Source organism: Phaenicophaeus curvirostris, chromosome 10, assembly GCF_032191515.1.
Source record: "Phaenicophaeus curvirostris isolate KB17595 chromosome 10, BPBGC_Pcur_1.0, whole genome shotgun sequence".
NCBI classification, from domain to species: domain Eukaryota; kingdom Metazoa; phylum Chordata; class Aves; order Cuculiformes; family Cuculidae; genus Phaenicophaeus; species Phaenicophaeus curvirostris.
This window is the reverse complement of record NC_091401.1, coordinates 6865028-6992027: the sequence shown is the minus strand read 5'-3', so window position 1 is coordinate 6992027 and position 127000 is coordinate 6865028. Positions and strand designations below refer to the sequence as shown.

The 127000-nt window shown below is 45.5% G+C and overlaps 2 protein-coding genes and 1 pseudogene across 2 annotated transcripts; 1 reads left to right on the top strand and 2 right to left on the bottom strand.

Annotated features, from left to right (window-relative positions):
- Positions 1 to 7959: 7959 nt before the first annotated feature.
- Positions 7960 to 34267, top strand: LOC138724735 (probable cation-transporting ATPase 13A5; annotated as a pseudogene).
- A 2385-nt stretch (positions 34268 to 36652) lies between these two features.
- Positions 36653 to 38930, bottom strand: PLAAT1 (phospholipase A and acyltransferase 1). The gene is made up of 4 exons (XM_069864817.1): positions 38865 to 38930; positions 38035 to 38211; positions 37586 to 37854; positions 36653 to 37042 (listed from the first exon to the last, which is right to left on the bottom strand). The coding sequence occupies exons 2-4, from the start codon at positions 38171 to 38173 to the stop codon at positions 36941 to 36943; spliced, it is 510 nt and encodes a 169-aa protein (XP_069720918.1). The 5' UTR covers positions 38174 to 38211; positions 38865 to 38930; the 3' UTR covers positions 36653 to 36940.
- Positions 38931 to 41720: 2790 nt separating this feature from the next.
- Positions 41721 to 125146, bottom strand: LOC138724734 (IgGFc-binding protein-like). Its single transcript, XM_069864952.1, has 74 exons — positions 125092 to 125146; positions 97602 to 97846; positions 95954 to 96237; positions 95033 to 95310; positions 93949 to 94547; positions 93023 to 93587; positions 92255 to 92454; positions 91892 to 92161; positions 90804 to 91090; positions 89840 to 90111; positions 88586 to 88735; positions 87934 to 88190; positions 87746 to 87830; positions 87532 to 87615; positions 86772 to 86909; positions 85891 to 86147; positions 85703 to 85787; positions 85181 to 85270; positions 84668 to 84909; positions 84289 to 84572; positions 83910 to 84187; positions 83053 to 83651; positions 82127 to 82691; positions 81776 to 81975; positions 81287 to 81667; positions 80638 to 80924; positions 79908 to 80179; positions 79216 to 79353; positions 78335 to 78591; positions 78147 to 78231; positions 77625 to 77714; positions 77112 to 77353; positions 76733 to 77016; positions 76354 to 76631; positions 75497 to 76095; positions 74571 to 75135; positions 74220 to 74419; positions 73731 to 74111; positions 73082 to 73368; positions 72352 to 72623; positions 71660 to 71797; positions 70779 to 71035; positions 70591 to 70675; positions 70069 to 70158; positions 69556 to 69797; positions 69177 to 69460; positions 68798 to 69075; positions 67941 to 68539; positions 67015 to 67579; positions 66664 to 66863; positions 66264 to 66555; positions 62449 to 62537; positions 62002 to 62179; positions 61387 to 61495; positions 60802 to 60893; positions 60024 to 60200; positions 57764 to 57966; positions 57342 to 57486; positions 56386 to 56627; positions 55562 to 55726; positions 54981 to 55105; positions 53998 to 54266; positions 52568 to 52776; positions 51962 to 52103; positions 50458 to 50708; positions 49722 to 49851; positions 48495 to 48660; positions 46823 to 46999; positions 45263 to 45393; positions 44169 to 44368; positions 43098 to 43236; positions 42656 to 42787; positions 42198 to 42312; positions 41721 to 41866 (listed from the first exon to the last, which is right to left on the bottom strand). Exons 1-74 carry the CDS (start codon positions 125144 to 125146, stop codon positions 41722 to 41724), a joined length of 17748 nt encoding a protein of 5915 aa, XP_069721053.1. The 3' UTR covers position 41721.
- Positions 125147 to 127000: the final 1854 nt, after the last annotated feature.

The window sequence follows — 127000 nt, the reverse complement described above, 5'->3', positions numbered from 1 at the left end:
AGCTGATGTTGTACAGCTGGGCAGTCGTCTGGCATCAGCTCCTGTTTTACCAGTGCTAAAAGAAGCAGAACTTGAAGGGGCTCTACCCTCAATGGCCTAGGTCCTGAATTAAAAGATGGGGAGCCAGCTAGGTCTCAGAATAATCTTATTAAGTTCTGTGGCATGCTCCTAAGTTGAAGTCTGAGGTTTTGTCTCTGGTTTCCAACCATAATTGTACAAGCTACACACTGTGTGTCATTCATCAATTCATATTCCTCTCCTGTTAACCTTTGATGGTGACTTTTACTCACTCTTCTATGCTGCTTCTGTCATACATAAATGCAATAGCACTGCACGTTTCTGCAGGTTTTACCTACTCAAACCCCCCCAGCTTCTAACAGCACATATTCTCTTAGCTTTTTGATGCTAGGCTGACTTCCCGCCCTTCATATTTTGCAGCCGTGGTCCCCAGCTGGGTGAATTAACAAGATACCAGTCAGGGAGGCTTTGGGCCAAAAGGAACGCTTCCTTCTTTGGATAAGGTGTGCAGGAGAGTTGTCCCTTCTGAACTGACTGCACGATTTGTTTTCACAGCTCGAGCTTCCCTATGCTTTTTCTGGGTGGGGCTGTGGGCTGGGGACTGTATGTTCTCAGTATTTGATGGTAAAGTATTCTTATGTTGCTGCAGAAACACAGAGAATCAGGGAGGCTGGGAGTCATGGTAAAGATTCCTTTGGTCTTTTAGACTGAAAACTAGCTCTGGAAAACTTAGAGCAAATCAGGAGAAATTATGTATTGTTTTGATTCAACATGTCTGTACCACAATAGGGTTTGAAAAGAATTTAGTTTGAATCAAAAAACAATTAATACTATTTTTCTAAAAAGAAAAAAAAACCACAAAAATATTTCAACTTGAATAAAACATTTATTTGGCTCAAAGCAATTTTTTTCTCATTTTAGACAAGTCTGACATAAGCAAATGAAGCAATACCTTCCTACCTACTGCAGTTTACCTAACAGCAAATACCTGCTACAAACCCACATGACAGGAAACAGAAATTATTGACATTTATTCATAAAAGTATCTCCAAAGTTAGCACGCGTTCCCAGTTTGCAGCAAAATTCATTGGAAAGTGAAGTCTAGATGCTATATGCACTCCTTGCAGCTTAAGGAGACATCAAAGAGCAAGTTAGTGGAGTTATTACTGCCATCCTCTGTTTGAGGTACAGTAACATTTTCCTTGGAGACAAAATTCACTGTCCTATTTATGAACTCCTGCACACAAGAAATGTTGCTACATAAACTAGCAGTTGCAGTAGCATTGCAGACTCGGCGTGTAATTTATGTTTATGTCACAACTGACAGTATAGAAGTAGCAACTTGTGGCAAACCTGTGGTGCTTGTAAGTTCAATAACATAGAGACTTGCTTGCCTGCTGCTGAAATACTGCCTTACCTGCAAGAGAACAGTATTCAGATGCTAGGTGATATGTAACCTGTACCACTCATTAAGGTGTTAGTCTTGTATTCCACCTTCCTATGCAAAAGGCCGATGTCTCCAGCCATACTGGGACACACTTTATGATCTTATGGCATCAGCAGAGCTGTGCAGTGTGTCCCAGCTGCACTGAACTGCTTATATACCAAAACCTGATGGCCATCAGGAGACAAGCAATGTGTTAGGCACAGCCTTGCTGCAGAAAGCAGCTCATTTACACACCTGAAACCTCCTGTGTTCTCCCTCACCTCTGGTGGAACATCACAGGTCCCAATCCTCATCCCAGTGCTAGACTAATCCCTTTAAACTTGGACTGGGAATGTATTTAAGGCCGAGATGGGGAATAAGCAAAAATTAAAGCTTGAAGTGTGTTTAGGCTTCACATCTGCATTTTCAATCTTGAGGGTTTCTCTGATTTGAAAGGATCTTATATTTCTGGAACTTAGAATGGCAACAAGCAGCATCCTGCCCGCACAATCTGTCTACCAGACACCTGCCATGCTCCTTTTGCCTGGTGCTAGGTTCCCACTTGCTTGCAAGAGGGACACGTACAGTGTAGGTGCTGAGTTCTGAGTGGTTGAACTTGCTCCTTGGCACTCCCAGCTGGTAACACTGTCAGAAGGTAGAGAAACAGAAAGTAAACCTAGCCATTTAACAAAAAGAGTTGTTTTGTAGGGGCATTAACGGGGTGTTTTGCAAATTCCAGGCTGCATAAAAGCAGAAACAGATTAACAGTCCTGAATGCGGCTTCCGCAGTCCCTGTCTGCATTCCAAGCTATACAAATAACTGAAGAATCCCCCAGAGCACTAAAACTCCAGGCTCCTTTTGTGACTGGTAGCAGACACCAGTTGGAAAGACCGCCAGTGATCTTCGCCAGGAGACAGTGTCCATCCTTTAGCTTTCTACAACTAAATCAAAAGGGCAGACTGCCTGGAGCACAGCCAAACCACTGAGCCATGCAGCCGCTCTGAACAGCTGAATTTCAAAATCTGATTTTCCTTATGAAATACACTTGTCCTACTTAATGAAAGGATAAAATAACTTATTTTTTTCTTTCCCATTTATTTATTACTTGTTTATCTTCGTATAGCTATCACAGTTTTTGTCTACTCTTCAGCACTCTAGAGCTCAGCTTGGCTGCACACACAACAAAAAGAGAAACAAGTGCAGACCCTTATCAATAATAGCTGTAGTTGTACAAATGCTAACAAACCAGAACCTTTTACAAGAGCTTTCCGCTTACGTAGCACCTTTTGTCTTAAGAACTTGATGCATAACACAGGTCTTATGGAGAATCACAGAGGAGGCTGCACAGAGAAAGTACTTGCCAAGGATCAGCCAGGAAAGGAAAGCACAAATAGATGCTGCCTGGACCATCCAGTTCAAGGAAAGGGAATAAAGAATTTAATTATCCTAGATACTAGGTGCCTGGTAGCAACAACTAAATTTAAAGGACTCATTACCTGCTCTTATGGCCTTTAAAGTATTCATGTTGGAAGAAGTCCTGGAGCAGTCTGCACTAGTAACCCCCACCATACAGTGCTTAACCCCTCTACAGCCTTTACCTAGTTTGTGGATGGATGGCACGCAGACCCTGCGCCAGGATGGTCATGCGGTTCTGCACGATGGTTGAGTGCACCATGGGCTAATTGCAAATGCCTGCAAGGAATGAAACATTCAAATACACCGTCAGCCAACCCTGACTGTGTAAATTTTCTTCCTGGTTGGCTATTAATTGTTAGGAACATGACTTCTATCCTAAGAAAGTAACTAAATGTCGTGTGTGTCTGAAATACAAAGCATATCTGTCCCTGCTCTGGAGTGCTCTGTTTTCACAGTGTCCCTTTGTCTTGGGGAAAATGGATGGATAAAGGCATCTCAGAATCACTGCTGGCTCCTGCTCCCTTCTCCCACATCTGTTCACCTGGCACAAGCACTCACTGCTCTGAGACCCTTGGCTTGCCAGCCCAGACTGCTTTGGCACTCTCCAGAAGAGAACAAGCAAGAGAAACTTGAATCACAGCCTACCTGTAAGCCTTTATCTTCCTTGCTGCATAGCACCATGCTGTGCCTACATAGATTCAGGGCGCAGCAAAGTGACAATTATTCTCTGGTCATCCTAGAGCCAGGCTGCCTCTCCTTCCTCTGTTTCAAAGAGAAGAAATGTGCATAAATGTTATTTCCTCAACAGTCTGCCTAGTGAAAGGTGTTTCTCCGTGTTGTTTTGCTCTTTCCAGGATAGAGTGGGACTTAGACGACTTCAGACATGCTGCACTGCAGTTCCTGGGCATCATTATCTCTCCCACATGGGGAAGGAGAGTTTGGAAGAATTCCTGATGCGCCTTCACTGGTGAAATACGTGGTGTGCAATGAGGATGTCTCTTTGTGGAGTTTAAATCCCCTGGTCTCATCAGTGATAGAGAATTGCTTCCCTGTGCATGAGCCAAAAAAAAGGGTGTGAGAAAACTCAGAGCTGCTGTCTCTATTCAGACAAACATGTTCTTTATTCCAGGACAATACACAGCACTTTTTCCCTGCTGTGATTGTTTTCAGACTTCGTGACAGAAGACAAATGGAGGAAGAGAGAAATTTCAAGTTATTACCTGAAAAATGTCTCTGACAACACTGAGAGCTGGGACACGAGAGACTAGAAGATGCACAGTGGGGTTCCCAAGCCTGCCTGTCTCTGCTGTCCCTGCCACAGGGACTGGCTGGAGCCCCATTTCTCCCTGTCTCGCATGGTTTCATGCCACATACTGTTCAAGGGTCCTGTGTCTTTGCCAGCTGCACTTCTCCAAAGGGGTTGCTCTTTCATAGAATCATAGAATAACCAGGTTGGAAAAGACCCACCGGATCATCGAGTCCAACCATTCCCATCAAACACTAAACCATGTCCCTCAGCACCTCGTCCACCCGTCCCTTAAACACCTCCAGGGAAGGTGAAACAACCACCTCCCTGGGCAGCCTCTGCCAGTCCCCAATGACCCTTTCTGTGAAAATTTTTTTTCCTAATGTCCAGGCTAAACCTCCCCTGGTGGAGCTTGAGGCCATTCTCTCTTGTCCTGTCCCCTGTCACTTGGGAGAAGAGCCCAGCTCCCTCCTCTCCACAACCTCCTTTCAGGTAGTTGGAGAGAGCAATGAGGTCTCCCCTCAGCCTCCTCTTCTCCAGGCTAAACACCCCCAGCTCTCTCAGCCGTTCCTCATAAGGCCTGTTCTCCAGCCCCCTCACCAGCTTCGTTGCTCTTCTCTGGACTCGCTCCAGAGCCTCAACGTCCTTCTTGTGGTGAGGGGCCCAGAACTGGGGGGAGGGTCTGGACCCTGTGATCTCCCCAGAGCAGATGCTTCTCTCTGACATGCTGGAAATGGCTCCTGACGCTAGGGCGCTGCTTTGGGGTCAGCTCTGCAGCAACCTCCCACTCTTCTCCTCGCTGTGTACCTTGATTTCTCTCTCAGCCCTGCACAAAGACAACTCCCCTGCACAGGACCGCATGTGCCCTCCCTCCCTTGCCCTCCAGAGCTCTGCTCCAGCCGCTCTGAGGCTGTGAACAGGTGCAGCAGCCGCTCCAGCGTTACACGTTGACCAGCCTTGGGGACAGAGGAAGTGCCTCCATGATGGGGATGCAGGTGCTTGGGGTGTGCAGAGGGGGAGAGACCCTGCCCTGCAGAGCACACCTGCACCTCTGTATCAGGATTGCTTGCAGGGCTATTAATAGCAGTGAAGCTTCATTTTCCCTGGTTGCCTTTAGCCAATTCCTGCTGAGAGGTAGCTGTTGCTTATGTAGTCCTGGTTTTTTTTTTTGGCTAGAGCGCTCAGGCCAGTTTCAGCAGCTTGGATCCAGCATGACACGAAAAATCTGATGTGGGAGACAGGTAACGAGTCAGCTAGGGATCGTCTTTGTCATGCTAGTTGCCACAGACTGTTCTTCAGGGCTTTGCTACCTGGCCTGTGAACATGGCTCATAACATCTGCCTCTACTTATGTAAGAAGCAATGGGGATGCCAGCTCCTTGATGAGGATGGAAAGTGAGCATGGATGGATGGAGTGAGGACATTGCCACATGCAGCCTTGTAGCTGGGAGCCTGTGAACCCTGGATGAGTTGCACCCACTTTCAAGAGAGACCTCCCTTGCCGCATCTAGCCTGGGGATGCAGCAGAGAAGGGCTCCAGCTCTGCCCTGGATGCTGCCGACACAGCTCACCTTGTGCAAAGTTGTCTGCATCAGACCAAGTGGTGTTTCTCATAATGCATCTCCTGTGGTCCTGTTTGCAGAGTTAACCAGCCGTGTGTTGAGGCCATACAGGGACTGACTGCACCAGCCAAGGCCACCTCTGTGCCCCAGGAGCTTTGGGCTCCTGCCTGGCACCGTGCTGATACAGTGCTGAGGACCTGACATGAGCCAGATGTGCTGAGGTCCTGCAGCCTGTGGGAGGGGGGCCAGCACCCCAAATGTCAGAAGCTTACAGCACCATTCCAGTTGCTTAAATCAACCACTTTAGGCAGGTACAGTGTATTTCTATTGATTATCTTCCATCATGTCTGATCCATTTTCAGGTTCCTTAGTTGCTGTGCTTGGCATATAGCTGTGTGCTAGGTTCCCACTTGCTGGCAACAGCCCATCTTTGGCTCGCGCTAGAAATCTCCTTATGTTCTCACTGGACAAGTCCCAACCTTGCACTGTTCTAGCCCTAACACTCTAACTCTTCCCCAGCCTTCCCTCCATCTTTGGCTGCAGATTTGATAATATCCAGTTCCTTGTGGGTGATGGATGAGTTGTGGTCAAATGCTTCCTGTCATTCCAGCTGCCCCTGTAACAAGGTCCTTGTTTTCCAGGCATGTCTTTGGACTGTATTTATAAAAATCCTGCTATGAAAAGACAAATAAATGGAAATATCCTTGAATTTCCTTAGCTGTGGACACTGGTTTGTTCTCCCACCCCAAAAAAACCCATTTATTTAAACTTCTGTGGCCTCCAGACAGTAATATTTTTGCATACAACTGGGCTGCACATGTAAAAGCTACAGAGCTGATTTTAAATGGAGATTGCTAACCTGGTATAAGGGCTGCATGATTATCTTCATTTCATTTGAATTGCATTGATTTCAGCTTAGCTTATGTTGTTTATGATCAGAGTTCAGGTAAATCAAGTTAATTGTGCTCTTAAACCAAAATAGGTGTTTACTCCACTGCCTTTAGATCACTTCAAAATTATATTTGAAGTTGAACCAGTACACTTGTTTGTACAAGCCCTCCCTAAGGAGCTCTGTTTTGTTGCAAACTCTGTCTTGTAAAGTGCCAGTCATCCTTCTGGCACTTCTCTGATGTGCATTTCAGATGTGGAACTTCCTCATTCTTATTCTTTTTGGTTTTATAATTGAGAACATCATTTCCTCCCCCATCTCCCAACTACATAAGCTATGTCAATAGATCACATTATCCCACCACATTGTGTACTTTAGTTGACAAGCTAGTCTGGAAAAACATTTGGTGCAGTCACAAGTGGATGACATACAAGAATATTTCCTTTAAATTACTACCTCTACCTATGTCTGCAGGGTCACTTGATACTTCCTTAGGGGCAGGTCCCTCATGCAGCCATTGCCCAGTGGGTAGATATGAGGATCGGCTGAGAGAGCTGGGGGTGTTTAGCCTGGAGAAGAGGAGACTGAGGAGAGACCTCATTGCTCTCTATAACTACCTGAAAGGAGGTTGTAGAGAGGAGAGTGATGGCCTCTTCTCCCAAGTGACAGGGGACAGGACAAGAGGGAATGGCCTCAAGCTCTGCCAGGGGAGGTTTAGGCTGGACCTTAGGAAAAAATTTTTCACAGAAAGGGTCATTGGGCACTGGAACAGGCTGCCCAGGGAGGGGGTTGAGTCACCTTCCCTGGAGGTGTTTAAGGCACGGGTGGACGAGGTGCTAAGGGCCATGGTTTAGTGTTTGATGGAAATGGTTGGACTCGATGATCCGGTGGGTCTCTTCCAACCTGGTTGTTCTATGATTCTATGATTCTATGATTCTTTGTGTCTGTGGGGAAGCAGAAGGGGACAGAAAAAGCTGCTGAGGGGGTGGAGGTACGTCTGCAGGGCTAGGATAGCACCCACCGAGGCTGCTGTATCCATGCTGTGAGAGCTGTGGCCAGGCTTGATGTGAGTGACTTGTCCAGTGGGTTGTCATCCCAGGGGCACTGTGAGCCACCGGCTGAGTATGGAGCACCTTCTCCCCCACCTCATGCCCTGCAGGCTACTGGGAGGACTGAGAAAGCAACAAGGATGTAGAGTGGGATCCAGTTATGCTAGAGGTACTAAAATTATTATTAGCCCCATGGGCAGGTTTAAAGCAAACTGAAGGGTACAGAAATACAAAATCTTTGTCAAGAGTGGGGAAATATAAAGCTATGCACTTAACAATCTCCTTCATAGACCATGTAGCATCACTGAATAAATTACTGTTGGGCTATGAAAGAGAAAGGGCAAGTAGGGAAGATGACAGATGAGCTGGGGTATGAGTTGCAGGAAGAGAGTGTACACAGCAGAAAGCCCTTCCATATTTATTTTCAAGACTGGGTGTACGTGGTGGAAGATAACACATTAGTAGATACAGTACCTAGTACCTGAGAGGAGTTGCTTGGGGCTTGGCAGTTTTCCATCCCTGAGGCAGATTCTGTGCCCCTACTGCAAGGTAGATTTCAGCAGTTAGTGCTAAGTTCTCATGGAGACATTCTCTTCGGTGGTAGGCAGGGTTGTTTGGTGCTAGCATGGCACATAGAAAAGTGTTACATTGAAGGGTCACCTGCAATCTTGGTGGTAAAAGCTCCAGACTGAAGTTAATTCTTCATTAATCGTGAAAGAGCTGATGTGAGAAAGCTCCTCTGCTGGCAACAGCCCAGTGGCATTCTTCTTTCAGCAGCTCTGTTGTATTCTTAACTATGTCGTATCAATCAGCAACCATTCATTTCCAAAAATGACCTTAAGCAGTTATCGGGGAGGGCTTCAGTCACCAGCCTTTCTTTTCAATAAGCTTGGGCTTCCTGATGAACAAATGCCAAGATCAAACTTGTTAACAAAGAATGCTTTTTTTTTTGCTGTACAGGAGGTAACTGTCTGCAAAGCTCAATGCTGGTGGAGGGTACTGTGCATTTCTGGATACGTCTCATCCTGTGGGGCTCTGCTCTGCTGTTTTACTGGAAGCCCAAGTGGGATGTGTGGGTAAACTGCATCTACTACATCTTGGAAGATGCGGATATTTTTCTGCTCAGAACAACAGTAGGTGAACCCTCCTACCTCTTTGTTATTTGCAGAACCTATTGTTTTCACAGATAGGGCAGCCTGTTTGTCTTTGCATGATGTAGCAGGTTAATAACACTTGAAAGTGGAACATCAGGGATGAGTCAAGCTTCAGAGGGCCATTCATTTTTAATTTGAGTTTGAAGTAGTTTGAAGACTTTACCTGGGCGTACTGGGATGGGGTGGTTGATGCTTCATAGTCATAAGCCATGGCAAAGAGTTGGTGAACCCTTTTTATGGGTATTAGTATATATTCCTAGCAGGAGGTTACAGGGAAGAATATGAAACTAAAAGGATGCTTGGTGCTACATACTCATAACAGGTAAATGTTTCCTTTATGATGACTGTGTCCCTTCTTGGAGAGCCATTGTCGTGGGGGATTGGTGTCCTCCTCCACTGCTGTAGACTCTTATTTGTGACTGAATATCTTCCATGAGCTGGGATAACTTGCCTCATGACTGAGCAGTGACATGCGCCTGGAGTGCTCATGCTTTTTGCAACTCCTAGGACTGACCATAGCCACGTCGGTAACTCTGTTCTTTCATGTAGGCCCTTCAGAATGATCTGCACTGACAATTTTTTTGGTAAAGCTAAGGCGCACCTCTTCAGTTTTGATATCCTTGTTTTAGAAGTCCAAAGGCAGCATAAAACGTTGTACAAGCTTGCTCGTGGCCTCAACAGCAGTTTAATTTGGGAGTGTGCTTTAGAATGGAGGAAAATATTTACAAAATTCCTGTTTATAATTGCCCCATTCACTTATTAATCCTCTTTTTCACTATGACTTAGATGCAAGGCAATTTTTTTTCCCACATAAACAAGGACACCCTACAAGACTGTTTCTCCTCTGCAGAGGACAAACCAAACACATCTTGTGGATAGGAGGAGAGACACGTATGGATAGTTACTTGTTGAGTTTGCATATAGAAATGCAGGACATGTATTTTTACCAACCTGTAAGCAGAGGCTTTGCATACGGGATACTGTCATGTCATCTGTGGTCACTTCACTGGAGTATGGATGCTACATTAATGTCTTTGAAATGGAAAAGAGCTATGAATTCTGGCACTCCAAGCTGACATGTCTGAACTCTAGTGAAGTTTGTTTGAAACCCTATAAAAGATATTAAAAGCTTCAGGGCTCCAGAAATTGGTTGGATTTGATGTTACCAACATTTCAGTGCCTCCTGGAGATGGTTTTGAAGAGAACTCCAGTGTAGCACTAAAAAGTTTATTTAATTTGAACTTTGCACTTCTACCCAAGGCTGAAGCTTCATGTTTTAAATATTAATAGTGAAGCCTGGGGGCAGACTGGTCCTCATAACTCATGGTATTTCAGTCCAGATAGAGCTTCAGTGGCTGAAGAGTGGTATCCTGATTTAGTGTCTGTCTCTTTGTCCTGTTGAATGTCAAAGAAAGTATTAAATTTTCATAGAGGGACCAGATGAATAATTCATTTCCATCCCAATCTTTATGCAGAAAGTTCTTTCAGTGGCTATTTTAGTTATAGAAGGTCTACAGAAATGTTAGTCACTCCTTCAGACAAGCCAGGTGGTGAGCAAATCTCTGGAAAACTTCATTGAATTCTTTTGTTGTTAGCTAGGTACCACAATAACAAAAATTATATTCCCAGAGTTCAGTTGGGCTTGTCTCCTGTTTTAGCATATCACTGGTATTATAAGACTGACACATGTAGAGTAGCCAGAAGTATGGAAGTACAAGGAAATTACCCTTTCATTTTGCTGTAGTCTAAGACTGATTACTGATGGCCCAACTGCCCCTTATTTTTGCTTTGCCACTTTTATTTTCCAAATAAATACCATATTCATAATGACTTTCCTAAATCACCAAGTATTAATGATATTTACTGTAATTTGGTCTTTTTTTTTCCACCCACATTTGGGTAGTATCTCCTAAGTAGGAATCACTTAGTATCAGCGATGTTAAGGTCACCTTTGTCAGATGGCTACAGTGGGAGGCAAACTGACTTAAAATCCCTGAAGCCTGACTTAAAAGTTGCCAGCGTACATGCTGCATAGTAACTGGTTAGCAACAGCCTTTAATTACAAACACCATGAACTACGTGTAAGCCGGTAAGTTCAGAGCTGGAGGCTACTAATGCTCTAAAACAGCCATGAAAGAATGCTGCCTTGGGAAGGCAAAATAAGCCTTCAAGTTGGTATTTAAAACTCCCGCATGCTGTAATGAAATGTTCTTGCTTCTTCCCGCTCTCGATCTCTCCTGATGTGTGTGATGCCCATTCCCTGACAAGCATTGCATTGGTGCTGGCAGATTTCAGACCCCTTCCATGTGTGCCAAGCCTTCACCTTCACGCTGGGGCTGAGCCAAGGCCATCCGGTACCCATCATAGTCCTGCCAATCATTTCTGTTGGCTTAATGGAACAACCTCAGAGAGGTAAGTCTGCTGCACACCTTGCCCACTCCTCATCCTGCACTCTGGTAGCAATTTCTTCTACCAGACACAAGAAGCTATTCATATGCTCTTTCTGTTTGTTGGTTTTTTTTTTTTTATTGCTGTGTATTCTGCTATATTACTACATATTTATTTCTATAGAAGAGTTAAAAGGTTCATACCCGAGGGTCTTGAACTTCTCCAAAACTGAAGATCGAAGTCTGATGCTTGGGCTTTGTAAGACTTTATGAAGTTCATCTATATCCACTAGTCTGATTTCTACTGTAATTCAGGAGGATTCACTTTTTTTTTTTTTTTAAGGTTTGCTAAGTAGCAAATATTAACAGCAAAAAGCAGAATGGTTTTTTATTTCTTTAATTTGTTCAACACTTCTGTCATGGACATAGCTGCTCAGGAGAATTTTCTAATAGTTTCAGCTCATTCACTTTGTGACCTGATGCATTCACCTGTGATAAACCCGAAACCTTCAGTCTCTATAGCAAAGACAAGTGAATCAAGGGGACCCTTACGCAATGTTTACCTGTGACTGAGCATCGTCATGCACCCAGATGAACTTCCTGGTGCTTCATGCTGGAAATGCAGAACCCACTTTAAAAGTGAGCCCACTTTTAATAGACAAAGAAAGAAAAAATGCATTAAGCAAGGATATGATAGTGGAGAAAGAGAAACTATGTGAATAAAAGTACACATGAGAGAGTGATAGGAACAGAAGTCTGACAGGCGGTATTTTAGTCTTTCACGTCTGTAGTTTTAGGTATCACATTCCTCTACATTCTCAAGATATAGAGCAAAAACAACCTCGGGGATTCCTGGGTTCTGATAAGTGTTTTGTTAATCTTCAGGGAAAATAAAAGTTCCTGCAATGTGGTATGATTAGAGGTGGTGGCAGAGTGAAGGGATATCTTGGGGTACATTGACCTAACTGTCACACTCCTATTCTGCTTCAAAGCCAGGTGCAATTCACATTGCCTCCAAATACACTGCTAAAAGCATTGTTTCTGCACTACATTACTGGGGAAGCACAGGTTTCAGCCCTTGGAAAGGTTCCTTGAGAAAGTGGTATGGCAAACTGCTCTGTGAAGCGCTGCCTGGGTGGGGGAGGCTTTCCAGTAGCTGGCTTCTGTTTGGATTGCCCCTGGTTTTCCCTGGATAGGTAAAGGCGCACAGTGCACTCTCTGCGTAGATTCCAGGTCCCTGGGCCAGCACAGCTTTGAGCAGTATGTGCTCACCAGTGTGCTGTGCTGCTGGGGCACTCCTGGCACACAAGGGCACACGTTCATTGCTGCCTCACACCGAGCTCAGCGAGGGCTTTGTGAATAGCTGGGGCTTTTGCCAGCACAGGTGTGTTGGCTACACATCATATTTTTGTATCTCTGACTGATACCTGTAGGATGACTAGCACTCCCATGTTGAACAAGCACTTGTATCTCTTTGAATGCGCCTTTGTACTTAAAGTATTAGTGTCCATCCTAGTATTGCAGCGCATGAAGAACAGATAAGGTCTGCTTAGCTTTCTTTGGCAAGGCTGGTTTTATTGTGTGACTGATAATTTTGGCAGGAAGAATTACAATGTTTGGGGCCTCCGGATATTCTTCAAACTGGCTTGACATCTTCACATGAACAATGCTAATGAAGAAATCCGTACTCGGGGATTAGTTTTTTTGCAATTGCAACTTCTAAATCAAGATAAGACACTCTCTCTCTAATGGCTTTGCAATGACAGTTGACTTCATCATTATCTCAGGTTATGTAATTGTCTGAATTGGATTGCAAAAACTGGCAAAGCACAGACACTCAGCTAAATTAGAATTTCTGTCTCGTCTTGCAATGGCAGTTTTGTAACAATAGTCTTTACAACTTGGCTGTCCTGCTCATAGCCTCCTTGCAAGGCTAAAACTGTTGAGCACAAAGAAACCCTCTACAAAGGGAGTGCAGATAGCAGTGTTGCAGCTAAGGAGACCTACTGTGGCGTGAAGCAGGAATAACCCCTTGAAGGTCAAGAGAGGGGCAGCAAATTACTGGGAAGCAAATAGAAAATTATGTCTGTGTTCCCACAGCAGCTTGTTCTAGGTTAGTTTGATGAACTTGCATCCTGACTTCTAACAAGTGATGTGAAACCTCCCCTGGATAACACAGCAGAGTTCAGTTTCTGTGGTGTGAGTATTATCACTGAATTGTAACCTACTGCTTCACTTGGGTATTGGTGTTTCGACACTGTAATTGCTTTCCCATCAACAGCAATCTACCAAGCTGCACGACCTCACTGAGGAGCATAAGAAAGTCCAGGTTACAGTCTGCATGAAGGCTGAAGGTGAGTCACCTGCATCTCATTTTCCTCACCAGCCTGTATAATTAGCATTTGCAATTCCAGATACATTTCAACAGCTCCTGTTGATTTCTGTGGCTCAAACGTGATGGGTGAGCTGCAGGGGGAATGGAGCAGAGGGAGGTGGTCCGGGCAGGGCAGTGGAAAGTGTGGGCACAGCCTATGTGGTGCAGTAATGATGCATCTTTATCGTTATTCTCTGTATCAGCAGCATCTGTAATGATATAGGTGAACCTAGTAATTAGTGTTAAGAGTTGAGAATAGCTTGGAAAATTTAATTTCACAAACAAGCAGCTAGATAACAACTCTGGCCTTCTGAGACCTGCTTCTCTGCTTTGCTATAGGCTACTTTCACAATCTTGTCAAGTAGCTTGTGAGGTATTTTCAAGGAGTCTAGATATATGGCTCCCACCAAGGTATGCACCTTCTTTCCTGTGTCTCATTTCCTTGTCCATAAAATAGGGATTTTTGCCTATTTTATTTTGCCTAAATAGGGATAAAATAGCTATTTTTGCCTCCCAAAGATGTTGAGATGGGCAATTGCTGGGGCGATGGGTGTTGTAAAGGCCTCGTATAGGTTCTCGTGGTCAGTGTTTTATGGACACTAGGCAAATACAGCTGAAGACAACCACTTGGAATGACACGTTCAGACAAGGGCTGATCTTTGTGCTGTTACTGTTCGATCAGTATGATTTCTAAGAAGTGCTGGCCTTAATCCACGCAGTGTAGAAGTTTGGTGATGGGGTATGTATGAGTGTATTGAGACTTTAATTGCCCAGATTTTCTGCATACATTAAGTTCATTTTTGTATTGTTCAATGGGTTGCAAAGAGTTTGAGTCTTGGAACTTAATCCCTGGACGTGTTTCTTTTAGATGGGAAAAAGCTTGCTTTCCTATATGATGCGGTCTTGATTTCTGGAAGCTGCATTGTGAATGAAAGGATGCTCACAGGTGCAGCCTTGGCGTTTGAAATGCTAACACCCTGTGCGGATTGCCTGTCAGGGAAATGTCTCTATCTGTTGTGACAGCAAATTGTTTACTATTTATTAGAATAGTTTGCAGCAGGAGGTGAAAAAAATGTGGCTTGAATAATTCAGAGTTGTCTTGGGCTTTTGAACACTGCCATTGTGTAATATGCATTTCTTATCCACCTTAAAAACAAATAGGATTAATACACTGTCAAGAGCAGAAGGTGAAACTACCAAATTACAGTGAATATGTATTTTTTTTTTTTTAGGTTTTGGATTCTCATCTTGCAGCAGTTCTGTTCAAGCCAGCAATGTATGAGCACAGGGATCAGTGTTATAGCTAAAGATCAAGCCACTATAAGGCATGAACCTTGGTCAGGGGCAAAATTTGGCCCAAGTTGATAGAAAATGCTCAGAGAAGCCATCTGGTGTTTGCTGAAACTAGGACTATAATGGCTGTCACCACAAATCCACACATGTAAGTACATAAGGAACCTAATTAGTCAGACAGGCTTGAGCACCTACAGGGTACTGTCACTTTCCAATACGCAGAATTTGACAGACTTTAAATCCCCTTTAAGTGAAGCTGCATGCAGTTCTTGTTAGGTGAAAACATACTGATTACTAAAACCTCCTAGCCCTTGCAGAAAGTCCAGTGCCCTGGAAAACCCACAGCATGAAAGACTATCACCACTCAGACAAAGCTGATGGGCAGAGGGCCAGCTAGAGCCATAGTGCTTCAAACTGGTATTTGTTTTATCAGTTGCTAAACAACAGAGCGGAGGAGCAGCTCTAGAAGCTACCAGGACAGCTGGTTTCTCTTTGCTGTCCCTGAGAAGTGCTTGTTGTCACCTGATGGCTAAGGCTTGTGTGATGTTATCAGGGTTTGAATAGCACCAGTGCAGCATGACACAGCTATGTCATGTATACAATGAACTGAACACAGGGTTCAATACAGCTGAAGGTCATTTGGTGAGATCCATCCTCTACTTCAAGACAGTGAACTTCAAACTCTACAGGGATGCCTTGAAGTTCATCATGGGCTTCTGTCATTGGCATGTTTGGACTCATCTACACTGTGCCTGTTTGTGTTCTGCAAGGGATACCTCCACTCTGCAGGCACCATCTCTGAGCCCTCAGTCACTTGTTGGAACATTGTTCTCTTCTCTAATCGGGTTTTCAGATATCAGACAAGAGGGAAGGGGGAATGAACAGAATAAATCTGTCATCCCCAGGGCAGAGCTTGGGGTGTGTTTCTCCTGGGAAAGAGGGTTGGACTCCAGAAGAGCAACAGGGCAGGAAAGCTGTTTTCATCCCTGTTTGCAGAAGCCGGCGGCAGATGTGGTGACTATGGCTTCCTACCATCACTGCTGCCTTGACAACAGGCACTGTTTATGCCCAGATGAGACAGGAAAAAGATTTTCTGCATCAGCCCACAGAGGGCTGATATCTGTGGGCAGATCGACCTTGTTTGCTTTGACAAAGTAAGGTGCTTCCTGGGGCACTGAAAGATGCTGGAGGCTGCTAGGAACATACGTTATTTCTTTTTCTACCACACCCACCCTGATCTAACCCCAGAAAAAAATCCTCTACACGTGCCTGTGCAACAGGGTCACCCTGTGGGCAGGAGGTTTTTCTTACCCTGCCTGGATGCCAAGGAAGGACCTCTGGGGAAACGCAGGGGGAAGGAGTTGACAACTGCAGAGTTACTAGATATCTATTAATATTTAGACTGGCACGTTGCCAGACTGACTGGACCTGTGGTGTCATCCTTTCTGAGGGAAGCTGGTAAGGAAATATTTCCTTTAACAAGGACTAATCTCTAGTGTGAATGTACTCCCCAGCTTCTAGTGAGGAGGAAGGCAGTTGCATAGGATATGGAGACACAGCAAACAGGATGCAGTACGAGATGTTTGGGTGTGTTTGAGGAGGCAGGATGCAATGGGTGTCCCTGCTCCTCTCGGAGAGGAGCATTTGGGCACCACTGTGGCAGGTGCAGCCATAAAGGTTGCTGCTAATTCAAGACAAACAGAAATTGGCAGCAGTGCAAGTGATTTGAATTACCCTGAGGGGATTTGGAGAATATTCACGGAGTCTTTTAATTATGTCATTTGCAGCACAGTTCAATAAATACTCTTAATCTAGTCAACAAACCTTTCACCATTTAAATGTTAGGATAATACTCCTTCTGTTGAAATTAGGTGTTGTTGACTTAGGTGCCTGTTGAATCTCACCTGCCTTCTATAAATGCTGTGAAAATTTGGTGAGACCAGAGATCAGACCTGCAAAGTTCCTGGGGACTCCCTCAAACCCATGGCAGTCTCCATCTCAATTCTAAGCCCAAAGACAGCTGAAATCCTCAAGAAATAACCACTATGTAAACATTGGTTTAGTGTTTGATAGGAATGGTTGGACTCGATGATCTGGTGGGTCTCTTCCAACCTGGTTATTCTATGATTAAATTTGACTGTATCCAGAATTATATACTTTAATTCATATTATTATAATACAGTAACAGACTTCAGCTCTGCAGTGTCTGTTATGCTAAACTCAAAATATTAATCTTTTGCAGTGACCAGGAAAAATCACACGCTCCATATCTACTCCCAGGTTTTCATTAGTAGTTGTTAATACATCAGATACTTCAGCACCACAGAGATAATCATGCCATAATGAATGAAAGGATGGATTCATTGTGAGAAGGGAAAAATCATATTCCAAATACCGTCCTTTGAGGAAGTGAGAAAATTACTATCTGATGCAAATTAATGAGAAGAAATTAATAAGTGTCAGCCAATTAAATATTCTTCCAGGGGGATGGAACTGCAGGCACATGGTACAATCTCTTCCTGGCCCTCTGCCAGTGTATCAGGGAGGCCACACTGAATAGGTCCAGGCTGAATAGGCTTGGAGCCCACCAAAAGGCAGGCGGTTCGCAGCAGTGCCAGAGGGATTTCCACCAAGGTAGCCTTGTAGGTAGTGTCTGCTCACAAAAGCAGCAGAACAAAACTGGAGTCATATATCAGAATAAATTCCTGTAGTAAATCATCTGTACGTATCAAAATGTAAAGCTCTCTGCACAGACATATCCAGCCTACACCCAGCTGGGCATCAGAGCGTGGCTTGCCAAAACACAAGGAGGAGCTATTGCTGTCTTTGTTGATCTCATTAGTTTATTTGTATAATTACTCTTTCTTAAATATTCACATTTTTAACCATATTATATATAAGACTAGCTGTTGGCTAAGCCAAATACCGTGAGGCAATGACAGTAAAGGAATTCCATTCAACTTACAAAATATCCTATTGTATGTTTAATAAGATAAATGTTAGTTGGTTTAATGCGATGTTTAGCAGTTTCACAGTTTCTTTCAAGCATTAATTAATTAATAAGCCAATTATGACTAGGCTGAGGACAAGGTATAATTTGCTGGAAACAGAACAGACTTTGATAGCCCAGAGGGACAACAGGTCCTGGATTCATTGTTCCTTTTAATAGGGCTGCGAGTTGTCACACTGCTTACTTCCAGATTCATTTCACTATGCCTGCATTAGTAACAGCGGATGCTAGTGGTGGTCAAAGCTAAATAAAATCTATTTAAATTTCTCATTAACATGCCAGCCTAAGTGGTTATGGACTGTATTGTGGTCTGATAGCTTGTCAGCCAGCCAGTTTCCAAGAAGGAATGTTTGTGAGGGACAAGCAGCTGGTGTCTGTGGCTATGCAGATGTAAATTCCACAGCTGGAAGTGAAGGTCAGGCTCCTTGTGGCTCTTGTACATCACTCCCAGGCATGCTGATAGTAGACTGACCGTGCTTATCTGCCTTGGGGGCTGCCTAGCACCAGTTCAAGTAGTTGCACCCCCTTTCCATACTGCAGCTTTACAAATCTCCTAGGGTACATTTTTTAGGGATCTTTAAGATCCCTGCTGCAAGTTGTTTCCTCTCCAATATTTTCTTTGCTTTGTCTGATATCAAACAGCAATTGACAAACAGGACTCCCATGCCTACATCGGCCTCTCTGACTGTTTTACCACCTCAGTCAGTTCATATCAAGTTGTACTCATGCCCATTAATTATTATGTACTTTTTGGCCTCCTGAATACGTCTGATCCGTTAATCAAAAGAATGGGCAGGACAGCGTGTTGCTTGCAGTTATTTGGCGCAGCTCTACTGAATGCAGTAGAGCAGCACCTGTATGCACTACCTGACTTGTGTCTCTGTGTCGCTCTTACAAGCAGTCCCACTAACACGCCACTTTTAATCAAGTTTCATAAAATCCCTAAGTTCCCACCCAGCACTCCTCTGCCCTGGGGATGTGTGTGCAAAACCATAGTGAGCTGTCATTCACTGCTTCTTTTGGTTAAAAAGATTGAGAGAGATCCACTGGACCTGAAAATGTTTGAAAGCACTTGCTGGGTAATGACTCACATCCTCTGCATGCATCCAAAGCACAGAAACCCCCAACGCAGCCCCTGGGAATTTACTCGCACATTAAGCTCAAATACATGCCTGTAGGGGAAACTCCTTTGCAGTCCTGGTCATAACAGCTGGAATTTGTTCTGTTATTTGTACTAATCTCATGACAGATCTGCAGCACTGCAGCTGTTTTTTGATAGTCCAGCAATTGTTTTCCTTGGGCTGCCCGCGTTTGCTCTCTTAATTTGATTTGGAAACACTGGAGTGTGAGGAAGCAGAAGGGGAGTCTGTCTGCTGCCTGCTGGAAGCCAATGATCAGACCATGCTGTTGGCCACATAGCGCAGACCACAAGTCAGTCAAGAAAACACAAACACAGATTTTAATGCCCTTATGCTAAAGGCTGTTACCTCTGATTAGCAAAGGAACATCCCTATACAGAAACCAAGGCTGGAGGCTCTAGCTGAGTGAACAGCAAGTCTTGGAGGAACCTGGGGGGAAGGTGAGAGATTGAGCCTCAGGGCTGATTTGCAGGGATGGAGAGATGCATGAGTGGGAAGTAGCATGAGCCAAGGCATAAGAAGGAATGGGGCTGCTCTTCTCCCTGCCATATCCTAGCCTGGAGGAGTCCTGGGTCTCTGCGCCTTGTCATCTTTTCTCCTTCAACCTTTTGCTCAAGAGAGATTAATCAGTAAGGAAACCAGATGGCAGCTCTTTCAGCAGCACTGTGGGAAGGCATCAGGCTGGTGTTTGCTCCTGTGGAAGAGCAGGAAGCAGCAGAGCCACAGGGTGAATGAGCCTTGGCAGCATGTAAAATAAGGGAGCTGGAGGGCTAGAAGCATCCAATACAGAAAACTACCACCCTGTTTCTGTACAGAGCATCAGTGAGAGTCTTTTAAAAGCAGGAGACCAGAAGATAAAACCAACTATATAAGGTTAATTATTTCTCTTTCCTTGAATCTTTGATATGGTGTTAAATTTATGTGGAACTTGCGTTTAAAGAAACCACAAAATTTGATGCAGGTTTTTACTCTCAAGTCAAAACACACAGGGCCATGCAGGCTTCTGGTAAGAACAAGGCTGCAGGGAGGCTGTCACTGATGATGGGTAGGAACACCTATTAGATCATAACAAAATAGTTCTGCAACTGAATGCTGACAGTAAGCGGGAAACATGCTCCCATGTGCTGCTGCATCTGCTTTAACAGGCAGGTGTGAAGCCAAAAAAACCCCCCACAAAGTATCAGAAATAAATTTTTTTCTTGTACAGGAGGTAAAATGTTCCAGCACAGGTCAGGTTGAGGCTGGTGTTTTTGACACCCGCAACGTCAGACCAGGGCCAAAGCCAGCAGTGTAAGTCCATTTCTTTCTAAGAATGAATATTCTGTGTTTTCAAGCTGCAGCAAGTGAAAACTCCTAGCACGTGCACTATTCATTTACCTGGGCTAGCAGCTGCAAAATGCCTTTCAACCACTCTTGGTACTGTGTGGTTCCTGCCCCAAAATACCCTCCCTGCCCGGAGTAGAGGACCAGAGAAGCAAATTCTGATTAAAGTGGAGATGCTGCTCCTGAAACACTTATCTAAAGCCCTTCAAGGGCCTAAAAGCCCCTTATTTCCAACTCTACTATTTGCACTAATGAAAGGCACAGACTTCTCTGAATCCTCATCCTGTAAACCTGCTGGCAAAATGAAACTACCCAGTCAGTTTAAATGAAAACTAAAGGAGAGAAACCATGTAGATGGAATAAATGTCTACAGCGTGAATTCATCTACAGGACAAGACAATGTGTGGAAAGACAAGGCATTACGTTGAGAAGCATGGACATGGGTCCACGTGTCCTGCTGGTGATGGTTGTGCAACCCTGCTAGCAGATTTATTAACTGTTAAATGTTAAACTTCACCCCATAGCACAGTGGTGTTTGCTTCACCCTTACTCTTAAAAGGCCCCTTAGGAAACTCTATGTTTTGACAGCTGAAAATTTTTTATAGGCCAAATGTCAACCCAGATAGATTCTTCCCAGTGGAAGGAGTGTGATTTCTGCTAGCAATACCAGGAAGATTGTGCTGTGGCAACAAGGAAATAAGTCTTGTTTCTAGGATTGCTCTGTTCCCATGGCAATGCCACTGCAACTCATCAAATTTCAGTTCCCAAGACTGCAGATCTAGGAGCGGTACATTACTTTGTAATTATTAAGAGAAAGGCTGGAACAAAGCCTGGAAAACAAGTTAAATATGAAGGAAAACACTGAGTACTCTGAGAAGACAGAGTAGTGGAGACCATGGTTCCTAAACTTGTAATTAGTGATCTGATCCCATAGCCAGAAGGCTGAAAAAGTGAAACAGTCTCCTATTAATAATAAACCACCTTAGCAAGGAAGACTCAAGAGGACTAAAGCTTAGAATGGATTTGCTTTGTGTAATCAATGAGTCAGGTAACACCTCACTTTTCCTGACCTCTTCCAAGCTCCTGTGGAAGGAATAGCAATCCTACATCAACTCCCTTTTTCTTTTGGGCAGCAGAGGATGTCTACTGCCTCACAGAACACCAGAGAGGAACAGTATGACCTGTACATGAAAGAAGGACCATAAATAGCATCTAGCTATTGCAGACAACATGCTGGCATAGAATCGGGGCAACTCTACAGTATTTGTTTGGACTTAATCCAAAACAGAGCTTATGTTTGGGCTGAAATCCTAGTAGAAGGATTTCTACCAGCCACACTGCAACTGCATGTGTATGACTCTTCCCACAAACAAGCCTTGAGCTTATTAAATCTCATTAGTTAATTTGTATTTAAAATAAGTTTGCATTGTTTGTTTGTAAGTGAAAGATGCACACAGCCTAACAGCTACTGAGATGCACAGCCTGAGGTTCAGTTGTTATAGATCCCTTAGCTGACTTATCATTTGAAGATATAATGCATAAATAATGTTGATACGTCAAAATACCCAGAGCAGATGTAGGATCATGGTAATTACATGTGTCAGACAAGTGTGTTGTGCTGTAGTAGTCCTTAAATTTCCTCTAGATTTATTGCCCTGTAAATTCAGCATTGAGTTATGGACCCAGCTTGTAAAAGCTTTAAATCTCAGCAATGGCAAACTTACTGTGGACATGCAAATTACTGTTATTAAGGATAATTGGTATTAACACTGGAGCCAAGACTTCTGTCCTCTGTCTGCAAGTAAACATAGGCTTTTCTTTTTTGTCTGTGAACAATATTATAGGCTTGTACTCAAATTTGTCTGCAAAGTTGAAACTCAGGTCACACTCACCGAATACTGTAAAACGATGCAAGCAAATGTAGCACCAGCGGTCTGTGGCTTTGTGATTTGTCATTTCAGGTGACACTGACCTGAAAACAGGTGAAAACGGTTTTGAGGGACAATAGAAAGATTTAGTTTAGAACTGTCTAACATCTAATGACGTAAACCTCCAAACAAGTCAACTTCAGCATGAGAAATGTCTTCAAAATGATATTCCACTTTCTCAGGTTTCTTAACAGCTCCTCTTATCCTGTCTTGGTTGTTTCTATATTAATTACAGCTTAATGAATTAGGTACCACATTGTAAAGCTGTGATTACAGGATGTAGTGAGTAGGGAGTACAAAATACTGCAAACTTAAAAGGAACTCTTTGCTTCTAGAGTCAGGGGAATGACCAGAGAATTGAAATTTTATGATTTGGAAGAATTCTCACATTAAGGTATAAATATTTATTTCCTTAGTCACTCAACATGTATCCAATAAGACTTAGGGACAGAATTATGAAGTCAATCATTTGACCTCTGCCCAGTAATTCATCTTATCTACCTGCACTTTAAAAAGTATAAAACAGCCACGTAGATCAATTATTTGAACAGTCAGTTACATGGTTTAAACCAGCTGACTTCTATGAAAGGCCACATTGCTGTAAGTAAGGCTATAAAATGGTTTAAAGGACAGGCATTTAGCCCTAGAAAAGCAGCCAACAAGGACAGTTATTCTATCCATTAAATGTTTTTCCTGTAAACAGTCCCAGCAAATTTCTTGAAGGACCTTAAGACATACACAAGCCAAGACTTCAGAGTCAGTGTTCTAGATCATAAAGTGCTAAACCTTAGAAAGTACGTAGATGTGAGCAACCTAGAGAGGCAAGATACACTGATGAGCCCCAAACTGACCTGTCCTGACCCAAACCTTCCCCTCCTCTCCTGCCAAAGGAAGTCTGTTGGGAAGCTGTAACACACCTTCCTCTCAGCAGATGCTGATTACACTGTTAATTGCCTGCTTTAGTACTTCTCTTGCAAGGCTCACTGAGCTGAATTTCAGAATCTGTTATTGGAGATTAATGAAAGCTCGTTATTGTGCTTCTCTATGGCAATGGATTGGGGCTGCAATGGAAATTGTGTGACTTGATCTGTAGGTTTCAGCCAGCCAGTTCCTGCAAATCCTTACCCCTTACTCTGTATCCATCTCTGCTGCATTACTCCTTCCCAGAGACAGCAACTTGGCTGAAGCTGCAGAAATGTTGGTGCTTGTTGAACACTGCATTTCTTGAACTTATAGCAGTTGTGTTTCCCTGCAGAGCAAGTGTGTTTTCCACCAAGCACAGTTTTGCCATTGAACAGCAGGGAGAGTCTCACTGTCTGTGCTGTGCTCAGGAAACAATACATTTGTTTCTGTCTTTGCTCCAAGAGAGAAGACAGAGTCTGGACTGGTGTTCCCGAGCCTCGTGGTAGTGGAGAGGCACCTGAAGCAGGAGACAAAGCCTGTGCTACAAGAGCTGGCTGCTGCCCAGATCAGGAGCATTGCAGTCACAGGTAAATCCCCCCATGCCTCTAATGTGGCTGTGCTGGCTGCCACGGGACACAGAGGAGAAAGGTTCACTCTTCCAGCCTCCTCCAGTGCACGTCCATGGTGTCTACCTGGGCTGCCACCGTGCTATGGCAGAAGTGAGGAGCCTGCCTCTCCACTATCCTTGCAGGGGACAAGCTGCAGACAATGGCCAGGCATGGTGTTATGATTCGCATGGGCAGCAGTCATCCTTGTCAAAGCCAGTAAACCAGACAGCTCCACTCCAGCTTCCATTGCCTGGCAATTGGCAGGAGGCAGCAAAGCAAACACAGCTGCTTCCCACATAAGCACAGCCAGGGATGGTTGCTTTTGGATGCCAGGGGAAATTAATGAAGCTTTTAATGTTTAATTAATGTCTATTGTCCAGGCTGCTTAGGTCCAGACTCCTCTTGCTAAGGATTTGGAAGTATCTCTGAGGAACAGAGGAAAGCTGGGGGCTAGTTTGTATTTGCCCCAGGGTATACGGAGGTGTGGAATGGACCATGCACTTATTAGAAATACAGTGGGTCTTTGCTCAGGTTGACATGCAAAATAACTCCACAAATAACTGGCGACTATCTGCTGGACCAATCTTCAGTGTCTAAACTAAAAGCCTGTGGCTATCAGGGTTTAGTGAAGCATAGAAATACAGCTAGAAAATCAATTACTGCCAGCGGTAATGTTTTACAAAAAGATGCTACAAAAGGCTGTGTCCCTGACTGCCTGGTTGGAGGCTGATGAGGTGGACCTGAATTGGCATGCCATGACCTCAGACTGAGAATATATCCTGTCTTATTGCTAGGAGGTATGTACTCATACTGAGGAAAAGATCACCTTGGAAGGGGAAACTGCAACTACCCTTTTGCAATGAATGGAAAGTCCTGTCAGGTTATTATAAAACACTTCTACATCTTGCCACCAAAACTAAGTTCAGAGGAAACAAAGCACTTCCTTGGCCTTCACGTTTTAATAAGCGACAGCGGTGTACCAGCAGAAAGCTATTTTTCAGTTGGTAGCTTTAGGGTTTTCACTTCTCATTTTGACAACTCTGGGCAGTGTCTCACCATGCCTCAGGTTTAATCCCAGCAGTTTGCTTTCAGCATCTTCTAAGACCGAAAATGACAGGGGTATCTGTGATGGTCTGAGCAGCTGTGTGGTGGAGTTAATCTACAGATACCTTCTCAATTTTATTTTAATTAAAAACATCAACCCCATTCCCGTGTGCCACAACTGCAGCTGGCAATGACCCCTGCTCAGCAGTGGCACTGGGAACATGAAGTACCCACATTTAGCAGCAGAAATCTTCAACTTCTGTCACTCAGTCCATAACAGAGATAGATTTTACACTCTCTGGCCAGATTTTCAGGCAGGAGAAACCTCAGGCTGAGTAGTGTTATTGCTGTTGTCATCAACCCTCTGTTCTGCACTTCGGGACACATAAAACCTTGTTGCTCTAACGGCTGCTGCAGAGCGCATGGTGATTGCTGGTTTCCCAGTGTAAGGAGCTGAATTGGAATACTGCCTGAAAGATTGTCAAAAGCTGCTGTCAAACAGCTACACAGGAAGCCACCAAAACCACACCATTGCCTTTATCTTACTTTTCATCTATTGCCTTTTTACGATAAAGAAAGATTTTTTATGTACAGCATCTGTCCTCAGTTGCGTCTTAATCTTGGGTCTGGAGGATTCCAAATGAAACCCTCCCAGCTTCGGTCTGGAATATTACACCCAGCATCTCCTACGGAGCAGGCAAAGCAGAAAACTGAGCAGGACAAATCTGATATTAGAGGAAACGCAAACTGTAAGGGTAACAAAACCATAGTAGGGTTTGAGAGGTGTGATTAGAAGGTTTTACAAATGTCAGGGACATGTCAGGGAGACCTATTCCTGCCTTGGTGAAGTATTGGGGGCACAAGTACATCCCCAAGAGAGCCTGTTGCTCTATCTTGCAAATACTGGTGAATGCAAATGTCCTTGCTAGTATGTCTCCTGGCCAGAAGCCTAGGCTTGTGGAAGGGTTTTCAGAAACTCAGATAAGCTTCTCTTGTTTTCTTTTTTTGAACCAAATCATCCCAGCTAGAGCCTGTCTTTCTGACACTCCTTTCCTCCACACATCATCCCTCTTTCGTGGTGGCTTTCCTCCCAGTTCCCTTACAGAGATCCCTCTGCATCCCCCTTGCTCAGACTTAGCCACTGCTTTTTGCTGGTGCAGTACAGAAGGCAGCATTAAATTAAGATGAGATAAAAATACAGAGGTAGAGCCCCCCATATACAAACAGCCCCCACCTCCAGCAACTCCTGTGTGGTGTCTGGTGCTGCCCTGGCTGTAGCTTTAGCAAGGCTGGAAGCAACCTGATGCAGTTGGGATTTTAATCCCAAAGATGCTTCTACAGGTCCCCCAAAGGAATTCTTCCTCCTTCAAACAGGACTCAGGTTGACTATAGCTATTGCTTGCTAAGCATAAACAAGATGTGATACCTTTCTGAAAAAGAAACAGTTACTGGTTATGAGGTGCTTCCTCTGGGGATGAAGTTCACTGCCCTCTCAGAGGTACCTCACTTGTGGTAGTTTAGGAGCTGCTGTATTATTTCAGCAATTCCTGTATCTTTGGGCATACAAAGACAGTCAGGAAGAAAATGCTGCTAAAAGCCAAGACGCTGCTGTAGGAACTGCTGCAAACACACACCCCCTGCTCCCTTTAATGACTGTGGGGTACTAGGAGCTCATCTCCCATTCTTGTTTTATTTCCTCTCTTTCAACCTAAAGAGTGCTGGGAGAAGAGGCTGCCCAACACTGCTTCTCACCAGAATGCCCTGAGTTAGCCTGTTGGTGTGCTTGGTCACTGTGCTACTGTAAAATACTACCTACGCTTGAGGATGGGGGTTATGCTAACATAAATCACAACAGAGCATTACGCTTGGTTTTTTTCCCCCTCCAGAAATAGAGGCAAGAGACTTTTTCTTAAACAATTGTAAATTTGAGGGTCTTAGCCACAAAAGCTATTATTATATTACCTATTATATTATTATAATCTATTGTAACCTATCAAGTAAATTGTATATGAATTACTAATAGTATAATATGATAATAAATATATTATCATAACATAATTTTCTAATAATACATTATCTTGCTTTGTGAAATTGTCCATAGCCTACACCTGAGCCCTAAGTTAGAGGTAACAAGGCCAGGGATCTCATAAAAGGGCAATAAAAGAAATACAAACAGGAGATTGAAAGGAATAGAAAAGATAAAATTGTAATTTTAGTGCTTTAGAAGACTGTTTAACAGGATAGGTATGCACAAACTCCAGTGTGGGAAACAGCACACAGCGTAGTTCAAAGGATTGCAAATAGGTATAATGGGATTAAAAGAACAAAAGAAATATTTAAGCTTAAGGGAAGGTAAAGAATCTGGAAAATGAGATCAGCTGGGCCAGAGAATTGCAGAACATCAGTTACAAAGAACACTTGAAGCAAATTTATAATGCACCAGTAAACCTTTACTGCACAAGGCAGGATAGATGGATGGATGGATGGATGGATGGATGGATGGATGGATGGATGGATGGATGGATGGATGGAGAAGAGAGGGAGGGATGACCCATACAAGGAAATCACTGTCAGAACAGGGGGTGATCCCCAGTGCCTGGTGTGTACCAGAGCTGATCAGGTGAGTTTGCTGGGTTCTGTCCTCGTGTAGTTGCAGGATGCTGCTGCGTGCTCTGAGCTCAGTGTATGGGGTCATGAGTGCCCTACTCTCAAAGACACAGATAAACCAAACTTCATTCCTCAGTAACTATATAAAATAAAGCAGAAGGGTTTTTTTAATTGGTTTGATCCTTAAATTCCAATGCTGGGAGGTTTTTTGTGTTTTTAAGAGAGTGTTGTCCATGTTGGCTGATATTTTGGAATTTTACAGCAGTAAAGTGACGCAAAAGGGCAAGTGCAACAGTGACCACAAATAGATTCACTTGCTATTACTTTAAAAAGTATATATATCCATATGCTGCACACAGTCATGGAGCAGCCAGCAATAATGCCATTTAACCAAATGTATGCAAAGACAGTTACCTCTTCGTGTAGAAATGCACTCGATTCCAGAACTGTTGAGCAAATTAGTAACAAAAAAGCAACAGCACTTAATCCAGGTATTTAAATTGCAGTTACAGAATAAAACCAAAGAAATAAAACACTGCAGATGAAAGGTAGTTAAGGGGCTCTGCAATATCTTGAGGCCAAAACATTTGTCTATGGATTTTGGACTGTTTTCTATTTTTCTTAGAGATCCTAAACACAGATGGTAAAAGCAAAAGCCGTCAATAGCACTAAAACCACAGTACTGTAGCTGTAAATGGGGTTTTTAGCTTTGTTTTGTGTCTTGAACAGGGAAGATCGAGCTGCTTTGGTTGCTTCCCCTGCTGCGATTACCCTGACCCTTTATGCCCTTATTGAGTTTCTGTTTTTGCTGTCCCACGCCCATCTTTTATCACTGCTTACCGTAGGTTTTTAATCTGTAGTGGTATGACTCAGGAGGGAAGAAAAGGCATGCAGGGCCTCATGGAATAACTGAGATGTGAAAAGCTGGGTAATTACCGGCTGGGTGTAGATTAGTTGTAGTGACCCCCAGAATGGGAAAAAAGACAGTTATAAAACTTCATCTCTTCCAAAAGAAGAAAGGGGTTTAGAAGGGGACTGAGTCCTGCCTAGCTGGGTGGTGGAAGCCCAGGAGCAGGACTTGCTGTAAAATGTGGGTTTTGGGAGATCAGCTGCCTCTCTCTGCGGGAAAAAAAAGGCTTGAAAAAGAAGTGTGTGTCTAAGGCAGATGAAGGAGGGGAATTAAGGACAATTCTCATTGGTATCACCAGTGTGGGATGAATCTTCTAAAACTTTAAACCGTAAAAAGAAAAGCAGTTGTAGGAGACCAGGACAGAACAGACACCTTCATGGCCCTTTAAATACCCTGAGGCAAAGGATTGATAAGGGGCAGAGGATGCCCCCAGAAGGAGTATTTAGCAACCAAACATAAGGATAAAGGAGGGAAGACTGTTTTGGTCTTATTTGAGCCACTGAAGTCTTGCAGCTCTAAAAGGAGAAGGATAGAGACCAACAATGGGAGAGAGAACTGGCAAGCCTGGCTTGCTAGTACCCATGGGGCTGCATCAGGGCCATGAGGCTGCTGCTGCTGGCATGATGTTGCTCTGAAATAGCATCAGATGCTACAGGTTGTATCACCAAAGTTGACATCAGCTCTCCAGTGGTGCTGCCTTTGTTTTTGTTTCAGCAACTACAAATCTTAGGGAATCATCAGCACTTGGTACAAGATGACATGATTACTCTCTTGGTTTTCCTAGCAGCTGGGGAAAGCCAGCTGTGTCTGTTTGAGAGTCTGAGTGCAAGGAGTTGACTTAATTTCCCAATAAAAACTAAAAGGAGGATTCAAGTTCTGCTGTCAGTAACATCATAACTATTGATGCTCGAGTAATTCCCAGGGTCCAAAGCTTGGGATTTGGCTTATAGTCCTTTGTGAATATGGCTGCAGAAGTCTACATGTAACCAATAGGATTTGGGCATGAGACTCACCTGGAAAAGGAGCAGTTGCTTTGGTGACTTTTAGTAGGGCTCAGACAGCGTAATTTCAGCTCCTGCTCTCCTGTGTGTTCCTGGCATGAGAACCAGTAGGGCTCTTAGACTCCACTGGAGATCCCCAGCTGCAAGTGAGGATTATATTCCTCCTCTTCTCTCAGTGTTCTCCTGAGGAGGGGATTCAGAAGAGGCTCAGGTGGAAAACAGTGGAGATCAAAGCCATTCCTTACCTGTTTATTAGGGCCAGGCTTTGCAGCTTTCACCTGTGGTGAGTGGATGGGGCGCTGTGTGTGGCTCTGCTTGCCCAGCAAAGCAGAGGGATACTGGCAGGCTGGGCTGCAAATGCTTCCACTTTCTTCCCAGTGAGCTTGAGTCCATCAAAAGCTGACACCTTATCACTCTCCTGGATAGCTCATCTCTCCTCTGTTGCTGCTTTCCACTGTTCTCAAAGTATACTTTAACACAACCATGCAAAACTATCTATCATGGTTTCCTTCAGCTGCCCTGCTATGTAGCACTGGCCAGCCAGAGGCAAGTCCCTCTTTTAGTCCCTGATCTCCAGCTTGCAGATCACATTGATGCTATATGCAGGGGACACTTCAGCCTCTCCATGACCTGCAACGGGGGACACCACACAACCTGAACCAGACAATTCACCTCCCTGACTGTGTGTATACTCAGCAGAGCATTGCCAAGACAAAACGAAGTTGCTGCAAGTGCCACACAGAAATCTAAAGGGCCAGCCCAAAGGCTGACACATGTGTTTTTCAAATCTCTCTTTGAAGCACGCAGGGTGCTGCCCATCTGGAGATGTGGAAATGTCTGAGCCACAGAGCTGTGGTGGGTGCCCATCCCCAGGGCTTTTCTCTACTCCCCTTTGCTGCACTCTCCCAGGGTCTGGCCCTGGGGCCAGGTTTTTCTGTAATCTATCCTGCCTTAAAAAACACCTGCGAGGTGGGAAGCTGGCTCTTATATGTGTTAGTAAGAGGTAAAAAGTCTCTCTCCATATTCTAGGGCCAAATTGTATTATATATTTCTATTATAGATATTAATAAGCTGCACATCACCACACAGAAATGAACCATCCAGAGAGGTTTTTCAGTGGGGATGTTCTCAGATGTCAGGGCTCAGCTGGGGCCATTCTCCTGTGGCTACATGGATGCATCACAGGACGACTGTGCTGGAGGTGGTGTGCAGGCAGCCGGGGCGTGGGTCTTCATGGCCGTGTCTCTTGAACACTGCTATCATTGCCCACTTGAGAGCCAAGATTTTGGCACAAACCAGTGAACAAAATCCTCAGTTACAAAGAAATCGTGTTGTGACCACTGTCTTCTATCAACTGCATCATTGCGGACTTTGCCTTTTCTAGGGGAAGCCCATCTATTCCAACTGTGAGTGGAGCTGGAGTAACATGTGCTCCACTGACTCTCACTCCTGCCCTAAAATAACAGTGGCAGGAGAGGCAGCTAAAGAAGGGGTGCTGTGGATTTTTCTATACCCACATCGGTGACTTGCATGTCAAATAATTGCTGGTATATGTGAGGTCCTACTTCTCTATTTCAAAAAAGCTCAGAGAACACTGCTTCTGTTAGCTTTGTCCTTGAGATAAGAGGCAGCAGACTGAAAAAGAAGACTGCATATTGTTTTGGAAAATATGTGCATTCCAGAAGATGATGTGTTGTATCTAGTGCAGAACTGTTTATTACTGCAAACACAGAGAGCATATAACGAGTAAGATATATTTGTTTTGAAGTACACACATCAAAAAGAGTTCCTCTGAGAGTCACAGTCTTACCTTGCCTGACTTCCATTTCTAGACATGAGAGAGAAAAGCCTATGGTATTATGACTGTTAAAATCCTCTCTCAATAACCTTTCCTTTTCTGTTAGAGTTCTGCAGAGATGATTTAGCCCTTCCAGCCATAGGTTGACTGATAGCTTCTTTGCGATCGCAGCTTTTTGCTCATGGATAAGAGGGCAGGACTTGACTTAATCTCAGAAGAGTTTATTTTGTTAGGCATTTTTTTAAAAGGCAAGTTCCAAAGACATTTCACAGAACATTCACCACCTACAGAAGACAGGTGAGACCAGAAAGAAACAGCCCTGCAAGCAACCAGGCTGAGGTGGGACAGAGGATTCTGCTAGCTGAGAAATCTGTACATGCTTCTCTCTTTTATCTCTGTTTGGGTACAGTACCTAGGAGAAAGCAAAGGGCAACTCTTTTTTGCCACCCATTCAGTCCTGTCCTCTCTCCTCCCTGGTAGTGAGAAGGTTGCCAGGAGGCTGCTGGGAGCTGTTGACCCAGCTTGCCAGCCAGTTTTAAGATACTCAGCTCCTGGTAACTGCCAGGAGTTTGGCACCTCCGGACATGAGTTATTTGCTATTACTCTGTCCTCCTGCTCCTTTGGAAGAGGATGCCAAGCCAGACAAACTCTTCCTATGTAAGGCACAGATGTAGCCAACTTTTGCACAGTGTCAGTCACAGAAGCACGTAGCACTCCCTGGGAGGGCAGCCCAAGAAAACAAGCAGAATCCTCTGCTGCCTGCATTCCAGGTGTAGGGCTGAGCACATGGAGGAGTGAGTCCAGGGGAAGGTATGCTGGTGCAGCTCACAGTAGTGCACTTTTGAGGCAGTTTCCTGTGATTATATAAGAATCTTAATGTGCCAAGTCACTTGTGCAAGAAAAAATACTGTAAATGGTGAGCTTTGCAACAGGCTCCTGGGGAGTAGCTCCTCTAGTTTCAAGCTCTTATTTTAGGGGGGAAAAAAAAAAGAAAAAAGAAAAAAAAAAGAAAAAAAAAGAAAAGCATTTTAGATGATGGCAGTTTTACGGCATTAGCCTTTAGGACTTCTGTCAGCACATTTGTAGCGTTGGGTCACCAACTCCCCTCCCTCTACAAATGCTTTTCTTTCTTGAGATGTATTTTCAGTCCTCCTGTCCCTACAGTATGATTCTGCCTCTTCCCTGCCACTGATGCTGTGTACAGTAGAATGCAGGTAACTCCAAAAGGAATGTGCATTTCCTTTTCACGCCATATATTTTGTTGGCCCTTTACTTAACCATACAAAGCAGAAGCTACACCTATAGTCATCTTGGAAATTAATCTGCTGATTTGATGCTGACTGGGAACCCTTTCAAACTTCTCTAAAATCCTTGTGACAAGGGCTTGATTAATGAGGTAGTCTTCCTCTCCTCTGAAAACTGGGTGGCAACGGGGAAGAATAAGTACTCAGAGCTTGCTGAGCTTTTCTGCTTAACAGAAAAGCATAATGGGGCAGACCATTATGGTTTTGCATGTTGGAGAACTCTCGTTGGCTGGAGAAGCCAGTGGATATGAATTGCTGCTTCCTTCCCACTGCTCCTGGAGAACCATGAGCTCGCGTGAGGCCAGGTTTCCTTGGCCTTCCTGGGTGCTCAGCTAGGGCACAGTGCAGGCTCCTGCATCCAGCTGTGCTGCTCAACGTTGGGAATGACCCAGCCCTGTGGCTCATCCCCAGTCATCCTGCATGGGACGCATTCAGGTGGTGGCTTGTCACTAGGGTACGTTTATACAGAGGGAGTGAAACCACGTGTTGTGCATTAGCTGCAGCTCCTCAGAAGTATTTAGGCAGCAGATACCACCCCAGGCATCTAACTGGCATGTTTCAGCATTAGCTTAAGTAGCTGAGATGACCTATTCAGCTCTGTGCCATTGGGAATCTGGCATCAAACCCTCCAAGATCTCTGCAACAAGGAACTACTGGCACTTCTTACTGCCTCCTGTATGCTTGCCACTGGGACAATATTAGTCATCCTCTCAAATCATTAGGAACAGATGCAAATCTTGGCAAGACATTTAAATCTAATTGCTTTTCATGTGTTTTCCAACAGTTTCTTTGGACTCCTGTGATCCGAAGAGTTTATGTCTTACTGATGCTCTTGGACATCTTTTGCGTATTTTTTTTTTTATGGAGCTGAGTGCATTTCTTTACCACCTGTTCTCTGAGGTGAACAGAAGCAATGTCTGGTCAGGTCTTTCTAGCTTATTTGCAGCCACACTGTCCTGCAGAAACATAAACCCTCAGAGTTTGGGGGTTTGTTTTCTGTCTCTTTTTTTTTTTTTTCTTCCCTCAAGACTCAGTGTGTGTCAGTTAAATCCATTCTGTGCAGCACCAGAGATGATTCAGGCCATGTCTTAAGCCTTCAGAGAGGGAGTGAGCTGAAGTGCAGATGCTTGGGAGGAGCCCACTGCTCTGGTTTGCCGAAGAACAGACCACAGCACAGGTGAGGTGCTTGGCAGCGATGTTAAAACCACCACTTCCCTTGATGCCCTTCTGGCTTGTGCAGTTGGATGTTGCAGTAATGTCTAAGCCCTGAAGTGTTTTGTGGTTCAAGGCTGGTGGCATCCAGCACCAGGTATTGTCTCCTGCAAAGAGCAACAGTGCCCAGTCATCCCACAGCCCCAGGAGGAAAAAAAAATGTGCTTCTTGGTTATCTCCTTCAGCCAAACGGACTGAGATCAATGTTGTCGTGACATACCTGAGCAGAGCCTTCCTGGGGATGACGACGATGGCATCTGACAGCTGTATTACTGATGGGGAAAGTGCACAGTTGCCCTTCACTGTGGGGCCCAGGGGAGTTGCCTGTGTAGCAAGCTGTGGCTTTTGACCCCGAGCAGTCCTCCCTGCCCACGAAGGGCAGCAGCAGTGACCCTGTACCTCCACCCTGCACGACATCACCTCACGGAACAAGCACCTCTGGCTGATGATGGCCTGGTTTGAGTCTCGGTCGAAGAGCCAGCACTGAAAGTGGCAAAGGTGGCTGCAGAGGCCTCTCGACTGGCCTCCCATAAACACAAAAGATTTTGCAGCAAATAGCACGGACAAGATTACCCTCACTTGCAAACACAGCAAAGGGGACTAGGCAAGACCCTGCAGCCGAGCGCAGGGCTGTGCAGTGCTGGCAGCTTCCCCAGCTTGCACTGAAAAGCCCAGGCTTTTATCCTTCTACGTGTGTGAGACTCAAACGTTTGAGATCTCTGCCCAAATCCATCCAGTCAGGGACAGGCTGGGCCCGTGCTGGCTGGGCTCTGGAGCACAGGCAAAGGTTATTCTCTTGGCTGCTGTCAAAATAACAGCTCTGACTACTCCATGGCAACAGCAGGACTCAGGCCTTGCCAATATTTCCTACAAAGGCTCAAAAATACTGAATACAGTGAAGCTGTCTTCCACTGCTTCACATCATGCCTTCGCTCTATGTTTCATAGAATCACCAAGTTGGAAGAAACCCACCAGATCATCGAGTCCAACCATTCCTATCAAACACTAAACCATGGCCCTCAGCACCTTGTCCACCCGTGCCTTAAACACCTCCAGGGAAGGTGACTCAACCACCTCCCTGGCAGCCTGTTCCAGTGCCCAATGACAATTTCTGTGAAAAAATTTTTCCTAATGTCCAGCCTAAACTTCCCCTGGTGGAGCTTGAGGCCATTCCCTCTTGTCCTGTCCCCTGTCACTTCAGCGACTGCTCTACCAATTCCTGTCAATGCACCCACCAGGCTTGATGGAAAGTCAGTCCAAAATAAGTGACCTGACCTTGATGGCACAGAGGAGCATGCCTACATTTGCAAAACCCCGAGTTTACTGAAATGCTACAGCTTCCAAGAACTAGAATAAAATTGCCCAGATGAAATCATCCCAGTTTTCTTGCATCCCAGGGTGAATTACAGATGTGAGAGGGTACACACGCTGCCCTCACCCAGCTCTCCCTTGCCAGTTCTTGCACACAGTACAGGTTAAAGCTCACAGATTGCTGCAAGACAAGGCTGGGGAGGCTGATGAGCGTATGCCCCACTTAAGCTTGCAAAGGCAGAGGACAGCACAGCTGCTGCAGACATGCACGCATGATGCCATCCCCTCCCCCAAACTCCAGTATATGCTCTGCTCCTGCCAGGTCCTGGCCCAGGTTTGGTGTCACGTGGCAGAAATCAGAGCTAAGCCTTGGCTTCTTGCTTTATCTAGGTCAAGCCAAGAAGCAGAGCTTTTAATGTGCTCTGGGGCATGGCTGCTGGACGGGTGCAAGAAGCTAAGACCCTCTCCACTTTCTCTTTCATTTTCAAGTTGTTCTACCACCCACTCAGTTTAGCCATGAAAGAACTTTCGATTACATTTACAGGAAGCAAATTACTTTCAGATTCAGTTTTATTATAATAGTTTTCCCACAGTAAATAGAAGAACTTTATTTAAACAGAGTAAGAAAAGGCACTACAAAATAGGACCAGAAGTCTTGTCTCAGTTTTGAAATAACAAAGATAACTGATTTTTAAAAAAAACCCTTCTGATCCAGTTATGTACATGTTACGAGCAGACCAAAATAGCAAGCCTCTTACAGACAGCGCTTATGCTCTCATCTATTCTTACAGCCGAGGCAGTTGCACATGGTGCAAGCAACACAGGATTTGACTTCTCATATGCAGTCTGCAAATAATAGGGTTCCAAACTCAAGTCAGATACTCCAGGTAAAAAGTAATAAATCACACTTTTCCAGAACAGTTTTCTTCTAAGACTAGCCACACAGCAGTTTGGTGGCAAGGAAATAGCAGGGCTCTGTAGATTTGCAGATGGGGCACAGGTGCCGCACAGCTCCTTCTCCAGGTAGGTACGTCACCCATGGCACTGCAGGGACCCTGGCTTTGTGTTTCTGCTGTTTGGAGGAAGATTAATCTTGTGCTGGGACTACGAACTGCTTAAACTCAATTTCTGGTCACTGAGGAGCCAATGTCCCAGCTCCACGGCATAAAGGCTCCAGGCAATCCACGGTGGCCTTCCCTCAAACCTCAGAGAGCCATAGAACAGTTTGGGTCGGAAGGGACCTTAAAAATCATCTAGTAAATTTGGTGAAGTCTGACACACTTCAGGGAGAAAGAGGGAAATTTCAGTGGCACAGTGTTCCCAGCCTGGAACAGCTGTCAGAGAAAAGCTGTCTGGCTTTTTTTATCAGACTTTCCCAGACTGGCAGTCTGCTGCTCCCACAGGGTGTCAGAGGAGCTAGGGAAAGGGACACCTTCCAGGCAGAAAAAAACTGAGCAAAACACTATCATGCCAATAACAGAGCACTTATTTAAAACACTAAGGGATACATCCTGTAAGACCTGCCCTTCCTTCCTACCTCCTACACCCACAGGAGCAGGGAGCAGCTCAGTTTAGGCATGGAAGCACAAGCCCTGAAACACAGTACACACCTTGTGCCCCCTCTCGCAGGTCTGGGAACCTGGAGTTTTCCACCTGCACAAGCACTCAGCTGGAGAACACGCAATAAACCCTCAGGAATACTTTTACATTACTTTTGATTAAAAAAAAAAAGTAAAAATGTAAAGTTAAAATAATTTATTAACAGAAAAAGCCCATAGGATGCATGTAGAAAACCTGTGCCAGCCCTGGGGATGTAAGCAAGGAGAATTTGCTTGCAAGCACTCCCAGACCACCATGAAAATCATAACAGGCAATGAAATAAAAGCAGATGTGGCAAATAGGCTAGTGCTTCACTCAGCAAAGGCAACTCGGTTGTTAGTAAGTCTCAGTGGCAGCTGTGGCCACAAGCTCTCCTGAGTACCTCCTAGCAAGGACTCCTGGCTTGCTCCAAGCTCATCCCATGGCCCATCAGTTATGTTTCTCTCTGGATCTGCCCATGGCAAAGCCCAACAAGGAGATGGCACCAGCAGCAACTACTGCAGCCCCCATGGCACCAATTGCTTTCTTGGCCTGCAAAGGGGAAGCAGAACAAGGAAACATGATGAGTTATTTGGGTTTTTTTACCCCCAGGCAAGGTAAGGAAGAGCAAGGAGAGATAATCAAGGCAATTAAATGAATAAGACACACCCGCCCCATAAGCAGAAGGGGTAACTCGCAGGCTCTTTGAGAACATTATCAGGGTGCAAACAGACCATAGGGAACCTCCTGGCCACGGTCTCCAGTGAGGCCAAAGGCAGCGATAGTTTTCATAGAATCGTAGAATCACCAGGTTGGAAGAGACCCACCGGATCATCGAGTCCAACCATTCCTATCAATCACTAAACCATGTCCCTCAGCGTCTCATTCACCCATCCCTTAAACACCTCCAGGGAAGGTGACTCAACCACCTCCCTGGGAAGCCTGTTCCAGTGCCCAATGAGCCCAATTTTGACCCCCTGTGTGGGGCTTTGCTGTCTGATGCAGTTTGCAGGCTGTCCCCAGGCCCAGGGGTGCACACAGAGCAGCGAGGAGGTGCAGCGTGAGGCATGCTGGGGCTTACCCCACGTTACTCACCTGGTTGGAGACCCCCTCGCCGTAGCGGAGCATCGTCACGAAGTGCTCGCAGTTGCTAGCGAGCACGTCGTAGGGCACCTCCGTGTCGATGTAGCGCTCTGCACGGCGGATGATCTCCTCCACCGGGAGGGGCGCGTAGCAGCTGTCATACTTGTTGTTGATGCGGTACTTGTCCTCTCCCACCACGTCCTTCAGGAGCTGCATCCTCACCCTGGCCTTCCTCGTCAACACCGACTTGGTGCTGCTCATCGTGCCGGGGGCCACGTCACCTGGGGAAGGCAGGGAGGGGATGAACCAGGTGGATTCCGTGACCCCTCCAAGACCTCAGACGGCTTTCCGGACGGCTCTTGGAAACGCCACCTACGCACCCAGGGCCTCCACCAGCCCAGGGAGACAAACGGGGCTCCTGGGTCACCCCAAAGCAACCCGTGGGGCCTGGGCAGCCTTACCCACGGGCGTCACGTTGATGATGTACCCGTCCCCCAGGTAGAGGGCCCAGTGCTGGTAAGCCGGCCGCAAGATCTCGATCAGGTCCCCGGGCTGGGCATAACCGCCCTCGTCCGCCGTGAACCTCCTGCTCGGGGCCATCTCAAGCGCCTCACGTCAGGAACTAGGCAGCTCCAGGGCTGGGAAGCGCGGGGGGCGGCGTGAGGGGCCCCCGCGTTGAGCATCCTCGGGAGGCGCCCGCTGCCGGCCCCGGGAATGGGAAATCGCCGCCTCCCCCGCCGGGAGCAGCCCGACCCGGGGCTCCCCGGGAGCTCCACACGGGCCACAGCCTGCTGGAGGGTGCCCGCTCCCCACCCCGGACCTCCCGCATCCCCGCTCCCCCCGGAGCTCCTGCATCCCGCTCTGCTCCCCAACCCGGGCTCCCGCATCCCCGCTCCCTCCCTCCCCCCGGACCTACCGCATCCCATCCCCGCCCTGGAGCTCCCGCATCCCGCCCCTGTCCCGGCCGCAGCTCCATCCCCGCTCCCCCCTCAGAGCTCCCGCATCCCGCTCCTCTCCTCCCCCACCCAGAGCTCCATCCCCGCTCCGCTCCCCACCCGAAGCTCCCACATCCCGCTCCTTTCCCCTCCCCCCACCCCCCGGAGCTCCATCCCCGCTCCTCTCCGTCCCCCCTCCCCCACCCGCTCAGAGCTCCTGCATCCCGCTCCTCTCCTCCCGACCCCGGAGCTCCCGCATCTCCTCTTCCCCCTAGAGCTCCCGCATCCCGCTCCCCTCCATCCCCCCGGCGCTCCCGCATCCCGCTCCCCTCCATCCCCCCGGCGCTCCCGCTGACCCCCGGGGCCGTGCCGGTCGCTGGCTCCTCCCGGCCGCTGGAATGACGAGAAGTGTCCGGGGCGGGCGGTGCTTGCGCGGTGAAAACCTCTTTTCCTTTCACATCCTTTCCAAAAATAGCTGTGATGTGGGCGTGTGTGCAGCTGGCACGTTCCTGAATGGACCGGGATGAAGTGCCTTTTTACCAACCTAAATGCTCATGGAGGTGACAGATACTTTTCTGGCTGACAGATACGTTTCTGGACACAAGGGAAATGAAATAGGTAAATAATAATCAGCGTTTTGGCAGAAAAAATGGGATGCCCACACTGCCTCGCTGTAATCGGAAGTGAACCTGCAAAGAACTGGAAAAGTTCCCTGAAAAGCATCAGGGAAACCTAAGTGACGCATTCCTTACATCTCAAAGCTTTTCTCATGGCACTGGAAAGTCGTTCAGGGCTTGTATGAGCCCTAACGCGGGTTCACAAAAGGCAGGTCTTGCCAAACTAACCTGATCGCCTTCTATGACAAAGTGACTCAACTTGGATGAGGGAAAGGCTGTGGATGTGTCTTCCTGGGCTTCAGTAAAGCCTTTGACACAGTTTCTCACAGCATTCTGCTTAGAAAACTGTCAGCCTCTAGCCTGGCCAGGCGCACACTCTCCTGGGTGGAAAACTGTTTGGCTGGAGGGCCCAGAGAGTGGTGGGAAATGGAGTTAAATCCAGCTGGAGGCCAGTGACAAGTGGGGTTCCCCAGGGCTCAGTGCTGGGTCCAGCCCTGTTCAATGTCTTTATCAATGACCTGGATGAAGGCATCGAGTGCACCCTTAGCAAGTTTGCAGGTGACACTAAGCTGGGTGGAAGTGTGGATCTGCTGGAGGGTAGGGAGGCTCTGCAAAGGGATCTGAACAGGCTGGACCACTGGGCTGAGACCAATGGCATGAGGATTAACAGGGCCAAGTGCCGGGTCTTGCACTTGGGGCACAACAACCCCATGCAGTGCTACAGACTGGGAGAAGTCTGGCTGGAAAGCTGCCTGGAGGAGAGGGACCTGGGGGTGTTGGTTGACAGTGACTGAACATGAGCCAGCAGTGGCCCAGGTGGCCAAGAATCATAGAATCATAAAATCATAGTCTGGGTTGGAAGTGACATTAAAGATCATCTAGTTCCAACCCTACTGGCAGGGACATCCCACGAGATCAGGCTGCCCAAGGCCCCATCCAACCTAGCCTTGAACACCTCCAGGGATGGGGCATCCACAACTTCCCTGGGCAACCTGTGCCAGTGCCTCACTGCCCTCATCGTGAAAAATTTCCTCCTTATGTCTAGTCTAAATCTGCCCCTCTCCAGTTTATACCCATTCCCCCTTGTCCTGTAACCATAAGCCTTAAGCCTTAAGAAGGCCAATGGCATCTTGGCTTGGATCAGAAACGGCGTGACCAGCAGGTCCAGGGAGGTTATTCTCCCTCTGTACTCGGCACTGGTGAGACCGCTCCTTGAATCCTGTGTTCAGTTCTGGGCCCCTCACCACAAGAAGGATGTTGAGGCTCTGGAGCGAGTCCAGAGAAGAGCAACGAAGCTGGTGAAAGGGCTGGAGAACAGGCCTTATGAGGAACGGCTGAGAGAGCTGGGGGTGTTTAGCCTGGAGAAGAGGAGGCTGAGGGGAGACCTCATTGCTCTCTACAACTACCTGAAAGGAGGTTGTGGAGAGGAGGGTGCTGGGCTCTTCTCCCAAGTGACAGGGGACAGGACGAGAGGGAATGGCCTCAAGCTCCGCCAGGGGAAGTTTAGGCTGGACATTAGGAAAAAAATTTTTATGGAAACTGTCATTGGACACTGGCAGAGGCTGCCCAGGGAGGTGGCTGAGTCCCCTTCCCTGGAGGTGTTTAAGGGATGGGTGGACAAGGTGCTAAGGGGCATGGTTTAGTGTTTGACAGGAATGGTTGGACTTGATGATCTGGTGGGTCTTTTCCAACCTGGTGATTCTATGATTCTATGATTCTGACAGTCCTTTTGTCCCATCAGCTTTGTGAGTGGCCTGTCATGGAGTAGGTGTTTCCACACTGCACGTTATTAGGCCTTGCCACAAATGCCTTTGGTCTTCTGCTGTACGGGAGTCCTTGGCATGGTCTGGGGCTGAGCTGATGCTGAATCGCTGCCCAGCTTCAGGCTTTGCAAAAACCCAAAGAAGAGTTTATGACAGGATCTCATTCTTCAGAAAGTTTTTGTTAAGTTATGCTCTCTCTTTCCCCCCACAGGCAGGAGGCTGATGACAACCCTACTTCTTGCCTGCTCCACCCTGACAGCAAAGAGGCAGCTCCGCTTCAAACAAATCACTTCTTCCAGTCCAGCACTCTCAAAGGGGACAATGGGGCCCATCTTTTTTTGACACGTATCACCAGGTAAGCTCAGTGTCTTCTTATTTATTTTTTCTCCCCAGCTGGATGTGCCTTGCCAGAGAGGGAGCAAGAACTGTGCGTGGCTCATTCGACTAATTGCCTCCCCATGGAAGGATTTGGGTAAGATGATCTCATGAAGACATGGCTGGGATTCTATAATTAATTCTGACCTCATCAGTTTCTGTTTTGTACATCTATCAGAAGTGTGTATGTGATGGTGTGCAGCACACTTGCGCTGGTAGAGTCTGTCTAGATTTTGTGTTTTTCAAACAGTTTCTGAAGACAACACAGTGTAACATGATCCAGGACATATTTCAAATTGTGTCTATAACATGACATCTGAGAGATACTGTAGATAAACAATTTCAAAGGTTTTCAGCAAATGCAATTATTTATTTATTATTTCTTCTCAAAGTACTAGAAATACTATTAAAATAAAAGGGCAGAAAGTAATACAAATGAATTGGAAAAATATTGCTAACTATAAGTATGTATTTGGGGATTCATTTTGGTCATATGCAGTGTTCACAACGCAGCCGTAATCTCGCTGATGTACTCTGCCATCCCTGGACCATTGCAAAGTAGATTCCCTTGATTTCACAGCTTTATCAGCCTTTTTCTTCCTTCTGTACAATGGAAAAAAAAAAATTAAAATTTCTGTTCTTATCTATAGTGAGAGGTCAAAGAATAGCATGAGCATGAATGAAGTCAGATTTTTGGAGAAGCCCAAGATTTGTTGTAGTGACGCATGTGCTTTGTGCAAAGGAAATGGCATATGTTCATTTTGAGAAAAAGCTAAGCTTTTCCCTCATGTTCCTCAAATGAGACGCTGAATGCTGTGGTTGATTTCTGGCCCTGCAGGTAGGTGAGTAAGGGGAGTTTTGAGGTTTACAGGTGTTAAAAGGGTTGTAGGTGTCTTGACTCTTCTGAATGCAGCAAAGCTGAGAAAAGCCTTACCTGCACAGGTACACTGTAGAAGAGATGAGAATGACGATAACAACGACGCCTGCCACAACTCCAATGATGATGGCAACTGTATGGTTCTCAGGATCCTGTACAGAAGGGTCTGCGACTGAAGAAGAAAGGAGAGCCCTGTCAGTGAAAGCTAATAATTTTTCTCAACCCTTGCCATCTGCTTGGTTTATACTGTGTGCTCTAATGAATGTAGCTTTCTGGAGTGGGGTCATACCCAGGTCCTGTATGCTTTACAGACCCCTGCTGTCATGCCTTCCAGCATCTTGCTACTGTGGGATTGGATCCCTTCTTTCTGCTTGGAGGACAGCTGGCTGTTACCTACTCTATTACTAATTTACAGCATGGAAATGAAGAGCAAGCTCAGTCTTCTCTGTAATAATGCCAGCTTTTGAAAGTAATGCATGTAATTCAGACAGTGAAATCCAAAATAGTTGTAGTACCCATCTTTTCTTCCTCGCAGCTTGGTCCAGTGTAAAGTTCAGAACATTCACAGTTGAAGCTGAGATGGGTGTCATTGGTAGTTTCAGAGCAAACACCATCATTCTTACAAGGGTTTGGCATACATGGTCCACCTAGCAAAAAGGAAGGAGGAACACTTCAAACTCTCACATAATCCAATCCTCAGAGAACTGTTCTTGGTTAGATTACACTGACTGCTAATGCTGGACATGCTTTATATGTTGAGGGACTTTATTTGCACTTCATAACAGGAATAGGAGAAACAGTCTTTCTATGATGAAACATCAAAGCAAGACTCTTGGTATGTGTATGGAGGGCTTCTCTTATCTTCAGACTCTGTTACAAATATCCCCAACCCAGTGATGTCCTATAAACAGTAAGTCAAGATTTCTTAGCATCAAAGAAAATGTGTGGTTGACTCACTCCTGTAGCATCCACGACTGTAGTTTGAAATGCCGCAGATTTCATCAGATTCACACTCTATATTAGAGCAGGAGACAGTGGAGCTTTCTGTGCACTGGCATGTCTGAGAGCAGTCATCAGTTGTGAATATTTCTCCAATCTAGAAGATAGCAGTTAGATGTTAAAAAAAAAAATTAAAAAAATGGAAAACTGAGGCCCCCTTGCTGTTCTCTGATGCCTTCCTGATGAATGGCAACAGGACAGATAATTTTTGCATTTTAGTAGCTTTTACAAAAAAGCAAGCAAGCAGTTTACTAATCCAGCTCTTTGAAACTCAAGTATCGCCCAAGAAAGAAAGCATAAGGAGAGTTGAGGGTATGAGATCCTAGCGCCAGGTTGGGTAGATGTACAACAAACAGCGTCTAACTGTTGCTAGAGATAAGAGAGAATGGCAGATACGGCTCATTGTGACTCCAAGGCAAAATGTGGAAATGCCATATGCTATTTTTCTAGCAAGTCCCACCTGTTCATAGTGTCTCCCTCCTCCCTGTAAGACAATATTCACTGGCTTAGGCCTTTTCTGTACCAAATTTCTAGTGTTAAAACAGAAATCTATGAGATTACAAAGCTATTCTGTCCTGCAGTGACAATGGTGAATTCTCCACATTTCTCAGAGTCTAGCCTTCCTTGGAGCTCTCTTCACGTCATAGCCAGGTCTACAGCCCTGTCTATACCACTCTTCACTGAGAGCAGAGGGACCACAGTGACTGACAGAATTTCTCTGTAAGTAATGAGTTGTAAACTTTAGAAGCTATGAGGCTATTAGTTAACATAATAGAGGCGAAGAATTAACATAGAGGTCAGAGTGTAATCATATACTTTCTCCTAGTGTCTGCCTGGAGTACTCTGTCAGGAAGAGTTTCAGAGGCACAACAAGCGATATACTCTCTTTTCTCTTCCTCCAGAGACCAGAATGTTATTACACAATTGCTCTTTGTTTCTAATACAAAAAAGACATGCTGAGGAAATTGTCAAAATGGCTAGCAGAAGGAAACGTTGTTTGGTGCTGTCTGACCCACAGAGAGACTGTACCTCATAATATTTGTTAAGGTATGTGCAGCCACATTGTTTGTAAGGCACACAGTTAAAACCACTAAGAACATAGCCAGGGAGACATTCACAGCCTTCGACACAAGGTGATTCGCACTCAGAGGGGCTTGTCAAGTCGCTGCAGGATGCTGGGCATGCAGACATGCAGGAGCTGTACTTGCTGTTGGCAGGACATGATGGACCTGTATAAATAAGGAGAGTCTAGTTATAGCAGGCTGCCATGTGGTACTTGCACAGTGCCCTTTGAGACCCAGAAGATGTTACCATTTTGTAGGAGGTGCTAAGACAAACACACATACATAGAGATGAGCATATATACATAATAGTACTTAAGTTGTAAGTAAAGCACTCCAAAGCCAGGAAATGCATTGTCAAAGCTATTTGTATGCTGTGCTCTTGTTCCTGGTGTTCACTGATTTCAAATAAGTTCTCACACATTCAGGCTAGCCATTCTGTCAAGTACCAGAGCTGTTTTACAACTCTGGGCACTGACTGACCAGGAATACAAGGTCATCTAACTGTGGGTGATGCAGGGGAAGTATGGTTTAATGAATCTCCCAGCTTGGGGAAAAAAAGTCAAAACAAAATAGGAAAAGAAAAGTTTGAGTTTACTATAAGTTTTATTTCAGCAGTTTTAGTCTGAAAGACTTGCAAGTTTTCAGCTGAATCTTTTAATCATAAAAATTTACAGACAAACCAAAAAAAGAATGAGTATGTTTTGTAGCTTTAAAAAGAGATGGACGTGGAATGTTTTTCCTTCAGAACTGTGGCTTGTGATAGTCTCCAAAATTTTAACTTTTTTGCCCAGATGGGAATGGGGACGTCTTTTTCTCCCACAGAACTTCCGACAACAGGGAAGCTGACAGCTCTGCTTTCCTAAATAGCTTTCTAAGCTGGGGTCTAAATGCCAAAGTCACCATAGGACTTACAAAAGATGCCAGAGATTGAACCGTGAATCAACATGCTTTACTCCCTGAGGAGCTTTGATATATGGTGTAGGTAGGAAAAGTCTCAGATCTAAGGTTTTGAGAGTCCTTTAGGCAGAAACTATACTTTATGGTTCTTCTTATACTTACCACAACCTGTCTGTTGCCTCCAGTCTTCTATACTGACTCCTTGCTGCTGGCAAGCCAGCACATATTCCTCCAGACTGCGACATAAGATAGCATCCTCATCTCCTTCCACACACATATCAAACAGGCAGCTCCTGTGTGCAATATAAGAAAGCTATTATTTCCAATACCTTTGTTATTGTTTATTTTTAGCTGCTTTTTTGCTAGACTTTGAGTTAGTTCTGTTTTCCTGTAACTGGCTGACAGGAAAACAGAGGAATGAGAAAAAACCCAGCCATGTGATTGGGGAGATCAGCTCATTTGCTGAGCAGCTGCTGCTAGCGTGCGAGGTATTCATGTATGAACAAACAATAAACAGGTACCTAACTGCTTGTCACAGTAAGTTATTCTTTGCTGTCTGCTTCTGTTTTGGGCTAGCGTGGCTGCATCTTACTTTTAGAACACTTTTTAGGACTGCTAAGTCTTATAGCTGGACTATAAACTTATTTCAATACATGGGTACCTTCCCTGTGTCCATATGCCTTGAATATTGACATAGAACTCTTTTACCCACTGTTTTTTTGCCAGTGCTACCATCTCAGCTTTGTTCATCGTCTGAGTATCCATGGCCTGGTTTTCAGAGGCAATGAGATCTGCAGTGAATCGGATCTGCAAGTACGCAGCACCTCAGAAAAATCAGGCAACCTCTAAGAAGGTAGACTGGCTGCCCAACCAAATTCTAGAGAGAGGAGACAGTTAGACTTCTGTTAAGAGTCAAGATATAAATATGGAAGCCAGTGGTCCAGTTTGTTTGGCTTAAGATAGCTTCACATTCTTCTCACAGTTAAGAGAGACACTGAGGTGGGCATTATCTATCTTTAAACATTATGTACAACTATATAACTACAGAAAACTGGCAGCTACTTGGCAATTCTGTGACTGATGATGGATGAATGATGAATACGAGGATGAATCAACAGGCTTCATACCGCTCAAAATTAGGAGTGTAGGAACTGTAGGAGGACAGAGCAGCTTTAAAACACAGCAGAGGGAACTTTCTTGAAGGTATTAGGTTAGTTACTCTTCACTAATCTGTTTTTTTTTGCTCTTCTCCATGAAAGATTATTCAGGAAGTGTCACTGACAGCTTTAGCCTTTGTGCCTGCAGCATGAAGGCTAGACTTCACGGAGCTAGAATTGCTAAAAGGAAACTAATAGAACCAGGTGCTAAATTCTCACTGAATGTGGATAAGAACTGTAAGCATGCTGGAAATTCCAGCCTACAGGTATAATGTATAATGTATAATGCTGCTGCTTTAGCTGTGTAGGGAAAGAGGAAAGGTACTTTCTAGAGGTAGCAGAAAAGTGAAACTCTGAATACACAGAAAGAAAGATCATCACAATTATTTTAAAAAAAACCAAAACGGGGATTTAATGTCAATCACTGGGCTCAGTTCTCCAAAGATACTTACTATCCTCAGTTCCTTTTTATACCCTGGAGACTGAAGATACAAAGTTCTTATTAGAAACTAGAGCCAAAATGATTTTGCAAATGGAGAGAACAACTGTCTGTGTAAACACTTACGTTAAATAGAAATCTGGTGAGACCATAGAATGGCACGCTACAAAAGGACCATTCAAGTCAATCAGGGTTTGACATCTCGAAGTTCTGTTTTCATGTCCCAGCTGATTTTCACTGCAGCCTTGGAAGAGCCCTGTATCTGGTTCCTCCTCAGACTCATCTTTTGAGTTGGTATCTCTTCTGTAAATGAAGTCATTATGAAAACATCAGTTCTTCATACATCCAGTATTCATGTTTCTACTCTCTAAATAATACCACAGGAGTACTTCTGCCTTGTGGTGTAAGGGTAAGCTTATTTATCTCTCATGATTTATCCCATATAGGAAGGAAATAGGTAAAGTAAATGAAAGATGTATTAGAACACTTCCTACCATCTCAGAGATTTATGGGTATATAAATCAAAAGGGATATCTGTAATTATTTCTTTGAAAATTCTGCATAACACAGGCTTCGTCCAATACCTCCTTCATCCAATCTATTCAATAAAACTTGGAACATTAGTCAGAATGATGCAGCTGGAATAGGCCACTATTTCTTGGACATATGCTCACTTTCAGTGAACAACTGGCTGCATGCCTGAAGTGCCAGTATTCTCTTGTAGGCATAGTCTCCAGAGCCAACAGTAGCCTACATACTGCCTTCTGCTATTCTGGCAGACAAGTTTTTGCAGCCAACTTGTATCCTGACAGCTAATACAATTCCATTTACTTGCTGAAAAAGTTCTGGTTTAGTGGCTAAGCAACCTCCAAAGGCCTTCCGAAGCAAATTGGGAAGGAAAGAAGGAAGGAAAGAAGGAAACTTCTTTCCCTACCTTTTTCAATGTTTCATATGGACTAATTAGCACAAGATTTGCCTGACCACAAAAATAATGCTCATTTATACTCAAAGGAACATTATTTTTTTGTATTGGCAGAAAACACTAGATAGCCATGAATGTAAGGAAATGAGACACATCAAGAACCTCTTCTGGTAGGAACTGTGAATTTCTCTTCATGTATTTCAAAGCTACATTTGTGTTCCAGAGGGAGGTATGATACTAAACCAGGATTTTTCCTCTCTCAGGCCCATTCAACACAACATGGAATCATTTGGGTTGGAAGGGACCTTAAAAATCATGTAGTTCCAGCCCCCCTTCCACAGGCAGGGACACGTCCCACTAGATCAGGCTGTCCAAGGCCACCTGGCCTTGAACACCTCCAGGGATGAGGCATCCACAACTTCCCTGGGCAACCTGTTCCAGTGCCTCACCACTCTCATGGTGAAGAAATTCTTCCATATGCCTAGTCTAAATCTGCCCCTCTCCAGTTTATACCCATTGCCCCTAGTCCTATCACTACAAGCCTTTGTAAACATGATGTATTTGTCTTTACCAGGAACCATGACATTGGCAAAGATCTTATACATCCCTGTGCTGCCCTAGCAGTTTTAATTACTATGGGTCCAAAGAGGGATGCTGAACTGGAGTAATGCAGTAATAGTTCAGTTTTCTTTGGGCTAGAGAGAAGGGCACTGATACATCTTAGTGATGAGCAGGATAAGTCCCTACATAGAGACCAAGAGAAAAAGAAAGATCAGAAATTGGACAATGTAGTTATTGCTAAATATTAGTTATGGCCTAATTCACTCACTTCCAGTGGCTATACTTGCCATAGATGTTAAGTTAAAAATTAAGTACCTGAGACGAGAGGTTCTTCTTAGAGGAACTTTCCAGCTTTCACCAAACACATTCACATTCTTCACCCAAACACCATTTGGATTTGTGAAGTCATTTCTATGTCTCCCATCAAAGTTACCACACAAGCCTTCCACTCTGCTTCTGTAGGTGGTGGCCAGCTTTATGTCTAGGGAAATTCAGAAGGAAGAAAACAAAAAAAGTCATTACAACAAAATCTTTGCTTCTGAATGTATGTAAGAGGTGGAAAGCAGTGCCAAGTACCACATTTCGTTATTCAAATCAGAGCTTGTTAATGTGACATGGGCCTCGTACACAGCATATAGACACAGCCCTGAACATACATGTTTACACATGTATTCATAGATCTATTTCTGTGATCTGTGACCCGAAAAAAGCTGTTCCCTGCAGCCAGTAAGGTATTATATAACATTGCATCACCACTTGAGTGCCCATAGTGCATACTGCTTTCTGCTTTGCAAGAAACCGAATGTACCACCCGCTTTTTTCCCTTCACTTACAGTCCACTTGCTTGTTGAGACATGCAGTTCCTGTGAAACAGACCTTTTCTTTCTGCAGTTGGAATTTTAGGGTTTGAAATTATGGCTACAGGTATAAATAGCGTGGCACTTTCACCATACATTCAGAAATAATATTGCTATGTTCTGTTGTAAATTAGGAGCAACTGTGCTTTGAACAGAGGAGGCAATGTGGGTTCAACTTACATGAGTGAGTTGTGTATATGTGATATAAGAACCCTGCTGAGAAACACTAAAACTGGGGATTATCTGGGATAGGCTTGAGAGGAAGCACGTAAAAGAATGCACTAACAGCTGTATAGATTGAGGACCTCAGTCCTATGACTGGGTAAATCTGGCAAAGGGACAGATCCAGTCTTCATTCCATCATCCTGATCAGCAATTTTAAGTGATTTTCCTTCATTTTTATCATTGAGACCTTACTTAACATGAAAAAAGTAGAAAAGTCTGACTCTACATCTCATTTCTTCTAAGTTCAGGTGGATTCATATAAAGATATGCCAGTTTTATGATTTTTCTGGTTCCTGGGAAACACTTTTTGTTTTAATTTTGTGGAAGTTCATATCACAAAGGGCCATAGGCTGAAAGAGTGAAGGTTTCTAATTTTGCCTTGGATTTATACTTCCTTTAGAATGAGAGCATTTTTTGAGAGAGCACAAATATTCCTGCACATTGTCTAATTGTCACTTACCTGCATTTTGATTGCCATCAAAGTTTATATATAAGCCAAAATCTGTCTCGAGACAAATTCTTCTTGACCTCTGATATATGTGAATACCTTCGTGAGGACGAGCAGGGGGTCTCACCCTCACACCATCCAACTAACAGGGAAAGAAGAAGTTAAAATTCATGATATGTAGGCCAAATTAAAATCTAATTTCAGTACAGGTCAATGTTACAAATGAACACTCCTCTGTTTTTATGATAAGTAAATCATATAATTTAACCAAGAAAAAACTCAGCATTCAGTTCTTTTAAAGTTAACAAAGTTGTACATTGAGGAAAGTGCAGTATTTTTACATCATCCTCAGAGATTTCTATTAATGAGTTAAAAATATATATAGGAGCCAAATATACTCTCATGCATCATAAAGGAGAAGGAAATAAAGTTTTTGCAGCAGTTCCCACTTTTCATCTCCTTAACACCAATAAAAACTTATATGACTTTATTGTAAGTCTTGGGATATTTGGTGTTTTATTGATAAATCTCTATTTGTTAGTTTGCAGTAGAATTATATCCTTCATAGCTGTATAGAAGAAAGACTCAGTACAACTGAAAATCACATTTGTGGTTGCCCCATAGCACTGCTGTAACAATGCTGTTAGCCTTAGCACTTAAATTCTTCAAAACAGACATTTATTACTTAAACGTGTTTTATTCCAATAGAGGGCCTTTCTCTGTGCTCTGCAGTCAGCAAGAGACTTACCAAAATCTGCTTGTTCTGCCTGAATTGCACAGTGTGATTGTAAACATTGATGAGAATCTCTTTCAGGTAAGTTATGTGTCGACTTAGAGGCAAAGGATAGTTCGTGCCTTCAATGCTGAACTGCATCAGAGTATCAGGTAGGTCAGGGATGGTTTCAGCCAGAATATATGTGTACCTCCCTTGAAAGTGGTGCACCAGACCATCGAAGGTGATGTAGTGTGGATCGCCCATGATCTGGCATTTCCCAAAACCTAAAAGGGAAGAGCTTCATTACTCTGCAGTCTGAAACGTGCCAGATGCCTTGCATGGATCAGTTTAAACTAAGTTAGATAAAAATGATTGCTGCCAGTATGCAGGTCTCAAAGTAAAGGTGGATGCTCAGGCGTTACTTTAGTGAATGGCCACTCAGATGGAGAGACAGCCAGAGAAACTCATTCCTCTGCTGAGAACCAGTGTGAGCCAACTGAACTGAAGCAGAACATTAGGCTCTTTGGACTTTATAGAGACTAAGTTGTGGACATTGGTCCTCTGCAGAGGAACCACTCTGCCACACAGAGTGGCTTGCAGTGGCTCTTAGAGGGGGTTTCGTAATCCTCAGCAATGTGTTACTGCAAAATTACTGGAACGTGAAAAGCAGTGTCTAATTATGGCTGTCTCACTGCTGTTACACTGATTTTTTCTGAGGTTACTAATTTGATCATTAGGTTCACCAGACATAACAATCAGATGCAGTGAGTATTATCTAAGTATTCTCCTTGACCAATGAGTACAGGGCAGAGCAAACCATTTTTCCAGAAGCAAGGCTCTCCTTGAGACTGCCGGGGGGCCTCTGTTGTACTATTTTGTCAAAGTGGAGCAGAGGGAAGCTGGATTTGCATTGTGCTGTTGTGGTGATCGTAAATACAATAGGTCTTATGCCATATTACTCTTCAAAATTGAAGTGTAGAGTCACTAGGCAACAAGTCGTCTCCTAAAAAATCCCATTTACCTATAGAATATGGGATTAACTTTGCTTAGCCAAAGCAACTATTGAGCAAAAAGCACCAAAGTTCTCTGACTGGCCTATTATGTATCTGTTCAGACCTCCTCTGTCCTGTTTTGCCTTTTTTTTATATGCTCAAATCAACATGTAATGGCAAAATCAGGACCATTGCCAAAGAATTCACAGACATGCCCGAGTTCTGTTTTTTGTAGATAGAGTGCAAATCTTTTTTTCTTTTTTAAAATTTAAACTAGTCAGATTTAACTGTCAAAATTCTAGCTGTAAGTAAGTAAAGTCTTGTTCCACTTCCCTCTACAAATTGTCTGTTTTGCACTGGAACTTTCTGTTCTGAGAACTGAGGCCTTTTTGTGTTCAATAGTATGCTGTCAATAGCACTGTTAGAGCTGCCTTCATTCCCTGTGGAAAAGACTCCAAGTGCCCTGTAAGAAAGAATGGACACCCACATCTGTCCTCCTTCTTCAGCCCTCAGGGAAGACCAAGTGAAGACCTGCCTGCACATACCTGTTGGAATGCACTTGTGTTTTCCATTTTTGATCACGCAGATTTCTTTGGAATCACAGCTATAGCTCTTACATGTGATGACACCATTCTTCTGACACTGGCATCTTTTGGTGCAGTGTGGAGTTATCCAGGTCTCCCCAGCCTGGACACAAATTATGTTAATAATATATTATCAAGGTCCTTAGCTTTGCAATGCAATAAAAATTCTATAGTAAAGGGTTTGAGAGCTGGCCAGGTGCGACCTGGCTGGTTGGTGATTCCATAACTGCTCAATCCAGGTGTAGTTTCACCAAAAGCCTGGGAATGGGGATCCTAGTCCATTTATCTTTTTTCTTTTACATGAGAATTCGAACACAAAACAAGGCTAGGATAAACTGCCTGAATAACTCTGACTCATTGACTAGGTTCCAATATGCCTTAATTTTGGCTTCTTCAGATGCAAAATACCAATATCCTGTATCTCTAATGCCTGAGACTACAGCTTTTACGAATCAGATGAAAGATATTTTAGAGGTAGGTGATGAAGATTTCTCTCTCATTCAGATGGACAGGAACAACCTCATACAAGTTTTGCAGCCAAAGGTTTGCTCCATAGAAACTACTTACACTGTAGTAATTGTTGTCATCATCCCTGCAGCCACAGTTGCCCAGAGGTACACAGTTGCCATTACTAAGCACATAACCATCATCACACTCACAACCCTCTGTGCACTCTTCCGTCTTCTCACAAAGGGAAGAGGCAAAAATGTCATTGCATGTTGATGGGCAGGTGGAGACACAGTCCGTGTAATGGCTGTGAGGTAGGCAGGGCAGTGCTGCGTGGGTGAAGAGAACAGAGCCAACGTTATTAAATACATTTAGAAAGTGCACTGCAAACACATTGGCCTGCCTGAAAGCTACAACTTGGCCTAAAGAATGGTAGTATAGCATTGCCTTTCAATAGCTTATTTTGATCATCAACCAGTTTTGATTTTGAATATTTTATTTTAAAAAAAACCAACAAAGTCAAAGTAAAGAACCCTTCCTGGAGCTGCTGATTCAGTTCTGTTACTGGTATGCCTGGCATACTGGTGGCATCTGGCGCTAGATCATTCAGATGCAGTATTCCAGTTCAACTGCAAATGCCTCTGTGGGCACTGCTAGAAATTAGAATACTTAGAACAAATTCCTTAGAACGATCAGCCCCCTAGTGATGCAAACCAGGTGTATATCCAGCTTAACCACAGACATGCAAGAACAATAGATACACATTTTCAGACTGAAGATTCATCTAAAACTATGCCCTGTTTCTGCCAGTGACTAGAGATGCATAAGGGGACAGTTCAAAAAACAGGGTAGCAGGACAAAAGTTTAATTTGTTCATTATTTTCCTCCAGTCGTGGCAAGGAGGCAACTCAGAATTTCTGTTGGACCCGTTCAACATTCATTCGGCTCATTTTTTAACCAGTTAATTGTTTTGTCCTTCACAACATTATGTGATAATTAATTCCACAATGTCATATTAAGTTGTGAAAAAATAATAAAAAGAAACACACTGTGTAATCTTTACTAATATTTACACGATTTGTTTGTAGGTTCATTGAACGGGAGTGAGGCACATACACTGGGAATCAATCTAAGAACGTGGCCTTTCATAAGAAACTGACCAAATTGCAAGTTTTCACACAAAACACAGTGAGCGGCATTGAGTCCTGTCTCCTAACATAGTATCCTACTTTGTTTTCGCCTTCTGGTTATATTATTGCTTGATTTTATACTCATTGCAATATCTCATTGCGCTCATTTGGCTTCTAAAGCCATTCTATCTCCACATTACTGTCAATAACTTGTCTAGTCCTGAGTTATCACTGGGTTTAGCTCAGCCTGAACATAGTTCAGTGCAACAATGGAGTCATAAAATCATAATAATACAATTGCATTTTATGAGAAGTTGCATTGAAATTTCTTTTACGTAACTCATTCACCCAATAGTGCTGACTTGTTTCCATGCTATCAGCCATCCAAGTTTCAGTTTTTTCACTTGCTTGTGCACTTACGGCAGAATGTGCTATTCCTCCATTTAATGTTGACTCCATGATCCCTGCAGTTGTCCACATAGACTTGAACTATGTCGCAGAGAGTGGACATCATGCCATCGTACTGGCACATGTCATAGATGCAGATCCGTATGAAGTCTTCGGGATTGACTAGATTATGACATGCTTTGAATTTGTCTGATTTTAGGACATTGCACTGGCTTTCAATGACTGGTTTATTCTCTGCAGTGCAAGGTGGAACATCATCTTCTCTCAAGTCTGATGAACAACTGCATTAAAGAACAGACACAGCTGCATGTAAGTTTCAAAGACATCTATAAGACAGAGACCGAAAGTTGTACAAACTGTTTCGACTGAAAGGTTTTAAAGATTGCTAGATACTGCAGGCTTCTTTCTGTCTATGAGTGAAAGATTAGGCAGAAGTTGACCTGTCTGGCAACCAGCATGCTGTGTCTGACTCTCATTAGTCTCACTTGACCTTGACTAGAGGATGTATTTCACAGCTTGACCTCATACCTGCCTCATCACTATGCGCTGTGTGGTGGTCTGGACTCTTGGCTTCCACCCTTGGGCCTACCCCAGTTGTCTTGCTCCGGTAAAGTGGGATGGAACCTGGCTGGTGAGGCCACTGTTCTTTCGGATGTGTTACTTCCCTGTCTCTTAGGGAACCACTGGCCCTCACTGTTCCCCAACAACATTGTCCTGCTCTAGGTGTTTTCATCATAAGATAAACAGAGGCAATGTCCACGCTGTGGACTATTCCAAAGCCTAATTCCCTAAGTGTGTATGTCAATCAATAGAATCGCTGTGTTTTCCCTCTGGCCCATATAGTGGCTTCATGTGGTGATGGCTTTTTTACGAGCTTCAAATTCAAGAAAAGTCTCATGCACACAACTTATATGTTACAAAGTAGCAAACAGTCAAAACAGTTGGAAGGAGGCTGTTCCTCAAGGAAGATGCAAAGTATGAGAAGTTATGTTTACCCTTCATCACTGTCCTCCTCCACTTTCCAGCTATTTCCAAACTGTGTGACACTGACGAGTGTACCATTGGGCAAGAACAGATCGTCTTCACGATTGTCATTGAAGTTACCACACATGCCATGTACCTGCAAATTATTAAGAACCATATTCTAAGCACTTTCTGTTCTACATCAGCTTCCCCAATAACTTCTTATTCATTGCCTATGAAATGATGTGACCAAATCACCACCAACAAGCAATCTTGTAATACACATTTCAGACGTACTCACTAGTGTCTCACTGCACCCATGGAGAAATAAAATAGAAACTGCAGTAAATCTGTGGTTCCCTAATGCCTCAAGGCATTTAATTCAAGAATCTGGATGTATTCCCCTAGCCAGGTAATTTTCTTTAACTACCCCTTTTGAACACAAGGAAATTGTTGAGAAGAAGAAAAAATAGAAAGGAAAAAAAATTATGTGTGTCACAATACAGCTACTAAGAAAGATGCAGTAGTAAAACATAGAAATAAAAGTAATTAAAATAGACATTCAAAGCAGCGGTTTTGAAATAGTGTGAGATGTTTAAATACTAAATCTTACCTTTGAGAAATAAGACTGTGGAAGGGTGATTTCCAGGTGGTGGTTGCCATCATATTTCACTGCTGCACCAAAGTCAGTTTCCACTACTATAAATCTGCCAACGTTTCCAATGGACAAGCCTCGCAACCGGTTCTCTACTGGAGTGTAGACTCTCTCATTGTTCAGCTAGAAGGGTTTGTCATTTGTTAGTAAGGACATTATACCATGAAAGCATTTCTGTTCACAGTCTGCATTTTTTGCAGTGCTGGAGATTTCTCTATGACAGTTTTAGCTCCTTTAGACTTCCACCACTGCATATTCCAACTATGGGTTGCAGGAATCAGCTTTTTAGGTGAGAACATCTGGGCAGGACTCATAGCCCATGCTGTTACAGGGATCTGGAAGGATTCCTGGTAGTGAGAAAGTCTTTACTTATCTGTTGGGTGGATTCCCTGCCTTTGGTACTGCCATGTATCCCTGTGCTACTCTAGACCAATACGGTATGACTTGCTTTTCCTCTGCTCTTGTTAGCTAGCTATAGGTGATAGAATTGACAACAGCTATTGAAGTGGGAAGCTCCATTCTTTAGTTCAGGTAACAATTCTCTGATCTAGAGGCTCTGGGTTCCATATCCAAGTTATAGCCAATACAGCAGTAAACCCATAACAGAAGTCTTGGGAACTAGTGAGAGATTATATTTCCCTATGAAATTTAATGGAGGTGCCCACAAGTACTAAGCATATGCATACATATTTCTTAGGAAACACAAATATCCTCTCTTGCAGCTACTGTAGCGAACTAGTTTTAAGACACTTCTAACCAGACTGAAGAGCACCACTTCTTACCAGGATTCCTTGGCTTTTCTGAAGGGTGATTCGTACACCATACACGTCTATGTAGACTTCTTTCAGGTATGTGGCCCCTCTGAGGCCTCTATCTTCATTCTTGCCAAGGATGGTTATAGGAATGACGTTGTTGGTGTCGACAACCTCAACCAAGGTGTAGGTGCAGGTACCCACAAAAGTGTATGTGATTCCATCAAAAGTGAAATAATGGGGATCTCCTGCCACTTGACATGTTGCTTGACCTGAAGATGAAAAAAATGGTCTAAGAATTTCGGACTGGATTTCACCATGGAATCAACTGACCAAAGATATTTGCATTAGCATAGCAATCTAATTCTGATTGTTATTATGTGGGCACACCTTCACAGAGTTATCTCAGGTCCATGTCAATGACATTTATTTGGAAATAAGGAATATCCAGGAAGTCTCTCCTAAATTTACTTTGCAAATTTTGTGCAAACTTGGCAGCAAATGGACCTTTTTATAAATTTCTGTAATGGTAACTGAGAGTAGTACAGAGCTTTCCTATTTAGCTATGTAAAAAAAAATAATTATATGTTTGTGTAAATATAAACATAAGCTAATTTGCATCTATATACATAGATACTTAATGCACTTGCCATCACCCAGACTCTCAGAAATGCATTTCTCAATTATGCCCAAATTTAGAGCTTGCGGCACTGCTGATGCAGGGCTTGAATTTGTATTATCAAGCCAAAAGGAACCCAAGTGACCTTGTGAGCTTTTGGTTAGCATCCAGTTTTGCTGATATCCACTACAACAGAAGGGGATCTGTGCTTGCAAGACAGATCATGGTGACTGTTCATCTCTTAGCACTGGCAGCAATCAGCTGGGACTTAACTTTGACATCACACAAGAAAAAATATTTGTAATACAGCTAGAAGAAGGATCTAATGATGGCATTGACATTAGAACCATTTTCAGGCAGATCTTACCATTGGAATGACAACCCAGCACACCATCCTTAATACTGCATTCCTCTCGGATGCCACACTCCCAGGATGTGCATGTAATGATGTTATTAGCATTGCAGGTGCAGCGTTCAGTGCAGGGATAACTGGTGAACCAGCTTTCATCCAGCTGAGTGGAAGAAGAGTATAGAGTATATAAGATAAGATAAATTGGAAGTTAATAGCATAAGGGACAATTGAATTCCTATCATCTGAATGTGCATGATATATGATCATTTGGGTAATTGTAGCCGCACAGCTCAGGGATCAGGAAGGCTGGCAAAATGTTATTATTAATGATGTAAATAATAACTGTGTTAGTAACATTTTTTTATCTCTCATGGTGATAAAGAATGAGTTCCCCTGTTCATTCTTTATTTTTTCTTTAAATACCCGAGGTAACTTGCCTGGTGATACTGGTTTTTTTCATCAACACAACCACAGCTGCTTTCTGGCACACAAATGTCTCCACTCAAAACGTAGCCTTCCTTACAGAAGCAACCTTCCACTGGTAAGGAACTGCAGGAATCAACTCCTGAGATGTTCAGACAGGTAGAGGGACACCTAGTGCCACAGCTCTTGTAGATGCTGCCTCCAGGACAGGACATTGCTAGAGATAAAGAGGAAAAATAAGATCACTCAAAAGAGCAAAATAATGATAAAGGTTTTCTTGATGCTTTCACTGTTTCCCTCTGAAAATATACAAAAAATTGTTGCTAGAAGGTCTGACACTGGAGAGAGTGAGTACAAATTATGTTCTTGGAGTGTGAGAGGGGTGGCTTTTGGTAGAATGGGTAAGGCAGGTGGGTAACCCTGTGCTTAACTGCACAGAAGAAGTTAAACATTGTAGGCTCCCTTTGAAGGCAAACCTGCTGTAGTCATATAGGACTAATTGTGCTTGGTTCAGTAAAACTTTTTCTGCAGGCTTAAAGACAGAAAGTTACTCCTTTAAGTGGACAGAAGAATGTTGTCCTATACCAAATGATATGGCCCTGTTACTATGGTTACTGTTTGAACAGCTGTCATGTATTCAAAAACAACTAAAAATCAGACTCTGTTTTTCACTGAGACCCCTTAAGGGAAATATATCATACTGTCACACCTCTCCTGCTCATGGTAGAATTTGGCTTCTGTCACTCAAAGCATGCTCTCCAGGAAAGGCATGAAGCATTTGTCCATGTCTGTCATCTAAAAAAGCCTCTAAATACTGATTCTGGATAGTTTCTATAATAAATCGCTACATATTGACTTTCATTTATTTCTGTCTCTACAGCAGGATCTCTTAGTCCTGCAGGCAATTACAGCCAACATCTCCAGCCATCTAGCCAGAACACCTGCCCTTTGTCAGGTTCTTGATTCAGTTTTTATATGAATTACTGATGGAGGAAGCACTTGAGAGTCAATCTCCTTAATGTGGCTGAGACTTGTTTATCACTACAGTCAAGCCATAGATACTTAGGTCCTGGGCTATGGCCTCAGCCTATGGAGTCTGGATGTCCAGAGCTTGAATCTGATTTGGAGGGTTAGAAGCTTATTTCTTGCTCTTCTTATATTTTTTATATTTATTTATTTATTTATTCATTGTTCTTCTTTTTACAGATGAATTCTCTGTGCTCTGTTCTCTAAGGACTGACTTAACTGGGTGCTTTAAAACCGTTCTAAAGTCATAGTAACTCTTTTTCCAAACTGAGCAGCTCCCAGAATCTCTCAGGTGTTTGTTTTGGGTTTTTTTATGGTTTAGTTTCAATGCAGAGCTAGTTGTTCATCACAGGGAAAAAAAACCAAAAGAAAAAGAAAAAAGGAAAAAAAAGAGAAAGAAAAAGAAAAAGAAAAATAAAAAGAAAAAGAAAAAGAGAAAAAGAGGTGCAAAACTATAGAAGGTGATTTGCTGAAACTGGTATAACCAAGATTAGTGTAAAAGACAAAAAACGTGTGGAAGAATTATGGTTTATTTCAGTGTGGTTGACCTGTAGAAGATTTTTTTTTTTTTCTCCAGGTGTGTACTTTGTGGATGTAAAGGTCGAGTAGAAGATGCCTGGCAAGTAGAAAGGTGCCTAATGATGCATAAAATCAGCAGCAGTGGAGTCCCTGTAAAGCTTTATTCTAAGAAGTATGAGTCTATTTAATGAAATTTTCCATAAGGTCATTCTGAGGAGAATTAATTGGGAGAGAGGTGAGAATATTTGATTTCTTTGCTTTAAAAAGAAATTCTTGTAAACTTCCTACAAGTAGCTGTTTCTCCAGGTCTCTTATTAAACTAGTTTTTTAACCAAAAGCCATCAATAAGCATTTGCGTACAGAGGACTACCAGCTCTACTTAGATTGAGAATGATAGATTTTTAGTGGAGCAAAGCAACAGCTACTTCCCTAATGCAGAAGCTCCCATAAGATACAGTTGAATGTAGTCAAACTTTTCTAAGAAACTAATAGCAAATTATTAAAACTTTAAGGATTAGACCTACATGTATCCAAATGTTCATGAAATAAGTGTTTTATACAAACACTGGAATGGTACTGAAACTGAAGCAGGCTCAAGACATGACAGAAGATAGATTATACTCGATGTGTTACATAAAATTAAATAACATGCATGAAAAAGGTAAAGGAGAACATGCATACTTTTGAAATTTTATTTCAGAATAGATATTTATAAGTCACAACACTCACGGCAAAGAGTAGCACTCCTCCACTCTATGCATATCCCAGCATTGGTACACGACTCAGCGTAGGCCTGCAGTCCATAGCATAAGGATGTTGACTGCCCACCAGTGAAACACATGTCATAAACACAGTTTTCAAAGAAATTCTCTGGGGGCACTTTGGTATGACAATCCTTGAAGATTCCTGTGTAAATCAAGGAAGTTATATAGAAGGATAGAAAACTGGGAATAAGATCACCATCACCATCTATTTTCAGTCACAGCTAATGTATAGTGAGTGCTGCCTGCTAACTTTGTTTAGGAACTTGAACTCAAACCTGAAGCAGAGCATGTACAACAGGACTTGGCCCTCTAGATCAGGATTTCTTCTTTTTGCATGATTGATACAACACAGCTTATATAAATTAAGAGTTGTTGGCTAGGCAATCCACTAGTTCTATACAACCGCGGGGTCTCTCCAATGCAGGGAACATCTACAGATGTAATACATGCAATAACAGTGCCCTCTGAATAATTTCTTTTAGCAAGCAGAGTGCAAGTCACTATAAAGCAAAGGGAAGCTATGGCTCCCTGTGCACATTCCCAGATATTCTTCATGGGCATATAGGCACTGTCTGAATGGTTGACATATTTTAACAAAGCATCTATGAGTCTTACATTGGCCATTTGCACTGGAGATTTTATATGCTTCCAACATGAGCTAAGAACAATGGACTATAGAGAGGAACAACACATGCTATAAAATGTTCCATCACACGGTTCCCAGAGAAATACCAACATACGACCTGTTGGGTCTGTGATCATGCCACATGCTGTATTCTTCTTTGCTTCACTCTCCAGCACTGGATCACATTGCTCTTCTGTCCCAATGGAGCATCTGGGTAAAGAAAGCAAAATCAAGTGAGTGTTTCTGATCCCTTACTATCAGGTTTTCAGTGAAAGATTGACATGTGACAACCCTGCACAACAGGGTATATTTTATTACAATTGCAAGACTTAATCCAGCTTCTTTGAAAAGATGATGTCAACCCTATCACTGAATGGACTCCATTTTTCTGCCTTCTGGGCTATTCAAAGTTTTAACTGAAAAAAAGACCTAGGAAATCCAGTTGCGGTTTCCAATCAGGGAACTGGACTGAAGTCCCACGCCCCTTAACACTCAGCAGGTAGTTCCTGCTTTGGCAAAAAAAGACTTAAAGGGCACAAGCCCTCTCTCATTCTCTGTTTAATATAAAAGTTAAACTCCCAACTTCAAAAAGGCGAGTTGAAAATGTAAAATGGCCCTGGATGACAAAGCCAGTGAGTGGATGGATGTTTGATTTTAGAGAGTTTGATTAACAAATGCCATGTGATTAAATTAATATACATACATGGTGTCATTCTCAGGCACAAGCCAGCTATGTCCAAGATCATTGGAATTACTTGCAATATCACCATTGGACTTTATGTTGTCATCATTTGGATCACCATTATAATTACCTGTGAGAGTAAAAAGAGATTTATGGGACACATGAAGTTCACACCTGTAAAAAAACCCTAGGTTTCAGGTTGTAAAATAAAATACAATGAACTAGGGAGAGTATTTGTTCAATATCACTGTATTCTGGCAAAATAAGAAAAGCTCAGCTGTGTTTCAGACTTTGACCAGAGCTGCTGTTCAGGCTTGTGGACTTGAAGTAAGAAATCTGTAAGTTCTTATGTAACTAGATCGCATTACATATAAGAAAGAATTGCTTAGCTAAAATAAGCCAACTCATTTCCTTGGATCCTACCTGTAGAATGTTGGACTTAAATCAAATGGTGTTATTTGCACCATTAGATGATTTCTTAGGTAGATTTCCTGAATTAAAAGTGTGGAAAACCCATGGAGAGTTAATTGAACTAGGACATTTCAGATGTAAGAGTAAGTATGACACGCTAAGAAAACAAAAGTTTAAGTAATCATCAGCTTCTACAGCTAAGAAGTGACTAGGCCTATGACTTACCACAGAGGCCACAGAGCAGACCGCTGTAAGTAGAAGGCACAGAGACCTCTGCATAGTGATTTCCATCATATCTCACCCACAGTCCAAAGTTGGTTTCCAAGAGGATGTATCCACCACTGCTTTGAATACTGATCTTCTTTTCAATAAATACAGGCAGGTTCATTCTGCTGCCATTCACCTGCATAGCAAGTTGTAAAAGTCAGTGTATTGGCTGCTGGGACTCCTGAAAGTACCAGCAGCTAAAATAGACCAGTGAATCTGTGCACAAGGGAACTGGAAGTAATTAAGGAACACTTATACTGACCAAATTTGTTTGACATCACATTAGAAGAGATACATTTATCTAATAATAAGAGAAAGTTTGCTGTGAACTCTATAAACAGAGAAAATATTTCATTAGCTTCATACCAGTTTAAAAACATGTATTTTAATCAAGCATTTACTTACATTCAATTTCTTGTTTTTTAGCAAAGAGATGTGGTTGCCGTAGACTTCCACTTGCACTGACTTCACATAGGAGACTTTGGTGTTGCCTCCTCTGTGCTCATTTGTTGTGGACACTTCGAAGTATGGAAGACTCTCAGAGATGTGGCACACTTTGGAGAGGGTGTAAGTGCAATTTCCCATGAAATTATGAACTCTGTGGTCAAAAGTGTTATAATGTGGATCACCAGAGGCACTGCAGGAAGCACGGTCTGGGAAGACAGACAGACAGAAGAATTCTCTCTGAATCTCTGACAGACTTCTGCAGTTGCTTTTTTCCCCACTTTGTTTTACTCAGTAATTGCTGCTCAGCTATAACAGTGACTGCATTAATCAAAACATTTCAAATCCCAGCCCAGCCTCCTGTCTCTGGACCCTTAAGGAATCTGTACTCTTCTGTATCAGAAATCTATGCTAGAGGCTGAGAAAGAAATAAAAACAAAAAGCTTTGATGTTAGAAAAGGTTTGTTATTAAAACATTATTATGTAGAGTAGAGCAGTGGGGTTTTAGTGTCGATGTCCGAAAGGCTATTTCTGACTAAAGAGGAAGAATCTACTCAAAATCTTTAAAGGGCTGGTTAGCCAGAACTCACTGCTCCACCACCAGCTGTCTGGAGTTCTGTACTCACATCAGTTATGGGACACTTGTTGAACACTGCACACACAAAACACTCTTTTCACACTTCAAAAAAATATAAAGATAATGAGTCATAATATGTCAGATACGTAAAAATGGAGGTATGCATTGTGTGTCCACTTGTGAGTGAAATCTGGGTAAGGTTTTGAGTGCTAACAGGAAATTCCCATTAAAAAAAATAACTCTTTCCACTGAATCTTAGCAGAGCTAATCTTGCAGGAGTTTTTTGGTTTTTACCAACAATAAAAACAAACAAACAAAAAATAGAGGTCCTTACCTCTTCTCTATTATGCCATGGGATGTTACAAAAAAACCTCATGTATTTATGGTTGCGTAACATGTTAACCTTAATTGCTTATAAGAAAATTACTAGAACTCCAGGACCTACATACATACCAATTACCCAAACCCACAGAAGACATCCAAACTAACTAGGTGAGCTACCACTATACTGTCTTTAAAAAGCTGACATATGTAGAAGTCAGTACTTAAAACTGGAGGAAAGAAGCAGTTAAAATTTATCTGTACAGGTATTATAGAGTATTTCCAAAATACCTCAGCCTTTCCAGGTCGATATACTAAAATTATATAAAAAATAAAGACAGGACGAAGAAACAGAATTTCAGTATACTACAAAATATAAGAGTACTATAATCTGCCTGGACCGAGTTGCAGATAGAAGACGTCAGTGTCAAAACAGGAGTATTGTTGCAGGCAGCTGGTCCACCCTTCCCAAATATCCCAACACCGTGACAAGAGAAGCCCAGGGCAAAAGCCACAGAGCGTCATCTCAGAAGGAGCCCTGTCACTGAAGGGCTCTGCCACCAGAACAGCTGGGTGATAAACACAGGCTAGGCACTTCACACAGGCCTCTCAGAGTGCAAGGAGCAGAGGACATGCTTCATTCATCACCTCCTGCTGCCTCTTCTCCCCAGCCCACCTTGCACACAGCAGAACATCAGCCCCATGACCTGTCTACCGCTTTTACCAAGAGACGGAGAAGGCATATGAAAAGACATGGATTATTGTTTCCAGGCATCAGGTTCAATCCTCCTCTGACCCCGAAATGCCACAAGCGTAGGTGCCCCACCCAAACCCTCAGGACGGGAACAACACACAATGTGTGTCTCAACAGCAGCAGTACCTGAGGTCGTCTCAGGTGTTGGCGTTGGTGTTGGGGTTGATGGCGTGTGTGTTGGCTCCATCGTGGTGTCTGGTGGTGGAGAAGGTGGTACTATGGAGAGACGGAGACAGAAGAGGTCACTGTCAAAACGGGAGTAATGTTACAGACAGCTGGTCCACCCTTCCCAATCACCCCAACACCGTGACAAGAGAAGGTGAGGGAAGCAATTGCAGAGCATCATCTCAGAAAAAGCCTTGCCACTCAAGGGCGCTGTCGCCAGCATAGCTGGGTGATAAACAGAGGTTAGGCAATTCAGCAGCTAAGCCCAACATCTTGGCTGCAAGCCTTGTAATCCATGAACAAAACGGTGACTGCAGGCAGTGCCAGCGCTCCAGTCTCCCTCAGGAAAGCCTGTGGTATCCCAGCCACAGAGAGTCTCTTTGCCCAAAGGCTGGCCCACTGGAGCGTTTAGGTGACACACAGAGAAACCTCCAGCACAGCTGCCCCATTCCTTCAACGTGGGCCACAAAGAAGATGAGCAGCACGCTTACCACAGACAGTGCCAGCACTCCAGTCTTCCAGAGCAACGCCGGCCTCAGCACAGGCTGTGGCGTAGGCTGCCAGGTCACTGCAGAGATACTCCCTGCTGCCACCCGTGGCACACTGATCATAGACACAGCTCTCAAAGTATGTGTTGGGCGGCAGAACCGCATGGCATGGCTGGAACGGGCCCCCGAGCTGCGTGAGGTTTGCACACTGCTTGTTAGCTGCCTCCTCCTCGGAGGGGGAGCAGGACACAGGCGGGATGATGGCTGGGTCACACCTACAAAGCAGACAGATAGCCCTGAGCTCTCAGCAGGCTCTGGACCCCAGCCACATCAGCTCCTGATCTGCAGCGCGTGGAGCGGAGTGGCAGAGCCATACACACAGGTCACCGAGGACATCAGTGCAGCGTGTCTGTGGGGAGAGAGCACTGTGCACCCTGACTGCATGGAGAGGTCTGGACACTGCCAGAAGCGAGCCAGCCTTGAGGGGAGAGGGGAACGGCCACACGTCTGGCACCCACTTGCAGACAGGACATCCCACTGGTGGGTGGTGAGACGCGAGGATGACGTGCCTGCTGCTGCTGTGAAGCCTCTACATGTTCTCACGCTCATTCTCACACTGCCTGCCTCCTCTCCCTTGCCCCCTGCCTGCTATTCCCAACCCTCCCTCCCTTCTGCCCTCACAGCTCTCCCCTCCACACTTCCTGTTGTCCAACGTGAGGAAAGAAGGACTCACAGCCACTCATCATCCGGCACCATCCAGCTGGCTCCAAAGTCGTTGAAGTCGGGCACAACAGCTCCATCGGGCCGCATGAAGTCATCGTGCTGGTTCCCAGTGTACGTCCCACACAGCCCACACAGCTTGCCTTTGTGCTTCTCTGACACTTTCACTAGGAGCTCATGGTCCCCGTTGAACTGCAGCTGCAGGCCCAGCTTGGTAGAAACCCGCACGGAGGAGCCGCTCAGGGAAACGGTCACACCGGGGACAGGAGAAGCAGGCAGGGTGGCCAGAACACCGTTGATCTGAGTGAGGGAGAGAGAGGGAGACAGAAGCATAAGGAGATGCCCTCCACTGAGAGGTCACTGCTCTTCACTGCAATGGTGCCAAGGCCCAGTGTGCCAGAAGCACCGATGGCACGAGAAACCCTGCCCAGGCCTACGAGAACAGCAGCTGCTCTACACACGGCACACCGAGAGCTCGGGGCAACGAGCCGAAGATCTGTTGCTGTGCAAGCAGCCGTATCCGCCCCACTCAGAGCCTCGCCGTGCTCTTCTGTGAGCACACCAGCAGGCTCAGGGAACATCAGGCTCCTCTCAGAGAAAAAGCAGTACTTAATGGAGCCCAGGGCATCCGCTATTCCCAGGTGTAAAAATGAGGGGCTTACATAGACTGCCTTCTTCTGGCGCAGTGCAATGTGGAGGCCTTCCATGGACAGCGCCACAGAGTCCAGAGCTGTCCAGCTGCGGCTGCCACGATGTTTGTTGCGAGTGGTGACACTGAAGCCAACGGAAGAGTTGTCACAGCCCGTCACCACCGTGTAGTTGCAGGAGCCCTGGAAGTGATGCAGCTTCCCATCGAAGGTGCTGTAGTGCGGGTCGCCGTAGATGTGGCAGAAAGCAGTGCTGGCTGGGTAACAGCCCCTGTGGCCATTCTGGATCTTGCAGACCTCATCCTCAGCGCAGGACATCGCAGAGCAAACCATGTGGCCGTTGGCTTCACACCGGCACCGGCGAGTGCAGGTCTCGCTCACAAAGGACTCGCCTTCCTGCAGGCAGAGAAACAGCGAGCGTCAGTGCCTGCCTCCGCAGGCCAGAAAGCAGAGGCAAGGGATTGCTCTGGGAAGGGTGCAAGCCAGCGCAGGGTTTCCACTCACGCTGTAGTAGTTGTCTTCAAAGAGGCAGCCACAGTGGGCCTCGGGCACACAGGTGTCTCCGCTGAGGAGGAAGCCAGAGATACATGCACAGCCCTCCACACAGGGCTTGGAGCAGTTCTGCGGGGCTTGTGGGTCAACACAGGTGGCAGGACAGCCGGTCATGCAAGGGTCATAGGAGCTGTTGGCGGGGCACAGCAGGGCTGCAATGGGAAGGGGACGGTTAGGAGCAGCAAGCCTTCAGGGAAGGATGAACTTCTGGGAAGGGCAAGACCAGAGACTTGCTTTAGCTAGGGGTTCTGGACACCGGGTGCGGTCCATTTCCCTTCTGCCAACAGCAAGGCAGGTACTCACGGCAGAAGGTGGCATTCCTCCAGGGCAGGAGAGTCACACCGGCTGCCTGGCATGCGTCAGCGTAGGCCTCCAGAGCAGCACACAGGACCTCCTGGCTACCGTCGAGGGCACAAAGGTCGTAGGAGCAGGTCTCAAAGTAGCTCTGGGGGTTGATCACGCCGTGGCACCTCTCAAAAGAGCCAGGCCTGGCGGTCAGCCTGCCACAGAACTGCTCCGATTGGTAGAGCGTCTCCTCTTCTGCAGTGCAGGGTGGGGACGGCACGGGGACTCCGCAAGAGGAGTCGTTGTCTGGGACCTGCCAGCTCTGCCCCAGCTCATTGGTGTTTGCAGCTTGCTGCCCGTTGGGCATCAGGTAATCGTCTTCTCTCCGGTTGTTGAAGTTCCCGCACATGCCGCAGGTCAGGTTGAAGTAGGTGGTGGGCACCGTCACCTCCACCGAGTGGTCAGTGTCATAGGACACTCTCAGGTTGAAGTCTGTATCCAGGACAATGTAGCGGCCGCTCCTTCTCACCGTGATGGCACCTCCTGCTGCGCTCACCGGCAAGGTCTGGCGCACATTGTTCACCTAGGGCAGACACACCGCAATGGGCCCTGGAGCTTTCCCTGGCCCCAGGGGAAACAGCTGCCAGGCCAGGCATGACCAACCCGTGCCCGTGACGCCCTCGTGCAGAGACACCCCTGTGGCTTGCAGAGCGGTGCCTGTGCTCTGCGCTCTGCAGGGGCTTCTGTTCAACACGGGCCACATTGCCCGTAGATCGCTTCCTGCTTCAACCCACCCAGAAAAGAAAAACAAAGCAACCCAGCGGCTTCAGGGAAACCCACCCGGGCCTGGGACAACGGAGATGTCCGGTCCTCGCCAGGCCCTGCCACGGAAAGGCAGCCCTGCCCTGCAGCCGTGCCACGCTCGTGCCAGCCCCGCTGCCTACCAGCACTTGGCTCGTCTCCTTCTTGACAATGGCGATGCGCTGTCCGTAGACATCAACCAGGACTTCGCGCACGTAGGACACTCTGGTGTTCCCCCGATGCTCGTTCCTGGCCTCCACATTGAAGTAGGGCAGGGAGGTGGTGTTGGAGCAGAGTTTGGCCAGGGTGTAGGTGCAGTTGCCCATGAAGCTGTGCGTCACCTTGTCAAAGGTGATGTAGTGGGGGTCACTGTGGACGTGGCAGATGCCGTAGGATTCTTTGAGGCACTGAGGTTTCCCATCCTGCACCCCGCAGTACTGGCCCGCAGGGCACGAGGCACTGGAGCATTGGAGTTTGCTTCCGCGCGCGGGACACGTGCACTTTGAGGAGCAGGTGTTGTCTGTCCAGAACTCCGAGCCCACGGGGTAGTGCTGCCCGTCGTGCCAGCACCCGCAGTGCTGGCTGGGCACGCATCGGTCATTGTAGAGCAGGTACCCGCTGTCGCACACACAGCCCTCCACGCACGGCAGCTGGCAGGTAGCGGGAGCCGCCGGGTCAGCACAGGTGGCAGGGCAGGCTGCAGCGCAGGGCTCGTAGTGACTGTGGGCCGGACAGGTGATGGCTACCAAGACAGAAGACATGGGCGTTACTTGAAGAAGATAACACTTCTTCGTGCTATGTTTTCTCTCGATTTTCTCTGTGGTCTGCTTGGCTCCAGGGGTATTCTAAGCCAGACCTGATCAGCTGAAACAGCAGAAAACGGTGCCTCTGCTACTGACAACTACCACGCCACGTCATAAAAACATTTCTTATTCCCCACCCCTCTCTTTCATTCCTTTTCTGTGTTTTCCTGAGAGTAATGATCCGTGGCACCACTTACGGCAGAAGGTTGTGTTCCTCCACGCAGGGATCTTGACACCAAGCGACTGGCAGGCGTCTGCATAGGACTGCAAGCTCTTGCACAGGGCCTCTTGGTCCAGCCCCAGCTCACACAGGTCGTAAAGGCAGGTCTCAAAGTAACTGCTGGGGCTCAGCACAGCGTGGCACACGTGAAGCGGGCCACTGGGGCTAGTGAGGAGCCCACAGAAGAGGCTGCTGGCAATGACTTGCGTGTCTGTCTCATTGCAGGCTGGGGTGGGGAGTGGTCCGGCTGAGCAGCTGTGGAAAGGCAGGGAGAAGGGCCCCGAGGTCATCTTCTGCCCGTACCCTCCTCACCAGTCACCCAACTTGTCCCCAACCTGCTGGGAGGCCACACACACCTGCTGTCGTTGGACACCTGCCAGCTGTTGCCCAGGCTGGTGGAGTCTGGCTCCAGCACCCCTTCCGGGTTCAGGAAGTCATCTGCTGCAATCCCGTTGTAGTTCCCACACATGCCACAAACCTTCTGCCCAAAAGTGCTTGGCAGCGTCACCTCGACCCGATGGTTCCCATCAAACTTCACTCTCAAGCCAAAGTCTGTCGTGACCACGGTGTAGAATCCGCTGGACGAGACGTGCACACCCGCGGATGGTGAGCAGGGCAGGATCTCTGCCACTCCGTTGACCTGGAAGGACAGGAACCGAGACGGGGTTGGAGCAACTCACTTGGCACAGGTCTCTCCTCTTGTACAGCCCCTCTGCCTCGGCCCCTTTCGCTCACCGTCACCGCTCTGCTCTTCCCCAGCCTTATCTGCTGGCCGGCCACGTTGACATCCACGTACTGGACATATGACACGCGAGTGTTGCCTCCCCTGTGCTCATTGGCCGCCTCCACGTTGAAGAAGGGCAGCGAGCTGTTGCTCTCACACAGCTTGGAGAGGGTGTAGGTGCAGGTGCCCATGAAGTGGTGCAGCTGCTTGTCGAATGTGTGGTAGTGAGGGTCTCCTTCCACCACACAGGTCCCTGGCAGTGGACAGAGCAGAGGAAAAGCTCAGCTCAGCACCTCCTGCTGCCTCTTCTCCCCAGCCCACCTTGCACACAGCAGAACATCAGCCCCATGACCTGTCTACCGCTTTTACCAAGAGACAGAGGAGACGTATGAAAAGACAGGATTATTGTTTCCAGGCATCACGTTCAATCCTCCTCTGACCTCGAAACGCCACAAGCGCAGGCGCCCCACCCAGACCCTCAGGACGGGAACAACACACAATATGTGTCTCAACAGCAGCAGTACCTGAGGTCGTCTCAGGTGTTGGCGTTGGCGTTGGTGTTGATGGCGTGTGTGTTGGCTCCATCGTGGTGTCTGGTGGTGGGGAAGGTGGTACTATGGAGAGACAGAGACAGAGGAGGTCAGTGTCAAAACGGGAGTATTGTTGCAGGCAGCTGGTCCACCCTTCCCAAACACCCCAACACCGTGACAAGAGAAGCCGAGGGCAGCAATTGCAGAGCGTCATCTCAGAAAGAGCCCTGCCACTCAAGGGCGCTGTCGCCAGCATAGCCGGGTGATAAACAGAGGTTAGGCACTTCGGCAGCTAAGCCCAACGTCTTGGCTGCGAGCCTTGTAATCCATGAACAAAACGGTGACTGCAGGCAGTGCCAGCGCTCCAGTCTCCCTCAGGAAAGCCTGCTTGGGCCCAGGCCGCAACACCGGCCTACACGGTGCTACAAAGGCAACCTGTGCTCCTGCCTGCAGCACAGCCTGCCATCTCAGCTGGTGACATCTCTCAAGATGCCCTTCCCAAGCCCAGCCTTGTACCTGCACAGGATCCCTTTTTGATGGACAGATCATCCAATGCTACGTTGCTCCGCAAGTCTTCACCCCATTCTCCCTCCAGGACAATCTAAGGCAAAGGACGGTTCCCAGCATTAGTTCCGGTCACGTGTGTGAACTGCCATTTGAAAACACGGTTCATCTCAGAGAGCAGTGAGAGCCTCTGCCCTTACCTGCAATTTTCCTGTGCTGTGCACTGGGATCTCTCCCAAGAGCCATCTGTCCCCCTGGTTCCCAACGCTGCTCCAGACCGGCACTAGGTCATCGCCCTTAAGCACGTAGACTCGCAGGGCCATTGTTTCAGACGTTCCGTACATGTGATACCAGAATCGGAAGCAGTGCAGTCCTTCTGAGTCACACAGCGGACTGAGCAGATGAGCCACAAAGCCGGGGTAGGTGTTGTTCCCTCCCAGGTAGATGTAGTAGCCGTCTGAAACAGAGCGTGAGCCACGCCGTCACAAACCATGAAATCCAGACAAAGCAGCCAGGGAAAACGCAAACACAGTCCTGGGAGCATCCCCTCCTGCGGTTCAAGGCAGGCAAGAGGAGGGGAGAGCAACCACAGGCCCTTCCCTAAGCCACCACCCCGCACTGCACTCAGGCCAGCTGTGATCTGTGCTTTCTGGGCCATGGCAGCTACGTGGCTTGGATCAGGCCACGGCACCACCTCCAAGGCATCGCCACGGTCCTCGCATAGCTCTGCAGCGTTGGGGCCCACTCATCATTGATTTCAGGAGAAGCCAGTGTCTCCTAAAAGAGAGGGCTGTTCCTACTCCCCTGAGACAGCCACAACATCAAGCTTTGCATTACCTTCCCCCTTGTTGCCCGGCAGGCCCTTGTGGGCCCTCAAGGTACCACAGAGCGATTGCCAGGGCCAGACACCTTGCTAAAGGAAGGCTGCGGCTCTGGGGCAGACTGCCACGAACAGCTGTGGATCAAGGCCAGGAAACACACTGGCTCTATTTGCTGATAAAAGAGGCCTGTTGCCTGTTGCCTTCTTCCCAGGGACAGCCCTCTGCCTGAAGGACCACTGCGTATTGGTTGCTGTTCCTACCTCCTGTTGTGTGGTCGGAGGAGGGGCCGGTGTTTTGCGTGGGCGTTGGACCCTTGTGCCTTATCCAGTCAATGCTGCTGTAATCTGCCTGGACCCACTCACAGAAGTCGTCGTCGAACGTGCAGTCAAAATTGCAGTCTATTGTGGGAGCCCAGTATGGTACAGAAAAGAAAGCAGAATTTCAAGAATGAGGGTGGGGTCACGTGTTCCACATGTGCACAGGGATCACCTGCATCCCTGGCGTGCACATGGCCACGTGAGGATGACCAACCTTGCAGAAGGCCACGAGCCCTGTGCCTAGCACAGCAAGGAAAAAACACAGGTGGGAGAAAACAGTACCTGGACTTGGCCCGGGCGTTGGTGGAGTTGTTGTATATGGAGGCTGCGTTGAGTTGGTTGGCAAGGAGGTCGGGGTTGGAGGATCTGCCACATCTACAGTGAAAGAGATGTGGAGAAGATGTGTTTTGTAACTGGGATTTCACTCCAAGCGTGGATGTTACACCCTTCCCAAACACCCATACACCACAGCAAAAGGAGCAAGGGACGGGAAACCTGTGGTATCCCAGCCACAGAGAGTCTCTTTGCCCAGAGGCTGGCCCACTGGAGCGTTTAGGTGACACACAGAGAAACCTCCAGCACAGCTGCCCCATTCCTTCAACGTGGGCCACAAAGAAGATGAGCAGCACGCTTACCACAGACAGTGCCAGCACTCCAGTCTTCCAGAGCAACGCCGGCCTCAGCACAGGCTGTGGCGTAGGCTGCCAGGTCATTGCAGAGATACTCCCTGCTGCCACCCGTGGCACACTGATCATAGACACAGCTCTCAAAGTATGTGTTGGGCGGCAGAACCGCATGGCATGGCTGGAACGGGCCCCCGAGCTGCGTGAGGTTTGCACACTGCTTGTTAGCTGCCTCCTCCTCGGTGGGGGAGCAGGACACAGGCGGGATGATGGCTGGGTCACACCTACAAAGCAGACAGATAGCCCTGAGCTCTCAGCAGGCTCTGGACCCCAGCCACATCAGCTCCTGATCTGCAGTGCGTGGAGCGGGGTGGCAGAGCCATAGACACAGGTCACCGAGGACACCAGTGCAGCGTGTCTGTGGGGAGAGAGCACTGTGCACCCTGACTGCATGGAGAGGTCTGGACACTGCCAGAAGCGAGCCAGCCTTGAGGGGAGAGGGGAACGGCCACACGTCTGGCACCCACTTGCAGACAGGACATCCCACTGGTGGGTGGTGAGACGCGAGGATGACGTGTCTGCTGCTGCTGTGAAGCCTCTACATGTTCTCACGCTCATTCTCACACTGCCTGCCTCCTCTCCCTTGCCCCCTGCCTGCTATTCCCAACCCTCCCTCCCTTCTGCCCTCACAGCTCTCCCCTCCACACTTCCCGTTGTCCAACGTGAGGAAAGAAGGACTCACAGCCACTCATCATCCGGCACCATCCAGCTGGCTCCAAAGTCGTTGAAGTCGGGCACAACAGCTCCATCGGGCCGCATGAAGTCATCGTGCTGGTTCCCAGTGTACGTCCCACACAGCCCACACAGCTTGCCTTTGTGCTTCTCTGACACTTTCACTAGGAGCTCATGGTCCCCGTTGAACTGCAGCTGCAGGCCCAGCTTGGTAGAAACCCGCACGGAGGAGCCGCTCAGGGAAACGGTCACACCGGGGACAGGAGAAGCAGGCAGGGTGGCCAGAACACCGTTGATCTGAGTGAGGGAGAGAGAGGGAGACAGAAGCATAAGGAGATGCCCTCCACTGAGAGGTCACTGCTCTTCACTGCAATGGTGCCAAGGCCCAGTGTGCCAGAAGCACCGATGGCACGAGAAACCCTGCCCAGGCCTACGAGAACAGCAGCTGCTCTACACACGGCACACCGAGAGCTCGGGGCAACGAGCCGAAGATCTGTTGCTGTGCAAGCAGCCGTATCCGCCCCACTCAGAGCCTCGCCGTGCTCTTCTGTGAGCACACCAGCAGGCTCAGGGAACATCAGGCTCCTCTCAGAGAAAAAGCAGTACTTAATGGAGCCCAGGGCATCCGCTATTCCCAGGTGTAAAAATGAGGGGCTTACATAGACTGCCTTCTTCTGGCGCAGTGCAATGTGGAGGCCTTCCATGGACAGCGCCACAGAGTCCAGAGCTGTCCAGCTGCGGCTGCCACGATGTTTGTTGCGAGTGGTGACACTGAAGCCAACGGAAGAGTTGTCACAGCCCGTCACCACCGTGTAGTTGCAGGAGCCCTGGAAGTGATGCAGCTTCCCATCGAAGGTGCTGTAGTGCGGGTCGCCGTAGATGTGGCAGAAAGCAGTGCTGGCTGGGTAACAGCCCCTGTGGCCATTCTGGATCTTGCAGACCTCATCCTCAGCGCAGGACATCGCAGAGCAAACCATGTGGCCGTTGGCTTCACACCGGCACCGGCGAGTGCAGGTCTCGCTCACAAAGGACTCGCCTTCCTGCAGGCAGAGAAACAGCGAGCGTCAGTGCCTGCCTCCGCAGGCCAGAAAGCAGAGGCAAGGGATTGCTCTGGGAAGGGTGCAAGCCAGCGCAGGGTTTCCACTCACGCTGTAGTAGTTGTCTTCAAAGAGGCAGCCACAGTGGGCCTCGGGCACACAGGTGTCTCCGCTGAGGAGGAAGCCAGAGATACATGCACAGCCCTCCACACAGGGCTTGGAGCAGTTCTGCGGGGCTTGTGGGTCAACACAGGTGGCAGGACAGCCGGTCATGCAAGGGTCATAGGAGCTGTTGGCGGGGCACAGCAGGGCTGCAATGGGAAGGGGACGGTTAGGAGCAGCAAGCCTTCAGGGAAGGATGAACTTCTGGGAAGGGCAAGACCAGAGACTTGCTTTAGCTAGGGGTTCTGGACACCGGGTGCGGTCCATTTCCCTTCTGCCAACAGCAAGGCAGGTACTCACGGCAGAAGGTGGCATTCCTCCAGGGCAGGAGAGTCACACCGGCTGCCTGGCATGCGTCAGCGTAGGCCTCCAGAGCAGCACACAGGACCTCCTGGCTACCGTCGAGGGCACAAAGGTCGTAGGAGCAGGTCTCAAAGTAGCTCTGGGGGTTGATCACGCCGTGGCACCTCTCAAAAGAGCCAGGCCTGGCGGTCAGCCTGCCACAGAACTGCTCCGATTGGTAGAGCGTCTCCTCTTCTGCAGTGCAGGGTGGGGACGGCACGGGGACTCCGCAAGAGGAGTCGTTGTCTGGGACCTGCCAGCTCTGCCCCAGCTCATTGGTGTTTGCAGCTTGCTGCCCGTTGGGCATCAGGTAATCGTCTTCTCTCCGGTTGTTGAAGTTCCCGCACATGCCGCAGGTCAGGTTGAAGTAGGTGGTGGGCACCGTCACCTCCACCGAGTGGTCAGTGTCATAGGACACTCTCAGGTTGAAGTCTGTATCCAGGACAATGTAGCGGCCGCTCCTTCTCACCGTGATGGCACCTCCTGCTGCGCTCACCGGCAAGGTCTGGCGCACATTGTTCACCTAGGGCAGACACACCGCAATGGGCCCTGGAGCTTTCCCTGGCCCCAGGGGAAACAGCTGCCAGGCCAGGCATGACCAACCCGTGCCCGTGACGCCCTCGTGCAGAGACACCCCTGTGGCTTGCAGAGCGGTGCCTGTGCTCTGCGCTCTGCAGGGGCTTCTGTTCAACACGGGCCACATTGCCCGTAGATCGCTTCCTGCTTCAACCCACCCAGAAAAGAAAAACAAAGCAACCCAGCGGCTTCAGGGAAACCCACCCGGGCCTGGGACAACGGAGATGTCCGGTCCTCGCCAGGCCCTGCCACGGAAAGGCAGCCCTGCCCTGCAGCCGTGCCACGCTCGTGCCAGCCCCGCTGCCTACCAGCACTTGGCTCGTCTCCTTCTTGACAATGGCGATGCGCTGTCCGTAGACATCAACCAGGACTTCGCGCACGTAGGACACTCTGGTGTTCCCCCGATGCTCGTTCCTGGCCTCCACATTGAAGTAGGGCAGGGAGGTGGTGTTGGAGCAGAGTTTGGCCAGGGTGTAGGCGCAGTTGCCCATGAAGCTGTGCGTCACCTTGTCAAAGGTGATGTAGTGGGGGTCACTGTGGACGTGGCAGATGCCGTAGGATTCTTTGAGGCACTGAGGTTTCCCATCCTGCACCCCGCAGTACTGGCCCGCAGGGCACGAGGCACTGGAGCATTGGAGTTTGCTTCCGCGCGCGGGACACGTGCACTTTGAGGAGCAGGTGTTGTCTGTCCAGAACTCCGAGCCCACGGGGTAGTGCTGCCCGTCGTGCCAGCACCCGCAGTGCTGGCTGGGCACGCATCGGTCATTGTAGAGCAGGTACCCGCTGTCGCACACACAGCCCTCCACGCACGGCAGCTGGCAGGTAGCGGGAGCCGCCGGGTCAGCACAGGTGGCAGGGCAGGCTGCAGCGCAGGGCTCGTAGTGACTGTGGGCCGGACAGGTGATGGCTACCAAGACAGAAGACATGGGCGTTACTTGAAGAAGATAACACTTCTTCGTGCTATGTTTTCTCTCGATTTTCTCTGTGGTCTGCTTGGCTCCAGGGGTATTCTAAGCCAGACCTGATCAGCTGAAACAGCAGAAAACGGTGCCTCTGCTACTGACAACTACCACGCCACGTCATAAAAACATTTCTTATTCCCCACCCCTCTCTTTCATTCCTTTTCTGTGTTTTCCTGAGAGTAATGATCCGTGGCACCACTTACGGCAGAAGGTTGTGTTCCTCCACGCAGGGATCTTGACACCAAGCGACTGGCAGGCGTCTGCATAGGACTGCAAGCTCTTGCACAGGGCCTCTTGGTCCAGCCCCAGCTCACACAGGTCGTAAAGGCAGGTCTCAAAGTAACTGCTGGGGCTCAGCACAGCGTGGCACACGTGAAGCGGGCCACTGGGGCTAGTGAGGAGCCCACAGAAGAGGCTGCTGGCAATGACTTGCGTGTCTGTCTCATTGCAGGCTGGGGTGGGGAGTGGTCCGGCTGAGCAGCTGTGGAAAGGCAGGGAGAAGGGCCCCGAGGTCATCTTCTGCCCGTACCCTCCTCACCAGTCGCCCAACTCGTCCCCAACCTGCTGGGAGGCCACACACACCTGCTGTCGTTGGACACCTGCCAGCTGTTGCCCAGGCTGGTGGAGTCTGGCTCCAGCACCCCTTCCGGGTTCAGGAAGTCATCTGCTGCAATCCCATTGTAGTTCCCACACATGCCACAAACCTTCTGCCCAAAAGTGCTTGGCAGCGTCACCTCGACCCGATGGTTCCCATCAAACTTCACTCTCAAGCCAAAGTCTGTCGTGACCACGGTGTAGAATCCGCTGGACGAGACGTGCACACCCGCGGATGGTGAGCAGGGCAGGATCTCTGCCACTCCGTTGACCTGGAAGGACAGGAACCGAGACGGGGTTGGAGCAACTCATTTGGCACAGGTCCCTCCTCTTGTACAGCCCCTCTGCCTCGGCCCCTTTCGCTCACCATCACCGCTCTGCTCTTCCCCAGCCTTATCTGCTGGCCGGCCACGTTGACATCCACGTACTGGACATATGACACGCGAGTGTTGCCTCCCCTGTGCTCATTGGCCGCCTCCACGTTGAAGAAGGGCAGTGAGCTGTTGCTCTCACACAGCTTGGAGAGGGTGTAGGTGCAGGTGCCCATGAAGTGGTGCAGCTGCTTGTCGAATGTGTGGTAGTGAGGGTCTCCTTCCACCACACAGGTCCCTGGCAGTGGACAGAGCAGAGGAAAAGCTCAGCTCAGCACCTCCTGCTGCCTCTTCTCCCCAGCCCACCTTGCACACAGCAGAACATCAGCCCCATGACCTGTCTACCGCTTTTACCAAGAGACAGAGGAGACGTATGAAAAGACAGGATTATTGTTTCCAGGCATCACGTTCAATCCTCCTCTGACCCCGAAATGCCACAAGCGCAGGTGCCCCACCCAGACCCTCAGGACGGGAACAACACACAATGTGTGTCTCAACAGCAGCAGTACCTGAGGTCGTCTCAGGTGTTGGCGTTGGCGTTGGTGTTGATGGCGTGTGTGTTGGCTCCATCGTGGTGTCTGGTGGTGGGGAAGGTGGTACTATGGAGAGACAGAGACAGAGGAGGTCAGTGTCAAAACGGGAGTATTGTTGCAGGTAGCTGGTCCACCCTTCCCAAACACCCCAACACCGTGACAAGAGAAGCCGAGGGCAGCAATTGCAGAGCGTCATCTCAGAAAGAGCCCTGCCACTCAAGGGCGCTGTCGCCAGCATAGCCGGGTGATAAACAGAGGTTAGGCACTTCGGCAGCTAAGCCCAACATCTTGGCTGCGAGCCTTGTAATCCATGAACAAAACGGTGACTGCAGGCAGTGCCAGCGCTCCAGTCTCCCTCAGGAAAGCCTGCTTGGGCCCAGGCCGCATCACCGGCCTACACGGTGCTACAAAGGCAACCTGTGCTCCTGCCTGCAGCACAGCCTGCCATCTCAGCTGGTGACATCTCTCAAGATGCCCTTCCCAAGCCCAGCCTTGTACCTGCACAGGATCCCTTTTTGATGGACAGATCATCCAATGCTACGTTGCTCCGCAAGTCTTCACCCCATTCTCCCTCCAGGACAATCTAAGGCAAAGGACGGTTCCCAGCATTAGTTCCGGTCACGTGTGTGAACTGCCATTTGAAAACACGGTTCATCTCAGAGAGCAGTGAGAGCCTCTGCCCTTACCTGCAATTTTCCTGTGCTGTGCACTGGGATCTCTCCCAAGAGCCATCTGTCCCCCTGGTTCCCAACGCTGCTCCAGACCGGCACTAGGTCATCGCCCTTAAGCACGTAGACTCGCAGGGCCATTGTTTCAGACGTTCCGTACATGTGATACCAGAATCGGAAGCAGTGCAGTCCTTCTGAGTCACACAGCGGACTGAGCAGATGAGCCACAAAGCCGGGGTAGGTGTTGTTCCCTCCCAGGTAGATGTAGTAGCCGTCTGAAACAGAGCGTGAGCCACGCTGTCACAAACCATGAAATCCAGACAAAGCAGCCAGGGAAAACGCAAACACAGTCCTGGGAGCATCCCCTCCTGCGGTTCAAGGCAGGCAAGAGGAGGGGAGAGCAACCACAGGCCCTTCCCTAAGCCACCACCCCGCACAGCACTCAGGCCAGCTGTGATCTGTGCTTTCTGGGCCATGGCAGCTACATGGCTTGGATCAGGCCACGGCACCACCTCCAAGGCATTGCCACGGTCCTCGCATAGCTCTGCAGCGTTGGGGCCCACTCATCATTGATTTCAGGAGAAGCCAGTGTCTCCTAAAAGAGAGGGCTGTTCCTACTCCCCTGAGACAGCCACAACATCAAGCTTTGCATTACCTTCCCCCTTGTTGCCCGGCAGGCCCTTGTGGGCCCTCAAGGTACCACAGAGCGATTGCCAGGGCCAGACACCTTGCTAAAGGAAGGCTGCGGCTCTGGGGCAGACTGCCACGAACAGCTGTGGATCAAGGCCAGGAAACACACTGGCTCTATTTGCTGATAAAAGAGGCCTGTTGCCTGTTGCCTTCTTCCCAGGGACAGCCCTCTGCCTGAAGGACCACTGCGTATTGGTTGCTGTTCCTACCTCCTGTTGTGTGGTCGGAGGAGGGGCCGGTGTTTTGCGTGGGCGTTGGACCCTTGTGCCTTATCCAGTCAATGCTGCTGTAATCTGCCTGGACCCACTCACAGAAGTCGTCGTCGAACGTGCAGTCAAAATTGCAGTCTATTGTGGGAGCCCAGTATGGTACAGAAAAGAAAGCAGAATTTCAAGAATGAGGGTGGGGTCACGTGTTCCACATGTGCACAGGGATCACCTGCATCCCTGGCGTGCACATGGCCACGTGAGGATGACCAACCTTGCAGAAGGCCACGAGCCCTGTGCCTAGCACAGCAAGGAAAAAACACAGGTGGGAGAAAACAGTACCTGGACTTGGCCCGGGCGTTGGTGGAGTTGTTGTATATGGAGGCTGCGTTGAGTTGGTTGGCAAGGAGGTCGGGGTTGGAGGATCTGCCACATCTACAGTGAAAGAGATGTGGAGAAGATGTGTTTTGTAACTGGGATTTCACTCCAAGCGTGGATGTTACACCCTTCCCAAACACCCATACACCACAGCAAAAGGAGCAAGGGACGGGAAACCTGTGGTATCCCAGCCACAGAGAGTCTCTTTGCCCAGAGGCTGGCCCACTGGAGCGTTTAGGTGACACACAGAGAAACCTCCAGCACAGCTGCCCCATTCCTTCAACGTGGGCCACAAAGAAGATGAGCAGCACGCTTACCACAGACAGTGCCAGCACTCCAGTCTTCCAGAGCAACGCCGGCCTCAGCACAGGCTGTGGCGTAGGCTGCCAGGTCATTGCAGAGATACTCCCTGCTGCCACCCGTGGCACACTGATCATAGACACAGCTCTCAAAGTATGTGTTGGGCGGCAGAACCGCATGGCATGGCTGGAACGGGCCCCCGAGCTGCGTGAGGTTTGCACACTGCTTGTTAGCTGCCTCCTCCTCGGTGGGGGAGCAGGACACAGGCGGGATGATGGCTGGGTCACACCTACAAAGCAGACAGATAGCCCTGAGCTCTCAGCAGGCTCTGGACCCCAGCCACATCAGCTCCTGATCTGCAGTGCGTGGAGCGGGGTGGCAGAGCCATAGACACAGGTCACCGAGGACACCAGTGCAGCGTGTCTGTGGGGAGAGAGCACTGTGCACCCTGACTGCATGGAGAGGTCTGGACACTGCCAGAAGCGAGCCAGCCTTGAGGGGAGAGGGGAACGGCCACACGTCTGGCACCCACTTGCAGACAGGACATCCCACTGGTGGGTGGTGAGACGCGAGGATGACGTGTCTGCTGCTGCTGTGAAGCCTCTACATGTTCTCACGCTCATTCTCACACTGCCTGCCTCCTCTCCCTTGCCCCCTGCCTGCTATTCCCAACCCTCCCTCCCTTCTGCCCTCACAGCTCTCCCCTCCACACTTCCCGTTGTCCAACGTGAGGAAAGAAGGACTCACAGCCACTCATCATCCGGCACCATCCAGCTGGCTCCAAAGTCGTTGAAGTCGGGCACAACAGCTCCATCGGGCCGCATGAAGTCATCGTGCTGGTTCCCAGTGTACGTCCCACACAGCCCACACAGCTTGCCTTTGTGCTTCTCTGACACTTTCACTAGGAGCTCATGGTCCCCGTTGAACTGCAGCTGCAGGCCCAGCTTGGTAGAAACCCGCACGGAGGAGCCGCTCAGGGAAACGGTCACACCGGGGACAGGAGAAGCAGGCAGGGTGGCCAGAACACCGTTGATCTGAGTGAGGGAGAGAGAGGGAGACAGAAGCATAAGGAGATGCCCTCCACTGAGAGGTCACTGCTCTTCACTGCAATGGTGCCAAGGCCCAGTGTGCCAGAAGCACCGATGGCACGAGAAACCCTGCCCAGGCCTACGAGAACAGCAGCTGCTCTACACACGGCACACCGAGAGCTCGGGGCAACGAGCCGAAGATCTGTTGCTGTGCAAGCAGCCGTATCCGCCCCACTCAGAGCCTCGCCGTGCTCTTCTGTGAGCACACCAGCAGGCTCAGGGAACATCAGGCTCCTCTCAGAGAAAAAGCAGTACTTAATGGAGCCCAGGGCATCCGCTATTCCCAGGTGTAAAAATGAGGGGCTTACATAGACTGCCTTCTTCTGGCGCAGTGCAATGTGGAGGCCTTCCATGGACAGCGCCACAGAGTCCAGAGCTGTCCAGCTGCGGCTGCCACGATGTTTGTTGCGAGTGGTGACACTGAAGCCAACGGAAGAGTTGTCACAGCCCGTCACCACCGTGTAGTTGCAGGAGCCCTGGAAGTGATGCAGCTTCCCATCGAAGGTGCTGTAGTGCGGGTCGCCGTAGATGTGGCAGAAAGCAGTGCTGGCTGGGTAACAGCCCCTGTGGCCATTCTGGATCTTGCAGACCTCATCCTCAGCGCAGGACATCGCAGAGCAAACCATGTGGCCGTTGGCTTCACACCGGCACCGGCGAGTGCAGGTCTCGCTCACAAAGGACTCGCCTTCCTGCAGGCAGAGAAACAGCGAGCGTCAGTGCCTGCCTCCGCAGGCCAGAAAGCAGAGGCAAGGGATTGCTCTGGGAAGGGTGCAAGCCAGCGCAGGGTTTCCACTCACGCTGTAGTAGTTGTCTTCAAAGAGGCAGCCACAGTGGGCCTCGGGCACACAGGTGTCTCCGCTGAGGAGGAAGCCAGAGATACATGCACAGCCCTCCACACAGGGCTTGGAGCAGTTCTGCGGGGCTTGTGGGTCAACACAGGTGGCAGGACAGCCGGTCATGCAAGGGTCATAGGAGCTGTTGGCGGGGCACAGCAGGGCTGCAATGGGAAGGGGACGGTTAGGAGCAGCAAGCCTTCAGGGAAGGATGAACTTCTGGGAAGGGCAAGACCAGAGACTTGCTTTAGCTAGGGGTTCTGGACACCGGGTGCGGTCCATTTCCCTTCTGCCAACAGCAAGGCAGGTACTCACGGCAGAAGGTGGCATTCCTCCAGGGCAGGAGAGTCACACCGGCTGCCTGGCATGCGTCAGCGTAGGCCTCCAGAGCAGCACACAGGACCTCCTGGCTACCGTCGAGGGCACAAAGGTCGTAGGAGCAGGTCTCAAAGTAGCTCTGGGGGTTGATCACGCCGTGGCACCTCTCAAAAGAGCCAGGCCTGGCGGTCAGCCTGCCACAGAACTGCTCCGATTGGTAGAGCGTCTCCTCTTCTGCAGTGCAGGGTGGGGACGGCACGGGGACTCCGCAAGAGGAGTCGTTGTCTGGGACCTGCCAGCTCTGCCCCAGCTCATTGGTGTTTGCAGCTTGCTGCCCGTTGGGCATCAGGTAATCGTCTTCTCTCCGGTTGTTGAAGTTCCCGCACATGCCGCAGGTCAGGTTGAAGTAGGTGGTGGGCACCGTCACCTCCACCGAGTGGTCAGTGTCATAGGACACTCTCAGGTTGAAGTCTGTATCCAGGACAATGTAGCGGCCGCTCCTTCTCACCGTGATGGCACCTCCTGCTGCGCTCACCGGCAAGGTCTGGCGCACATTGTTCACCTAGGGCAGACACACCGCAATGGGCCCTGGAGCTTTCCCTGGCCCCAGGGGAAACAGCTGCCAGGCCAGGCATGACCAACCCGTGCCCGTGACGCCCTCGTGCAGAGACACCCCTGTGGCTTGCAGAGCGGTGCCTGTGCTCTGCGCTCTGCAGGGGCTTCTGTTCAACACGGGCCACATTGCCCGTAGATCGCTTCCTGCTTCAACCCACCCAGAAAAGAAAAACAAAGCAACCCAGCGGCTTCAGGGAAACCCACCCGGGCCTGGGACAACGGAGATGTCCGGTCCTCGCCAGGCCCTGCCACGGAAAGGCAGCCCTGCCCTGCAGCCGTGCCACGCTCGTGCCAGCCCCGCTGCCTACCAGCACTTGGCTCGTCTCCTTCTTGACAATGGCGATGCGCTGTCCGTAGACATCAACCAGGACTTCGCGCACGTAGGACACTCTGGTGTTCCCCCGATGCTCGTTCCTGGCCTCCACATTGAAGTAGGGCAGGGAGGTGGTGTTGGAGCAGAGTTTGGCCAGGGTGTAGGCGCAGTTGCCCATGAAGCTGTGCGTCACCTTGTCAAAGGTGATGTAGTGGGGGTCACTGTGGACGTGGCAGATGCCGTAGGATTCTTTGAGGCACTGAGGTTTCCCATCCTGCACCCCGCAGTACTGGCCCGCAGGGCACGAGGCACTGGAGCATTGGAGTTTGCTTCCGCGCGCGGGACACGTGCACTTTGAGGAGCAGGTGTTGTCTGTCCAGAACTCCGAGCCCACGGGGTAGTGCTGCCCGTCGTGCCAGCACCCGCAGTGCTGGCTGGGCACGCATCGGTCATTGTAGAGCAGGTACCCGCTGTCGCACACACAGCCCTCCACGCACGGCAGCTGGCAGGTAGCGGGAGCCGCCGGGTCAGCACAGGTGGCAGGGCAGGCTGCAGCGCAGGGCTCGTAGTGACTGTGGGCCGGACAGGTGATGGCTACCAAGACAGAAGACATGGGCGTTACTTGAAGAAGATAACACTTCTTCGTGCTATGTTTTCTCTCGATTTTCTCTGTGGTCTGCTTGGCTCCAGGGGTATTCTAAGCCAGACCTGATCAGCTGAAACAGCAGAAAACGGTGCCTCTGCTACTGACAACTACCACGCCACGTCATAAAAACATTTCTTATTCCCCACCCCTCTCTTTCATTCCTTTTCTGTGTTTTCCTGAGAGTAATGATCCGTGGCACCACTTACGGCAGAAGGTTGTGTTCCTCCACGCAGGGATCTTGACACCAAGCGACTGGCAGGCGTCTGCATAGGACTGCAAGCTCTTGCACAGGGCCTCTTGGTCCAGCCCCAGCTCACACAGGTCGTAAAGGCAGGTCTCAAAGTAACTGCTGGGGCTCAGCACAGCGTGGCACACGTGAAGCGGGCCACTGGGGCTAGTGAGGAGCCCACAGAAGAGGCTGCTGGCAATGACTTGCGTGTCTGTCTCATTGCAGGCTGGGGTGGGGAGTGGTCCGGCTGAGCAGCTGTGGAAAGGCAGGGAGAAGGGCCCCGAGGTCATCTTCTGCCCGTACCCTCCTCACCAGTCGCCCAACTCGTCCCCAACCTGCTGGGAGGCCACACACACCTGCTGTCGTTGGACACCTGCCAGCTGTTGCCCAGGCTGGTGGAGTCTGGCTCCAGCACCCCTTCCGGGTTCAGGAAGTCATCTGCTGCAATCCCGTTGTAGTTCCCACACATGCCACAAACCTTCTGCCCAAAAGTGCTTGGCAGCGTCACCTCGACCCGATGGTTCCCATCAAACTTCACTCTCAAGCCAAAGTCTGTCGTGACCACGGTGTAGAATCCGCTGGACGAGACGTGCACACCCGCGGATGGTGAGCAGGGCAGGATCTCTGCCACTCCGTTGACCTGGAAGGACAGGAACCGAGACGGGGTTGGAGCAACTCACTTGGCACAGGTCTCTCCTCTTGTACAGCCCCTCTGCCTCGGCCCCTTTCGCTCACCGTCACCGCTCTGCTCTTCCCCAGCCTTATCTGCTGGCCGGCCACGTTGACATCCACGTACTGGACATACGACACGCGAGTGTTGCCTCCCCTGTGCTCATTGGCCGCCTCCACGTTGAAGAAGGGCAGCGAGCTGTTGCTCTCACACAGCTTGGAGAGGGTGTAGGTGCAGGTGCCCATGAAGTGGTGCAGCTGCTTGTCGAATGTGTGGTAGTGAGGGTCTCCTTCCACCACACAGGTCCCTGGCAGTGGACAGAGCAGAGGAAAAGCTCAGCTCAGCACCTCCTGCTGCCTCTTCTCCCCAGCCCACCTTGCACACAGCAGAACATCAGCCCCATGACCTGTCTACCGCTTTTACCAAGAGACAGAGGAGACGTATGAAAAGACAGGATTATTGTTTCCAGGCATCACGTTCAATCCTCCTCTGACCCCGAAATGCCACAAGCGCAGGTGCCCCACCCAGACCCTCAGGACGGGAACAACACACAATATGTGTTTCAACAGCAGCAGTACCTGAGGTCGTCTCAGGTGTTGGCGTTGGCGTTGGTGTTGATGGCGTGTGTGTTGGCTCCATCGTGGTGTCTGGTGGTGGGGAAGGTGGTACTATGGAGAGACAGAGACAGAGGAGGTCAGTGTCAAAACGGGAGTATTGTTGCAGGCAGCTGGTCCACCCTTCCCAAACACCCCAACACCGTGACAAGAGAAGCCGAGGGCAGCAATTGCAGAGCGTCATCTCAGAAAGAGCCCTGCCACTCAAGGGCGCTGTCGCCAGCATAGCCGGGTGATAAACAGAGGTTAGGCACTTCGGCAGCTAAGCCCAACGTCTTGGCTGCGAGCCTTGTAATCCATGAACAAAACGGTGACTGCAGGCAGTGCCAGCGCTCCAGTCTCCCTCAGGAAAGCCTGCTTGGGCCCAGGCCGCATCACCGGCCTACACGGTGCTACAAAGGCAACCTGTGCTCCTGCCTGCAGCACAGCCTGCCATCTCAGCTGGTGACATCTCTCAAGATGCCCTTCCCAAGCCCAGCCTTGTACCTGCACAGGATCCCTTTTTGATGGACAGATCATCCAATGCTATGTTGCTCCGCAAGTCTTCACCCCATTCTCCCTCCAGGACAATCTAAGGCAAAGGACGGTTCCCAGCATTAGTTCCGGTCATGTGTGTGAACTGCCATTTGAAAACACGGTTCATCTCAGAGAGCAGTGAGAGCCTCTGCCCTTACCTGCAATTTTCCTGTGCTGTGCACTGGGATCTCTCCCAAGAGCCATCTGTCCCCCTGGTTCCCAACGCTGCTCCAGACCAGCACTAGGTCATCGCCCTTAAGCACGTAGACTCGCAGGGCCATTGTTTCAGACGTTCCGTACATGTGATACCAGAATCGGAAGCAGTGCAGTCCTTCTGAGTCACACAGCGGACTGAGCAGATGAGCCACAAAGCCGGGGTAGGTGTTGTTCCCTCCCAGGTAGATGTAGTAGCCGTCTGAAACAGAGCGTGAGCCACGCCGTCACAAACCATGAAATCCAGACAAAGCAGCCAGGGAAAACGCAAACACAGTCCTGGGAGCATCCCCTCCTGCGGTTCAAGGCAGGCAAGAGGAGGGGAGAGCAACCACAGGCCCTTCCCTAAGCCACCACCCCGCACAGCACTCAGGCCAGCTGTGATCTGTGCTTTCTGGGCCATGGCAGCTACATGGCTTGGATCAGGCCACGGCACCACCTCCAAGGCATCGCCACGGTCCTCGCATAGCTCTGCAGCGTTGGGGCCCACTCATCATTGATTTCAGGAGAAGCCAGTGTCTCCTAAAAGAGAGGGCTGTTCCTACTCCCCTGAGACAGCCACAACATCAAGCTTTGCATTACTTTCCCCCTTGTTGCCCGGCAGGCCCTTGTGGGCCCTCAAGGTACCACAGAGCGATTGCCAGGGCCAGACACCTTGCTAAAGGAAGGCTGCGGCTCTGGGGCAGACTGCCACGAACAGCTGTGGATCAAGGCCAGGAAACACACTGGCTCTATTTGCTGATAAAAGAGGCCTGTTGCCTGTTGCCTTCTTCCCAGGGACAGCCCTCTGCCTGAAGGACCACTGCGTATTGGTTGCTGTTCCTACCTCCTGTTGTGTGGTCGGAGGAGGGGCCGGTGTTTTGCGTGGGCGTTGGACCCTTGTGCCTTATCCAGTCAATGCTGCTGTAATCTGCCTGGACCCACTCACAGAAGTCGTCGTCGAACGTGCAGTCAAAATTGCAGTCTATTGTGGGAACTTAATATGGTGTAGAATGAAAAGCAGAATTTCAAGAGTGAGGGTTGGCCATCTGTTCACCATGTCCCGCAAGGTACACCTACATCTCTGGTACACTCATGGCTAGATGAGGATGGCCAGCCTTTCAGAAGTTCATGAGCATTGTGCCTAGCACACCCAGTAAAAAAACATGTTTTGGAGACAACAGTACCTGTGCATGTCTCAGGTGTTGGAGACATTGTTGTATGTGGGGGCTGTGTTGAGTTGCTTGGCAGAGGCGACGAGGTTGCAGTACCTGCCAAATTTACAGTGAAAGAGATATGGGTATGATATTTTTCATAAGAGGGATTTGATCCCAAGTAGGGATTTGTTACCCTGCAATTCACCGCAGTACTGTGACTGGAGAAGCCCAGGGCAAAAGCCACAGAGCGCCACCTCAGAAAGAGCCCTGCCACTCAAGGGCTCTGCCACCAGAACAGCTGGGTGATAAACACAGGCTAGGCACTTCACACAGGCCTCTCAGAGTGCAAGGAGCAGAGGACATGCTTCATTCATCACCTCCTGCTGCCTCTTCTCCACAGCCTACCCTGCACAAAGGACTGTTGCCCGTTGACTCATGTTCTCTACTCACTTGGGCCTATTGTAGGTACTGACGTGGTTTCCAGGTCTGATGGCACAGTGATGACATTGCTTGGTGTTGTCAGATTGACAATGCCTGTGAAAGGGACAGTGGTACAAGCCAATTTAACCTCCTTGACCTGCTCTTTTTCAGTAGAGAAACTACATTTATTACTAAAACAAGCATAGCTTTTCTCAAGTGCCCTTCCCCAGGCTGGGCCTTATACCTGTGCAGTATCCGTTTTCGATAGACAGATCATCCAACGCTATGTCGCTCCGGAAATCTTCACCTATCATGCCCTCCAGGACAATCTAAGGAAAATGATAGTTCCCAGCATTAGCTCCAGCCAAATATGTGAATTGCCATTGCAAAGGACGGTTCATCTCAGGTGGCATTGAGGGCCTCTGCCCTTACCTGCATATTTCCTTTGCTGTGCACCATGATCTCTACCAAGTTCCATCTGTCCCCTTTGCTTCCAACACCTTTCCATTCCAGTGTTGATGTTTCATTGTGAACTACATACACTCGTAAGGCCATTGTTTCAGCCACTCCATACATGTGATACCAGAAACGGAAGCAGTGTGGTCCCTCTGAACTGCATATTGGACTGACCAAGCGTGCTACCTCGCTTGGCTCATGCTTGCTTCCTTCCAGATAGATATAATAGCCCTCTGAAACAGCAGTGTCAATTTTTCATGTTAATGAGCCAGGACAAGATAAAATCACATTTACAGGTTGTGTACAATACATTTCCTCACCCAACATCTGCATTAAAATTTCAGTCCTCAAATGGATTTCCAGTACACTGGAAATGGATTTTCCAGACACTGGTCTCCTACTTAATGATAGGAAAACCTTCGAAAGGAAAGGTCAAGGTCCACAATGGTCTGGTCACAGCCTGGATATGCTCTTGCTGAAGACTCTTTACAAGAGCTTGCGCTACTAGGTCACATACTCATCAATGTCCTGTACTGTTCATCTACGCCACACATGGACTGGATTTGGTGTTAAAAGAGACTCTTTGCACTATTCCAAAAGAAGCACAGATACTGTTTGCTGTTCCTACCTCCAGTTGTGTGATCGTGGGAAGGGCCAGTATCTGGTGTGGGTGTTGGTCCTTTATGCCTTATCCAGTCAAAGTTGTCATCAATTGCTTGTTTCCACTCACAGAAGTCAACATCAAATGTGCAGGACATATTGCAGGCTGTTGTTGCAGCTGTGTATGGTGCAGAATGAAAAACAGAATTTCCACAATGAGGTTTGGAATCTTCTCTCTGTTCTGACAATGCCTTTCTAGGTGTCATACACCCATGTTCGTGAAGAAGTTGAAGATGTTACGATGGAATGAGTAGAAGTGACCAGTATTGAAAAGATTTACTATAAAGTATGACATTTTAAGTGCCTGAAAACGTGTGTTGTTTTATGAGTCCCTTCCTCAGTTTTCATCATAATACACTAATATCCTATAATTTTATGCTGTGACATAGTCCTTGGCCATTCCAAATTGCTCAAAGCTGTCCTGTTTGGGGCAGCAGTATTTGGCTGGCTCTCAAAGCCCTGCTTAGGCTGAAATCTATACACTGTTATAAGAATGCTCTGACACTTCTTTTTACTACTTATAAACTGGGATGGGAAGCAGTGTCTCAGAACTGGAAATAGGTTATGGAACACCTTTTCATGTCATAGCCTAATACTCAGGCTGCCCTTTCTGCTAGCTTTCATAATCGCCTCTGGCAGTTCTAGAAGAAGCAATCTCTTGCCTCTAGCCTTACCTCTACATTAACTAGTTTACCTAGATCGTAAGGGCCTAATACTGTTATGACTGGAAGGCTGAATGGACCTCAAGCTGCAGGAATCTCCTTTATTAATTTTAAAGCACTGGTTTATATACTTCTGAATTTATTTCACATCCTTGTTGAAAACCTGAGCTGTAGACAGGTTGGATAAATGATGTATTAACACTTCTCAAAAAAGGTAAAATGTTTTATTAAAGCCAATGTGGTAATTTGTTAAACAGGTGTTCAATTGTCCCTGACTGAGCCCTTAGCTGGCAGTGTATGTTGTCTTCTGTGACCCAATTCTGAACAACAGTCCCAGATCAAAAATATTCAAACATCACATTCTAAAGTGAAGACTGGAAGCCCATTAGGAACTTAGATTAGAAACCTAGTTTCCAGAGATGCTAAGCACTTGAAATTTTCCTGTGTCTCCTTTAATTCCTTTTTCTGAAGTTTTACTCAACTTCTTAGTCATCAGAATTTATATTTGTAGTCTTGGGATTTAATTGGATGGCTATTTGGTAAATGACCGAATGACTTACCGCAGACGGTATCTTTTCTCCATTCACCTACATCTACACCTCCAAGTTCACAGGCAGCAGCATATGCCTCTAGAATCTTGCAGAACTGATCAGAATTCCCTTCTGTGGCACACAGGTCATAGACACAGCTCTCAAAGTACAGCTGTGGGGGAATATGCCAATGGCAGATCTGAAAAGGCCCACTGTTCTTCAAAATAATTTTGCAAAGTTCTTCATATTCTTTCTCTTTTTCTGTGTCACAAGTGGGTGGTGCAACTGTAATTTGATTACACCTGCATAAAAAATAAACAGCAGCATGGTTATACAATAAATCTTTATATTTCACTCTGTCCTGCAAGGCGTACCTCAACACTAATAGAACCCTATCTCAAATTCTGTGAACTTGTGGCATACAGTTGTCTTGCATGAGAGAAATGCTACAATTTGACTCATAATTCCCATTAAGAATGTAGTTGTGAATTGTTGATGTATGTCTGTCCACAGACTAAAGTCCAGAAGAAACCAACATATCAGCTAACACAAGATAATTTGAATTCACTATTGAATATAGTAACTGCCGTAACTTTTACGTGAAAGCATTAAGAGACAGATAAATGCCCCATGCCTATGTTAAACATGGAGTTGAATCCACGAGATATATTTGTATTTCTTACAGTAAGATAATATAGAGGAGGAGACATTTTAGAATAGAGAATTAAGGGGACAAAATAAATTTATATGTGAAAAAGGAGTCCAACTTCACTTAAAGGATACAAAATGCATGTGGTAAAACCTCTGAGGAGTGGTTTTAAAATTTCAATGCTTTATACTGAAGAGTGGAGCCATTCAAAGTTGAAAATGTTAGCAAACAATTAACATCAAAGACGGGCTACTATGGAATGTAAGTAATACCTACTAATCCTACAGCTAGATGATTTATGTTGCAGGTATTTTGCTCCTTCCTAAATTAGTATCAGATACTTACGTCCTGTTGTCATCCTTCACTAGCCAGCTGTCACCAAATTTATTTGGATCTTGTTCTACGACTTTATCGGGTTTTAGAAAATCATCCAGTTGGTTGTCATTGAATGTCCCACACAAACCACACAACTGTCCTTTGAGACTGTCATCAACCAGAATGAAAACCTCCTGGTCACCATCGAACTTAACCTGGATCCCTAGAGATGTATCAATGACCACATAGTGTCCTTTTATAGCTACTCTGGCTTCACGGTTCAGAGTCACAGGAAGGTAAACCTGAACTCCGTTCACCTAAAGAAAACAAAACCCACACAAACAGGTAAGTCAATAAAGCTCCCAAGAAAATGGGGGAGGTCTACATTGCAGGTATTATAGCTTTCCTCACCAGGTCAGCCTTATTCTAATGAACAATGTATACACAGAAATTTTAATCTTAGAAGAGGCTAACAAGCTGTATACTTATTTTTATCTTGAATGGTGCTTCGTAGCACAAATTGAGCCCTGTGCTGTCACAACTACACACATAGCAACACTTGGAATAGATAGTTTAAAGCTAGCTCTGGTATGTTTATCTCTGAGAGTGTAAAAATACTTTTTCTATATTAAAAAGCAGATCTATAAAATTCAAAATGAGATTTAGTTCATCAAAAGCTTTGTATTAGACATGAAGCAATGGATGAAGTAGTTCAGAAAAGGTGTGAATGAACTGAAGGAAGCTATATAGATGTCTGTCTTTTTTGAAAAAAAAAAAAACAAACAACAAAACAAACAAAAAAACCAAAAAAACCCTCCAACAAACCAAAACCAAAAAGAAACCCACCCAAAACCAAACAGGCCAAAACAACTCCAAACAGTTCTGTGACTTCTGCATGTGCAGTCTTGGAAGCGAATAAAGCGGAGAAGCCTAATTCAGTTCTTTTGGACAGAAATGCAAAGTGAATAGATGTGATGGACTGTTTATGCTTAAAGTAGAATACTTACATAGGTAACTCTATTTTTCTCCAAAACAATATGAAGATTTTTCAGTGTGACAGCAACTGAGTTCAAGGCTGTCCAGTTTGGGTTTCCTCTGTGTTCATTTCTGGTTGTCACTGAAAACCTTTCAGAAGAATTTGTGCATGTCTCAACAACAGTATAATTGCAATCTCCTTGGAAATGGTACAGTCTACCATCAAAGGTTATGTAATGTGGATCACCAAAAATGTGGCAGGTGCTGGGATTCAATGGATAACATCCCAGAAGTCCATCCTGCACCTTGCAAACTTCGCTCACTTCACATGTATCTGAATTGCAAACTACAGTCCCATTTTCAGCACATATACAGTGGCCTGCACAGTCTGCTTGCCAAAAAGCTTCTCCTTTCTGTTAGAGACAACAAAAATAAAAATAAGTTAAAAGACTTAGTGGTAATGACAGACTGTGAAATTAGTCCCTGACCCATGTGGAAGAACAAACCTCATAATATTTGCCATTTTGAAGGCAGCCACAGTTGCTCATGGACACACACTGTCCCCCACTGATGACGAAACCATCGTTGCATTCACATCCTTCTACACAAGGTCTGCTGCAGTTCTTTGATGCAAGAGGGTCAACACACGTTGCTGGGCAGGCACTAGTGCATGGATTGTAATGACTATTGGGAGGGCATGCAAGAGCTGAAAATGAAAAAAAGGCACTGAAACAACAATTACACTTCACATGAAACCATGATGAAGAAAAAGGATTATTTTGAATTAGTGACAACACTCTTGTTTTTTAAGCCTGAAATTCCTTTCATATTTTGATATCAGGAAGCAAGAAGGAAAATATTGTCCAAGAAAAAAGCAGAATGAATGTTTAACATATATATCCTAGATGTTTAACACCTAGAAGTCAAAATAAAAACTACATCTCTCTACTCTAGATCTAGTAGTTCACTGGTACTTAGCTCAGAAATAAACAAACCTATTAAATGTACACTATCATATAAAACTCAGAGATGATTGCACATTATTAGGGATCTACCGCTATTGGTTTGAAACACACTCTTGAGATAATGAACAAAACTCTTCTCTGCTATGTACCTGAAAACAAAGATGGAGGGAAATTTTTATTTCTCAATATTTTGCATGCAATTAAGTGAAAAATTTAAAACCTCCAAGCTATGTCAATTCTTGGCTAAAAAACAGTCTCTATAGACAAGAGAGGAACTATTCAAAGATGCATTTTGCTATAGAAACTCACGGCAGAAGGTGGCATTCCTCCAGGGCAGGAGAGTCACACCGGCTGCCTGGCATACGTCAGCGTAGGCCTCCAGAGCAGCACACAGGACCTCCTGGCTACCGTCGAGGGCACAAAGGTCGTAGGAGCAGGTCTCAAAGTAGCTCTGGGGGTTGATCACGCCGTGGCACCTCTCAAAAGAGCCAGGCCTGGCGGTCAGCCTGCCACAGAACTGCTCCGATTGGTAGAGCGTCTCCTCTTCTGCAGTGCAGGGTGGGGACGGCACGGGGACTCCGCAAGAGGAGTCATTGTCTGGGACCTGCCAGCTCTGCCCCAGCTCATTGGTGTTTGCAGCTTGCTGCCCGTTGGGCATCAGGTAATCGTCTTCTCTCCGGTTGTTGAAGTTCCCGCACATGCCGCAGGTCAGGTTGAAGTAGGTGGTAGGCACCGTCACCTCCACCGAGTGGTCAGTGTCATAGGACACTCTCAGGTTGAAGTCTGTATCCAGGACAATGTAGCGGCCGCTCCTTCTCACCGTGATGGCACCTCCTGCTGCGCTCACCGGCAAGGTCTGGCGCACATTGTTCACCTAGGGCAGACACACCGCAATGGGCCCTGGAGCTTTCCCTGGCCCCAGGGGAAACAGCTGCCAGGCCAGGCATGACCAACCCGTGCCCGTGACGCCCTCGTGCAGAGACACCCCTGTGGCTTGCAGAGCGGTGCCTGTGCTCTGCGCTCTGCAGGGGCTTCTGTTCAACACGGGCCACATTGCCCGTAGATCGCTTCCTGCTTCAACCCACCCAGAAAAGAAAAACAAAGCAACCCAGAGGCTTCAGGGAAACCCACCCGGGCCTGGGACAACGGAGATGTCCGGTCCTCGCCAGGCCCTGCCACGGAAAGGCAGCCCTGCCCTGCAGCCGTGCCACGCTCGTGCCAGCCCCGCTGCCTACCAGCACTTGGCTCGTCTCCTTCTTGACAATGGCGATGCGCTGTCCGTAGACATCAACCAGGACTTCGCGCACGTAGGACACTCTGGTGTTCCCCCGATGCTCGTTCCTGGCCTCCACATTGAAGTAGGGCAGGGAGGTGGTGTTGGAGCAGAGTTTGGCCAGGGTGTAGGTGCAGTTGCCCATGAAGCTGTGCGTCACCTTGTCAAAGGTGATGTAGTGGGGGTCACTGTGGACGTGGCAGATGCCGTAGGATTCTTTGAGGCACTGAGGTTTCCCATCCTGCACCCCGCAGTACTGGCCCGCAGGGCACGAGGCACTGGAGCATTGGAGTTTGCTTCCGCGCGCGGGACACGTGCACTTTGAGGAGCAGGTGTTGTCTGTCCAGAACTCCGAGCCCACGGGGTAGTGCTGCCCGTCGTGCCAGCACCCGCAGTGCTGGCTGGGCACGCATCGGTCATTGTAGAGCAGGTACCCGCTGTCGCACACACAGCCCTCCACGCACGGCAGCTGGCAGGTAGCGGGAGCCGCCGGGTCAGCACAGGTGGCAGGGCAGGCTGCAGCGCAGGGCTCGTAGTGACTGTTCTTAGAGCAGGATAGTACTGTATAATAAAAGATAAACTTAATTATTAATCATTTTTAACCACTGAAGTATTGGGGTTTGTCTAATGTCTTATTCTATACTGTTCTTAAATATCTAAGGACACCTTAAGAGTTCTCATGCAGTTTGTTGCTTTCCTTTGCTATCTTACAACCCTTCAATTTTTTTTGAGGTTTGGACTGTAAAATTTACTCATGGAGAGAATTTCCTGGGAGGTCTCTTATTCCTGAAGATGATTGCATTGAATTCTTGCACTTGGGATGAAGTTATCAGTGTCATGTTAGCTACTTGCCCTAGACTTGCCATTTTTCGATTATAGTCCTTCCGAGGTCTGTAATGCTTGTTAACTAATAAGGGTATACAAGTTCTCTATTCTGCTTTTAGATCTTGTTGCACACATGATACATAGATAGCCAAGCTGATTACAGGTTTTAAACACAGACATTCTCAGGTAAGGAGATGCCAGAACTGAAGTTTGATACATACAGCAGGATGTTGCATTTCTCCATGGTGTCAGCTGGACTCCTGCAGCTTGGCACACATCTGCATAAGCCTGTATGTTTTCACAGAGGGCTGTATTGTTCAAATGAAGTTCACAGAGATCATACTGGCAAGCTTCAGAATAGCTTTGTGGATCAACTACTGAGTGGCAATTCTGGAATGGACCGTTTGGATCTGTGATCAGGCCACAGTATTCATTGCTTTCTATCGTGTGTTTTTCATCAGCAGTGCAATTTGGGGTGTGGCCATCATCTGGTAAGCACCTAGTGTGGAAAAATAGTTGTTGAAAAATTCACTGATGAACTTTGCATGCACAGGTACCCAAGATGCTTTTCAAATCACATCTAACAAAACAGGGCTGTCCCCAGGCCAAGTGTAACATATTTTAAAGGTCTATATTTCAAACACCTAGAATAGAAATTCAGATTTTAATATGATCTCAACATTAAAGCCTTTGAGAGTCCAGGAAGAGACCTAAATATTAATTCCGGCTTTCTTTTAAGTAAAGCTTTCTGCATGGAAGATACCTAGGGATTGCAAACAAAATAGTAATAGCGTATAAAATTAAATGTCTATCATTAAATAATATATGTGAAATTCTAAACTAAATAATAAAATTAAGTATCTCAGAAGAGTTCAAACAGGATCTTCAAGTTTTAGCACTAATATGCTATAACAATAACTGAAACTTTAGTAGGTATCCGCAGTGTTTTATTCAAATTTTCTCTTCTTAAGCACAGTTAAATCGACTGTGAAACTTTACCCAGATAGTCAAAGTTAGAGCACTGACAAGAATATATTGCATCCCATGTGCCTGAAATTTTCTGTCCTTATACAACAGTTCCATAAAATACTGGTTATTGCATAACCAACAGCTAACACCTAAAAACCCAGTTGGAGTCCTACCTGGAGTCATTGTAAACCTGCCAGCTGTTGCCAAGGCTGGCTGAGCTTGTTTCCATCTCTCCATCAGGGTTAAGAAAGTCATCTTCTCTGTGCCCATTATAATTTCCACATATTCCACAGACTTTAGACATATAGGTACTGGGAAGAGTGATTTCTACTCTGTGATTTCCATCAAACCTGACATTCAACCCAAAGTCAGTAGCAACCACAGCATACAGCCCACTGAAGAAAATACTGACACCCTGCGCCAAGGTTAGAGGGAGCACTTGGCTGACTCCATCAACCTGCAGGCAGAGAAGTACAATCAATATAGTAATTTCAAAAGACAAATTTTTAATGGTGATACTCTTAGATCACATCCCTATATTGAGCATAGGACTTGCACAGTAAGAACTCTCATTGCACTATTATTTAACATGAATGCTGTTTATGGGTACATAACCTAGCGTGTTGAGGCCATAATAATGTAGCTACATAGCTTCCAAGTGCAGTTAAAGTGAGATTGGTAAACCAGACCTAGCCAGAAAAAGTCTAAGATTTAGCATGGTCTGTCAGTAGTAACTGCTTAACAACCTATCTTTTATTTTGGATCAAATAAGATTAAAAAAATGTAGTTAGAACGGATTCTTAGAAGATTTTCAGATTTTTTCTTGAAAAAGCTTTTTTTTCTTTTTCCTTTCTCTTCCTAATTATCACATATGGGATGCCAGAAAATAGAAAGTGAGTGAGCAAGTAAAATTTACAACTTATTTAAAATTTGCTAAAATTCACATTTACTTTGTTTGCTATTATTACATATGTAAGAAAGTTTTGCTTACTTAGAAACATATACGTAATAAAAATAGTAAATATAGGGGAAAGGTCTAAAAGAGAAGCTGTTGGACAAATGCGGATGTTTGAGTTCCATGCATTTCTAACATCAGGTGGGAGGGATCTAATTGTACATCTAAACCTTTATCCCTGTCATATAAATCACTGTATAGTTTTCTTATAAGAAGGGTGGCAATGAAGTAAGGTGACCTACTCATTTATTGGTGGTTTGAATAAAAAAAATTTGCTGTCTTGCCCTCTTATGCTAAGGAGTTATGAAGCCTTAAAATACAAAGCTGGCCAAGTGATACAATCAGTATGAGGAGGAGATTAATCAGATTGTCACACTAGGATTCCCATATATGGCTCTGCTTTATGTCAAATGCTAGGTGTTATGTGAAGTTAGCAGTGATGAGGAATAACTAGAAATCAGATAAGTATGCAGCTTTGCAAGCTACCATGCAGGACTGGGAAATAACCACCAGCATGGACTTAGTTAATGCAGGACACTTTTATTCGCTAAAGCAGACCAAGCTTGAGTATGGGGGCCAAGATACAAATGCATGTTAGTTTACCAACCGCATTTGAAGTGTCAGCTCTAATCTCACCTTTTAGAAACACAGCACAAAATTCTAGCCTATGTTTTCAGTTCTCAAATTCCAATACTTAAGAACTCCACATTACTCCTACTCCTAAGTATCTGACTCCTTGCTAAATATTACTGTACGTATGCTGGAAATTTATACAATTGTACAATCGTTGTACAATAGTCATTGTACAACAATTTCTTCATTCACACTGTGAGCTACCAATGACAGAGAGTGGGCTCCAATCTTACCTTAACAACTCTGTGTTTATCCAGGTTGATTCTGTAGCCATATACATCAATATCTACATGTCGGACGTAGGACACTCGAGTGTTGCTTCCCCTGTGCTCATTAGCTGCCTCCACATTGAAATAGGGCAGTGAGCTGTTGCTCTCACACAGCTTGGAGAGGGTGTAGGTGCAGGTGCCCATGAAGTCATGACGCTGCTTGTCGAATGTGAAATAGTGAGGATCCCCATGTATATTGCAAACTGCTTCTGGAGACAGGAAAAAAGAATGTGTTCTCATTAACACATGGATACAACCAGAAAAGCCACCTCATTGTGCTGTGGGATAACACAGTCATCCCCATCTCATAGATTACGTATGGAAGAACTGAAATAGAAAAGGCAGATTTATATGGCATAAGGCAATGCCATAGAGAGATACCCAAAGAAGTTGACTGAAGCAAGTAAGTAGCATTTAGGTGCCCTTACACAACCCATTGTCTAGCATATGTGGTCGGCCAAAATTACCTGTCAGTGGAACTGGTGTAGATCCTGATGGTGTAGTTGTTGGTGGTTCAGGGACAGCTTCTGTTCATAGAAAATGCAAGTCAATGCAATGAGTTATAACATTACAGGGTGAACACTACATACACACCAACATACCTGAATTTCCACTTATGCTTCACCAGCATAAAGTTAGAAGTTTTTCATTGAATTGAGCAGAACTACCTATACTGAAAAATGTGTGGCTTTTGAATGCTTAGGAAAGCTCATCTGATTGTAAGCTTGTTGACAGTGACAGAGCTTGTGCCAGCATGCTTCTCTGAAGCTGAAATTATATTTACGGTTGGATCTGTGACTCCCTCTGGCATGTGTCTTAAGGCATGAAGGTCATACTGTCTGCAAGTGTTGGCAGGCCTGGGTGTGAGTAGGCTGCCAGCAGATACCATATAGCAGAAGCAAATAAGTCTTAGGGCATGGATGGTTTCTAATCACATTTTTGTTGTTTCTTCAAAATTATTATTATTTCTTAGGAAGGTGACAGCTGTAAGAGCTTTCTATTAATAGACACAACAAACAATCCTTTTATGGAGTCTTCCCTCAAGGCTGCTTCTGACTGCTATCAGATGTAAGCATCTTCTCCACCTGTTCTGTATCCATCACAAAAACATCTTCTGAAAGAAGTGGTCTTCCTCATATACTTTTACATGTCAGCTAGCAATACAGGAGTATTTTCTTGATGTCATGTTCCTTCACCACATGGCATGCAAATGAGTAATGGATCTGAACCTCTGGAAGTACAACAGACTAAAATCTTCAGAGCACACACACGTTCACTCCTGCCCCTTTGCAGAGCAAAAAGCCAACTTTCCTAATTCAGATACTTTCCCACTGGACCCTTGTGAATCCTCCACTATGCACTGAGTGTGCAATAACAGCCAGTGTACGAGGAGATAACCAAGAGATGAATTGATCTAGGAGAACAAAGCTTTCCAACTTACTTATTGATAGGTATATAATCATCCAAATCCGACAAGCAAGGCAGTTGGCCTTCTTCATTACTGACATTGCCAATGAAATTATTTATAGGGATTAAGTTGTAATATAGAAAACAAGTCATATGGAAACAAGTTAAAGATTTTTGAATAATGAAGCAGTAACTACATACTATGATGGTACTGCTTTTGTGCTAACCATATGATTCAAACTCCCCTGGATGTGGGCATTTTGCAAGATAGTTATGATTACAATTTAGAAGAAACCAATAGATTGCACGTAACTTGAACTTTCAGTATAATTTTCAGAATGTTTCTTGCTCAATTCACGTTTTGTAAATATTACATGCTTGTCAGTAAAGACAGGATGAAACTGTAATTCACTTCCAGATCCCAGTCATCCACATCTTACGCCAGTCTTGACTGATTTTTATAAGATCGGTGATCAAGTTCAAATTGCTGATTCATAATCAGCAGTTGAACTCAGCTTTATTGACTCACTGATGTTTCTCTTTGTGACATATGGCAGTGCTGTGTATTTGCTGAGCTTTTATGAACTGAGATTTGCTATAAAATGCTGTTTAGAGCATTTAATCTGGAGTCCAAGACCAGATTAAGGGTTTAGAGATGCACTTCAGACTTAAAATAAAGGTAAAGTTTGCTGGACCTTGTGAGTGTGACCTGGTTACATTTGCAGGAACGGGCGTAGCTTGTTCTGAACCTTTGAGATACTGAGGAAAGATTTAGGAAGAAACTACAACAAAACGGATAACATTCAAATGAAGTGAGCTGTAAAGTTTTTATCATTTGTCTCTTGTGGTTTGAAGGTATGAGGAGTTTATTGTACATGGAACTGAGTAATGGTCAACAGTTTAAACAGAGGCAAGGAAGGATTATAAACTAAGATGCAAACATAAACTTACCACAGGATCCATCCCTTACTCTCACATTGTCCAGTGCAGTATCTCCATATTCTGTCAGTCCTCGAAGAGCCTCAAAAATTACCTAGTCAGGACACAAAGTGGATCACTGCATCAGAATTGTTTAGGCAAATAGGAGACAGTTTCCCTTAGCATGTTTTCAAAATATTTTCTGGTCTGTATCTACAGGAATCAAATAGGCTGAGGCTGTAACAGTTTTTCTAGTTTCCTTCAGCAGCCTAAAATATATTTTCTGTAATAAGGTAAGGACTTCAAGAAGCATTCCTCTCTACTCTGCTGACTAATAAATGATTTATAAGAATTAGTTGTCTGGATTCTACAGAAGAGTTTAATGTAGGCAGCATCTCAAAGTTCAAACCTTAACTCACATCAGGCAAACCTGCGTTTGACTTCATGATGAAATGGAAGAGGAAAGTAAAGGAGAAGAGAGAAGACTCAATATACTTTATGCCCTAACTACCAGCACCAGTAAAACTTAGGGTGTTTTTTGTTTCTTCTCATAGTTCATGGCACAGAGCCAATGACATAAGGTCATATATTTACAAAATAAGCAAATTTTATTATATTTTCTAGCTTACATGCACAACTTCTTGCTGCCTGCAAGGGCAGAACAAATGCTGACACTGCTCAAAGAAACTTATTCTGAAAATATATTACCTTTATTGTTCTCTGTGTTGGAAAAGTATGAGTGATGATGCCATAGGTCCAGAAGGGACTCTGGTTACCCTTCCGTCTCCACACCGTAGACACCCCAGTGCTGTCTTGGATAAGCACTCTCAGCTCATTCATGTCTTCTGACCCAAACATATAGTACCAGAAGTCTATGCATATTTTTTCAGAAACCACAATATCTGGGCTCTCAAGCCGATTCACGTCAAATGGAATCAGATTACTTGCTTCTTGATAGATGAAATAGCCTCCTGTAGAGTGAAAAAAAATAAGGTTGGATCTTTGCAACTTGTTAGGTGTCATTTAAAACTGAAGTACAACCCAACTCTGGAAGAAACAAAGTAGAAGGTGTTTGGAATTTACATTGCAGTGGTTAGTACCATCTAGTCATCCAAATTAGACTGTTAGTTAGAAAGCAAAGCCAATCTATCCCATCTCACATGAACAGTTAGTTTGGGATCACAAGTAAAGATGTGGGCCTCTTTCAAGAGATAGAACCTCCAAACACAGTGCTTCACTGATCCATGTTCAGTTTCTTCTTTCTTCAAAGGAAAATAATGCAATCTGTCATACAACTTCTCTTGTAGGATCTACTTTTTCAAAGTATTCTGGTCCCAAGTTTAGCAAATCCCAGGCACAAAGTAAATTCCAACCCACCAGCATTTCGTTTTGTCTCAAAATGGAAGGGGTAGAAAGCAATGCAGATATTTCCATAAAACTATTTAGGTTTGACCTTATAAGAAGGAAGGAAACTTCTCAAAATTCAGAAGCTCACAGTATTTCTTTTAGGATTTGAAATGTTTAGTCTGAATTGATTTAATATGAGATCACATTTTGCTTTACTAAGGCTGAAGTTTTTTTGCTTCCCAAGGGCTAAGATCAAAGCTACATTTCCCTAGTGCAGTTAAAGCCAATTCTTGCTCATCTGACTCTGGAAAGGAATTGAAAAGAAATGACTGACAATTTCTGTATGGTAAAGCATGGCTCCACACATATTATCTAACATTCACTCATGTATTTTAGTTGGCAAGGAAATGTAAGTCAAAGTTAAAGTTATACGGTCTGTGTCAATTAAAAAAGCAAAACATTATTATTTGTATGAATTCAAATTAAAAATATTTCATTTCTTCTTTTGACAGGCAATTTTAATTTTTATTATCAAAATACCAAAAATGCAAAAATGTGGAAAATTATTTAGTAAAAATCCCAATTACTTCTGTTGTAATCTGCTACTAAGTCCAACAGTATCTGACCTGTCAGCCTCAGGATAATTACAGAAAGCAATACGACTGCAGACTCATTCTCTGTAAATGGATATGCTAGTGCAAGGATAGCAGTTCAAATAGATAGAGATGGAGCCATAGTAAGCTCTCTTTTGTCGATATGATCATATGAGACCCCATTTTTTCAATCACATGTAACTAAGGACAAGGTTTTTAAAGATTTTCATTAATTTCAGGCTTGATCATGTAACACTTGGCTGGAGTGAATATTTTCTACTGCAAGTACAGCAGTCATTACATTTACTGCCATTAACTGGTATCAGTGTAATTTGGCCAAAAGACTTCTCTTGAATAACGATCTGTTGCACGTCACTGCATTACCTATGAGGCTTTACGCATGATATAATTAGCTTTCTTCTAATCCCATGCACTGATAAGGATTTCCAACCCATGATGTGGCAACTCAGTTTAGTTTCCTTATAACTGAAGCAGCGAAAAATCAGGTCAGGTGTCAGCTTGAAACAAAACTGAGACATTTCAAAGGGCGTCATGAAACTCTTTTCTCTTTCAAAGAAAGAAGGATAAAGGTAGTCAAGCTGTCTTCAAAAGGAAACCAACAATGCCACAAGCAAGCACTTACTTCCATCAGGATAGTCTCCATCAGGACCTGTTCCATCAGTTGGAGTCTCATGCTTGGTTCGTATCCACATTCCCTGGTTGACATCGCAAGGCTGGGTCCAGTCACAAAATGGTCTTGAGTTGTTGTTAAAATCACATCTGGTGAGGTAAGCTGAAATACAGCACATTAAAGTAAGGAATAGGAGCTAGGATGTTCAAAATCTGCCTTGGATGCTAACAGCACTAACAACATGTGGGTACCTGTTTCAGGATCCCATGTTCTCAAGCCACCAGCTGGTCTTTGCTTGATCCTACCAAGAAAAACAACATGGTGAATCCCTTACGGAATTAGTGACTCAAAAACTGTTTAAGAATGTTGGGACCTCAATATATGGTTTTGGGTGTTTCACTGAATATTTGAATAGACACAGAGTTTCATCTATGACTGACTTTTCCTTCCTGTATGTACTTAGTCCTTCATGAAAAAGCTCTGAGTGAATCAAAGGTGAAATATGTTCATTTCATAGAATCCTAGAATCATTAAAGTTGGAAAGTCCAACAGTAAGCCCGACAGCACTATGCCTACTAAACCATGTTATGAAGTGCCACGTCTACACATTTTTTGAACATCTCCAGGGATCTTGCACGGAAAGCATCCTTTGCTCTTTATCCCACTAAAATGGAAGGAGGTCAGCTGTCCAAGATACAGGGAGCTATAGAAAGGATGAATGAATGCAGCTCAACTCAGACAATATAGGATAATAGCAAAGACTTGCTATTTACTTGCTCATGGCGTTGTCACCCCCACTGTTGCAAAGCAAAATATGTTAATGTTAGGGAACTAGTGTACCATGTAACTCCTGTTATTTGTTGGAATGCTATATATTTCTCCTAACTCCTGCGAATTTCTTTATGACACAAAGCCATTACCTCATTTAGTCCTTCTAATTCACTCTGAAAATGCTGCAGAACAAAAATACTAAAAAGTGTGTAGTGCTTGTGATGCTACAAAACCCTGCAGAGATGAGCTGTCAGAAGACCAAAATCTTGCTGCAGATCACAACATGGATGGCTCTGCTTTTTGGGGTGTTTTGTATAGGGAAGGAATTTCCAGGGCTAAAATTTTTTGACATGCTCTGACAGTGGTCCACAGTTTCAGGAGGCCCAGTTCAGTTTCAACCTCTGTGGTGCCCACTCCTTAATTATCTCTGTTGTACTTGGCACAGTGTAGGGAATCTGTCCTTAAGTGAATTCGTTGCTGTAAATGTCCCCACTGCCCCTCAAAATCTAAGCAATGACATTTAGAGAAACTAGGAGGAGTAGGAGCAAATACCACACAAATGATTAATCAATTAAATGCAGCAAACAATTGAAAAACAGACTGAGCCAAGGCTAAGGAGGAAAGAGACCATGTGAAGACCACTAAAGTAAGAAAGTTTTCATTGCTTTTCCTTCCTGGATTTCTTCTTCCATGAAAAAAGGGAAAGCAGTTGCAAGTTGCCACTTGGTCTCTCTTCAGTGCTATCTTTGAGCAGTTACGTATCAGCAGGTCCTAAGGCAAAGGTTATTGTAGGTATATTCAGAGTCAAAAGTGGTTTATAACTACAGTGGATATTTTGTCAAGATCTCTCCTCTTCAGATGCGACATTAGAAATCCACGCTACAGATTTCTCTCAAAGACAGGAGCCAGTGCAGAACTAGGCAACAGCAAAATTCAATTATTTCTTCTTTTTAAAAATCACATAGTTTAATTGTATAACAGCCAACATTTAAACGGTGAAAAAGCATTCTACACTTAAAAAGTGAAAAAATATTCCACATTTAAAAAGTGAAAAAAGGGTATTTATCATTAACAGATAAGCTTCCTGAATTAAGCTACATTCAGTACTGTGCTACTTACCCTGTGGTACTCAGCAGTGAAATACAGAATAAAATTAAAGTGTAATGTATGTGCCAGAGGGTCCCCATCCTAGGAGACAGAGTTAAGTCTTCTGTGTGGTACAGTTTGCATAGTAATCCACCAGCTGTACTCAGAAAGAAGAAAATGAGGGCAACCTACATTGAAACAAGAATATATATTGACCAGAGGGTGGAGGCGATTATAAAAATCTGTACAACCATGTATCAGTTACGTTCCCAAGGTTATCTACCTTGAGAACAGCACATACAAATTGAAAGCTCATATTCTGTGTCACTTGCTTTGTGACTCTAATTGTTTGCTGGATAAATAGATTTTATTTTAGCAATTGTTGTTGCTGGTTTTGTATATTTTAAAAAGCCTGCAATTTTAGAGGTATTTTTTCTCACATTGATACTGAGACAACTTTCTTCATTTTAAAATTCCTGCCCAGCTTTCACTGCTAGTATAGCTGAGACTTCTGATATTGACTAAATTTTCACCCTTTCTGAAACTAGGATTCAACAAGCAGATAACAAGCTTTCAATTTACTCACAACAGTCATGTTCTTGTGAGCACAATTCAGGAACTTGCTGAAATATTATTTTTACCATCTTGCCCTTATTAAAAATAAAAGCGTTATTTTCTGGGCTGCAGTGAAATCTGTTGGTTGCTGGCACAGAAAAAGCAGGTGGATCATTCACACTGCCGCTTGGGCCTTTGCTGTTCTGTTCTTTTGCAGCGTTCCTTGTATGAGGGGCTGCAAAGAAATGGCTCAAAGGTAGCTAAATTTCCTACTTCAGCTGGATTTCATGAATTATGAGAATCAAAGGAGTATTAGAAAGTGTACAGTGTTTCCTTGCATTGCCTGGAAACCTCAGACCATAGTGGTTTTTTTTTGTCTAAAAGGATGACATCTTTGGAGTGGGAATTTCTGGAAAAGTGACCTCTTAGTTGCAACCACTTTCCCTTTGTCATTATAGTGTGATGATTAAATTACGAAGCCTTAATGACCTTAAGTTTGGAATTTCTTCAACTCTACTTCCCCTTGCTCAGCACAAAGTAGTTAGTCCATTAACAGGAAACAGAGGAAGCTGCTTACAGGAACGATAGAAATAAGGAAGGGTCAAGGAAGGCTAAGCAGAAAAACAAATGTATTTCAAGTTACATGTTAACTGATGTGTTAACAACAGGCCTGAGGCTGCATTCTGCCACAAGCTCGTGTCCCACGCATGCCCCTCCAAATCCAGAGGGTGGATATTGATTTTACTGGTCATCATCCCTCTCCAATGAAAATCCCTGTCTAGGAAAACATGTATTTTTATCAATCAGTAGACAGGGAAGAGCACTTCTGTGATTTGGAGACAGCAGAGACTCATTACCTGCACAAAACCACTGGCCACACTTTTCCAGGTCAGTTGAGGAGAGCTCAGTACGAGGAAAAGAATGTAAGTGAGCTTCAGATAAAAGTTGCATTGAGCACACTGCATTTTCAGCAGGGCTGCTGAGGCGCTGGTTCAGTAGATGGTAATCTGGGCAACAGCTGTCTTTAGCAGTGTAATGGGTAGAAGGGGCCCTCCATGCATGCATATGATTTCCTTCCACAGACAATTTAGAGATTCGTCATGAATCTGATACTTCTCAGTATAATTCTGACAAGAAGATGTGAGTCTATCTTGGAAAGAAAGCAGCTCTCTGTTAAATCTGTCCATCCAGATGATGCTCTGCCTTTGACCCCTCCTCACCAATGGCAAATATGAGGCATTGCAGCACCATGAACACTCTTGTCAATAGAACATGGCATGCTCTCCAGCCATGGTATGTGATCTTTTCTGTCACTTTGTCACTCCTGTTTAACGTCAGCTCTGGTGCTTTGTGACTGGTGAACTGGAGGACTAATTAGGGCTTTTCAGTGAGGGCCAAATATTTATAACCCCTTTTAGATATGGGAGGGATGACAAGGAAATGACTTGCCATTTGATTCCAACAGGATGTGACAGTACCCTGCATTCCTGACAGTCAAACTGATCACCTTGCAGGTCTACTATTTCTCTTCTCCCTCTGCATGCTCTGCATGTCTGAAAGGCTCCTGGAAGACACTGCCAGTTGTATAGAAACATTGGTCTGGATGCACAGCATGCTGAGCAAGAAGAACAGCAGTTCTTAATTTCTAACACAATGAAGCTAGAATTCTGTCTAAGGAAGGGCATTTGCAGACAATCTTACAAGGAAGTTATGTTTTACTTCTGCTTTAAACCAAAGATGCAGGCAATGCACAACTAGCAGCTAATCCCTGTGACTGGCTTCCTAGTACTCTGTGCTGCTGTGCTTCTTTTTGAAACCAGACATCATATTTTGACCTGCAGTTATTTTAGAATATATAATTGTCCTCTAGCATGTAAGTCCGGTTATTCCGTTTTCTTGAACCCAAGAGTTCTCTGATGAATAACAATTGCACTTCACTGTGTTGCTAATGCTCAGTCTGTGGTGTTGTAATCAGCAGAAAGATAGAGCGCTTGGCAACCTTAAAGAATGGGAAAAATTGTACAAAACCTCTTTTTTCCTCAGCCGCATATTCAGGGCTAGTTGAGCCTTCATAGTGACACTGTGGGAGACTGCTACATTGCTACCTGGTACAAAGCAAAGAGATCACCAGCTAATATGAAATGCTGATATCTTGTTGGGATGCACTTGCAACACATGTATATCCCAGGGCCCATTCTGTCTGAAGCTGTACCTAGAAGAAATTTTAGTTGGATTAACCAAAGGGCTGTTCTCAAATTACAGAATCCTGTGCAGATTCTCTTAATTTGAAATCATAGATTCATAGAATTGTTTGAGTTGGAAGGGAACTTAAAGATCATCCAGTTCCAACCCTCCTACCATGAGTAGGAACATCTTCACTGGATCAGGTTGCTCATAGCCTCATCCAAGCTGGCCTTGAACATCTCCAGGGATGGAGCATCTACAACTTCTCTGACCAATCTGTTCCAATGCCCCAGGTTCAATAAATTTACATATAAAAATTAAACAATGTTACCTGATTTTCAGACTATATGAATGGGGCTTTGCACAGATTTAACTGCATTAGTTTTTTTTGCATCAATTTTATTTAAACTGATACAATTTGCATGAGTAAAAAAATCCCTCTATTGTTTGTATTCAGATAATAATTTTAAGTTCCTCCTCTGTCCTAACAAATGGCTGAGTTCACTTCTGCAGTATGTAATACCTCTGTCACTGTTTCTGGAACTCCCAGTGCCCTCTGGCTCTGCTTTGCCTTCACTGACATTGTCTACGAGAATGCACTGCCAGACTCCAGTTCCTTCCGATATCTGTCTATGCTGGACTCATGATGGAGTTAGCCCCAAGTCACTGTTCCAGTAAAACTTCATGAAGGAGTTATGGAACAAACAATCAGAGCTCATAAATCCGTAGCAAGATAAATTCAGATTATGCAGAGTGCAACTAATCCCACCTTTGCTCTGCTGAGTAACGTGCTTTGAGAAGGAAGCACACAAATAAATTTCTGTTGCTAGAAAATAAATGGATGATTCTTTGATGAGTAAAGTGTAATTGTGCTCTGTTGAGCACAAGCTGAGGTTGCTTTTCTAACTGCTGGCTCTCAGACAGAAGCTAAGATTTGGAATTCAAAATTATTTTTTCCTGGTCTGAGAGTTGTAATGATTTTGAAAATGGAACACAGCATTCTTAACAGATTGCAGGTGCTAGATTATAATTTCATTCTCATTCTTTGGCTTTGAACAGTGCAGAGCTAGCAGAAATAGAAATACTGTAGCTTTTTGGTCAGTATTCTCAGTTGTCAATTGCCTCTGGACAAAATTCCTGTGTGCTAGTGATATTCTTACACTGTGACTGAAAAGAAATGCATTTTCAAGGCAAAGTTCATGAGTTTAAGTGCTTATAAATGCATACTACTTGGATAATTTATTACTAAAATTGTAACTGTTAAGGCCTTCCTTATTGTTGAGTTGAAATACACTCACTATATATTTCATTTCCAGCATACCAAGGTAAAGTTCCTAACATTCCTCCTGATTATTTCAATGAAGAGATCTTCCTGGCATTCCAACAGGTATTTGAATAAAGAAAAAAAAAGACCTTCACTGGTAAAACTATTTACTTCTTAATTATGGGGTGCTACACTTGCAATCATGAGATTAGTAAATCAGTTCATAAAAGCCCCAGAATTTTTTCCAAGTCTGTCTATTAATAGTAGATAATGAAAGACAACTTTGAATGTTTATTTTGGGAGCTGATCTCTGGCAGGAGGAAACTGCTGATATTTATCTCTTTAACTGCCTTCATTATGTAGGGTTGTTTTTTTTATTCAGGGGTGATCTAATCAGCTGCTACTGGCTCACTAGACTCCAGCTATTTCATATGTGCACCATGATATATTCTACATTTTTTGGCTTGGATACAATACACAACAAACACGTCATGCGCAGAGAGCGTTCTCTAACAGTAATTTCTTTCAGAGGCAGAGTGGTGCTTTCTGTTTCTGTCTAAGTGTTTAAAAAGAAAGCTACCTACAGAGATAAACAACTTAGACTGTTGCAAAGGTCTCATTCTGCTCTTGCATTGTTTCAATTCCGATGTTCTTCTGTAAAAACTGATGGTGCTGCTCCTAGTTCATTCTATTGTAAATGAAAGGGATTTCTGGCTCAGTGTCTATAATATAACCGGTATTACAGATGGAGATATGTCTAAAAGTAGAGATCTCAGGCTTGTCTCAGTGAATGTGGAAGCTTGTTCGAATTTTCAGCTCTCCATTGCGTGCTCTTTTGAAGCTGATGAAGCCTCCTGTCCTCAGCACTCTGACATCAGCAAGGCTTTCGCTTACTTCAGCCCCATTTCAAACAAGTGTTTGTGCCTTACTGATTTTTTTCTACTGATCCCAAATGAATTGGTGCAGTTCTCTGCCTTCCAGCCCAGTTCCTCACGTACTGAGGAAACCTCTTACCTTTTTCTGGTCATTTCAGGAAGGGGGACTTCCTCCATTTGTTACTTTGTGGATAAGGCTGCTTCCTCTCAAGATATGATCCTAAGGTATAGTCAGTTCTTATAGTAAGAAAGCCTGCTGGATATCCAATGACTCCTGCAATTAAGTTATTAAAATTTGCTATTGCAATGGCTTCAAAAAACTTCTGAATACAATTTCCCTTTTATGTAAATATGCGAAAATGTAAAATTATAAATTACTTAAAAATGAAGAAACTCATCAACATCTATTTATATGGCCTTTTCTGATCTAAATCCTACACTCCCCATGACTACCGGATCTATGTACTGCTTTCCATCACCTAGATCACAGATACTTCCCTGCTCAATCCACAGGAAAACCTGTTGATGGGTGACTGAGTTAAGCTAAAAAAAAGTCTCAGTCCTGCAGCTGCTGCTGCTTTCACAAGTAGAGAGAGACAAATGTTATCCCATTGCTGAGTCTGTCCCCAAACCACAAACTAAACACACTCCAGACCCTAGCAAAGCATGAAGTTTGTATAATGCACTGCTATTTGTACTTTGTTCTACAAGTTCTACATATGAAATGTACTAAACTGAAATGGAGATCACTTGTGCCATTGGTAGTTTCAGAGTGAGTGATTCTGCTGTTTGCTATGGCGTGAACTGTATTTATAGTGGTTGGACTCGATGATCCAATGGGTTTTCCAACCTGGTGATTCTATGATTCTGTACAGCAAGCTTACTACCCTAGACTTCAGGAGAGCAGGCTTTGGCCTCTTCCAGGATGTGTTGATGTCCTGGCTAATGCCCTGGAGGGCAGGGGGTACCGAGATAGCTGGTTATTTTTCAAAGATTACTTCCTCCAAGCTCAGGTGCAACGCGTGCCAACAAAGAGGAAGTCGGGCAACAATGCCAGGAGACCTGCGTGGATGAACAAGGAACTCCTGGATAAACTTAAACACAAAAAGGAATCCTACAGAGGGTGGAAGCAAGGGCAGATTTGTGTGAACAAAGTTTGTGTGAACGAATTTTAGATAACACAGCTGACTGCAGGAGATTGGATTATTTTTTTAGCATATGACTGTGATTTCCTTTTCCAGAAACTGAAGAGTTTGACATTTCCTATCAGATTGTGTCCGCGCAAAGTGTGACATTCTAGAAATCATAATTGTACTTTGATCAAGCTAAAATGCTTCAGTTTGGGTTGTGCTAGTCAGAATTCAATCCTTACACATTTCAGACTGCTAAGCTTCCCTCTTTGCTGCTGAATCTTAAAATCATGGATAATAAGAGTCAAACACATGTAGATAAAAGATGAAGAATACCAGCTACCATACTGCTACAAAGTGAAATGTAGACTATCAAACATAGCACATGCATATAAATTGCTTTTATGATCTAAATGGAGAAATAATCTTTCAACCTTTAAATACAACATAATCTGTTGGAAAGAGTGCCCATGGCAGTGGATATGAACCCAAGAGGAAAGCTTCTTGACAAGTTATATTAGAGTTTAGTAAGTAGAAGCAGATGGCAATGTAGCCTCAAAGTGATGAAAGAACCTGAGAGGAGGATGTGACCTGAGAAATAAACACCAAACCCAGGGAAAAAAAATATTTCTTAGAAACAGGGATGCCAAAGCTGTTGCCAGTCAAGTCAGTGATTTATTATACATCCAGTTCTTGCTGAGCATCACTGATTTGTTTTAAGTAGATAGAAGTAAGGTAAGTGGCTATTAACATGATTCGGGAAGATTAAATATGTTTCCATTATACTAAAAATCATGTTTTAATCTAGAAGTCTAAAAGCTTCTGCAGAAATAAGCAACCTTTCCACACTTACAAATTTAGAGCTGAAAACCCTTTCACTAGACCCCTGCAGTGATGTCTCATTGAGAACAGGTACATCTGCTACAGTCATCCTTCTTCCCTCTTTTCTTTTGCATGGGGAAATTGAACAATAATACTATAGTTTCCAAAGCACATCAATAATATTATAATATGAAGTCCAACATAAAAAAGTGGGACTGTGCCTATAATTCCTTTTACTGAACAAGAAAATCAACTATCACCTTCAAAATACTTCCCTTCTCTATTAACACACAGCTGCAAACGATGCCATCAACATTCATAGCAATTTTGCAGATAATTTCCTGAAAAGCTGTTGATGAACTCCATCATTTTTGTTTTCACATCTTTTACCAGGAAAAATGGGTTCCTTTGAGCACTAACTTAATCTTTTGGAAGGAGTAGGTACCACAGGGAGCCAATTCTGGTGAATGGGGTGGGTGCTCAACCATGGTGGTATTGTTATTAGTTTAAAATAGCTAACAATTCCTTGCAACATTCTCTTTGTTCATCTGACAGAATTTTTGAAGTTATTTTTGCAAAAACCTTTTTCATGTTCAGTTCTTCCATTAGAATGCTTTGAGCACTTTCACTGTCTGAATGAACTTTCTCAGCTACTGCTCAAACACCTAATCTTCTGTCTTTTCAAATCACATCTTCTCAAATCACATCTCCCACTTTCTAATGTTTTCATCGCTGACTGCTGTACTTGGGTGGCCTGGGTGATTGCCACCTTTCACGCTTTCTCTGCCTTCCGAAAATCACTTGTACCATTCAAAAACACACGAACAAGACATGCATTCTTCACCGTAAGTCTCATTTCATAATTGAAAAGTTTCTGTTGTGGATTTTTTTCTCTTTCACAAGAAAACTGATGTTAATTCACTGTTAGCTCTTACACACTGACATTTTCAGACCAAGAGTAAGAAAAGATCTATGTTTGAACATATAACCACTTGTATCAAGGAAAGCACTTGATTTGAACATTGTCTCACCGTGACAGCTTAGAACATGGTTCTATTACCACCTCTTTGTCTCTCCCCTCCCATTCTTGGTTCTTGGGGTTAGTCTTGTTTCTTTCTGTCAGACCTCATATTCTAGCTTTATTTCAGGAGAGTAGACCTATGCATGTGATTGAATGAGTAAAATGGCAGCAATGTTTTGATTCATCTGGAAACATGTTGCCAACATTCCCCAGCTGGACAAGCCCATGGCGATGCATACAAACTGCAGAACTGTACAATAAGCAAAGGAGGAAGGGAACTCTGAAAGTCACCTGGTTGACAACTTGCTTAAAGCCTAAGTAACTTTAAAATAATATTAAATTGGTCTGGGCCCTGTCCAGTCATGGTGGAAATACCTTGATCTGTCTGGGTCACTCTCTGATTTCTGAGCTTGTCCACGCCATTGTGAAGACTTTTTAATATTATTGCTAAAACATATCCATCGTGTAATGTGCATCTCTTCACACCGACATCCAGGAATGCATGCAGAAGTGCCTGTAAATGTGCTCTAACACAGTACAGAGCAGACAGACCTTTCTTTGACAGCCAAATCAGACAAGAGACAAAATATGATATACCTCAATAGCACCTAGTGCATCTGAGCTGTAAGTAGGACTTAATGCAACTGTCAAAAATTCATGTTAGGCTTCAGAAATAATCTTGTGATGGCTCACATCTCTGCTTTTTCTTTACTGCTTTAAGAGATCCAAGCCTCCAGGTCATCATCAGGTTATGTTTTTAGGTTTTCAAAGAAGTAAAATGCTCTCTCATTAGTTTGTTTTTTAGAAAACCACCATCTGTGAGTCAAAAATATCCACTTAACTCCATAAGTTTAGATTTATGAAAATGATTTCTTAAGAGTAGTACCAAAATGGGAGAACTAGCCAGAACAGAAAAACATCTGCGTGACACTGGGAAACAAGAGCAGAGGCAATTCCCTTCACCCTGTTAATGTTTTAAGAACAGAGCTTCCAAGAGAGGCAAACCTGTAAATCTTCCCTGCAGATTTGAATAAGTGTTTTAGAGATGGAGTGTATGACACCGCCAGGTCCTGACAAATTCTCTTTATTCTAGACCTGCTCTACAAGGAACAGAGCAAAGGATAATCTCTAAGAAAAGCTTTATGAGAAAAAAAAAAACTTAAAATTAAGTATATTGAATCTGTTAAGATTTTACTATAGAAAATAACTTTTACTTTAGCCTTGTGTTAACATGTAAATCCCGAAGAGGAATAAAATGAAGAAAATAATATGATAATATACTTAGTAAAATCTTTTAAGCAACTATAGGCCTTAAAGCATTGCTTTAGATTCAGCTTGCACAGAAACAGCTAGGAACAGGTTTCCAGACTGCTGCGCTCAAAGGAGCAAGTGCAATAAATTAATCTAGTTGCATTCACACTGTGAAGCCCTGTGGGTTCGCCTCTTACTTCCTTACTCAGTTTCAGAGCTGCTGGTTTGTTCCCATTTCCCAGGCTGGAACAGTATGAGATGACAGGACTTGCCAGAGGTCATAGAGTGGAAAGGGAGCCTGTCCTTTCTTTTATCTCAAACTTCTGTTCTGTGGAGTGAGCTCTTTTACCTTGGTCTCCCACATCCCATCTGAGTCAGCCTGTCTTTCCCACACAAGGGATTTTTAACTTTTCACAGAATATTAGCAGGTACAAAGAAGAAAAAACATGAATGAAATTACCTGGTTAGATCTGGGACTAGAGCACTCACCTGATTTCTGAGACACCAAAGTTTCACAGAAGTGAAGTAGAGAAGTACAGAAGTAGAGGCTATGGGTAGGCGAGCAGATGAGCAGCCCTTAAGACAAGAAGGTTGTCAAAATGCATTGTATCAGACATTATGAAATTTAAAACTCTGCATTGGAAAGTGTAGTAAAGGGTGAGGCTTCTCCCTGGAAGGGAGAGCCAGGCTTCCCCTGGCTTTTGTAAATGCAAACATGCTTTTAGTGAGGTGATGGTAGATCCCTTTTGGGCATCACCGTGGTGAAGCGCTGTACAGCTGGCCTGCTTAAGGACCTTCTTGTGTGCCTGACCAGCCTCACCTGGGGCCTCCACCCACAAACCCTGCCCACAGGCACAGCAGCCCCATTTCAGCCCAGCCTGGGGCTGCTCTGCAGCTTTGCCATAGCCCTGTCCTGCCTGGCTGTGGGGCCTCTGGGCCAACGTCCTCGCTTGCCCTCATAGACTCAGGCATCCCAGGCTGTGTCTGACCTCAGCTCCCCTCACTGGGCTGCACTGTGACCCCCGCACGTGGGCTCGAACCTTGGCCCGGGGGCCAGGAATTTATCCTCGGCAGTCAGAGACAGTGCCAGCTGGCTTGGGAGCTGGTGCGTGAGGGGTCTGTGCTGCAGCGCTCAGAGGGGCTGCTGGTGTGTGGACAGGGGAGGCGAAGAGACTGGCTCCGGGATGAAAGCCATGGCAGCCAGGACCCCAGGGCCTCACACCACGTCTCCTCATTGCTGGGGCTGTTTTACACATTACTGATTTCCCTGTAGGGCTTACTGCATGATCCCCCGATCGTGTAACGCCGCAGCAATTTTCCATTCATGTTGGCATCGCTATTTAGTTTCATTTCCAGTGTCTGGTCTGAATTTAACCTGTTGAGAGACCAGTTGTTGAGCAAACACCACGGCAGTGGTTTCCTCCTTAAGTTCAAACTCTGACTTCACCACACCTAGTGTTTATGAGTTTTGATCTGTACCATGATGGCACAGCCCAGCACGTAGCTGGCTGGAGTCCAGTACCTGCTTCTGCTTGTGGACCCACTGAATTATTAGTAGTTCTTTGTCACAAGCCACTTCATCTTGCCATTTGTGCAAAGCTGTCAACTGCTTTCACATCTGCAGACAAACCAAGTAAAATGAGAAAAGAATTATTGATTTGATTGCCCCTCTAGAGTTTAATGTTGGTATGAAGTTTGCATAGGCCTGAAAAGCATGGGTAGTTTTCAAAGGTTAAGTCAAGTCAAGCAGCCAGCTATCATTACTTTTGATTAACTTCCTGAGACTGGATAAGATTGCACCCAACATTTTGCCATTCAGGACCAATTCAGTCAGACATTGAAGAACAGTTTCTGGCAGACCCGTGTGTTGCCCTATTGATCTCAACAAGCCTGGCCAAGGCCTCAAGTGCTCTTGAGCTTTCTTGGACATTTTACAGACTCCAGCATTGGGATGTAATGAAACTGAAAATAAATGTCCTTATCGTTTGGCAAACGTTCCTGCATATCTTTACGAACAGTTCTCTTCATTTACACCCAAACATCAGGGCTGAATGTCATCAACAAGTTTCTGTCTTTAATAGACTGAAGCAAAACCTATGGAGTCAACACCCTGTATCATAACTGCAGACAGTAACGGAGGAAAGACAATAATTTCTCTAGTCTACTTGTTTGATGCTATTCCTGCTGATTTTTGTCACCTCTGCTATCTCTGAAGACCAACAGATGCTGAGTAATCTGCCCAAGATGAAACAAGGGTAAGGCCATGAGGAGAGGGATTCCATTAGAGCTGATGTACACTAATGCCTGGATAATGCCAGTGCTACCGATGGTGGCCACAGACAAACTATGCTGTGGTCCCTTAATTAAAGACTTGTCAATACCTTAGGCTGTAGAAGAGACGTCTGAGGATGTGTCCAAAGAGACACTCCACTTCTGTAGGTCTGACATCTAGTATTTCTTTTCATGACCATTCGTATACTGTGGATATCTCAACAAACATACTAAGTATAGATACTTTTACATGGTCCCTGCCTCGTAGCCAGTAGAGTTTGAAGCTGATGTAGCCCTCTAGTTAAGCCACACTCTTTGGACTATGCAAAATACTTTAGTGAGAACAAGTTTTAATTTTTGAGGAGCTGCTTTTCCAGCTCTATTATTTGCTAAATCTCTGAAGGTAACTATAAACAAAAATTATTGTAGTCTGGGTGTGTTTCCCGACACAGTCTGGGTGTGTATCTTAGGCTCAGTTCATGGGTGAATGCTCCCTAATATTCTGACCAACGATGTGGAAGGCACCATAAAGTCATGACTGATGAGCTGTGCGGGTGACACAGGTTTATGGATATATTAGATAAGGAAGCCTGTAGAACACTGGCACAGACATCTCTGGTACTTGTAACATGCGCGCATATTCATTTAAGGCAAATATACAGTTGTACTTCTCTTGCTGAAATAGACGTTAAACATAAAAGAAGGTGGTAGGGCAAAAGTTTTCCAAAAGAAAGAATGTTCACCATGTACAATCAGCAGAATTCAATATCACAAACAGAAAGGGTGATCTGATTTGGAGGGGTGAAATACTGGGTCAGCTCTGGGAGCGGAATACTGGGTCAGCTATGGGAGTTGTAGTCAAATAAGCATTTTTGCTTATTTGGAGTATGTTATTTTAGTCTGGAGTCAAAGGCTCAAAAAAGCTGATGAAAATACTGTAATGACGTGGAAGAGAACTGGTAGAATAAACTTAGAATACTGAAAAACATTATATTCTTGGATAAATAATATGCAACAATGTACTTAAATATCATAATGCTTACAGAAAATAAGGCCAAAGTGAAGGAAGTAGAAAGGTAATATTAAATTCTGTTGTTATGAAATTACTGAATCTTGAATTCTATAAATTGTATAAAGGTGTGAGACATTGCTTTGGTTTGACTTCTTTTTAACACAGTTTTGTGCATGATGGAATAATTTTCTTGTATATCATAATTTCCTCTGTCTTTAGAGCATGCTAAAAAGAGCAGTAATTCCTCAGTTTTGTAACGATACCTTAAAGTTACCAGCGATGTGGGCTTCACTAGCTCTGCTGCCTCATTGCATTACCAGTGGCTTTTGTTAGTTCCTCGCACTTTGGCTATTTCAGTATTTGCAGATGATCTATTTGTTTTGCCATTGTTTTTGCTGCTGCTTTCTAGGAGCAGAGCACAGTGAAGCACAGCCCTTTCTTCCACCTTCTGTGTGCCTTCCCTGCCCCTCCATTCACTGCCCCCAGCTACTCCTTTCTGTTACTTTACCAGATCCAGTCTCCACTCCCAGATGCCCTCCTCACTTCTTGGACTTCTGCCCCCACGTGCATTTTTCTTGGTCTCTCCCCACAATCTGTCAGCATCATCTGTTTCTTCCTTTGCAGTTTCTCCACAATCATATCTCCAACTCCTGCTGCTTGCATCTTAGTTTCCTTTCCTACTGCCATACTGGTCTCTGTTCAACTATGCTTTTCAAATGGCTCCATGTCCAGATCTAAACTGGATGCTGTTGTTCTACCTGTTTGTACTCAGTGGTATTGGGACAGCAGTTTGACAGTGAAGATGAAGCAGGACGACATCTATTTCTCGTGGTTTGTCTGTTTAATCCCTACAAATGCTTTGGTTCTGAGTAAATGATGTTTTGCTCACATACAGTTGCTCTGGAGCTTGCTACGTGCACTTAGTGAAGCCAGAATAGGAAGTTCCATTACAGGGGTCTGAGCGAACTGTATTCTGGCTGAAAGTCTGATTCTTCATGAAGTTGAACAGACATGGTTTCGAAAAGGGTGGTTTTGATAAATGCACTCAAGCCTACTTTTTTTTAAAGTGAGAGAGTATCAGCCTCTAATGAGGAAAAGGTCACGAGAAATTTAAAATACAGACCAAATATAAATTTTTATCATTTTGGGGGAATTTTTTTAAATGACCAGTGTTCTTCTTGGAGTTCACCAGAAAAGCCAAACCCAAAGCTCATAATCCTGTGGAAAATGTTGTCCCCAACTGTTCAGATTGGCTATATCACTAGTAACTGCAGACAGCGGCAGAGTTCTTCTTTTGCTTGCTCAGATTCTCAGAAGTAAGTGGTTATTCTTACTGCCTCCATTTCATGACATTCAAGTGCTGAGCTCCTGACAGGGTCTGAAAACCAAGCTTTATCACAATAAGTTCAAGTTGGAGAGGAGAAGTAACATGTCCTGATCACTTGACATTTTAAAATGGAAAGATTTCAATTTCTACCAGGTATCTGTTGGTCTTTTAGGCAGCCTTTGACTATGAACTACAAAAGGGTGCCTTTTAAATATTTATCCATGAATAAAAATATTTTAACTCCTCCCAGCTATCCAACAGTCTCTGGTTCCTTGAAGGCACCAGAAGATCCAAACTATTGTAACAGAGGTCTCAGCTCAAAAAGCTATGCATAATCGCATATTTTTGTGATGACTCCTGTGAGTCAGGCCAACTTCCAGTATGGGATGGATTGGTGGTAGCTGAAAATCTCTGCATAGCACTGCATTGTATAGACATATCCTGAGTCATGTTCTTTAATTGCCTCAGATTGTACCTGTACAAAGTACAAAGATTAAAGGGATCCTCCACAATAGCGTGACTATCTTACATGGTACAATTTGACATTGCATAACTGAGAGCATAGTGTAAATCAAAGCTTAAGAGTTGTCTGGTTCTCAGGTTAATGGAGCAAACTAGGGGCTGAATAGGGATCCTGTAGTCATTCAGTTTCAAAAGTGATGGATGGTATAGTTTAGGCATCTCAAATATTTTTCAACATTCCCAGGTATGTCAAGGTAGGGTCCTTAGCATGGGATCATCCTAAATTATTAGCCTTTCCTGACACCTGTGGGTAAAAAATAGTGTCAATATGGAAGAGAAATATTCTGGGGTATGTATGGATGAAATGTAGTGTAGATTCTTTAGGAATATAAAAATAATCTATAAAAGAACATCCAGGAAATTCCTTCAAATGTTTTTTTTAACTTTGAGGAAAACTAACTTTTTCTCAAAGGTTGTTTTGTCATGTCTCTACATAGGGATTCTTCCAGTGACTTACATGGTGGTGGATAATGCTGAACAATGAACTCTCTTTATCTATTGCTATTGCAGTGATTGCTAAAGAAGCATCACTGTTTTATTGCTCAGCTATGGCCAGGAGGAAATTTCAACCTCCCTCAGCCTAAACCAAGTTGTTGGTAAAATGATTGCAACTGTGTATTACGCTGCCAATTCTTTAGCTTTGAAACACATGCCCCTTTACTGAGGTTAGTTTGAAAGTTTACCTTCGTTAGATACCAGACAGAAGATCCAGGGTTAAATCCTACTTCTTACAGCATAATCACATAGGTGAATGGTGATGGGCGGGTGTTCTAGCATCCATCCAGATGTTGACTTGGCCACCTGCCATTTCTTTGCATAAGGCAAAGAAATGCAAAGAAACTGAAAGGAGATGGAGGGCCTGGCTGGCTGTGCAGTCACCAATCTCATCCTGGAAGCAATGTAGCCATACTCGCAGAGCACAGATCTGTTAAGTTAGAATGAGAGGCTAGAACAAGGCAATGCCATCGGGTGCTGCCCTTGCCTGTCCAAATGGTGATTTTTAGCAACATCAAGAATTACCAGCTGGATCGGGGCCCTGAACTGCAGCGTTCAGTTTGGAGGTGCACCTACACCATTGCCTGTCTACAGCATAGAGACTAAAATCTTTTATGTTCTCTCATCGTCATCTGTTAGGACAGCAAGGTCTTTTGGACACTGCCCATCTGTCAATGTACTTTTGTGCTACACCCTTTTTTGATATGAAGCCTGATCTCAGCAATACACACAGTCTGTGGGTGGCAATAAAGCCTTGTCTGACAAACGCAATTTCACTGTTGTGATTCAGTAACATGCACTGGTTTCCAGTTTGCTAGCGGTTTACTCACCGACTTTGACCTAAGAAAGCTTTAGGACCCGACCCATTCTGCCTTACAGAGCCCCTCTTTGCCAATGTGTCATCACAGCAGAGATCAAGCAGAGTGTCTCCACTAGACCCAGCCACTGGGGAAAAAAAAAGACTTACTGAGAGTCTTGACAGTGACCATTAAATATTCCCTCAGTACAACAAGACTGTGAAGATTGGCAGTACAATGAATATGAATTATACTTCCAGTAACGCTTCTGTTTGAGGGTGGGGAAGAGCATAGGTCATTGGGTGTGAAGAGATACTTTAGCAGCCAAATAAGTGTTAATATATAACTTGGGTTTGTCTTCATAAAAATGTTCCACCTATCTGACCCCTTGATAAACAAAGTATCACTGTGTATGAAGAAATTATGGCAACAGAGAAGGAGGAGATGACAAAACTCATTGACTAAAGATGAGGAAGTTAGTCAGATGAACCTGTTGCCAGATTCCACAAATTCCTCTCCTTCTTGGAGATGTCCCAAACCAGAGAGCAGGAATGCACTGCTGAAAGAATAGCTCTTTTCTAAAGGAAGCAGTGCTAGATGAGGGAGGCAGGGACTGGTTGCCACTGCGGGGCAGGGAGCTGCAGCCCTGGTGTTGGGTGCATTTTCATTCTGACAGCAGGATGTGAGCTGGGGCAGCTCTTGGCCACCTGCCTCTTTGCTGTAGGATTCCTCATTTATTTCCTTGTGTGGCAGCTTCTGAGAGAATTCTATCTATTCAGAAACTACATATTTTGCTATATGTCTGCTGTACAATAAATCAAGGCACATATCAATGTTATTTCTGTTGTCTGATGCTCACCACTCCACAGCAGTTCTGTTTTTGTTTCATCCACAGCATAACAAAAAGATCTAAAAGCCTTACATCTTTGGGCTTCATTAAGTTAGTCCCTTTTCAGACAGACCAGACGGAAGATGCATGTTAAACAAATCAGAAGGAAAGTCTGAGTGCATCCAACTGAAACAGATTTGTTTTCCAAGTATAAAAGCAGTTTTTTATCACTCCTGGAACATACATTTCAAAAGTGTTATACTGTAGGAACTCTTGTTCTAAGGCTCCTTTGTTGCAGTAGTTGGAGGATTAAGAGCTGCTTGTTAGAATGTATTTTTCTCTCCAAGAAAGTTGTAATAATAAGGAAGTGCCTTTGGCAGAAAATACATATGTGCAGTCAGGAAATCTTCTGTCTCTTGGATCCTTAGTGGGAGATGACAGTTCTCCCAAATAACCTCTGTCTTACAGCCGTCCTGTTAATGACTTTTATGCAACAAGATTGCATAAGCAAGCCACTATTTAAATATGGCATGTGACCATTCCAACCTCATCCAGGCCTGTTGATGGTGCAGTATAGATATATGGGGGTGAACAGCTTCCTCTGTGTCACTATGGAGGATAAAAGGATAGAGGGATTCATTCACCCACAGCAGAGAAATGGGGATACACTGAACAGCAATCTCCTCTGCATCAGCAGGTGAAGTCTTACAGTAACAATGAGTGAAATGAACTCAGCTCACTTCCAACGAGGCTGTGGTCTCCCCACATCCCCTCACTGGACCAACGGGAAATCTCTCTTGAAAATGCTAACAGAGGGATGGAAGCAGATGTGAGTCCAAACTGTTGCCAGTCTGTAGCAGGACAGCTTTTTTTCTGACAGCTCCAACCTGCATGAATGCCCAAGGACCATTTGTGGGAGATCATTCACCACACAGATAGAGCCACCGCTTCTATTTCCCCCAGACTGCAACAAAACACATTTGTTACCCTGAAAAACCCGTTGCCAGTTCTGATTCTGATTCTGATTGTAATTTTAGACAAAGAAAATATTTTTTTCCTTTCCACTGGAGCTTATTTAGCCCCACTGCTTTTAATGTTCTAGTGCAGACTTGCTTGCCTCCCCTGTATTTGACTTATTTTTTGATACATAGGAAGTACTGGTGAAGTCCTCCACCGGGACTTCAGTAGCAATCAGATCACTGATCTTGCTGAATTGCAGCAGGAGGTGGCAGTTCTAATCCCTGCTAACTGGGCTCTGAATACCAGGATGGCAATCGGTGGGGGCATTGGAACTGCCATGAGAAATAACCAGACCTGGAGTTCATACCCTCTGCAAAGTCTTTCCCATAACAATAACAACAACAACAAACCCCAAAACAATTTTTTTGGATTTCCACTTATCTCCATTCTTTCTGGTCTGTAGGATACAGAAGGCAACATTTTTTTCTCCTACAGACAGAAGCCTTTTCTATGACTGTGGATGTACCAGACAGTTGCTCTCTTATCAGCCTGTGCCCTTGCTAGCAGTGGTGTTGGTGGTATTTGTTATGTTGGTTTTCTGGCTGGTGCCTGCCCAGAGAGCTGCATGTTTCCATTTAGGCTAAGACCCTATTTGTAGGGATTATCCCTCCCTTCATGCATGTCCAGATTTGTGAACCTAATAGTCTGGTTAGTTCTTAGTTTCTTTATACATTTCCAGATTCTTTATTTTACTCGTCTGTTCAGTTCTTAGTACCATAGTCCCATAGTGAAATAACAGCTGCTTTGTCTGAGGTGCTATCATTCAGATTTCCTGACCCACTTCAGCATTTATGATGGAAATTTGGGGCCTATATGGAAATGCCAGGGTCAGGCCAAAGGCTGGAGACAGGTTGAACAGACTCAATGGAGCAGGCTTTTCTCTTCTTACCCTCTTTCTACAGCCCTTACCTCTAACATTTCACAGTTAACTTGTTATGTTGAGAACTTTCAAGCTTTACAAACCTGTAAATCCCAATAGCATTTATCTAGAAGTGTAAGAGTTATTACTAAGCCACTACATAGCTTCATCTTTGTACCTGCAATAAGGGAGAGTGACATTTCTACCATTGCTGTTTATTCAGCCACAGCTAAATTTACTTTAAAATGATAAATAGTGAAGAGGCACAAAAAAATTTAAGGGCCCTTTACTAGAGCAAACCACATCTGAGCTCAGCCCAGTGATCAAAAGGTGTTTTACGGGCTTTTTCTAAATCATAGGCTCCAAGATATAGCTTCTAGTACACCACTCTGGGAAGCAGACCAACTACTCTGGTGCATTTACAAGAAACAAACAAAGAACAGAAAATCTGAAGGCAAATCACACATAGCTGAGCAGATTGAATGGTGTCTCAGTCAAGACTTGTGGTTCATGTAAGTTAAAGTATTTATGGAATGCTGTCAAGAATTCAGGAGTAGGTGGTAAACACTCACTGCTACAATTCAGGAAGCGTAGGCTCAGTTTTCCAAATGTCATTATTTCTCAGCAACAGAAAAAGGAACAAAGACCTAGAGATAGACCCAAAGTGACCAAATCCTGCCCCTCTGCAAACACACAGTGGCTGAGATCATCTCTGTTAGAAAACAGCAAAGACACAGAATCACTCTTTCACCAATCAGAAACCACACTCGACCAAGCCCATCTCCTCTGACATGGTCACCAGCTGGGCTGTTAAGAGAATGCCATGGTTCTTTATTGCTAATTTTTGCTACTGGTCCTAATTTTTGCTACTTGTACTAATCGGGAGAAGCAACTGTGGAGGGCTTTTTCCTTGGCAGGGGAAGCACAAGGTCCCACTAATATCTTCAGTATACAGAAATGCTTATCTTCTGGTGAAAAATATTCCTTTTTTTTCATCAAAATCCACAAGTGAAGTCCAGCATTTTGAACTTTGGCAATGGCCAGCTTCCCTTTCTTAAGGGTAAGGAGAAAGCTGGCCACAGTTTTTCAGAGGAAAGGAAGAACCCTATACAGGGGAAGTTCTGAAAGGAATCTCTACAGGAAAATGAAAGGAATCAGTCTTATTCCTCACCTGTAACAAATCACAAGGTGATTTCTTCCAGCATTGTACGTACAAGAAATAGGGAAATTCATACCAGGCATAGAGTAGATTCATGACTTTTGGTTGCCAAAAATTTCTGAACAGAATCTCCTGTGACAAGGCATAACATCATGCAGTATAAATTTATTTAATTATTTCTTATATTCCTACAGGAATTTGAGGTGCAGATGCTAATGATTCTAGGCACAGTTCTGCAAAATAAGCGTGCTCGTCTCAGAAGGGCTTACGTTCATTTTTCTTTCACTAACTGGAATCTTCTAGAGAAGTCAATTACATCTCTTACTCAGCATCTGCTTGACAAACTGGAACAGACTCTGCTTGTTCCTCGAGTTGCTAAGGCAGGAACTGCTACAATAGGGACCAGGAACATATCGTTGCCGGGCACAGGAGAGCACTAGTGCCTCCCAAAGCCATTGGTGCAAACGGCACCCAGAGGGGAGCCAGAGCAAACCCCTTCACAGCAGCCCCTGTGATCCTTGTGACCAAAGCAAACACTGCAGGAGATGGTGATCTGGCTGTTTGATCATAAACCACACTGAGTTTCGAACACCGGTGAGGTAGCCCCAAACAGTAGAAATTAAAGATTGAAAATACGTTTGTTAGCATCAGTGTAACTACATAACAGCAAAGGATGCAGTTCTGCAGGAGACGGCTTTGGCATGGTGCCTCTCTCCTTGTTCCAAACCCCTGGCTGCAGGCTGGCTGGCTCACTTGAAGTGGGATTTGATTATGGCCTGCCAGCCAGAACCTCTGCTGCTCTGTTTGACTGCACAATGTGAGTGTGTTGGGACGAGTTCACTGCAACGGAACTCTACTGAAGTCAAGAGGGTTGCACTAAGAAAAAAATCCAGCCCATCCTTCAGCTGGTTTTCAGGGTGAATGAGTGCTGATGCAAACAGGCACAGGTCCCGCTGTGCTTGGCAGGAGTCTTTTAAGAGACTCGGGCTCGGCTATTCTGTGCTGCCCTGCTCTAGGACAAGCCAAATCATTTGGTGCACCTTGCTGCACAAATGCTTATCACTGTGGAGAAAACTTTGGAAACCTAAGGGGAATATATATCATATACATATTTTCCTGCTACGGTAAGTGTGGGAAACTAGTTTTGAGACATCCACGTGCACTTACAACAACCAAGTTACTACCATTACTGCCATAGCAGTGCATTTGTGAGTTCTGGTTTGCCAGTGATCATTTTACATAAGCATCCAGCTTATTTACTTACTGTCCCAAACTTCCTCCCATGTCAGTCTGACTAGCACACATCACCTTCCTCTTCCTCTGTTCCCACTGTCTCAAAGTGGGACAGCTTCTGCAGCCCCATGCTAGGCTATCAGCATGGAGATCAGAACATGTGAAGCTGAATATGTGGGGTAGAGTCTAGTGAAGTCTTACTGAAAATAAATAATACAGATACTTCTCCAAACATTGCATAACTTATGGTAATCATTTATAGAGAAAAATCTCAAAGATATTTGCTATTGAGGCTGTTGCATTGATCAGTTATAGAAATCAGAAGGTCTGGCTGCAAAATGGATACCAAAAGTACTCAAGGAAGCACTCAGCAGTATCTCAATTTTTTTGACTTCCAGGATTATTTTCTAAGACTTTTCCCTGATTATCTTCTCTTTTGAGAAACACTGGCTGAGGCCAAATGTTCAGAAGAACCAACCTCACTGCAGGAACACTGTCACTTGATGTGTACCAGTATAATTCTGCTGCTTCCCCAGAAGCAAAAGAAACCAACTCCAGACAAATGTCAGGAGAGGCATGGTAGAAATGGAGATACTACTGGAATATCATTTTTCCAGACCCCAGCAATAATTTGGTATTAGTGTGTTTAGTGGTGGTGGCCACGGCGTTTTGCTAAAGATTAGTAATTCAAGGGAAGGTTTCTGTCCTTTGGTAATAATAAACCTGAAATATAGGTCACAACACACACAAAAAAGCCCTTCCATTACCTGCTTTGCAAAACCTAAGGGATTTCTCATGCAAACGCTGGCTAGAAACCGTGACTATGGGCTGTACATGCCTCTTACTTACAGGCAAGTTCACCCCTTGGCAGTAGTACCTCTGGAATAGAATCTCTGCAGTTACACGGCTGTCACTGCAGTTACACTATGCTACAGCTTTTTAAAAGGCAGAAATATGTGTGTTAATTTGTAAACAGCATCAACGTGTCAGAGATGGGAAAAGTCACTGATGTGTGTGTGTGAATGGCTGAGTCGTACGTGCTGATGTGCAGCCTCTAACTTTTAGGATTTCTGAGACAAGGTTGTTAAAGAGGGATCTTACTATTCAAACTAACTGTTTCTTCAGAGAGCAGGGCAGGAGGGGTGTGGGAGTGTTCTCTGAATGCAGGGAAATTCAGATGGTAAGTAGTGTGTGATGGAGAGTCCACAAGTGGAATCCAGCCAGGTTTTGATTATGCCAGTTCACATCAACACAAAAGAATCAGTGACCTGCTGGATTTAAATGGTCAGCTTTAGTGTCCTGATTCTACCTTTTCTGTCAAACTCCATCAATGCTTCTTTTACACCACTTTACAAACCGTTTGCCTGATTGAGGCTATAGACAGTGAGCCAAGCACACATTGTGGCTCCGGAGACACAACACTGCTGAAGTCAGGGAAACCCGGGACACTCCTCTTATTGAAGGATTTGGCCCTGGATGATACCTGTAACTGATTCATCCATAAGTTTCTTTACCCATCTGCAGCCCTGGTCAGCTGTTATGCCAGGACACGTGAAGATGGCGAGCAGAGCAAATAAACAGGAATACATTTGCCTATACATGTGAATACACAGTACTCAGCACAGGTGGAGTGCATGCAGCTTCGCTTGCAAGGGAGTTATAGGTCAGGCTTGAGAGACACCAAGACCTGTTTTGCATTGTCACAGATATGCTGTATGACCACAGACAGATTGCTTCACTTGACTTTCTCTCAACAGCTGTAAAACCAGATGTCTGTAATCCAGTTGTGGGAAATTAGGGCCAGGGGCACGCCCCGAGCCACTGAGTACAACTCCCTTATAGAGCAGACAGCATCAGCATCATACTGGCTTTTACTTAGCTTCTAGTTCAGACAAGTAAGAAGGCCTTCAGCTTCCAGTAACGTAGACATTGCTCCAAGCACTTCCCTCACCCTGGGCTGTGCATGGCTAGGGGATTTGGAGTT

Coding starts and splice junctions, on each gene's coding strand:
- PLAAT1 (XM_069864817.1), bottom strand. CDS start 38,173: ATGGCCCCGAGCAGGAGGTTCACGGCGGACGAGGGCGGTTATGCCCAG. Junction 37,855..38,034: donor CATCAACGTGACGCCCGTGG/GTAAGGCTGCCC, acceptor TGCCTTCCCCAG/GTGACGTGGCCCCCGGCACG. Junction 37,043..37,585: donor GCGAGGGGGTCTCCAACCAG/GTGAGTAACGTG, acceptor TCCCCTTTGCAG/GCCAAGAAAGCAATTGGTGC.
- LOC138724734 (XM_069864952.1), bottom strand. CDS start 125,146: ATGGGGCTGCAGAAGCTGTCCCACTTTGAGACAGTGGGAACAGAGGAA. Junction 86,148..86,771: donor CTCCGACCACACAACAGGAG/GTAGGAACAGCA, acceptor GCTCTGTTTCAG/ACGGCTACTACATCTACCTG. Junction 71,036..71,659: donor CTCCGACCACACAACAGGAG/GTAGGAACAGCA, acceptor GCTCTGTTTCAG/ACGGCTACTACATCTACCTG.